Source organism: Tasmannia lanceolata, unplaced genomic scaffold, assembly GCF_043159265.1.
Source record: "Tasmannia lanceolata isolate RefF3 unplaced genomic scaffold, GAP_Taslan_0.1 ptg000006l, whole genome shotgun sequence".
NCBI classification, from domain to species: Eukaryota; Viridiplantae; Streptophyta; class Magnoliopsida; order Canellales; family Winteraceae; genus Tasmannia; species Tasmannia lanceolata.
The window spans coordinates 48,980,999-49,124,719 of NW_027518683.1; the positions used below are offsets into that span (position 1 = coordinate 48,980,999).

The following is a 143,721-nucleotide window of genomic DNA, read 5'->3' on the forward strand; positions in this document are numbered from 1 at the left end:
TAATGACAGAGAATTATATTAATGAAACTAAAAAAAAAGGAAAAGCCCACCGATCGAGATAAAATCAAACACTTCCAACTCCGACTCCAACCTGGAGCACCTTTCCCTAGCTAACTTGTCGGTTTTAGAGTTAGCCGACCTCCTAACTTGGTGAAATGATATAGCGAGATGTCGAGACCTGCCACTCGGTCGGATATTTCATCCATCCACCAAGCAAACCTCTGTAGAGGAGATGATGAACGCTCCAACCACTTATTCACATTTAAAGAATTACCCTCGACTATAACATTGTTTAACCGACGTTGCTCCAACATTAATATCTCATTGTGCACCGCCCACATCTTTGCCTCATTTGAATCGACTACTCCAATAGGGCCCGAAAAAGCCCATAGATTATTCCCATCTTTATCTCTAAGGATTTCACCAATACTCTGCCCCCGGGTGCCTAGGCTGTTGCGTAACAATTAAAACAGTGAAAATGTTAGGTTAAGTCCAGGATTGTCCAATCATGATCCGTCAAAATTCACTTTAAGAACCCACTCCTAGGAGGCTCCCAAACTTGGGAAATCGCCAGTCTTATCTCCCGACTATTAGAAACTACTTCCCAGCCTTGCAATAATTCATGAGCTGAAATAAAGCAGAAACTTGGCGAAGCTCTCGCCCATGCAATGGTTAGAGCAATGACCTTAAAAGACTATTAGAAACTACTTCCCAGCCTTGCAATAATTCATGAGCTGAAATAAAGCGGAAACTTGGCGAAGCTCTCGCCCATGCAATGGTTAGACCAATGACCTTAAAAGGGCGGCCCAGTGCTCGAGGCTCCCGCCATTGCGGGCAGGGGCGGAGGTACATATAGCATGAGGGGGGCCATGCCCCCCCCCCCCCCCCCATGACTTGCAAAACTCCTTTTATATTGCATGTACGTACATGCATTCTTTACGTAGTTAGTAGTTTAGTGGCCATGGCCCCCCAATGACCAATGCAGCAGTGCAAATTAGTCTGGCCCTCCCCAAGTGTCAATTCCTGGCTCCGCCCCTCTGATTGCGGGGTCTGGGAAGGGCTAGATTAATGTAGCCTTATCCCTGCTTTGCAGAGGCTGTTTTTGAACCCATGCAATGGTTAGGGCAATGACCTTAATGTAGAGAAAATGTTACTTTTGGATGCTAATTATGCGTTTACTGAAAGTATTAAATTTATTGAAAGTTTATAACAATAACAAAATTTCCATAAGATAGTTTATATAATATATAAGGATGATATGATATATTTTAGGGATTTGCTAGGGACCATCGCAGAAGGCATATCGTAGAACGGCTGTTGCATGAGAGAGCAGCCACATAGGCTAACTTTTCAACAGTTGTTCCAAAAAAGGTTATTTATTTTATTTGGTTGAGAAATATAGGTCTTGTCTACATGGCAATTGAGGTTTCTTTATAATTAAATAAAAAACCTGGTTGTGAGAAAGCCTTTGCATTGAAGCGTCTGGTTTTAAATATCTTTCAATAATGTATACTAAACATGTTTCTTTCCATTGTTAATTAGTCTTCATTCCATGGAAAATTTTATTAAAAACTTTTTCATGAAAATTTCTACTAAATATTTTTTATGGTATATTCCTGTACACCAAATGTGTAGAGGATGGGTCCGGAGCCCATCCTTTTACAACGCATGCATGCTTTAATAAGGTGAGGGCCCATGGTTTAGCAGAGCGGATGAGGTCCAAAATGGCCGATACGGGCCTCCAAGACTAATTGAGACTGACCATGAAACTGCACTTTTTGGGCGGTGAAAGGCGGTGGATCACATTCTTTCTTTCTTTCTTTCTTTCTTTCCAATAAAGAAAAAAGAAGAATTTGACGCCCATCACTATCCCCAAATAAAAATAAATAAGATTTTCTAATCTAGATGATGATATCATTTTTGTAAAATTATATGACATACCCACAATTACATAGTGGGTCCCAATCTTTGGTCGGTCAAGATTTACCTGGTGGGCCTGATTTTCGATCTTCGATGGGCCGAAAAGCACTTTGCTCACCGGATGACCCGAAAATTGAAAAGCATAAGAATGGATGATCAAAGGAAATGTATATAAAAGGAGTAATCCACATCTAATGCTTCTTAAAACACATTTAATTGAATAATTAAAAATCTACAAACTACATGAATTTGGTAATTGGAGGTCCAACAAAGGGCCTATGAAATGAATAATGTGTAGCAAACTAGGGATTAGCCCACCATGCACTAGTGGCATGCCTTTAGAGAAATCATATTTTCATCTCCTTCTTAGCATTTCAACCCCTTTGATTCTCTTTTTTTCTGAAAAATGAATAAAAAACAACATCAGGAGGCAGAAATGCTGGCATTTTTAACGAAAAGCAAAGAAGAGGGAGCAAAAGGGTTGGAAATTAATATGGTGGACGGTAGAAGTGTTATGAATTTAAAGCAAAGAAAATTATTTTGAAATAACCTTGGTTTAATTTAGTTTTCTAAAAGGTAATTAAGAGTATTTTTGTATTTTACTTTACTTAAGTTTTTCTTCTTAAGTTTAGTCCCACATTAGAAAGTTGGAAAAAGTGAAACCATCTTCAACCCTATATAAGGTTAAGGCACAGGTGTTTTATACTCTAAAAAACTAAGTGAAGGCTAACCACTAAAGTTGTAGGCACATGTACAAGGCCAAACCACTAAAGTGCTACACACAATTTGACTAAAGTACAGGTCAAACTATATATATATATATATATATATATATATATATATATATATATATAGAGGAAAGTGAAGCTACACCACCGGTGTAGCTAACTTAGCTACACCGCCGGCTTAAAGTACAATAGCCCCACATTATTTTGGTGATCCAAAGAATTCATTTGATTGGCCCTCACATAGATAGGGTGTCCACCAAAAATCAGCTCCATAGGATCATCCCAACCCTACGATTTGTGGAGGCAAAAATGAACGTGTAAAAACCTTCACAAATTTGTCCATTTTTGCCTCCACAGTTTGAAGGGTTGGGATGATCCTATGGAGCTGATTTTTGGTGGACACCCTATCTATGTGAGGGTCAATCAAATGAATGTTTTGGATCACCAAAACAATGTGCGCCCATTGTATTTTAAGCCGGCGGTGTAGCTTCACTTTCCTCATATATATATATATATATATATATATATATATATATATATATATATATATATGAGGAAAGTGAAGCTACACCACCGGTGTAGCTAACTTAGCTACACCGCCGGCTTAAAATACAATGGGCCCACATTGTTTTGGTGATCCAAAGAATTCATTTGATTGGCCCTCACATAGATAGGGTGTCCACCAAAAATCAGCTCCATAGGATCATCCCAACCCTTCAAACTATGGAGGCAAAAATGGACAAATTTGTGAAGGTTTTTACACGTTCATTTTTGCCTCCACAAATCGTAGGGTTGGGATGATCCTATGGAGCTGATTTTTGGTGGACACCCTATCTATGTGAGGGCCAATCAAATGAATTCTTTGGATCACCAAAACAATGTGGGCCCATTGTATTTTAAGCCGGCGGTGTAGCTAAGTTAGCTACACCGGCGGTGTAGCTTCACTTTCCTCTATATATATATATATATATATAGAAAACGGTTCCTACACATATGTGTAGATAATTTATCTACACACTAGCTTAAAATACAGTGGGGGCCACATTATTTGGGTGATCCAAACCATTCATTTTTAAGGCCCTCACATAGATAGGGTGTCCATAAAAAATCAGATCCATAGGATCATCCTAACCATTCGAATTGTGGAGGCAAAAAATGGACTAATTTGTGAAGGTTTAAATACATCCATTTTACCTCCACAAATCGTAGGGTTGGGATGATCCTATGGATCTGATTTTTTGTAGACACCCTATCTATGTGAGGGCCTTGAAAATGGATGGCTTGGATCATCCAAACAATATGGGCCCCCACTGTATTTTAAGCTAGTGTGTAGAGAACTCTCTACACATATGTGTAGGAACCGTTTTCTCATATATATATATAGATATATATATGAGGAAACGGTTGGTGAGCTAGCTTGCCCAATCACATGGGGGCCCACTTTGTTAGGATGGTCCAAACCATTCATTTGAAAGTCCCTTACATAGATGGGGGGTGTACCAAAAATCAGCTCCATAGGATCATCCTAACCCCTCCATTTGTGGAGGACAAAAATGGACAGACACAAATTTGCCCCATTTTTGTCCTCCACAAATGGAGGGGTTAGGATGATCCTATGGAGCTGATTTTTGGTACACCCCCTATCTATAATAAGGCCTTGCAAATGAATGGTTTGGATCACTCCCCAAAATGTGGGACCCATGTGATTGGGCAAGCTAGCTCACCAACAGTTTCCTCTCTCTCCTCTCTCTCTCTATATATATATATATATATATAGAGAGAGAGAGAGAGATTTGAAAAATTCTCAAAAGTATAGCACATTTGAGTTTAGATTTTTTCTTGTTTCCTATTTAGTGTCCTACTACATAGAAATACTCTTAACCCAGTGAAAGTTATACCAGGAGTCCACTCGTCATATTTCTCCTCACCCGGACAGACCCCCTTTGGAACTCCAGGTCCTCTATAGGCGATACTAATCTCCTAAATCAATAGGGTGTTGGGATCATTGCATAGAACGGTTCCTCACAGATTAGGGATCCAAAATTGCCCGATAAATTAAAGTATCGACCACTACCCTGATGTAATAAAAGTTTGACATCATTTTAACTTTCGGGGATTGTGGAATAAGGGAATAGAAATGCTAGGCTACACGGGGCCAGGACCTTCAAACTAGGAGATGGTCCAAAATGGCTGTTATACCGGGCCTTCCTAGGTGCCTCCAAGAGAAATCGAACCTGACCATGACAATGCAAACTTTTTGGGCGGTGAAAGGCGGTGGGTTACATTCTTTCTTTCCTTTCAATAAAGAAAAAAAGAACAACACGCTCATTACTATCCTCAAATAAAAACAATTCAAATTCCCTATTCTAGATGAGATTGGAGGTGACATCATTTATGTCAAATTATGACATATCCACAGTTACATAGTGGGACCCAATCTTTTGTCGGTCAAGATTTACCTGGTGGGCCTCATCTTTGATCCTCGATGGGCCGATAAGAACGCTCTCGCCGGATGATCCTAAAAGTGAAGAACATAAGAATGGACGATTGAATATGATTTTGAAATACCCTTGGTTTATTTTAGTTTTCCAAAAGGTAATTAGGGAAATGATATTTACGCCCCTTTTGATCACCAGGGACACCCAATGACAGTCAACGTTGCAGTCAAAGCCCTTGAATTTTTCTGACATCAACTACATCAGGCCTCCTTTTGTCATTGATACACTGACACCGGGTGACACCGGGTGTGCCTGGTGATCAAAAGGGACGTAAATATCACTTCCCGGTAATTAAGAGTATTTTAGTATTTTACTTTGTTTAAGAAAAGATTTCCTAAGTCAGTCCCACATTAGAAAGCTTGAAAAAACGAAACCCTCTTTAACCCTATATAATAAGGCAAAGGTATTTTATACTCTAAAAAAACTAACTGAAGGCTAACCACTAAAGTTGTAGACTTGTAGGCCCACGTATGAGAAGGCTAACCACTAAAGTACTACACCCAATTTGACTAAAGAAGAGGTCAAACCATTAGTGAGAGATTGGGGATTAGAGTTGCCAGATGGGCTCCTCGAGTTGATCACTGTCGGATCTAATTTAATAGTGCATGTCTAGATCTTTTGGATGGATATTTGACTCTTACTAAGGCCCTGTTTGTTTTCGATTTTGAGAACCGACTGAGAGTCCAAAACTGGTTTTGGGACTCACAGTTATGGCACTGTTAGTTTTATATTTTGACAACCAGATTGTGAATCCAAAACCGATTATTGGGCTCAATATAACGTTTAATTTTGAGTCCAATAAATGGTTAACAAGGCCTTAAATTAGAGTCCAATAATCAATTTTGGACTAAAAATTAAACATAAAACGATCAAGATCAGGAAAAGAATGGAAGATCAAGATCCAGACGATCAAGATCCAGAAAAGATTAACATCAAGATCAAGAAAAGAGGAATGAAGATCAAGGAAAAGAAACGATAAGGTGAAAAAAGGCAATGGTTTATAGACCCAACCGAGGATGGTGAAAAAGGGAGAAAAGAAGAAATGATTTATAAACCCAACCACGAAGGGTAAAAAGAAGAACACTTTATAAAACGAACCGGGAAGGGTGGTGAGGGAAATGCGGGAAAATGAATGTAGAATGTAAGAAGGGGGAAAAAAGAATGAATATTAGATATATGAAGGGTGACATTGGAGATGGAATAGTAGAAGAGGGGGGGTGAGAATGGGAAAGAGGAAGGGCGTAGAAGAAAGAGAGGAGACGAGATACCTTACGGCAGAGGGGCCAGTTTTTCACGATTTGAGTCCAATAATCAATTTTGGACTCAAAATTAAACATGAGTTTGAACCCAATAATCGGTTTTTTACTCACCATCTGTTTCCAAAATCTAAAACAAATGGGCCTAAATTTAAATTTGAGTCTTATAATCAATTTTGGACTCACAAACAGTTCTTACAATTCCATTTATTGGTGGTGTTCTTGATTATAAAGAGATTGTCTTGATCTTTAGCAATGACTGATTGACATCCCAAGAATTTGCTGTGAATCTCTTACAAAGAGTTTGAGAATATCTGATTACGGAAAAACTTTAAGTGCTCTTCTACATCATATTTATAGAGTTATATTATTAAGGAGAAACTCAAAAATTTCTTCCCAATAGAGCTCAACTAGTGTTTACTGAGTTAAATTGTTAAAGAAGATAAACACGTGTTTACTAATTTATAATGTTAACTCAAACATCTCCTAGCAGCGGATACCTATAGTTCAACTTTGATAGTTCAAGTTTGGGGAATCCTTGGGCTTTCTCGGGCTCCATTGGGATCGGGCCCCATTGGGATCACTAACTCCAATGAGGCGGAGATAAGAGCGGTACATAAAGGAATTAGGATGATAGAGCAGAATATTCTTAATAAGGTCATAGTGGAGGGGTGACTCCTTCGATATCCCCTGAGAGAGGCTATGAAAATGAGGCTATTGTATTGTGTTTGGTGTCTTTTCCGTTGTTTGCTGTTTGTATTTGATCATCTCGATCACCAGGGTTGTCCTCATGTTATCTCTTCTCCATTAATTTAAGGGAAATGATATCACCACTACAGTATTTTGATGATCACATTTCTCACATTATTAAAAGGGATAAATACATTTACACCCTCTCTAGTTTCTGACACATCCACTTCGACCCCTGTAGTTTAAAAAGTGACAAATACACCCCAGTTTCAATTTGTTTAAGGTTTGCCCCCTCAGCTGAAGGTTCATCCATAGATTGAAGGGTTAGGATGATCCGATGGAGCTGATTTTTTGGGCACACCCTATCTATGTCAAGATCCATCAAATGAATGCTTTGGATCATTCAAATAATGTGGGCCCATACCCGAATCCAAAGTTTAAACTACAGGAGTCGAAGTGGATGTGTCAGAAACTAGAGGGGGTGTAAATGTATTTATCCCTTATTAAAAGTACGGTATGGCCCACACCATAGGATGATCCAAACCGTCCATTAGATGGGCCACAACCTAAATAGGTTATGCCCTAAATATCATTCCCATAGGAAGATCCTAACCCTCCGATCTATAGAGGGACTGAATATTAGAGGGCTGATCCTAACCCTGTATAGATCGGAGGGTTAGGATCAACCTATGGAAATGATTTTTGGGGCACAACCTATTTAGGCTGTGGCCCATCTAATGGACGGTTTGGATCATCCTATGGTGCGGGCCATACCATACCTTTTAATAATGTGAGGAGTGTGATCATCAAAATACAGTAGTGGTGATATCATTTCCCTAATTTAAATCTGTGCCATTAAAAAAAATGTTTTTTATTTATTGGTGAGTTGGGATCAAACCTGAGACCTCAAGGTTGAGAAACAAAGCCTCAACCGTTGAGCTACGTACAGACCCAACACCCATTCCAAAAAAACAAAAAAAACACCTCAAAAATCTCTTCGTAAGTCGTAACTGAGATAATCTATTTTTTGAGTTAGTGTTAACAAAATAACTCATTTGTGAACAATGCATGAGGACTTAAACTTGTGATTTTGAGTATTTTAAAGAAACTTAAGTAAACCCATCTTGAGATCATATCGAGTCTAGCTTAATTGAACTCCGGAAATAGAGTTGCCAAAATAAGAGGCTCCAACTACTTTCAAAAAGCGACATTTCAACACACCTCTAAACCGTCGTACTTCAAAACCGTCGAACTTCAAAGGGATGTAAATATCATTTCCCATAGTACATAATGAAATTAATGGAAAGAGATCAGTATTGAAGTGGTAGGGATGGGCTATGAATTCAGGTGCCGCCCCACGTTTCTAGATAAATTCCAAGTTAAAAAAAAAGAAGGATTTGCTAGGCAATTTTACTGAAAGCCATTTTGCGGCTCACTTTGCAGGAGACAACTGCCACACGGGCTCACTTTTTAGTATATTTTGTCTTATTCATTTAATTAATCTGAGGTGGCTGTTGGCTCCTGCAAAAGGGTATCCGCAAAATTGATTAGAAAATCTCAACAAAAAGTGGCAGGATGGGCTTCCATCCTCTAAAACATTAAATGAGAAGGTAGGTAGAGACAAATTTGCATGGAACTCACATGCATGTACTGCACCAAACGGTCTACTTAAATTCTTAAGAAAATGAGGACATGTCTCTATAGACCGTGTGACGCACACTCGCCAAACTTGTAGTCCTCTCTCTTTCAAAAGAAATAAGGGCACCCTTTATCCTCTACCAATGATAAATAGGAACTTATGTATAGAAAGAGACAAGCAAAAGAAGATACACATGTTATTATATTTAAGAACTGACAAACAAAAGGGACCTGAAATATCATTTTCCGAGGGAAGTTGTATTTTCCGAGGGCTTCCATCCTCTTGGTTGTTTCTTTGCCTTACGGGGGCTTGGTTGTTCTCCGTGGGGGTAGAGTTCTTTAGAAAAGCTGTTCTTCGGATTGGCTTCCATGCTTGGATAATTTCATCTTAAATAACTCCTGGATTGGCTATCCTTGGATAAATTTATCTCTAGTAAGGCTACCTTTGCTTGGATAATTTTATATTGAATAAACCTATGGGCTATGGGATTGTCCATCTTGCTTGTATAGTATATCCTGCCCACTGAAGCTGTTCTCAATATGAAGGTAGGATAACAATCTTGTCTGACTATAAAACAAAACCCATGTCGCTGTCTGCAGAGACAACAGTCCTATGCATAGAAAAATATGTGACATAAGACAAACTTACCTAAGTTGATGGTGGCAATACCCATTTCGATATTTAATAGACCGGCATGACCGTTACTGAATTTGAATTAATGTTCTTCCATGATAAGATACCACCATCTCTCTGTGTCCTTATTAATTTCTAATAATCATAGGACCCATTGAACTGATGGATCCGAACTTTAATAGGCATGATTTGGGCCGAGACGGGTCAATGTTTCTAGAAGTGCCAATGGACCCCGAGTGGTGGAAGTGTCTAGGGGTGTCATTGGACCCAGACAGTCTGCCGGATCCTTTGGATCCAAAGGATCCGAACTTTAATAGGCAGGATTTGGGCACAGCTAGCCGCTGTATCCAAACATGTCCATTGGATGCATATACTAAAGTCCAAAATTATTCAGTATCATAACCCAGACAAAGCTCCAAAATTCGATAGAGCATCATAGATCCAAATGGAGGGTGTCAATGTAGGAAAATTCCCTTCATAATTGGATTCATTTGTGTCTATTCATGAGGGGTAATTTTGTAACATTAAAAAACTCTACTCAAAATATATAAAAAAACATTTTATTTTTCCTTTTATTCTTCAATAACAATTCTTCTCTCATTCGAGTTTCTTCCCTCTTCCCTCTTCCCTCTCCCCACCTTAAGCCCTAACTGAGTACAACGGAAGTAGGACCTAGGACACTTCAATGGACAGTCTGGTTCAAAATGGATCGTGACCCATAAGAGATCTAACTGGATCGTGATCGAAACAAAGGTCGATACTTTCATTTTTTATAGTTTTTTATTTTTAAAAAACAAGTATTTATATAGTAGATGTATAAAGTATTGTAAATAATTTTCTCTAACTCTTTCCAAACATTTCCCAAAATTTTCTCCGATTTCCGTAATTCTTTGCAAATATTTATCAGAATTTTGTAACATTTGCCTCGTTTTTTTTTAACTGGTAAGATTTTATTATAATATGAAGGCCATGACCAAGGTAGTCATGGGAGCAAAACAGAACATTGGAAGAGAGAGAAGCATAGACACATTAGAGAGCTGCTAACCGGGGAAGGAATTTGAAAAATACAAGATCCGCTCTAGCCACTACGGCATGAGCAAGATGATCCGCATCTGCATTCATTGACCTCTGTTGCGTGCCCAATTGGCCGTAACACAAATAAACGAAAAGAAAATAGAAATGAGGGGGAAAGAGGTTGATTCGAGGCAACCGGACCTCCTAATGGTTCAAAGTGAGAGGAGCCATGACTCTCCAAAACAAAGTCTCCTTTGCTGTTATAAAAATCTTCTCTCCCTTTTCATTTCATTAGATTACCAGTAGATAAATAGAAGCAAGAGAGAGTGCCACATCACAAGCACACTTACCCACTAACAAGACACATCACAAATAACTAACCCCACCACCCTAAACTACATACCACTATCTACATAACTACTACATTAAAACTACCCACAACATAAGCACATAACAACCTCCTTACATGATGATAGAGAATCCTGTACCTTCCGATCCAATATCTCATCAAAAATCTCTAAAAATCTCCACAGGGGAGGGGATCGGCCTTCCAACCACGTTCATGGGATCTCCTTCCATTGTGAGATTGTCCATGTCTCTATATATCTGATACTTGTCTAAGGCCTTGATAGACAACCCTCACTTCCGATTCATTGCAATCTTTAAATCCAATCGGCTATGAGAATGTCCATTTAGTGATACTATTCTCATCTATTAAAAGACCACCAATCTCCGAGGGCCCTGGGTTTCCCTAACTAGATCAGTCAATATTTAGCTTCAACCACCCAAGGTCCGGGGGGCTCCATCTAGGGGCAACTACCTTCATGCTCTCTCTCCATCTAGGGGCAACTACCTACACGCTCTCTCTGCTATTGCAAATGTCTTTCCAACACCTTTTTAAGTCAAGAATTAGCGGAATAAAATGGAAAATCAGGGAGGGATTTAGCCCAAAATAGCACTAGAGATATGATCCTAAAGAAAAATTAGTGAGCACTATCGGCCACATTCTTGAAAGTGCGAGCATTTCTCTCTTTCCAAATAACATAAATGAAAGCTAACAATGTCAGATTCCATAAAATCCTCCCCTTTTTAGGACAAGGGACAACAGACCGGCTAACCAACAGATCGGACATGATGTTAGGGAAGACCCCGGAAATCCCAAAGAGAGATTATAATGATTATTACAAAGCATCAAGTCAATGGGCATTTTCTAACTAAGTGGGAAGGTGTCATAAACCCGTATCTAAGATGGAAGGTACTTTATTATGCAACACAAATCATAGGTCCAATCTGACATTTTTCTATTTAACAACAAAACAAAACGAGAAAAGAGAACAGAAAAGAAAAATAGTAAGAAGACAGGCTTGGCTTCAGAGTTATCCAAAATAGGTCTCTCAATAATACCAGTTGTACCTAAATAGGGCTAAATAGGGACTGGTTTGTTATTCAATTGAAGAGAAGGATTTATTTGTTATAAAAAGTTAGTATTAATGCATGTAAGGTCTTGCTAACGAGTTTGTGGCATACAATCTTTAAGCATCATTTAATGGCTATAGGGAACATGATTTTACACATACTTCGATACTTTTAGACATGTTTTGAGATCTATTTTCCTCAAAGTATGTGTAAATTCATGATCCCAAGGGAAATTAAATGATGCTTAATGGATGCCGTTGGGCACTGGTTAGCAAAACTCATATATTATTTCAGTAAATGGCCATAATAAGAAGGGATTTGCTCGCGTCCATCGCAAAAGGCATTTCGCGGATCGTCTGTTGCATCTGACAGGAGCCACACAGGCTCACTTTTCAGCAGAGTTTGTCTTCATTCACGAGGTGGCTGCTGTCAGATGCTACAGACCATCTGCGAAATGCCTATTACGAGGGTCGCTGGCAAATCCCTAATAAGAATTGTTGTTTAGAAGCTCCGTGACATGGGCATGTTCATTGCATTTCTAAACAAAATTTGGAAAAATAATTTAAAGTGCCGTTTAACGGGTTATCGTTGGATCAAGGTTGGATCCCACATAAGTTTTAGAGCATTCACCACTACTCTAGAAAACACTGGCAACCAAACTGAGAGACCAACAAATAGGGATAATATAGAGTCAATGTTAGGATCATCGGTATGGATGTGGAATCACAATCATTGATCTTGTAGAACATTATGGGGTGACCCACATGGGCATGGTCCCATCTCGAACAAGTGGTTGGTATCTTTTGAGAAGAACTAAGCAGACAGTATTATCAAAATTAATCAATGGTGATGATCAATTCTATTGTCTTACATAGGACAAGTACCTGCAATCAAGATCGTTGATCTTGTAGACCAGCATGAGCCGACCTGCATAGTATTGGTCCCTTGGATGGTGATGTCCAGCCAATCGGGGAACCCTTTCATTAATTTTTGCGAGGGCTCCCTTCAGTCTAGCATTCCTTTTCATGGGCATTATGTAACCATAGCAACTTTGAAAGGAGGGAGGGCCCACAGGAATGCAATCTGGGCTCTACACTTGATATGCTAGAAATTGAGATGAGTTTGTTGCGAAGGACCAGCAATTCCTCATATATCGATGGTGGTACGTGTCAAACTAAAACGCCAACCTCCACAACGTGTCTTCCTCAAAAGCTTCTTAATCCCTACCATTTCTCTATTATCTGCACAGTCAAGTAACCATCTCTCTCTGTATTGAATCAGAGATGGGTTCAGAAACATTCTTGGAAGTGCTCTTGGCCATACTCTTACCACCTGTTGGAGTTTTCCTCCGTTATGGATGTGGAGTAAGCTATTTCTTTCTTTCTTTCTTTCCATCTTTTTTATGTATTTGTTTCATTTTCAGTTCAGATTCCTTTGTGGGTTTGTAAAAAAAAAAAAAAAAAACTTTCAACAAAGGAGTGGAATATGAAGTTTGATATGTTTATTTCATTCTCAGTTCTGATTCCTTTGTGGGTTTGTAGAAAATATGTGAAAAATGGAGAGGAAAAATGAAGTTTGATATGTTTATTTCATTTTGGGTTAAGATTCCTTTGTGGGTTTGTTTAAAACTTGCAAGAATGGAGACAAAAACTGAAGTTTGATTTGTTTTTGTTGAGTTTTTTGGGTATTGTTTTATAATTGCAGGTGGAGTTCTGGATCGACTTGTTACTGACACTACTGGGCTATATACCTGGAATCATTTACGCCATTTTCGTGATTGTAGGATGATTATGATGATGCTGGAAAAACAGTGTACAAAGCGGGGCGTCCTCTGTTTTTTTTTTTCTCGTCATTAGCAAATGCAAGAAGTAATAGTATGGTAGTGGTTGGATGATGATCTTTTCTCTTCTGATAATAAGACATTTTCATCTTCTTGGGTGTTATTTTTTTAAACTTCTTCCATGATTTTTTGAGCAAGGCAATGGGTGTTTCCATCAATTGCAACGGATTTGATCTTCTTGGAGGGAAGATCACGCAACGGATTTGATCTTCTTGAGGGAAGATCAGCCTCTTCACCCACTTTGAGGGGAAAGGGTCGGTCCTATTTTGTGTGCAAAAGCACCATTTATGTGATAGATTTCTTCAATTCTTTCAAAAAGATGGTTTACATGTTCTTTATAAAGAGAAACCACACTTGCCACTTCACCTAAAACCCCTAACAAACCAATCTAGATAACCCTTGTCTCTAATACTCCTTGTTAGTCAAAGTGCCCTAAAATGGAATTTCATCAATAACTTAGGGATAGATTTGGAAAATATTATAGTTATTAATATCTTATTATTTATATAAAATAATATCTTGGTCATATTTTTTTTTTAGAATAAAAAGAAAGAAATTTCCTAGAAATAGAGAAAGAGAATAAAAGAGAATAAAGTGGAGATCTTTTAGGAGATCCTTTTGCAACCAACAAAAATCAACCCACAATTTCCAAAGCTTGGGCAAGCTATAACATTCAAGTTTTCTTTAAAAAATGGAATCCCCACTTCATAGGCTTCCTTTTTCAAAAAGGAAGAAAACTAGTTTTAGATAATATCTAAGTGAGATATTATAGGTTTTCAAAAGTCAAAAAAAAAAAAACACTAAATATATAAAAAGCGGTGGACATTTAGTTTTTAGTAGAAGTATTACTTTTGGAAAACTTCACTCAACTTATAAACGTCTCTCCCTCTCTCTCTCTCTCCATTACTTCTAGTTCTTCACTATTAAAGCTCCATCTACAATTGAAATAATCGCATCCATTAGATTTGATTTAGATTAGATCCGTAAATAGAATAAGAGTTGTTCTATCTAGGGCTGCAACTCGAGCCGGGTTTTACCCGACCCGCATCGACCCGACCCGAAAATAGCCTGGGTTGGGTTCAGGTTTCATGGGTTTCGGGTCGAGCCGGGTTGAGCATTCAAAAGCCCGCATGAATCTCGGGTCGAGTCGGGTTTGAAGGGGCCTGACCCGACCTGACCCGAGTTACATAAGTTATAGTATGTACATTTTTTTTCTATTGTTAGTTAAGAGTTAAAAGTGAAAACCTAAGCACCCACTGTTATTGTATGTAAGTGTAATTTCTGCTTCTATGAGTTGAGTTGATTCAAGTGTTTGATTCAGCATTGTTTGATTGTAATTACAACATTGTTTGATTCAAGTGTAATGTGAGTGTAATTACATCATTGTTTGATTCAAGTGTAATGTGAGTGTAATTTCTACTTCTATGAGTTGAGTTGCCTTGCCAAACAAGAATTTTCCTTAAAAAATTGCGTCAACGTGAAAAAACCCGACCCGAGATATTTCTCGGGTAGGGTTGGGTTCTCCAAAACCCGACCCGCCCGACCCGAGTTGCAGCCCTAGTTCTATCCATTTGTGTAAAGATCAAAGGATCCCATCTGATCAACTTGCGGCGTCCGCGGTGAAAAGTTCATTCGTGGCGATTCGGGGATTAGATCAAGCAGACGATCTTCTTCGTGCTAATTTCTAGAAAGATATGTTTATTTTATCACCAAAATATAATCTAGTTCCTAGAAATCCTATGCTAAGGGCAAAATTGAAAGATAATTATTATACTATGTGATTTGATTCCATTGCGCATAGCATTTTGCCCGGGGGTTATATGACCCTTCTAACACTCCTGTCCATGCCAAATAACTAGAAAGAAAGTACCACAAAATATGTTGTTTAGGAATATAGGGGGACATTTTGGATTATACCTTTCTTCAAGACGAATCTGATTATATATAGCAAAATCGAATGTGAAACAGTGAAGCAAATATGATCTGTTGTAGAATAAACAGTAATCGAAAGATGGTTAGAGAAACTTATCAGTGAGTTAAGGCATGAATCTCAATTCGCTATCCTTGAGACAAGTATCGCCCCCCACATACGACGAATCGCGGTGCAGATTGGGTCTGTTGGCGGATACGACAACTCCGCTCCAAGGGGTGTGCACTCACGCTACCAAGATGCTTAGCGAACATGCTTATGCAGCCTTGATCAGAGATGGAAAAACAACCCCAAAACTTATAAACAGTAAGAAACATAAAGTTGAAGAAGAGGAAAAACCAGAGAAACTTTCTGTTTTCTTCTTTGCAATACTTTCTCAACCCAAAACGACGCCTTAAAAAGACTTTCAAAAGTCGCGTCAATAATCCCCATAGTTAAGGGACAGGATTACGAAACGTTTAGAATGGTTCCCAACACTTATTAGGCGGTTACAAAACCATAGCGTCAAAACATCACGCTAAATAGTTTCGAAGTTGTTAGGAAAGGCGAAGGTATTTGACCGAGAACAGTGAAGTTATTCATCAAATACCGGCGAAGTTATTTTCAAGAACGGCGCCAATAACTTCGAAGTTCCATAAAAATAAATATGGCTAGTAACAAAAAAAAATTGAGGGAAAGAGAAAAAGCTTTGAGCCACATGCGCGGCTGGGTGGGCGACACACGTGTGTGGCATAGCGAAAAGCCCACCGGGTCCACTTGACCACTCATCCATATAGGTCCCCCTTTTCCTCTTCTCATTCACAAACCAAGAGAAGTGAAAACCAATATATTTTCATGAACCTTTCCTTCACTTTCCAATACGGGACTAAATATCTCCACAAAGGACAAGGGAAAGGATGGAAACTCAAGTTTGGTTTGAAAATTCCACAAAAGCTTAAATTGCAAAAGCTAAAAGACAAAAGATAACTGGGTAAATAGACTTTCTCCTTTCCACACAAAGGAAAGGGAAATGATACCCCCTCCCCCCGCTCCACTTAAACGGATAACATCCCCCCTTTATCGGTTTCTGTGAGAATTGTTCACTCCTTGAGGATAAATTCACCCCCTGTAGGGGGATACCACAATAAACTAACGTATTCTATCTAGGTGGGACGCATTTATGCAGTAACAATGGGACAATGAGAAAGCATTGGCCGTCCCAAGGAGGGTGGTTTGGGTGTATATGAGTTGCTTTTTTGGCAATCATGAAAGGTTCTTCTTGAAAGATGAATTTTCCGAGCATTGTTAAGATTGTTAGGTAAAAATCATGTCCGCTAAAACTACTTAAGTTATATAATTCACCACTACTCTATGAGGTAACTACCTGAAACCTGCAAATTGACAAGATGTAACTACCTAGAACAAAAACTAACCCTATAAAAGAATGTGACCACCTCCAAAAGAACTTAGAACTTCCCATGGCATAACACCAAGAGTGGAATAGTTTGCTGTCATGATTCACTTTAAGGGTCAACTTTGTGTCTCATGAACACTTTAAAAAAAATGCTTAGGCCTACATCTCACTTGGAAAGTGATTTGTAATGCACCAACGAGGTTGTGGGTTGAAGCCCGCTTATATATCAAAAAATTATTAAACAATGTGTGTTTACTAGACTCTGGGTAATGAAAAATTACAATGTTTTTCTCATTTTAAAATACCCTAAAGTACCCTTCTTTCCTAAAATTCGAGTATTCGACCATATGGATGTCATAGGTAAGCATGAGATAAGGATTTTAAACATTGGAGAAAAAAATTGCATTCTCAATTTTTATAGAAAAAAAGAGGTTTCTTGAAAAGGGAAACCATTGCTGTTAGCATTTGATCATCAACCACAGACATTGATCCATTCCTGATCAAGTTTTGTGGTTGATTCTATTGAAAAAACCATAATGCCCCTGGTTTTAATCGTTTAAGAGTCAATATATAGGCAATTTCAAAGTTATCCTCCATTTATCATGGTTTTAAAAGTCACTAAAATTCACTAGATAGTTTGTGTCACTTGAGGCTACCTTAGTCAGATGGTTTTCAGTCTGAATCTTTTGGATGACCCTTGGGTTATGTGGTTTGCTCCATGGTTTTAAATCCCCACCGAAATCCGAAATTTCGGACCGTCTGAATCTTTTGCATGACCCTTGGGTTATGTGGTTTGCTCTATGGTTTTAAATTTCAACTGAAACCAAAATTTTCTGAAATTCAATTTTTCGCCATTTACCAAATTTCGGATTTCGGATTTCGGTCCGAAATTTCGATTTAATGACATTATTTAATAATATAAAAAAAGTGTTACAAAATTTCGGAATTTCGGTCCAAAATTTTGAAATTTGGGTCCGGAATTTGGAACCAAATTACCAAATTTCGACCGAAATTTCGGATTTCCGGAAGTCTGAAACCAGTACCGAAATCGAAATTTTAAACCTTGGTTTGCTCAACACTCTCCTTACTGTGAACTAGAACACCATCTGGTTTTCAACTTTGGACATCCTTATCTCAAACTCTTGTGATTCAAGGATTTTTAATGGTTGGAATGATTCTGTCTCCAGTGGGTTTCTCCTTTGGCTAGTTACCTAGTACAACGAGTATTGTTATGGCGCCCATAGTACTTAATTAGACTAGTTACCTAGTACAACAAGGATTGTTATTGTACTTAATTTGACTAGGAGAGAAAGAGGATAATTAGTCTAGGGGTCTCCTAGTTAGTACTAGGTCTTGAGCTCAGATTAATTGAATATATACTGAAGAGAAAGGAAAGAATGGGAGAGAGAAACTGATGGTGGACCTTTTCTTTTTGTTTTGTAAGACCTATAAAAGAAAAGGGTTACGCCTTGTGAGTTTCAAGTTAATCTGTTGTAGCCTTTGCTTATTTCTTTCTAACAGTAGCCGAACCACAAAATCTCAATGTGTGTATCTTATGATTTGTTCCCTTTTTTTGGTTGCTAGGCTGGGATCGAACCTGAAACCTCGAGGTTGAGAAACCAAGCCTCAACCATTAAGCTAGAGGCCCAACCCCTCTAATGATTTGTTCCTTTTTACTTGCGCGCAGTCTGATCAGACTTTGTCCGTCCGATTCCTTAAAAACAATGAACCAAGATCACGAAATAAACGTAATCAAAGAAGCTGACAGAAGAAACATAATGCTATTACATAGTCAAATGTAACGTAGTCAAATCTCCAGAGCACATATATAGGATGTAACATTAAAAGGAAACAAGAAAGGATCTACAGATTCAAATACTATCAGCAATTCCTTCCTAATGTCCAAAACTAAGGAGGGTGCAATCATAACAAACAACAACACGAAAATAAATAGAACCCATCACCAAAATATAAACCTCAGTCTACTTCTGACCCTTCTTCCACAACACCCCAATTCTCTTTAGCATATTGTTCTTCTTCTTCGGCGAGTCATCGTCCATATCTTCAGAATAAGGCGAACCCATGATCTTCCCACCAATGGGATGGTACTCGCCGTCCAAAGATGCCGACCTATCCATAAACTTCCCATTATGACTTGTCGAAAGAACAGCTGCCGCTGCCTCTGCTGCCTTCCTCCACTGATCAGACTGCACCCTCAGCGTCCTCAACTCGGATTCCATTTCCGAATTCGCCACTTGGGCAGCCTCCAACTGCTCCGCCACCCTCGTCGCTCTCCTACTACTCTTCTCCGCCTCCTCGGTTACATACCCGAGCCTCGTTAATGCCTCCCTCTCGGCTTCCCTTGCTGCCTCGGCCTCAGCAATGCCTTTAACACTCTGTCGTTCTCTCTTGTCTATCTCTGATTTCAGCATTTCATTCTCCTCTGATATGCTCTGCAACTCTGTCTCCTTATCCATCAAGTTTGCTTTCAAATCGGATACGTATGCTTTCACCTTATTTAGCTCCACTTCCAATTCAGACTCACCCGGGCTTGATCGGTTTTTTGCCATCTCCAAATTCAGCCCCTCATTTTCAGCCAATATACCCTGCAGTGCAGTCTCTTTGTCCATCAATTTCGCCTTCATCTCTATAATCTCCGCCTTGGTTTGCTTTAGCTCTGCCTCAAGTTTAGCTTCTCGCTGGTTCGATCCGGATTTTGTAAGCTCAACCAACTCGTATGCGGATTGGATTTGCATAGTATTCCTAATCTCTTCTTCATGGTACTTGATCTCAGCTTCTTCCAAAGCAGCTCTAAGCTGTTTCACTTCTGACTTAGCTGAACTGAGCTCAGTTGTTAGCTGCTCCGATTCACCCATTGTCTGTGAACTTTTATTAGCACTCTCTCTGGTAACCACAGCAAGATCTGACTCCAATTTGCTTATGACTTCTTTGAGTGAATTTTCGCAGGCTCTTGACACTTCTAACTCAGCAATTACGGAATTGAGTGCCTCAAAGGCTTTAAACCCATCTGACCGAAGCATTTCTATGGTTGTCTTAGCCGTCTCCAACTCCAATGAAGTTTCATTAACGATTAATTGAGCCCGAGCTTCAGATTCCTTACACTCACTGACTTGGGCTTTCATATGTTCAGCAAAAGAGAGTGTTTCAACCATCTTTAGCTTAAGAGACTGAAGCTCAGTGTGCTCCATTTCCGCTTGCTTGGCGTGGGCAGCCTCGGACTCAGACACTAGTTCAAGCTGGAGCTTAAGTCTTTGGATCTCATTCATGGCTGAGGACAAAGTGGCAGAGTCAACAGAATGCTGTTTCTGGAGGGCTTCGATCTCGGACTCCCATGCCCGATCTCGGTCCTGAGAGATTTTGCGGAGTTCCTGAAGCCGATCCTCTTCGGCTGCAGACAACTCCACGAGCTGGTGTTGGGAGTTTTCGAGCTTGGCAGCCATGGCTAAGAGTTGTTTCTTGGCCTCTTCGGCTTCTTGTTGGGCTCGTGCCTTGCATGATTCGGATGAAACCAGCTGGTCCTTCGCCTTCTTCAGATCCTCCTGGAGTTGCGCAAGCTGGGTTTCCAGCTCTGTCACCTTGCTTAAGCGTTTCATCTGGAGTTTGAATGGAAAAAGATGGAAAAGTTAAAACAATAACAGCAAAATGGCAGTCCAATTACACCATTGTAGGGGACCGATATGTTAAACTGAAGAGCAATGTAAAAAAATTGCAAAACAGAAAGCCACAAACGCAGGGCGATGCAAGAGATGATAAAAGACAAAATGAAATAACAAATGAGTGTGAAAAACAGAAGCGGATTACCGATATCCCCATTGTGATTCCAAAAGGAAATGAAGAAACAATATCATTTATTTCAGCATTTGATGTTAGGTATCTTAGTAACTCTAACCAGATAAAACTGAGATTTCAACTCTCGTACTTTTTGAGAAATGTGGATGTTTTTTTCCATTTTAAGAACCAAGATGGGCCCTCTTTACCGTCTGTGGCACATTCAACCATCAGCAGTACACTGAAATTCAATATGAGAAGTTACACATCATTTAAATTGCGCATGAATTTAACCAGTTACATTGGCAAATTTTACATTTTACTAGAAAATGCTACAGTTGGTTTACAAGTATGGTGAAGTACCTCCAATACCGGGCTTCTGGGTGACCGACGATCGGGGACTTTGGGGCTTCTGTCTGTCGGAGTCCTAATCGTTGGATGTGTGGAAGATGCTGAGTCAGATTCCGAACCAGTCGTCTTGAGTTGACGAGCTGATCGAGGGGTGCGAGGAGATGTCTTCTGAGACACTTCCGAAGTTCCACTCCTGCTTTCAGAATCAGTAAAATGGCAATCATAAACCCATAAAAGAGAAAAATTGAGATTGATATGAATCCCAGCTACAAACCGGCCAGAAAAGAAAGTAACAATTAATCCATTATACATACATAAGAAAGTAACAATTTAATCCATTATACATACATCAACATTTCCATGTCTTTTGAATTATATTTGAAGGATTAAGATGGAAACTTAGAACACACTTATCAATAAAGCTCCCATGAAGCAGGGAATAAAGGGACTCCCTCAATATATGAATCCATTAATATTAGAACTGCTTGTTACCAAAGAACAATGGCTATGGTAAAATTAGTGATGCAATTCCCCTTGCCTTGCACTGGCAAATTTCCAATTGTAGAATGTGTTCAGCATGATGCACGCTATCCCCTACCTAACCAGTTCTAGTTTACACTTTACACTAGTGAAATTACCTACATACTTACAGACATTGTCAATGACTGTAAAATTCATTTCACAAAACCAATAATTTTCCAATAAAATAATAACATTATGAGCTCATGGGTTGCCAGAAACAGATCTATCGACCCATGAGCACTAGTACGTCAAAGCTTCCTTTTCAAAGGGGGCCCTCATGTTCCAAATTCAATAGAATGGCACAAATACTACCAAATCTCAGTCGACTGAAGAAATCAAAAGTAACCAAAGAAATCAAAACACCAATGTCTATCAACTCCAAAAAGGCCCTGCAGCTGCAGCTTGAATTGGAAAGCAGTCCAAATTCATTGTACTAATAAAGGGATAATGCCAAGGGAACAGGAAGTTCTAAGGCACCACAGATTTAACAACAAAAACAAAAATAATCTAAAGAGAAGAAGAACATCCTAATCTAAAACATTAAGGCCCTGTTTGTTTTAGATTGTGACAACTGATTCATAGTCTCACACTGATTATTGAACTCAAAATTAAACGTAATTTGAGTCCAGTAATTGGTTTTTAACTCACAATCAGGTGTCACAATTAAAACAAAAAGGACCTAAATTGTCACATCAATCTATTTTCCAGCTATTACATTAAAATTGGCTTAATCATATTCAGACATAGTCAGAGAAATGTTTCAAAGAAATTATAAATAAATAAAGTCTTTCTTATATGGGTCAGTAAAATCCACATGGGGAGGACTGAGGAGTTATAATTCAACTGTAAAGATGCAAATGAAACCAATAGAATCATGTGATCTTTTTTCTTTTTTTTCTTGGAATGGTACTCTTTTTCTTTGACAAAAGAAGCATTGCTTAGCTTCTACACCCAATATAAAACAAAAAAGAAAACCACCCACCCAACAACCCATATATCCTAACAGAGAAGAAATACTCCAAACAAGAATCTAAAGTAGAAAATCACCTTGCTTTCGGTGTCTGCATATTTACTACCCGTTCTAGTAAGAGGGTGAAAATGGGTCCCAACCTCAAAACTTTCTGAACCACAAGAAACCTGTAATGGTAGAGAGGAATCAGTGTCAGAGATAAAAACAATGCAGGAATCCAGTGTATCTAGCACATGATAGACTTAATGAGTGAGTGATGAGAAACAGAGGCTACTGATATTGGCACTACCAAGTTTTAATAATTGCACAAACTCAGCTTGTCTTTTTTGTTTCAATTGGCTTCTGATAGAGTTTTAGGAATTGTAATAACCTTTGACGGCAGTTAATATAATAAAAGACAAGATGTGTTAGTGCAATTATCAAAATATGGTAGTGCCAATATTAGTTGTAGAAAACAGTAACAAACAAGATCTGTTCAAAGAAATCTCCAGAAAATACTGTGATTCCAAGTTCCAACCCAACTAGGTAACAGCATTAACAATAAAAATGAAAGAAAAAAAACCCAAAAAATAAGAAATCTTTGATGGGTAGTTGAAAAGTACAAAAAAAAAAAAAAAAAATCAATTTTTACTCCTCCGTTACTTCTTCTGTAATCCACCACACCATCATTGCAAGTGCAGCCACAAGGCGTTTGCAGTAAAACAAGATAGAAAACAAAAAAAAATTAAAAAAAGAAAGAATAAAAGCACATTTACTGATTTTAATGAAAATTAGAACGAAAGAAAAGATTTTTACCTTTGAAACCTTCAAGTTTTTCTTCTTCCAGCAGCTGAAAATCTGTTCTTAATGGCAACGATCTGCAGCAGAGAAGAAATTGTATGAAGAAAATGGAGCAGAAACAAATTTTACAGAAAAAAAATATAGAAGAAACAAAAAGCTTTTTTTTTTTTTTTCTCTAAGAGATTTCACTTTTTCCCAGTAAGAAATCCTTGAAAAGCCTGACATGGGTTTGAACAAGAAGACAGAGACCAACATTATCATTCACTCAGCACCAGAAAAAAAAACAACTTTTTAATGTAGAAAGAAAAACACCCAAAAAAGAAGGGAAAAAGTTACGATATTTTGTTCTCTTCTTATCTTGGTTGAATGAGCTTAAGATTGGAAGAAATGAAGGTTTTTCATTTGGGTTTTTGGGAAAAAAGATGAATGTAAACAGAAAAAGAGGGGGAATGAGTAAGGTTTTGAGGGTTTTGGTGATGGTTTTTTCTTCTTCTTCTTCTTCTCTCCTCGCTATTCCCGAGTGTTGTTTTTTCTTCACGCTTGGGTTTTGGTCTAGAGAGAGAAAGGGAAAAGGAGGGAGATTTTGTCGCTTGTTAGGTTCTGAGGATTAAATTAAGAGCAGTGCTATTTTCCCCCCTCTAATGGATATTTTCCCCCTTTAACAGAAACCGTTAACTTTTAAGCCTTTTGCAGTTCACGACATCTGTTAATGGGGGGCGGAAATATCCATCAGAGGGGGGGAAATATTACTGCGCTTAAATTAATTTGAAATGCTTACTTTCCGTCCGAATTTGGATTTCTGACCAACTTCTGCACGGAGAGACACAGAGAGAGAGAGGGGGTAGGCTAGACTGTACGGACCACACTATAGGATGATCCAAACCGTCCATATAATGAGCCACAAAATAGGGACTTTAAGGGCTATAGTTTGGATCATCCTGTAGTGTAGTTTTTGAAAAATACGGGACTATAAGGGCATACACCATATAAAATCTCCATTCTGTTAAACGACGTCATTTGAAATTCAAAACTATATAGTGTCCGCGCGTCTACTTTTTGTATAGACAGAAAATAAAAAATAAAAAAATACTATGGTTGGTTGGGGTCTGGGTAATTGGATAAATTATATGATGAAGGGCCTTATAAACACGTACGCATCATCCCATCCTTTCATCGTATAAATTCTCGTGTAATTGAACGATCTGATCCCCACCGTTAGATTGGTAGAATAGATAGGCTGTTCTTTAAAAATCTTCTCTATATGATGATGATCCTAACCCTCCGATATGATTAGTGCAAAAATGGACGGCTTAGAAAGATTAAAACACCAATAATGACATAAAAACCTACACAGTGGGAGCATTTATGTGCAATCCAGACCGTTGATCTTGTGGTGTGATGGCCCATTTGGGTCTTGGTCACATCTAATGCGTAAGATAAAGGACTACAAAAATCCTCAGTTTAGCTTTTTCTTGGAAGAATCCTAATCAAGGCTTGATGGAGGGTCGAGATCATGCAGTTGAGTTGCTCTCAGGAGCATTTATCCAAATCAAGGGATATCCAAATGTGTGTAAGAGAGGCAAGTGGGGCCCCGTAAGAGAGGCAAGTGGGGCCCCGTATGAGTGTCTTTCAGCTCAGAAAGGAATTGAGTCATTTTCATTGTGTCAACTCTAAGGTTGGGGAGGGCCCACTGTGAAGAGTCCAGATCATCGTAACATCGTGTTGGTGGGGCCACATCAAGGGTATTTCCCACTGAAGTGATCCCACTAATCAATTTTGCTTTCTAAGCCATCATTTTGTTGCTTCAGTAAAAGAAAGCAACAGTGGGTCCCATTACATTATGGGTCCCACTAATCAATTTTGCAAACTGGATTACTGGATTGCTTTTGCCCCTTTTTAAAAGAAAAGATAAACCATCTACTCAGTTTATTTCTCATTCAGTCATTCTTAAGCGCAATCTTAGGCAAAAATCACGAAACAGAATGAGTCCCACTTAGCCCATTTCAGAAAATCTGCACCTCGGCAGGTTGCCAAAGGGGCCCTAATTGATATACAATGGGTCCCATTACATTATGAAGGGTTATTAGAAAACCCATGATTTTAGGGGAGTGATAAATCGACCCCCATGTGTCTATCTCATGAACACACAGGGATAGACAGATGGGGGTCGATTTAAGATATTTGGGAGCCTATTTATCACTGCCTGATTTTATTGTTTTCAAATTCAAACTTAGAGTACGAACTTACTATTTTGAAAGGTAACATCACATGCGTACGGAATGCTAGCAGAGGAATGGTAGTTGCATATGCAAAGTCTTCACTTTATATTGTTTTTATTGCTTGTTGAGGAATGCTATTTACATGTGTCAATGTCTATAGATGCATCTCAAACCCCTATTCTCTATTTGGTTGCTTGTAGTTGTCCGGGGGATTAGGAGAAGAAGACGTCAAAGGGGAGATCAAAAGAAGATCAGTCAACCGGGGGATGTAGGGAATGGTGTTTGGTTGCTAGAAGATATGTGGGAGATCTCTGGAAGAATTATTGTTTTGGGCATTTGGTTGCAAGTAGATTAGCAGATTAGAATAAGAATACAAAACTCATCTCATTCTCACAATACAAAACCAGAAACCCATATCAAATAATCAGCAGATTTAACAAGGAGATTTAATATCAGATTTAACAAGGAGAAATTGAATGGTTTTTTACCCACGTCAAAACCCGAAACCCACATCAAAACTACATGAAAACCTAGAAATCCACATCAAATAAATCAGCAGATTTAGCAAGGAGAAATGGAACGGTTTTGAATTTTGGAAGAGAAAAAGCAGGAAAATCGATCTCCCCGAGATTTCTCTCTTGAAATTTCATCGATTTTGCAAAATTCGGCGAGAAATCCTCGAGGGTGCCACATCACCCGACCGTCGCCCGACAACGTTGGTGGTCAAAGACCTAAAAAGCAAACCAAACAACTTCCAGTAGATCTCGAGAAGATGTTCTCCCCCTATTTTTCTTTAAAATAGGCAACCAAACAGAGCACTAAGGTTGTATTTGGCAATCATTCTTCCTTGAGCTTCTCTCATTTTTTGGGTCGTTTCTCTAGATCCGTGTAAAAATGGGTTGAGAGTGAGTTTTCGCTCAATTTTTAGAAGCGGCATGAGGGTTCGAATCGGGTGATTCTCATTCTCCTGTTCCTGCCCATTTCATCTACTCTTTTAGTGGGTGAGAATGGTTTCTGAACACGCCCTAATTTTTTAATTGAATTCATCCATAATAACTAATTGTTTCGACCTGTTTGAATATGAGGTGCATCAGCAGACCACCTTACGTTTGTAGCTAGCATTCATCTTACAAACATCATGTTACTATTCCAAACATCCTATTACAGCCCAAGCAAAGAAATTGAAGAAAAAAAGGTCAATACCAAACCTAGAAAAAAAGGTCAATATCAAAGAAATTGAAGAAAAAAGGTCAATACCAAACCTAAAGAACAAAATATTACATTTGATTGCAATGGTAAGTAAAAGAAAACCCAAAAGATAAAAATAAAGGAAAAACAAAGTTGTTGATGGGCGTAAAAATCACAGGCTGACATGTCTCTGAGGGTAATTGAGTAATCCTACTCTATTTAGAAAGTTCCAGAGTAAATCCTTGCCCATTTGCAGGTTGACACCTATCCACGGGCATTGGAGTAATCACATACCTAATACCCCCTTGGCCTCCAACTATAAATAGCCTCTTAAGTTTCAATTCCCAAGGTTACTATTCATAGTGAGAATTTCTTAATATGTTAATGGTCACTGACTTAAGCATCGGAGGGCCTTCCTAGAATACCAACTCTGAATAGGTCGTCTGACCGTTTGTTATTGTGCGCAGGCAAATCTTAGCTCTTCCGTAGCCACCTCAGCATATCCTGATGTTATTGTTTAAAAGTTGTAGCAAACAGGCAAGAACGGTCCCAATCATTTGCAAACAAGGGTGGAGCCAGGAATTTACAATTTGTGGGGGGGGGGGGGGACTAATTTACACTTGCCTGCATTGGTCATTGGGGGCCATGGCCACTAAACTATATAAGCATGCATGTATATCCCTAGACCCTAAAAGAGATTTTGCAAGTCTTTGGGGCTATATGTGCCTCCGCCCCTGCATGCAAAGTAATAGGAAGGAACAAGCAATAAGATGTGCCAAGAAGGTTGCGTTCATGGGTGAGAACACAATCTTCTACTAAGAGAGAGAGTTGTGATATTTTTATGGTTTTCTTTGACCCACTGGAATGGAATAGAAGATGCAGCTTTCTTTATTGCTGTTAAATACTTCATAGATGTAACTTTCTTTATAGCTATTAACTTGGGCTTACAGTCGGCAGTTAGAGGAGGGCCCAGATAGTGTCTGCCAGGAATGAACATGACAATCAGTATTTTACAATTGGTTTTTTTATCTTTTTTCTTTGAATGATGATTTTATTAAGGAAGAAGAAGTATTACGTTACGAACTTACACTAACTTATGCAGTGAGAGATTCCCAATTGGCCAAAACTTCATTAGTTTTTTTGGTTTTGGAAGCTCTTTGGGAGAAAGAATATGTTTATGCCATGCCATGTGTGGTTGTTTAATTGGAGGGCAGCAATGAGAGTGGAGAGTGATGGGAGCCACAGACATGAGAGTGGTATTGGTTGCTTGGAATGGATGATTGCAATGCACAACATGGATTTCTTTCATTCATATTTGCTTAGTTTAGAATCAAAGCAAAACCACTTTGGTAGTGGTAGTATATCAATCATTTTTATTAACGAATGGAAAAGTGTATGCACTATATAAAGTTTTGGAAATGATACCCCACCCCTCCTCCTTTCTATCATTTTCACCCCTTTACTTTGTCTTTTCCTGGAAAAGACTTTATTTTCAGGAGAGAAAAACTGGTGGAAAATCTGTTATTTTTTTAGGAAAAGACTAAAAAAGGGGTGGAAATGCTGGAATGGAGTAAAAATCTTTCCCATGTACATTATAGTTTTTGTGTGTAGGGAAATGATACTCCCACCCCACACCTTATCTCAGCATTTACACCACCATTTCATTTCTACTTTCCTTTTCCTCAAAATGACATTGTTTGCCTGGTTAGCACCATTCCTAAGGAGCTACGGTCTTAGCCTCAAAGTCCTCATCGACATTTTATTTCATGATTCTAATACAGTAGTATACTTGGGAATATAATTCTCTTTCTTTATGATAAATACAAAAGGGGTGCACCAAACCCAAGCTTACTCCCAAATAATTCTTGAGAACGAATAAAGCATCATGATCAATGGTGACGGTCAGTTCTAATGTCCCAAATGGACCTTAGAACATCATAAGGTGACCCACGTTGAGGGTGCAGTTTGGGACGGGTCGGGTTGAACTTTTGCTAAAACTGAATTGGAATCAAACTGAAGTTGAACCTGATTTTAGGGTAAAAGTTTAATCAAAATTCCCAAAAGGGAAATGATATCACGCTCTACTAGCTTGTCTTTTAGTATTTAAAAGGTTGTCAACAGGTTATTACAGTTCCCAAAAAGCTCTCACAAGCCCATTAAATACTAAAAGCCAAGCAAGGAGAGCATGGATATCAAAATATTGAAGTGCCGATATCATTTCCCTTCCCAAAAATGAGCCTAGTTGCCTCTCTAACCCACACGATCTTGGTCCCATATGGAATGAACATCCCATACAAAAGACAGACTTTATATGATGTCTGTGCGTGAAGCCCAGTATTTTTCAGAAAGTGTAGTGAGGTCCACTTCATGGGATGATCCAAACTGTTCATTAGCCGGGCCATGACATAGATAGGTTGCAGTCCGTAGATTATTTCCATTGGAAGATCCTAACCCTCTGACCTGTAGAGGGTTTGCACAATATAGAAACCTCTATAGATCGGATGGTTAGGATCATCCTATGGAGCTAATCTATCCAGAGCAGCCTATTTGCATTGTGGCCCAACTGTACCTTCGGAAAAATGCTGGATCTCACGCCCATAGCATATAAAAACTCCAAGATAAAGATAAAATCAATCAAAATGTTTTATCTTTTAGTGGCGGAATCCTAAAAGAGGTTTATTTGATGGACAAAAGACAGTGCCATCCAACCAAGACATCTGTGGGCCCAGAGACCACTATGAAATATGAACACGACCCAAATGTCGAAAATTAGAAATTTTCGATTCCTAGCTACTGCCATGTACTTCTGCCATACCATAACAACCCCTCTATATAGAGAAATTATATGGTGGCCGCCCTTTACATATACAGAGTGGAGAGAGAAAAAATCAACCACATTGATTTTTTCTATAACGTAAAAGTCAGAAAAGGAAGTTTGACCTGGATAAAAATAAAGGATGAGGGTTTTTTCTCTCTCTGCCCTTGTTGTTTGACGGTCAGCCACCATATAAAAACTCAAACAGAGAAATTACAGTTAAACATACAGAAGATATCGATCTTAATAGTCTTGAGGCTTTGGTCACTTTCTATTATGGTGATTTTTATGGGGATGATAATTTCGCACCCCCTGTAGGATATTCCGCACCCCTTATAACGTGAATTGTGGGTGCGGATTATCCTACAGGGGGTGCAAATTTATCATCTCCCTTTCTTATTTCTACCAAATTCTGCTCTACGTTCTGGATGTTTTCATTAACTTTTTGGCTCTCTTAAGAGAGAAAATAAAAGGGATACTGCTACCACCTCCCTGCTCCACTGATGCTACGAGAGGGAGAGACTAGGGAGAAACACAGTTGGATAAAGTTGAATTTTGATGGGAGATCTGTTGGGAAGCCAAGTCGAGCGTGCATTGGGGTTGTTTTTAGTGATTCCAATGGGTGAGTGCCTAAGACATTTTTGGGGCAAGCCTATGTTTGTCACTCAAATGACGCCGAAGCGCTAGCAGTTGTTTGTGGAATCAAAATTTTCTCAGGTAAGTGGTTGATAGAAGGCAATTGATCAAACGTGATCTTGTGGGCAAGGCCAAGGAGGGATGTGGGGGTGTTTTTTGAGATTCCAAAGGGGGAGTGCTAGAGATGTTTTTGGGGCCAGCCTATGTGACTCAAATGAGGTGGAAGCACAAGCAATTGTTTGTGGAATCAAAATCTTCTCATAATCTTCCAAGGGACAATTGGTGATAGAAGGCAATTCATCAAACTCAATCTTGGGGCCAAGGAGGATGTTGTTGGGGGCAATGGAAACTAGCAAGTCAATAATGAAATAAGGTGTCTATGCAACCAAATCCGTTCAATGATTCGGCATCGACCCGATCTACAAATGATTCCGTGGATCAGTTGGCAAAGGGGTGAAGTGGGAAAATCAAATTGCCGGTATAATTGTACCACTGAAGAATAATTAGCATAAGGGGTCCAATAAATAGCCGCATATAGGGAACTGGGGTTTCAAATGTAAGGTCAGTCACCAGCGTTAAAGAAAGTTGTTTGAGCATGGGACGATAAAAGGGTAGTTTTTTGTAAGATAAGTTGGGTGGGATTGAGCTCACTGTTTTAAATTTCCACCGAAACTGACATGAAACAACCAAATTATTTCTGTTTCGATGCCCACTGAAATGCATACTGAAACTAAAACGCATATCAAAATCAAAATCTTAAGTATATTAGTGGTATATTATATAGGTATTGCATAAGAGTAAAGGGTTCCTGCGCTCGAGTGCAAAAAAAAGGGGTAGGCCCACATTGTTGTGGGATCCAGAGCATTCATTTGGAAGGCCCTTTCATGGATAGGGTGTCCACCAAAAATCAGCTTCATTGGATCATCTTAGGGTGCCATTTGTGGGGGAAAAAAATGGGCAAATGGATACCCTATGATGATCCAATGAAGCTGATTTTTGGTACACCCCATCCATGATGGAGCCTTTCAAATGAATGCTTAGAATAACCCACAACAATGTAGCCCCACCCTCGTTTCCTGCACTCGAGCGCAAATAAGCCATCTGTGCTCCAGCGCAAGAACCCTTTTCTCATTCCATAATTATATTTAAATGAACTGCATTTGAAACATGGTGTATGTATTATGCATAAATATTTATATGAATTACAAGTGAAATATGAATTATCAGACGAGACGTGTAATGACGTGTGTGACAGCGCATGTCACTAAGTGTTCGACGTTGTTAAACCATTAAGGATAGTTGTTTTGTTTATGTGATGGTTTCTATGTGTATTTCCGATTAGTCTAGAATTTCTGAAAGTTTAATCTTAAAATTCTATCGTCTGCATATCTTTTCTGACATTTCCGCGATTTATAGGATTTTCTCTGAATATTCAAACGAAGCGTTTCCATTTCTGTGACCATTTTTTGCGAGCCCGAAACTGAAATCAAAACCAAAATTTAAAACCTCGATCGAGACCTCAAGGTTGAGAAACAAAGCCTTGATCAATTGCGCTATGGGCCTAACCCCGTAAAAGGTTATTGTTACTGTTCAAAAAAAAAAGAAAAAAGAAGGAATTCCAAACCCTGCTTTACCATGTGACGTAACAAAGCACAAAAATAAACAAGAAAATTTTTTTCTAATCCTTCAAATAAATCATAGAAGGAAATTTACAAAAACGCCTAAATTTTCAAATAACAACATAACTTCAATTTAAAAAAGGGAAATGTTATCAGCACTACTGTATTTTGATGAGGGCACTCCTCACTTTATTAAAAGTAAGGTATGGCCCGCACCATAGGATTTTCCAAACCGTCCATTAGATGGGCCACAACCTAAAATGGTTGTGCCCCAAAAATTATTTCCATAGGTTGAGCCTAACCCTCCGATCTATAGAGAGTTAGGATCAACACTCTAGCATTCAGATTGAAGGGTTAGGATCAACCTATGGAAATGATTTTTGCGGACAACCTATTTAGGCTGTGGCCCATCTAATGGAAGGTTTGGATCATCCTATGGTGAGGGCCATACCTTACTTTTAATAAAGTGAAGAGCGCCCTCATCAAAATACAGTAGTGCTGATAACATTTCCCTTTTAAAAATTGATGTACCTATGAAACTATTCACAACTAATCACAACTCACAAGGACAGCCTTCCTAGAAGAACACCAATTTAGTCAATACCCAGCCATATATGCTCACAGATCCACGATTGATGATGTCCAGCCAACATAAGCATAGGTGACCAAAAAATAAAAATAAAAACAAAGAAACAAGGAAAGAAATACTGAGTAATGCTCAACAGCCAAGGCCTTTTCAGAAAGTTTGAGATTCATCTACAGTCTAATGCATAGCGATCCTAATTTCTGTACTAATCAGAGTAAAGGCCCATAGCTACTTAAAACAATAGCACCTAAATAACTTTCCCATGCTTAAAACTTATGCCTCACCCTCTTGTAAGTGTCTTAACTAGACAGAACCAAATTAAAGTGTCATGGTCCTTCCTTCCTGCAAGCCACTGCTACTGTTGAAAATATCATAAACTAGGTGATTTCCAGAAGTGCTTATGTACGGTAAAGGAAAAAAATTTGACATTCTCTCTCGACTGACAGAAATGTTTGGTGATATTGACCAGTCATGTTAGCAGCCAAATGGTAACATTATCGAAATTCTAAGGAAGATTTGGAAGCTAAGCATTTAAATCACAGATACTCATAATTTGTAAATGGAGTATACACATTCATTTCATATACTCAACTCAACTCAACTAAGCCTTTGTCCCATAAACTAGATGGGGACATTCATTTCATATAATGGCAGAAAATTGTTACCGCGCAAACATATCTAGTTTTTTACCCCTCGGATGAAATTGACAAGTCCAAATGATGAAACCTTCCACTGCTAAAAGCAATACAGCTTGATCCTTCAAGCTGCCATCAAACAGACAGTAAATTTCTGTTATATAGATTGCTTGAACTGGGCATGGGATATTTTTAGTTCATCATAACAAGGAAAATACTTAATCCAAGTCTTTCCATTTCTGACAATCTCTGCCACACCCAAGTCATTGCCACTTGGAACCTCATTCCAACCATCCCATTGGCCTTTTGAAAAGCATAAATTTCTGGACTGTTGGAAACCAATGGGCAGCATTATCAAAATTCAGAGTAAGATTTCGAAGCTAAGTAATTACATCACAGAAGCTTATAATTTGTAAATGGAGGATACACACACTTCATATAATGGCAAAAAATTGTTATCCAGCAAGCCCGTCAAGTTTTTAACCACTAAGATGAGGCTTATATCCTACCTGTGAGCATGACAGTATAACAAGTCCAAATGACGAAACCTTCCACTACCAAAGCAGTACAGCTTGATCCTTCAAGCTTCCCATCAAACAAACAACTGCCCAACGAGCACCGTTTAGCCATATTCCACATCTTCTATATAGATCATGAGTTAGAGTAATGCGCTTTTCAGAGGCAGGGGCCAAAGAAAACAACCTAGTTTTCAAATCACATCCCGAATGCTCTGTTATATAGATCTCCTGAACTGGGCATGCGGTATTTTAGTTCATCATAACCAGGAAAATACTTGTTTAGTCCAACTCTTTCATTTCTGACAATCTCTGCCACACCTAAGTCATTGCCAGTTGGAACCTCACTCCAACTGCCCCACTGGCCATTTGAAAAGCGTGAATTTCTGGACTGTTGGAGGGACATCTGTGCAAAGTGAGAGAGACTGTTGCCCTGGGTTTGATCTACAGCCCTAGAAGAGATGTACGCATCATTTAACGGTGAAATCCTACCCGCCCCATGATCGGGAAATCTGAAGTTTTGATGTGTAGAGATGGTTTGTTGCATCAACATCTGACGTCTTGGGTCAGTTTCAGAGGTATTAAGATGTGGAGAAATAGTAGACATCAAATCTAAGCCTGAATTGCTCGGTCCAAGAGGTATACTCCCTTTACCAACAGCCAATATTGCAGGGTCAATAAATTCCACATCACCAATGCTACCAGCATTACTGGTTAGCGGAACCTGATACTGTTCTCTAGGCAAGTAGGGACTTTCAAGTTGTTGATTAGCTGCAAATGAACAGGAAAACATCAAGTTAAAAAAGAAAGAATGCCTATAACTACAAATACAATATAGTAAGAAGTGAACAAGCCAGAAGATGCACCGTCGGAAGTTCGATCTGTTCTTGCTTGAGAGGAAAAGCCAGGTGGTGGTGTTCTACTTGGAATCGAAAATCCGGGTGGGGCCGAAATTTGAGTCCTTGAAACTGTTTTGGAAAAGGAAGAATTAATTTAGAGAGGACTATATTTCATCACAAAATTGAAAAGGAATATAAATGCCACAAGCTGTAAAAAATAGAGAACAATTCATTCAGGGTCTACATATTTTATTTTATTTTTTATTTTTAGTGATAACAACAAGAGTTTTATTCAGAGAAACACGCAAACAGGATGAGATGTCCCTGCACAGCTACAACAGCACAGAAACAGTAACAGAACTGGGCCATCAACCTTCACCCTGCTGAAGCACACTGCCAATTAAATCTTCAAAGACACCCCTTTTCTTGAGAAGCCAATTCATCTAGAGTAGGACCAGTTTTAACTCTTCTCGGTCTACTCCTTCCTTTGCCAACAAGTCTGTCATCACATTTAGTGTTACATGCTTTGACTTTTGCACAATTGACTCAGATTGTCATCAATTTACAGTACACAAAGCATGAGTCTCATTTCCTCGGAACCAATACACAAGCATGAGGTATCCCAATGTTACCTCTCAGAAAATCAGTCCAATCCAATCACCTTCTCATTAACAGAGCTTGCATATATTCTTTAAAGTTGGAGAAATCTCCCTAAACATATCAATTACTTCCAAACTAAAGCACTCTAACCCCAACAGCCCTGAGGAATCTCCCTCACCACCAATGCACCACAACAAGACACCATTCTCCGGTTCCTCATCACAACGTTTATTGACAGTCCCCAAAATCATTTCTTCATAGGTAGCCATCTAACTATGGAATTTTAATCTCAAATTGCTATCCTCCTCACGTTCTCTTTTATTTCTTTCAAGGCATAAGAACCAAATCACCACATAGCTTAATTATGAATTTCATTCCGTTCGCCATTTCTTTTTGGCTACTTGAACAGAATGTTCCAGTATTTCGGTTATTTCATAAGAAACTTTTTGTTTCGCTACAAGCCCACAACAACCGAAATTTTTTCTGGTAGTTAAAAATATGAAAAAATCCAGAAAAAGAAATTGCTAAAAAATATCTAAGAAACAAGTACATTAACCAAATATGTAAAAGAACCAACATTTACTTAAAGGAAAACCACTATCAGCTGAAATGCCTGTATTGACCCGTGTGTTGACAAATGCATGACAAGAAGAAAAAATTTTAGAGACCAAATTATGAGATTTTTTTGTACCGGAATTTTGGGATTTAATAATGTTTGGACATTATAGAATTTATGAATATTTAAAATTGGAGAAACACTCCATTGTTTGGAAGTTAAGAGTTTGACTCGGCCTGATTTTTCGAATATTGTACTAGAACTGAAAAGTTGACCTTTTATCCTTCTAGAACTGGGTCTTGAAGCTACTTTTAATAAATCCAAATGTGGGGTATTTCCTTATTTACATGTAAATCTTAAGAAAATGGAGACTTTACATGTAAATCTTAAGTAAAAGGAGACTTTACATGTAAATACTAAGAAGAGCAAAGAGAAAGATCAGAGAAGTAAGAAGAGGTAAGAAGAGGTAAGAAAAAGAGAACCAAAAGAAGAAAAAAAGGTGTACTTCGGGCAAAACAGGGCATTTCATCGGAAATAAACGAAATGGACCGAAATCCGGAACGAAATGGCAAATTTAGCCATTCCATTCCGGATTTTTGGTCCAGAACGAAAATTTTCATCCATTTTGATTGAAACGAAACAATTTTCATAACTAAGCTGCTATGGGTCTCCATCCCTTTGCCATTTACTAACAATCCCAGAAATTCTTCTTCATAGATACCCACTGAACTACAAATATTCTAATCTAATCCTCATAATGATCTTCCAAATAAAATTGCTTTCCTCCTGAAATAATCCCTCATTTCTTTATAAGCATAAGACCAAATCACCGCACAGGGTGTTACCTTTCGAAGTAATACTCCTTTCATCTCCAAATGTTCCTCTTCTCCATCCCAATAATATGTCTAATGTCTACCAATGATTTTGATAATACGTGTAACATGCCAAAGCGAGACAACATCGCCCCCAAAATCTTATGTAACACCCTACAATGAATAAAAACATGATTCATAAATTCATCTTTCTTTGACAAAGTATGAACATGCCTGCTAATCTAGAACTATTTTTTCTTTAGCATTTGAAGCTACCTCCTTATCAGGTTGAAATTCGGGCAGAAACGACAACATTGGATTAAAGGATGTATCTCATCTGCTAGATTTTCTATCCTCCGCCAATGGGAAGCAGATTGGATTCTTTGCAAGCCAGAGGGGTATTTGACAAGATGACCTCACGTCCCTCTTGTTTGTCATAGTGGGGGGAGGGCTTTAAGTTGTTATCTAAAAAAGATGAAAAATGTGTTCTCAAAGGTGATCAAGTGGCCCCCAAACTAGGGTTGCAACTCAGGTCGGGCTGGTCAAGTTTTTAAGAACCCTACCCTTTCCCGACAAACTGTCTTGGGTTGGGTGTTTTTTGGAAATGAGTGATTCAAAAACCCAACCCTAGCCAAGATAGTTTCTCAGGTCGGGTCGGGTATTTCCACATTATTGTATCGACCTGACTGTTTATGTTTCCTCGACAATTCTTCGTTGCCAGTTTCCGTCCATTTGCCAAATGTGCCCTTAATCTAAATCCATCAACATTTCATCCAATGGCTGCTCCAAAATTTCTGCTTTTAAACTAACTTCCAACGAGCCACTAAACATTTTTTTTTCTTGGCTCATGAAAACAATGCAATAGCTCCAATTCCTCTTTCGGTCATTTCCTCCTTCCAATAGCAGTGTGAATATCAACAACATATTCATTAGGATTATTACAAGTACTTTTAATGACTTCATTGGATGGAACATTAGTGACTGCAGTTCTTTATCAATGTCATTAACAAGTTGATCCCTCAACTCAACTCAACTCAACTCAACTCAACAAAGCCTTTGTCCCAAACTAGTTGGGGTCGGCTAAGATGAATCCTTTAGAAAAATTTCTTTATCAATGTCATTAACAAGTTGATCCCTCCTTGAAAAAAATAGAAGAGGGGAAATAATTTACATATAAAGATCATATTTAACTAACGACAAAAGTAAATGATTAATACCATTCAAAAAAAAGTAAATGATTAATACAAAAAATTCCTTGGAGATTTGCTAGATTCTTTGAAGAAATTCAAGATTGGGTGGGAGCCTCATCTGTTGTATTCCAGCATGTGCGTCGTCCTGCTAACGGGGTGGCTAACAGGCTTGCTAGAGAAGGGGTTGAGAAGGAAGATTTGGATCATTTCGAACTTTTGCCCCCTAGAATCTTTATTTTGTTGCTTTCATTTTCATTTTGTATATTCCTTCTCTCTCCCTTTGTATTCGACCATCTCGGTCTTTTTAATGAATTCAGTTGCCGTTGAAAAAATAAGTCAATGATCTACTATTGAGGCTGCATAGAGGGCCTAATGATTGGAAAAACGATGGACCCCACATGTATGCTAAACAGTATTCTACTAGCATGGCTAAGATGGTGGGCTGAGATGGAGGCACAACAACCAATAACTAATGGGGCCCACATGTTTAACAATGAATTATATACTAGTGGTGCCAACATAGAGGGCCTAATGTAATGCAAAAAAGTAAGGGGCACATTATGCATACTAATCACCAATCTATTAATAGGAGTGTTTCAAAATGCGGATGCAGCACGAAATGCAGTCGAAGAAAATCCTAGTCGACTCGGCACAACGCGGTTCAGTACTCGATTGATGCAGCCGAGAACTTGGTTGACGCAGTCATAATTCGGGAGAGTGAAAGGAGTTTTTATTGACTATGTAGGGCAAAACGCGGAACACAGCGAAGGTAAAAGGGAGTCGACTCGGGGGGAGTCCACGATGACGCGGGGGAGTATTAAAACTATAATTAATAGGGCGAAGATGGTTGGCCAATGGACAAATACCAATGACAGAAAATTGACCCCACATGTATACCAACTGGCAATCTACTAGTGGGGTAAGATGACGGGTCGAACACCCAGAAATAATGGGGCCCATACATAGTAATGAGTTATATAATAGAAGGGGCTACATAGAGGGCCTAATGGCGAAAAAAAAATAAAGAATCCCACATTTAAATTAATCAATGATCAAATAGTCGGGTGGGGGGAAATGGCGGGCCCAACGGCCAAAAAAAAGAAATTGGTACAAACTTGGAAAAGGTTTTTCTTTTCGCGCAAAATAACACGCCCTAAAGCCAAAAAAAATCCAGACCTGGTTTTCCTACACCTTAAACCTTATGGACCCTTTTAAATGTGGACAACATAGGTTTGTTAACACATTGCAGAAGATGAGGCAGAAAATATACTGAAATCCAAGTTTGAATTACTTGATGATACAAGTCAAGATAAAAGAACCACAGCTATAAAAAGAAACAAAAAAATGAGAGTTCAACAGTATGTCTCTAGAAAGAAATATGAGAACCGAATAGACATCACAAAGGAAACAGCATTGACTGCAAAACAACACCTAGCATGTAACTGAAATCATGAAACAAAAGGTATGAAGGAAAAACTGGATACACACTACCATAAAATAAGCATGCTGAATAAATATCAACCAAAATAAAATAAACACAACCTAATTTACTTTGTACTCACCAGAAAGCTTATTAGATGGAAGACCAAAATAGCTGTTAACAGAATGTCTAGAGTCTTCAAAACTTCTGGCTGCAAAACCATTCTGAAGTTTATCTTCATAAGAACCTCTGTTCTCCATGGACTCCTGCAGAGCAAAAAATTTCTTCTCCACATGCCCAGTTTGACGAGATGAAGGTTCCAAATGGGTTGCTTGATTCACAAAATCCTCCTGTCTTGCGAATGAGAACCTGGACTGATTACTATTTTGTAGCTTTCTCGAATTTGACAATCCAAGCGAACCATTTTGTTTATCACTTTGACCAAGAAATTTAGCTAAACTGTGATGTGAGGTCAATGAGTCATCCCATGCATCTGAGTCCATTGACAAGATATTTGAGATGATGATGTTCTCTCCCATATCGACATTGGCCGTTTTATCAACTTCAGTTGAATTACCATTTGATCTTCCTAAATATCTAACCTTTTCTAGATTGGAGAACATGTCAGAACATTCAAAAATATTCTCCATTTCAGAATTGGAAGTACTAAATTTCTTTTCTTTGTACCCGTTAGATAATACTGAACCACCAGTTGTACAAAGCGGCAAGGCTTCACCAATTTTTGAAGCCACGGTTGTAGTATCTGCATTACCTTCACGACTTGTACTACGAGTATCACTATGCTGTGAAAGATTGCCACTGGAAAGATTAGAAGTCTTAACTGAACTGTGTGAATAGGGTAAATATGATGGATGCGTAAAATTTTCTGGCATCTTAAGCCGTTGGTCATGGCCAGGTGACAAAAGCTCAACCAATTCACTGCCTGTAGCTGGAAATACTGGTGTTTGCAATTGTGAACTCCAGTTTGATAGTTCTTTTAAAACAAATGCATCTTCAGACACCACAGCAGCTCCCCTCAGAGGTTGTGAGGTCAAGGCTTCAATTTTATCAAGACCATGTTCGGGATAATATTGTCGCAAGCCTACAACTGACTTTCCAGATGATCTATCTGGAAAATGATTGGAAACCGAACTCCGGAGTCTCCCCGTATCAGGATGTTCACTTCCGAGATGGCTATCAATGTTAAATGAGGACAAACCAGAGCATAAACTCTGTATGGCTGGATCAACAGCAACAGAGCCATGCGCTTTATCAGGACTGCAGCTACGAGATTGTCGTCTATCAAGATCATTGGGGTTCGTGATTTTTTGTTGCATTGTAATGTCTCTGTCCTTTGCTTCAAGTGAAGGGGGACTATATGAATCATGGGTAGCACAAGATGAATCTACAAAAGCCTCGGAAGGTGGATCAGTAGTTGCTTCACGCACTCTTTCTATACGTAGTTTGGAAGATTCCAACGTCCCAGATCTATCCTTCAAATGCATTGGGTGATTTTCATTTACAGTAGATGTTTTTGATACATCAATATGTGGTTCACATGTCAGGGTCGGGCTTGGAGCCACTGATGAAAAGGCAGATGATGAAATAAATGTGTCGGGATTTTGTTTTGCAGGTTCTTGGAAACATTGTGTACTTGCAGCTGGTGATCGACAATTGGAATTACGTAATCCCCTGTAGAGTGAAATCGGGATTTTATAAACAATAGTATGTCATTAAATAAATGAAGAATCTACACAACGATATGTAGCATACCATGAAGCCGCTGCTGGAAGAACGCTAGATCTTAGAGAGCTACCATTAGGAGGAGAACCTTTAATCTGATTTGCAGGATTCTGATAAGAAAACCATGTTATGATTAAAACGGAAGCCATTGCACCTTATTAGAATATCCAGTAGTAAAAAATCAACCATCTACACGTATCTAAAAATTTCGAAATCAATTGACTCCAAAGTCCCAGTTAGAGAAAGCATTTAGTCATTTGAAGGAAGTGAAAACTAGCAATGGTGTCTTACACTTGAGGCACCCTTGGCAATAAGTTTGCCTGAAGAAGCTGTACCACTATTGCTGAATTCATCCACTGGGGGAGGCAACACAGTCCCCGAACGCCGTTGCAAATTGATTGCAGCACCACTAATTTGTAGAGCCCTGCTCCTGTAAGTATGGTTGGCACGTGCGTGAATAGAAATAGACAATCAAACCAACCCCAAAACATTATCAAGTAACATGGAAAGGACGGAGTAAATAAATAGAAATGCACGGACACACACAAGCACTTAAAACTTAACGGGTGCACAATTTCCAATCAGAAATAAACTGCAAAACATCATTTACACAATGACAAATATAATCAGTTAGCATCAAGATTTCCTCACTAGAAAGTCCTGAACCAACTTTTGGACCACAACAGTATAGAAAGCTTCTAAGAGGTTGAAGATTGGTAGCATTATGAATTAGATTTTGGAAGAACGCGGTTGGGTAACCCCATTATTTTCTTGAATGGCTGTGGTTGGGTAACACATTGTTGTGCCATGCTCGATCCTTACCTAACCCTCTATAAGTTCACCATGGTTGAAGGATTTCATATAAAAGATTGTTTTGAGAAGGTGAGAGGAGGATAGTGTGGGGTTGGATCCTTAGAAGGAACTTAACGGATGAGAAATTTGAGAATGTCTTAGGGTTATTGGCTTTATGAGGAAGTTAGTCTAGAGGTAGGACCAGTGTTGAAACAAATTGGACTCAGAAGAGATGTTGACCAGTGTAAAAAAGAGTCGACAACTGAATATAAATAAATTTATTATCCTTGAGAGAGAGAGAGAGAGAGAGAGAGAGAGAGAGAGAGAGAGAGAGAGAGATGATTGAAGCAAGTCATTTTTTTACTAACTCGAAAAGAAGTTTTTGATAACGTTGTAGAGCAAAACTTGGACTCAAAACAAGAACTCAACCAAGGTAAAACTGAGTCGACTTGGGGAGTCGATGGGGAGTCGATGATCAAGTTGGTGAGTTTTTAAACAATGGTTGGAGGACTCTGGCAGTATTTTCACGGTTTAAGTACTCTTTAATACGAAGGATGATTCCATATCTCAATTTGCCAGAGTTTGAAATATCCTTATTCCACCTAGAATTCAAGGTTTTCGTTGTACGCCTCTCTTGGAGAAGATCACAACGCTTGACATGAAGAAAATAAATTTTGTTTGGGCAAAAAAATATGAATAATCTAGAAATCTGATTTACATGCATTGTATAGGGCGTTGTCAGTAATGAATGCGGTTCTTCGTTTGTTCAATCTAAATCAGGTCTCACTAAGTAACAACAGCAATCTTCTCACAAGTTGGAGACCCACTCATCTTGAAGAGAAAGAATCCTTTAGCGACAGATTACTGCAACGAATTTAAGTGATTGCTTTCCCAATAAGGTCGGTGGTGAAAGTGCAAATAGAGGTGATTGACTCCCATTGAAACTTGCAGATACGAAACGAAAGCAGCAACTGAATCCCTTAAAATGAACATGCCACCGTGTTCATTCGGTTGGTTGGTCTCTCGAGATGGATGGTACTTTAACAGCGGCTTTGTCAATCAGAAGTTCAAGACTGAGGTTTGCATTTTGCACTTTTTTGTTCATTTTATTATAGACTGCAATTTTTCCCCAATCATTTACCCATTTAAGGAAAAGAAAAATACCAAAATGATAAAAGGTGAAAATGCTTATATATCTAATAGCATGATGTAAGAAAGTTTGCCATTTAAAAAAAATGATGTTAGAAGTGTAAACGAACTCGTTGGCCGGTGTATGAGCAGGTAATATATTACCTAGAATTAGGTATTTTCAGACGAAACAATTGGAATCCCTTAGGGCACGTTTGGCTACCATGAATTTTTTTCATGATAAATCGGTGTCTCCAAGTGAAATGAGGGTGAAGTGGCTAAAAATCTGGAAACTAGCGTCTCCAAGCGATGATAAGTGGCTAAAAATTAGAAAACAAAAACTATACTCAAAATAGGATCAACTTTTTCCAGATTTTTAGCCACTTCTCAGGCTCATCTCAAACGTGCCCTCTCAAATCTCTCTCCTCCCACTGCCCTATCCCTCTCTCACCACTGGGAGACACCAATTTATCATAAAAAAAATCCTGGCTGCCAGTCTGCCAGACATGGCCTTAACCACTTCAATTATAACTGGGAAGTAACACAACACAAAAGAGGCCATAGCAAGTTTATGGCTCAATGCATGTCAACTGCGTGTAGAAATAGAGCATGTCCATAAATTGTATAAACGGATATACCTCGTATAAGCTGAAATTATCTCATCTTTAGTGAAGCTATCTTCTGGGGTACCAATGTCGTGCAAATATAAACAATCTGCATTGTTGCAAGGCTGGACCAACAAACACACTGTTCTCAATGGAATTACGGTAAACAAGTTTCAAGCATACTAAATGTTTCAAAAATTCAGTAAATAAATGCACCCATTTCCTATCATTTAATCACATTGCCATACCATATTTCTCAACCATGTGTGGCAATACTTTGTAGTACCAAAGCATGCTCTGCAAGTGCAAACAGAAAAATCCATGTAGTCATCAAGGTGATGATTGAGACGTGGCTTGTTTAGACTGCCCACTAAAAGGAAATTGCATGCCTACCTCAAGGATTGACCATCCAAAACAAAACCATGTACTGATTGAATACATCGAACCGCTTCTTCCTCTTTTGAGTATTTAATATATCTGACCCAAAAGCAAGAAAATGGAACCAAAAGTTTAAAAAATGATATTGGGAAGAGCAACTCAAATCAACTCAACTAAGCCTTTGTCCCAAACTAATTGGGGTGGGAATAGCAACTCATAGCGGAAAAAAATAAAAATAAAAATTAAAAAAAAGGCCATCCAATAAAGCAGGAATTTGTAAGACGAAGCATTGTTTCATACACTGACACGATTTTGCCCAAGGTAAATCGATTCAACAATGGCAAGTCAAAGATTAACACGAAAAGTATTTTATCGACTCGGGCAAGCCAAAGGAGCTTTTGATGGACTTGGTAGGACCAAAACCAAGTCAGCCCAGGCAAATCAATGATTGAGTCGAGGAGTTTTAAACAGTGAGTCAGATCATGGACTACTCAGGAAGTCAGGATGATTGACAAAAAACTGGTTCGCTTCCATATGTTTCTACAAGCTGAAACCGGTCAAAAATATGATTCAACCCTATAAAATCACAGGGAGATGCCAATGAGCAAAGTCTAGAATATTATACCCATTTCAAAAAGAAGCTATAATTAAAAATGACAAAACTTACACACTACAAGAGCTGTTGTTAGGAGAATGCAGGGCACCGCTAGCCGAACGACTAAGAGACACCTTTAGAACTTTTCCATACTGACCAAAATATTCTTTTCGTGCAAGAGCCTGCTCAAAATATGGGAAAAACTCAGATAGAGAAATCTTAAAACTGCCACATCCAGAAAGACATTAGGCATGTGAACACGAGGAAAAATCATAGAGAATTAACCCACTTCTTCATCTGCTAGACTAATAGGTATTCCAATTATGTACACCAGGTTCCGCTGTATCACACGAAAATCGCTGAGATGCTTCCTTCCTTCTGATGTTTTCGGCTTTGCCTTCTGCGACTTTTGTCTTCTCTCAGAGTTGATTTCAGCCAACATCCTGTTGCAAGGTGAACATACTATGGACCTTCCATATCCCAGTAAAATAAAATGAAATATACAAAAACATAAGTCATACACTACAAGTATATACTGAACCAACCTTTCACAGTTGGCAGCCATTCCTACAATTTTTTCCTTGTCATACATAGCACGGCACGCTGGACAACGCCCCTCTGTGCCATCCTTCTCGGCCATGTCAATTATATGATGCCAACACCAAACGCATATCTGTAGATGGGAATAAGTAGCAAAAAAAGGCCTCACTGAGAAAAATAAGTAGCACAAAACATTAATGCATGATACATATACATTATAAAAATGTAAAACGCATGTGAAAGGGATGAGAGAGCGCATGTGTGCGTGTGTGTGTGTTGGAAAAGTGAGTATGAGTGGCCCCTCATATAAGCTTACATGAGGTGACGGCTAGAAACACGGTGGGCCTACATTTTTGGGATGATCCAAATCAATCATTTGATAGGCCCTGGCATAGATAGGGTGTGCCCAAAAAATTGGACATAGATATGGTGTGCCAAAAAAATTGGCTCCATAGGATTATCCCAACCCTTCGAACTGTGGAAGTGAAAATGGGCAAAGTTAGACCCTTTGAAGGATTGGGATGATCCTATGGAGCCAATTTTTTGGACACACCCTATCTATGTCGGGGCCTATCAAATGAATGGTTTCGATCACCCAAAAAATGAGGGTCCACCATGGCCGCTCATACTCACTTTTCCCAAATATATATATATATATATATATATATATATATATATATAAGGAAAGTGTTTCTAGTCCGGCCGACTAGAGATCATTCTCTAGTCCGCCACCCAAAAACACATGGGTCCCACATATTTTGTGGTGATCTAAAGCATTCATTTGATAGGCCTCATCATAGATAGGATGTCCACAAAAATTCAGCTTCATAGGATCTTCTTAACCCTTCGATTTGTGGAGTTAAAAAATGGACAGATTTGTGGCGGTTTATAGCCGTCCATTTTAAGCTCCACAAATCATAGGGTTGGGATGATCCTATGAAGCTAATTTCTTGTGGACACCGTCTCTATGTCAGGGGTCATCAAATGAATGCTTTGCATCACCAAAATATGTGGGACCCATGTGTTTTTGGGTGGCGGACTAGAGAATGATCTCTAGTCGGCCGGACTAGAAACACACACACACACACACACACACACATATATATATATATATATATATATATATATATATATATATATATATATATATATAAGAAAACGGTTTCTACACACAAGTGTAGATAAGTTATCTACACACTAGCTTAAAATACAGTGGGGGCCCACATTGTTTGGGTCATCCAAACAATGTGGCTCTCACATAGATAGGGTGTCCACAAAAAATCAGCTCCATAGGATCATCCTAACCCTTCGAACCGTGGAGGCAAAAAATGGACAGATTTGTGAAGGTTTATACACGTCCATTTTACCTCTACAAATCGTAGGGTTGGGATGATCCTATGGAGCTGATTTTTTGTGGACACACTATATATGTTAGGGCCAATCAAATGAATGGTTTGGATCACCCAAACAATATGCCCTCCAGTGCATTTTAAGCTAGTGTGTAGATAACTTATCTACACTTGTGTGTAGAAACCGTTCTCTCTCTCTCTCTCTCTCTCTCTCTCTCTCTCTCTCTCTCTCTCTATATATATATATATATATATATATATATATATATATATATATATATATTCGAAAAAAGAGTTCCTACTCCCTAGAGTAGATAAGTTATCTACTCCCTAGGCTTAAAACACAGTGGGGGCACATTGTTTGGGTGATCCAAAGCATTCATTTGATGGGCCCTCACATAGATAGGGTGTGCCCAAAAAATCAGATCCATAGGATCATCCTAACCCTTCCAACTGTGGAGGCAAAAAATGGACAGATTTGTGAAGGTTTATACCTGTCCATTTTTACCTCCACAAATCGAAGGGTTGGGATGATCAGATGGAGCTGATTTTTTTGGCACACCCTATCTATGTGAGGGGCCCATCAAATGAATGGTTTGCATCACCCAAAAAATGTGGCCCCTACTGTATTTTAAGCCTAGGGAGTAGATAAGTTATCTACTCTAGGAAGTAGGAACTCCTCTCTCTCTCTCTCTCTCTCTCTCTCTCTCTCTCTCTCTATATATATATATATATATATATATATATATATATATATATATATATAAGTTCTAAAATTGATAGCCAGAACTTCCAATCCCCATCACCAACTCCCAAAACAGAAAACAGAGAAATAATCCCAAAGACATCAAAGTAAACTACTGCAATTTGCATTTCTTCCCATTCAATGAAAAAACCGAGAATCAAAATCATTTGCGCAGGCGCTTCCCACTATGGAAAAAACAAATAGCTTCAAAGCACATGTCTGGTTAAAGAAACAGCAAGTAAAATTCAATCCCCTTATGTGCAAAGAAAGAGGAACTAATATCCAAACCTCATAACCACATTTGCATGGCTTCAATTGCTGGTCAGTTAAGTCCATCTCTTCAGTGCATATAGGGCATATAGGGCAAGTTCTTTCCCCGTCCTCATTCATGGTCGTCCTACAAAACACAAGAAAAGAAAAGAAAAGAAACCAAATTATAAAAAAAACATTTTTACTGATAATAAGAATATGACTCTAGGTAGAGAAATGAGTTTTGCAAGAATCATTTTAAGAACACAATAAAAAGAAAAGAGACGCTCCAAAATCTAAACCCTAAAAATGCACTAACTTACTCTAAAGTTGGAAGCTAAACCCTAACCCTAACCCTAAATTCGCAAAATCCAAACCAAACCCTAGAAACCCCGACTCAATTAGCAAACTAAAATATAATATCTCCTCCATTACAGAGAAAAGCTACAAAACCAAAGTCGAGACCCTAAAAACCACTAACTCATTCAAGAGTTGTAAGTTAAAACCCAACCCTATCTTCACAAAATCCAAGCCAAACCCTAAAAAACTCTAATCCAATCGGCAAACTAAAATCTCACATCAACGACATTACAGAGAAAGAAAATAAACACTCCAAAGTCCAAACCCTAAAAATGCACTACTCAAGACTTAAAAGCTAAATCCAAACCCTATCTTCACAAAATCCAATCCAAACCCTAAAAACCCTAATTCAATCAACAAACCAAAATCTCACATCAACGACATTACAGAGAAAACCTACAAAATCACGAACCACCATCGAACACAAGAAACAGAAAATGGCCACAGAGAATCAGAGATCAAGATCTCCAAGAATCAAGATCCGATTCTTAGAACCAAAATCTCAAAACCAGATCAAGAAAATCCCCTGCATGTCGCAAACATTCAAAGAACAGTACAAACGAACCTTAAAAGAGAATAATCAAAAGATAGTAATGGTGAAAATTTTTAAAAAAGAGGGTTAGGGTTAGGGTTAAGAAAGAAAAGAAATAAAAAAGCTGAGAATAGAAGGAAAAGGAATGAAGAGTCTGAGCTTTAAGACTTACATTGTTGAAAGAAGAAGAAAAAATCGAAACAGAGAGAGAGAGAGAATGAAAAACCACAGGAAGGTCAAGTTCCCTTTTTATCTGGATGGATTTGTTGTGCTTTTTATTTTGGAAGTCTCTGTCAATTAAATATTCCCTGGCTTCTGAAATACCCTCAGAGTCTCTTCAAATTACGAAACTGTCGCCCTAATGAAGATCCAGATGATTTTCGCACTGCATCGTCATTGTTTGACACTTTTTTATACAGCTGTCAAAAGTAAGAGTCAATAATATGTGGTCGTGCGGATATCGGTCCCTGACAAAGAGTACGAAATGAAATCCGAAACTGTCTGCCTGTACAGTACGGGTTGATCCCGACCCTCCGATCTACAGAGGAAAAGCATATTATGGAAACCCTATAGATCAGAGGTCTAGGATCATCCTATGGAAATGATTTTTGGGAACAACCTATTTACATTGTACTTAATCACATGGACGGTTTGGATTATCCTATGATGTCTGCCAGCCATATTGTCAAAATATGGTCGTGCGGATATCAGTCCCAAAATAAAGAGTGCGAAACGGAATACCGAAAATAGCCTCGAGGCCCTAACGCTTTTTTTGGGGCTCCCCGGCTCGTGCAATCCGTGTAGAAGATGGTGTGCTTTTTCGCTACTCATATCCGCACGACCATGCTTTGATAACGGGACGAACTCATCGTGCTTTAGTTGAGAGCTTTCGGGGAATGTACTGGCAGTTTGCAGTTGGTTAAACAATGTAAACCTAGATGAGTTCGCCTCATAATCAAAACATGGTTGTGTGGAAATCAATAGCCTTTTTTTTTCTTTTTCTGTGACCCAAAGGACTCAAACGTACATGTGGCACATGTGTGATCCGAATGTCACAGATCAGATGATCATAACAGCCCATGTACAGTGAGTTGACTCACTTTTGCATGAGAGAACTACTACCTTGGTGAAATAAATGAATAGGACAAAAATCTGGTAAAAATGAGCTTGTGTGGATGTTCTTTCCTGCAAAAGTGAGCCCCAAAATGGCTTTCCGTGAAATTGCCTAGGAAATTCTGATTTTAAATGTGACCAAATAGAGGATGATGGATGATGGTGTATTAAGAATCCGCGTTGTATACTACTTGCAAACCAACCGCTTTGTAATGTGCCACACACTGAATTGTATGGTACCATTACTTTTGTTGTGCTACACTCTGAATAGTATGGTACCATTGCTTTTCTTGTATAAGGAAATCCTTTGAAAATAGCACTCTTTTTAAGCAAGACAATTTCCATAGAAAATGACAAAAAACTTTCGGTCGATGATTTGTCTCACCCCGGTAGGATAATGCGCCACTCTTTTAACGTGATTTGGCGTCAAAAAGCATTAAAGTTTGCCCACAATTCACACGTGTGTGTGACATGCAACAGACCAGCCGCGAAATGCCTTCTACGATGGACCCTAGCAAATCCCTTTTCAAAATATACCATCTTCTCCATAGCAATCTTTGGTGCACTAATAGGAAATAAAGAAAAGTTTGGCCAGTAGAAACTCTCCTCTATTGCATAAACCTAGACGGCGAGACTCCACATGACGATGGTGTTCTCTAGTGTGGAAAGTGGTTTTCCAATTCCTTTCAAAAATAACTCATGAGATTGTTTCCTAGTGCCCCTTCTTTTAATTTCTCCCAGCCAAGAGAGTGTTACGAACCTAGATCGGTTCGCAACGGATTGATCTTCTTTGAGGGAAGATCGGCCTCTTGACCCACTTCGAGGGAAGGGCCGTCCTCCTTTATACGCAAGACACAACTGTTTGGAATAAATTTCTATGTTACTTTATTTTCATGATAATGGCTGCTCTTATAGAATGAGAGCCCAACGATTACAATGCTTGAAAATAGGAGAATGGATAACACTAGTAACTAACCTAGAGACATGGACTAATGAAACTAAGTCACCTAAACACAAACCCAACTAGACTTTAACATGCCAAAGAAACACATCAGCATAATACGTTTTTATTAAGAGAAAATAAAGGAGGGAAATATGGTAAAGATAACTAGTCAACTACCCATATCTCGCTCCAAGTGGGACCCAACTCAAAGCATGTAACAGAGAGTTTGGTTTTTAATGTATTCGAGCAATAGAAATTAAATAATAATGTTGTTTATATCAATTGTATGTGCATGATTCTTTTTCTCATCTTTTGGGGCTACACCTACACCTACACCTTGTTTTTTGCGGTACCAGAACTATTGCAGTCGGATGTGTTAAACAAAAACTTTGACCTGGAGTACCAAATAAAATATCCGATCACTTGCTACTGAATAACCAAGAGGTATCAGTCACCGTGTTGATCACTTTTTCACTCGGGCTATTAATCTATTATGAAAGATGGGTTCTCCCTCTATAGTACATGCTTGGTGTTCAGTCGTACAATTTGCTTGCATCATCACAATCCATTCCTATCCTTATTCCCCTTCTAAAGGGAAGCTTCATTCAAATTCCAATACTTGGTTGAGCATTAGAATTAATCAATGAGTGATTCTGACTTTGGGATCTCTTGAATACTCCAAATTTGGAAGAATGGGGACTTTTGGGGGTTGAATAGAAATTCCGAAATTTCTGTCCGAAATTTCGGATTTCGCCGTTTACCAAATTTCGGTCCTAAATGTTGATTAAATGCCATTATTTATTAAAAAAAAAAGAGTTACAAAATTTCAGAATTTCGGTCCAGAATTTCGAACCGAAATTTCGGTTTTCGGTGGGGTCCGAAACGGTTACTGAAACCGAAATTTTAAACCATGACGGTAAAAAAATATTAAGAATTAATGGCAAATAAGGAATTAAGAGAGGGGAAATAACGAAAACAAATAAAGGCAGATAAAAAAGCTACGGGCCCATGCGCGCGGCCGGCTGGGCAGGGCACGCACGTCTGTATTATAGCTTAGCCCACCGGGTCTACGTGGTGGCTCGTACACGACGTAGGACCACCTTTTCCTCTTTTTCATACACAAGGCTAGAGAAGGGTGTGTGTGTGCGCATGCGCGCGCTAGTAAAAAACTCTGTGCGATGCACGGGCCAACAAAGAACTGTACGGACCACATCATAGGTTGATCCAAACCGTCCACGTGATGGAACACATTAATAGGCCGTGCCCCAAATATCATCTCCATAGGCTGATCCCAATCCTCCAATCTATAGAGGTTTCCATAATATGCTGTTCCTCTTAAATCCGATGGTTAAGATCACCCCTGCAGATTTATTCTATTAAAAAAGCATAGAGGGGGTAGGATCGAAATTATGTGGCTGTAATTGGTGCACTTGTTCAAAAAGCATATAGGAGGGGGTAGGATTGAAATTATGTGGCCCTAATGGGTGCCTTTGTGAAAAAGCATAAAGGAAGGGATAGTATTGCAAATATGTGACTTGAGTAGGTTTCTTTGTCTAAAAAAGTAAAAAAAAAATGTTAATGGAGGGAGTGGAGGGGTGCCACAGTAAAGCCCCTCCCTCCTTATTATTATATTATAATAATAGAAGATAGATAGATAGATGAAAAAGCATAAAGGAGGGGTAGTTTTGCAAATATGTGGGTTGAATGTGTGCCTTTGTGTAAAAAAAGTCAAAAAAATGGGACCAGAGGAAGGGGAGGGGTGCCACATGGGCAGTGAACAGTAAACCCCCTCCCTCCTTACTATAATAGATAGAGAGAATAGAAGATAATAGATAGAAGATTAGATTAGAAGATAATATAATATTATATATATATATATATATATATATATATATATATATATATAGAGAGAGAGAGAGAGAGAGAGGTGTTTCTGCTAACGTTTACAGGGAGCAAAGCCTTCTTCCCTTTGATCTACTCCGATTCCGGTAGGTGCTCCGTTTAAACCCTATTTTCTTGTTTTCCCCCTCATTCGCTGAGTTATTTTCTGCACTTTCTTGCCTCTAATTTTCTTCATCAGTCACCATGGGTTTTGTTTCTCTCCCGTTTTAAAAGTTGAAAAATGGCAACATCAGATTTTTCAAGGTTTTCCTTCCCCCTATTTTTGGTCTTTCAGATTTTTATAGGTTGCAGGAATGAGCAAAATGCTGATTGATTGTATGCTGATTGGTCTTTTCCAATGCAACATAGATGTGAACTCAAACTGTCTCATTCTACCTTGTGTTTCTTGTAAGGAAAGTGTATATTTAGATGCAGATGATCTGCTCGAGTTAATTTCAATTTTATATGGTCGGATTTTGCATAGGCCAACGTTAAGGATTGAATCCATTGTTGGAAATTTGTTGAGGGTACTGTTGATGATAGAAAACAGAAACTTGTTGCTTCAAGGCGTGATATCACTTTCCTTAAGACAAGATTCGCCCCCACTAGTAGTGTGCAAAGGGGATCCGCGAATTGCCTCCAAGATACAATGAAGCCTAGTAGGGAAGCCCTACTAATGTTTGATGACGCGTAGCACTAGCGGAATCAAACCCGAAATGCCCTTCCGAAATTTCAAGCCTTAGAGAAATCTCTAGATTCTGTTTCTGCAGAAAAACAGTATCTAGAACAGTAAACAAAAGAAAAACAGTATGTAGAAATACTTGGGGATTTTTGTAGGAGTGTAGAAGAGAGTGTAAAATCAGTCAGAATTGCCAATTCGATTTCTATATCAAATGACTGAAGTTTGCACATATTTTATAGACCATCTGGTGACTTTTCAGTGTGAAAAACACCTCTACAGGGCACCTTTCCAGAATGTTTGAAATCTGACCGTTAGATCGCACCCATTGATTTTGAATGGTCCTGATCGATTCTAGAGGTGACTGTTGGTTTGAGTAAAACCTCTCTCCAACCCAGTCATCGTTAGATCAACCATCTATGGTGTGGATCGCACCCCCTTGGCACATGACCGTTGGGGGAAGGGACACAACCCATTTGATCACACCCTTTGACCGTTGGAGTCATGGGCCCGTTGGGCCGACCGTTAGGCCCGAACCGAAGCCCAACCCAACTGAACCATTCGGCTTGATGGGCCTGCGAACCATTTGACCCACCCATCCGACCGGTCCACCTTCATCTTGATCCAACGGTGCAGATCAAATCTGGAAAAATTAAAGGCTCCAATCGCTCCTCGCGACGTTGCGTACGTGCGAAGTGCAAAGTGCGCCTAAAAAAGCGCCAATAAAGCGCCACTATGCGCCCTATAGCCCATTGCCCACGCCGCGCGCGCGCGTGTGCGAACGGTGCGTTGCACCGTCCCGCGGGTCCAGCCATGGGTTCAACCCAATGTGCAATCAACAAGAGTTAGAAAAGGTAGTGCTTTATAAGCCCTTATCTTTCTTTTCTCTCATCCGATGTGGAACTATCTTTTTCAACTACACTTCTACATCCTTTTGTAAAAGCAAATATTTCCAAGAAAACATTTTCTTTTTCCCAAACGCTTTTGATAAAACATTTTCCAAAACACTAAAACATGTAATATACATGATTTTGAAAATGCAAAATCACTAACAATCCCCCACCATTTTCAAAATCAAAGAAAATTTTCTCATCAGGCTTGGAAATCTTATGCATAGATGAAGGTATCTCTCGATTTGAACCTTCACTTAGTGAGGACATATCAAAGTTAACCAGAATTGCATAGTAGACGTATCTTTGAACTAGCTATTCTATATGATTAACCGGATACGTCTCACACACAAGATTTCACCTCTTTGGGCAATTTCTAAAATCGACACATGAACTGGCCTTGTGTCTATATCTTGGTTTCATGAGTGCTCTAGAGACTAGCCAGGTCTCATAGGAAGCGGCACCACTCCCACACTCACATAGGTAGGCTTATCAAGAGTGCCCCTGTAACTAAGACACTCCAACATTATGTTATAAGCCTATTAAGAGTTTAAATACTCAGCCTTCTCCTTTTAAACATTACAGGTACCAAGCACTTTACCTTGGGATGGCAAATAATACAGATTATAGTGCTTGCAATCACTCCATATGATGTACTTGGACTCATTGAACTCAAGACTTGATGTTTATTCAAGTGTTGAGTTGATGTTCCATCATTGGTGACTATTGGTTAATGGCTTTAACCCCATCCCTAATGATGTTTTACACACCAGATCTCTTGCAAGAGCTTTAGTGAATGGATCGGCAAAGTTTTGGCTCGATCTCACAAAATCAATAGTTACTACTCCATTAGTAAGTAACTCTCTTATAGCACTATGTCTAAGTCCTATATGTCTGGACTTACCATTATAAACATGATTATATGCCCTTGATAGTGTGGCCTGATTATCACAATGGACATAAATCGATGGCATTGGTTTAGACCATAACGGAATTTCCAATAACAAATTCCGAAGCCATTCCGCCTCTTTACAGCATGCTGCCAGAGCTATAAACTCTGCTTCCATAGTTGAAGTTGTTATGCATGTCTGTTTCTTAGAGGCCCAGGAGACTGCTCCCCCACCAAGGGTGAAAATCCACCCACTGGTTGATAAATGGTCTATACGCTCAGTTATCCAACTAGCATCAGAGTATCCTTCTATTACAGTTGGATACCCACTATAACATAAACCATAGTCTATAGTTTTCTTTAAATATTTTAAAACTCTATAGACTGCATTCTAATGAGAAAAACTAGGATTACTGGTAAACCTACTAAGTTTACCTACAGCATATGCAATGTCTGGCCTAGTACAAGTCATAGCATACATAAGACTACCAATTACACTAGCATACCCTAGTTGAGAGATAGTCCTGCCAGTATTAAGATACAACTTTATATTTGGGTCAAAAGGTGTTGAAATGGGTGAACATTCAAAATGGTTAAACTTTTTAAGAACTTTCTCAATATAATGTGATTGTGTTAGAATAAGACCATTGTCCTGTCTTATGATTCTAATACCCAAAATCACATCAGCTTCACCCATATCTTTCATATCAAAGTTTTGAGAAAGATATGATTTAGTACTTTGAATGCTTGCAATATCAGTACCAAAAATTAACATGTCATCAACATATAAACAAATAACAACACCTTTGCCGCCCTTAAATTTACTGTATATACATTTATCTGATTCATGTATCTTATAACCATTTGACACTAAGACTTTATCAAATCTTTCATGCCATTGTTTAGGGGCTTGCTTAAGCCCATACAAAGATTTGATAAGCTTACATACTTTATGCTCTTGGCCTGGCAGAATAAATCCCTCAGGTTGCTCCATATACACTTCTTCATCAAGTTCACCATTTAAGAATGCGGTTTTAACATCCATCTGGTGAATGTGAAGTTTGTATATGGAAGCAAGGGCAATCAACACTCTAATGGTAGAAATCCTAGCAACAGGTGCATATGTGTCAAAGTAATCAATACCGGGTTTTTGAGTAAACCCTTTGGCAACTAACCTTGCCTTAAACTTTTCTATGGTCCCATCTACATTGATCTTCTTCTTGAAGATCCATTTACATCCTATAGGTTTAGACCCAGGTGATAGATCAATCAAAATCCAAGTTTTATTACCCATGATAGAATCCATTTCGTCATTAATTGCTTCTTTCCAAAAAGCAACATCTTGTGACTTTATGGCTTCTCCATAGGTTTGAAGGTCACTTTCTATGCTTAAGTTTAACAAGACAGAACCTTGGAGTTTTTCCCTTGTCCCTTCTACCAGGTAGGTTACAAAGTCAGGGCCAAAACTTCTATCCCTTCTATTTCTTGAACTTCTTCTTATTTTACTAGGTTGTACACTAGGTTCACCAACTTCTGTTTGTGATTCTAAAGGATGATCTACAGAAGTTGTAGGTTCAATTTCTTTAGGAATTGCAGTGAACCTATTTTCATAGAAAAAGGCATCTCTAGATTCAATTATGGTATTGACATCTATGAAATCATTAGGTTCTATAACTAAGAACCTATAGGCCTTACTGTGACTAGCATATCCCAAAAAGATACACTCAATACCCCTTTCACCTAATTTTCTTAACTTAGGTTTAGGGACTTTAACTATAGATCTACAACCCCAAACTTTAAGGTAACTTAAGTTTGGTTTCCTTTTCTTCCACAATTCATAAGGGGTTATATCAGATTTCTTACTTGGTACCCTATTCAAAATGTGACAAGCTGTAAGTAAGGCTTCACCCCAAAAACTTTTATTTAAACCAGAATTAATAAGCATAGCATTAATCATTTCAGTAAGTGTCCTATTCTTCCTTTCTGCTACACCATTTTGTTGTGGTGTATAAGGGGCAGAAGATTCATGGACTATGCCTACTGATTCACAGAAATGAGGAAAGTGATATTCACCACCTCTATCTGATCTGAGACATTTAATGCTTGTTATACATTGGTTTTCTACTTCAGTTTTATAAATCTTAAATTTTTCTAAAACCTCATCTTTATGACTAAGTAGATAAACATAACAGTACCTAGAATAATCATCAATAAATGTAACAAAGTACTTTTTACCTCCCTTTGTGGGAACACTATGTATGTCACATACATCACTATGAATTAAATCTAACAAGTTAGAAGTTCTATCTACTTTAGGAAATGACTTAGTGATTATCTTGGTTTGCATGCATGTTTTACATCTATCTACTAAGTCATTTTCATATTTAGGAATTAAGGTTAACTTAACCATATCATTCATTTTCCTAGTATTTACATATCCTAAACGATTATGCCATAAAGATAAAGAAGAATCCAAAACATAAGCAAAGACATTCACTTTATTGATATTAAGTTTGAACATCCCTTCATACATATATCCCTTCCCAACAAAAGTACCCCCCTTAGAAAGAATGAACTTGTCAGATTCAAATACAAGTTTGAAGCCATTCTTGTTGAGAATGCTTCCAGACACTAAGTTCTTTCTAACTTCTGGTACATGGTAGACACCGGTTAGAGTGAGTCGCTTGCCGGATGTGAACTCAAGTTCCACCTTGCCCTTCCCTTTGACTTCTGCTGTCGACGAATTTCCCATGTATAACACGCTTCCATCTTCAACTGTTTCATAAGTTGAAAACAGGTTCCTGTCTTTACAGACATGCATCGTCGCACCAGAGTCAATCCACCAATCATTGCCATCTTCAAGCATATTTGCCTCTGAAATCATGGCGACAAACTTTTCTTTGTCTGTTGGTGCACCCGACTTCTTATCCTTAAGAAGTCGGCACTCACTCTTGTAATGGCCTGGTTTGCCACAGTTGAAACAAGCACCCTTTCTTTTCTTATTCTTATTAGTATTCTTTTCAGGGTGTTTGTTTCTCTTCCAATTGCCTTTTCTTTGTTGGTTCGAATTCTTGACATTTTCCACCAAATGGATCTTAGAGGATACATTTTCATTTTCTTTCTTGTCTCTGATTCTTGAGTCTTCCTCAATCCTGAGGCATTGAGCCAAGTCTTCAATAGACATTTCCTCTTTCTTGTGTTTTAGACTTTTTCTAAAGTCTTTCCAATTTGGTGGAAGTTTGTCAATAATTGACGGGACAATGAAGGAATCATCAAGAAGGATGCCTTGCAAATGAATTTGATTAATTACATGTTGTATTTCATGTAATTGATCAATAACAGACTTATCATCTACCATTTTAAAATTTAAAAATTGACTCACAGTGAATTTCTTGCTACTGGCATCTTCCGCCAAGTATTTGGCTTCAAGTGCATTCCAGATTTCACTTGCTGATCCCATGCCTTGATATATGTCAAATAGTGTATCTGACATAGCATTTAGGATGTGCTCTTTGCAAATGTAGTCATCCTGTTCCCACTTCATCCTTGCACGAGCCTCCGCCAAAGTTTCATTCTCATTTGCTGACGGCTTTAGAGTAGTGAGAACATGGACCACTTTGAGTGATGTCAAAATGAAGTGCAACTTCTTCTGCCAGCGCTTGAAATTTCCTTTGTCGAAACGTTCGAGTTTGACAAAGTCTTGGGTCATTTGACGAACTGAATAAAGTGCCATTGAAACAACAGTAGAAAAATCTTATCTTAAGATTGTTGGAAATTTTTTGAGGGTACTGTTGATGATAGAAAACAGAAACTTGTTGCTTCAAGGCGTGATATCACTTTCCTTAAGACAAGATTCGCCCCCACTAGTAGTGTGCAAAGGGGATCCGCGAATTGCCTCCAAGATACAATGAAGCCTAGTAGGGAAGCCCTACTAATGTTTGATGACGCGTAGCACTAGCGGAATCAAACCCGAAATGCCCTTCCGAAATTTCAAGCCTTAGAGAAATCTCTAGATTCTGTTTCTGCAGAAAAACAGTATCTAGAACAGTAAACAAAAGAAAAACAGTATGTAGAAATACTTGGGGATTTTTGTAGGAGTGTAGAAGAGAGTGTAAAATCAGTCAGAATTGCCAATTCGATTTCTATATCAAATGACTGAAGTTTGCACATATTTTATAGACCATCTGGTGACTTTTCAGTGTGAAAAACACCTCTACAGGGCACCTTTCCAGAATGTTTGAAATCTGACCGTTAGATCGCACCCATTGATTTTGAATGGTCCTGATCGATTCTAGAGGTGACTGTTGGTTTGAGTAAAACCTCTCTCCAACCCAGTCACCGTTAGATCAACCATCTATGGTGTGGATCGCACCCCCTTGGCACATGACCGTTGGGGGAAGGGACACAACCCATTTGATCACACCCTTTGACCGTTGGAGTCATGGGCCCGTTGGGCCGACCGTTAGGCCCGAACCGAAGCCCAACCCAACTGAACCATTTGGCTTGATGGGCCTGCGAACCATTTGACCCACCCATCCGACCGGTCCAAAGTGCAAAGTGCGCCTAAAAAAGCGCCACTATGCGCCCTATAGCCCATTGCCCACGCCGCGCGCGCGCGTGTGCGAACGGTGCGTTGCACCGTCCCGCGGGTCCAACCATGGGTTCAACCCAATGTGCAATCAACAAGAGTTAGAAAAGGTAGTGCTTTATAAGCCATTCTCTTTCTTTTCTCTCATCCGATGTGGAACTATCTTTTTCAACTACACTTCTACATCCTTTTGTAAAAGCAAATATTTCCAAGAAAACATTTTCTTTTTCCCAAACGCTTTTGATAAAACATTTTCCAAAACACTAAAACATGTAATATACATGATTTTGAAAATGCAAAATCACTAACATCCATTACTTCCATATGAGCCCAGAACAGTCACAGAAGGTTTTCCATGAGTATTTTAGATTAGCTAACTGGCTCTACTATAAGCCCTTGCATTAAACCCATTAACCTAGACCTCAACCCTCACCTTGGGTAGTTTTCATTTCTTTCTCCTCCCTGGGTATCCCTCGTTCTCAGTTTTGGATTGCAAGTAGAGGGGTTTAAGTTTAACATCCCCTCTCCCTTATTCCGTTCAATTATTTGAACCAAATGCTGGAATTGAGTGGAATCAAAGATTCAAAATAGGATGTGGATTCCAGCAATCCATGGACAGACCTGGATTGACCCAGTGCCATTTGTGACAGCAATCACATGGACAGACCTGCTTGTTTGATAGTCACACTCACACTAATGTTGTTGATTTTCAAAATAAAGTGTTCTTGAAAGTAATTTTTGAATATAAAATGGTTTGGAAACTGAGAAAAGTGGGAAGAGTGGAGAGTGATTAATATCGCTCCACTCTTCTAAAAGCACTTATTAGCCTCCACTTCTAGCTCCTTTAGATGATTGCATCTGTTGATCTGAATGATAACCATAAGTTCGAAAATGCCTAGAACACCTTGATTGTTGATCTTAGGCCCTTGATCCATAAGCTTCGTTTAGGTTTCCCCTAAGCAAAGCTAAACCATTTGCTTTTGTAGTACTTTACTTTATAATGGAGGTGAATTATTCAATCAAGAGGCATAGTGATATTCAAACAGTGTGTAAGCTTCTTTTTTTTTGTTTTTTGCAGATGATGATTGCGAGGCAGTGGAAGGAGTTTTTGGATTGCAATGACAGCATTGGTTTCATATTTCGTGAGTTTTTGGTTAATGCATTACATTGATTGGATTCTGTTGTAAGTTAGGGTGCATGATTTTCATGATTTTCTTCTCTGTTTGATTTTAGGAAGATGCTATGGAGCTTGATAAAGGTGCCAAGATTAGCAATCCGAAACCGTGTATTTGGACAAAACTGTAGGCATGAGATTAGCAATTCTGCTACAGAAATATAGATATCTGAACCTGATCTTTATTCTCTTCTAATATTTGTTTGGAGCATGGAGGACAATGTAGGTTATCATATGGACAGAGGCCATGAGTGATGCTTTGCTTATCATTCGTCACTCGAGGCGGCTGTTTAATTTCATCATCCATTATCAGCAACTTGACTGATAGTTTTTGTTTTTTTTACTGATAGGGTGCTATGCACTTTCTTATGGGCAAACTGACATTGAATCTGTAGTGTGTTTTACATGTTAATGACATCAAGTTTAAGACATCCTGTAGTGTGAAGATCCTCTATTTGTGTTTTGGTCATGTGTTTTGCTCTCCCTCATAATTTCTCAGGGCACCTTATTATTTCAGTGCAGTCAAACTTCTAGCTGCCTCATAATTTCAGGGCACCTTATTATTTATTGGAATAATTTTTCGCGGTTGCAAAACATGGCCCTAGTGAATGAAATCTGCTCTGATTTTCCTTTCATCTTGAAAGGTTCTCAAAATGTCAGTACATTCACTTCGAACCCTTTTCCTACTTTTCACCATGGTTTTAAATTTCGACCGAAACGAAATCAACCCGAAACCGAAATTTCCGAAATGTACCAAATTTCGGTAATTTCGGGAAATTTCGGCGAAATAATTAAAAAATTAATATTATTTTAATGCTTTACCAAATTTCGGCCGAAATTTCAGAATTTTTGGCCACAATTTCGGTTTGAAAAAACGGTATTTCAAGAGCTTTTCCCCAAATTTCAGTCTCGACTGAAATTTCGTGATTTCGGTCGAAATTTCGGTTTCGGGAAGGACCGAAATTTCGCCCGAAATCGAAATTTAAAACCTTGCTTTTCACTCATGACATTGTTGTTTTTTTATCTTAGATTGGATTGGTCTATCAATTTCAATACACAAATATGGGGGGAAAGGGGCTAATTTTCTCACTATCTCCTGACCAAGGTTTAAAATTTCGGTTTCGGTACCGGTTTTGGACCCTGAAATTTCAAATTTTCAACATAAATCTGGTACAAAAATCGAAATTAATATTTTATTCAATAAATTTCGGTAATTTCGGTCAAAATTTCGGTGAAATATTAAATTAATTTAAAAAAATAGATTCAAATTTCGGAAAAACCGAAATAAATGACTGTTTCAGTTTTTAGTGGTTTCGGTGTCGGTCTCCACCGAAATCCGAAATTTTGAATTTCAGTCGAAATTTCAAACCATGCTCGTGACTAAGGATTACACCACGTCTCTAGATTAGACCTGACATAATCCCATATCCGTCACAACAGTTAGCCAGCAAAATGAACAAGGCCTGAACGTAATTCTGTGTCCAATAACAAGTATTTGGCTCAATTTTCAAAAAATCCAAAACAAACTGGGCAAAAACAAGGCTGTATGCATTACAGAGAAATGACCATTCGTAGGAAATTCAAGTTTTTGCACTACAAAGTAGGGGTGCAACTCGGGTCGGGTTGGGTCGGGTTGGGGCAAACCCAACCCAACCCAAAAACTTCAACCTCCAACCTTAACCCAACCCAACCCGACTTTCAACCGGGCTTGGCTAACCCAACCCAACCCAAATTGATTTTTCCCTAACCCAAACCCAACCCAACCCAACCCGATTTCCCAAGTTGGGTTGGGTTTCTGCTGAAATCTTAATGAAAAAAATGCCTCTTTAAATCAGTTACCCCATCAAATGCCTCTTTAGATCTTGATGAAAAAAATGCCTCTTTAAATCTTAATGAAAAAAATCGGAGAGAGAGAGAGAGAGAGAGAGAGAGAGAGAGAGAGAGAGAGAGAGAGAGAGAGAGAGAGAACCTTGTAGGTCCTGTGGCAGAAGAACCGAATAAGAATGAGAGATGGTCCAATGGAGAGAATTGGAGGCTCCTGGCTTCTCTCAAAGAGAAATAGAGAATAAGGATTTCTACTTTCTAGGTTAGGGTTTGCCTTTACATTTTGTTTTTGACTTTTTGATAAGTATATAAAGTATACAATATTATATTTTCAAGGATAGAAAATTAGAAGCTAGAAGAAACAACACGTGAAAAACTAAAAATGTCAAAAAGTAACATGTTAATCTTATTCTTTGCCGGGTTACGGGTTGGGTCGGGTTGCCTGATGCCCAGCCCAACCCAACCCAACCCGAATTTTGGTCTGGTTGCCAAACCCCAACCCGGACCCGAACCCAACCCGAATTTTGTCAACCCAACCCGCCCAAAATTCGGGTTCAACCCAGCCCAAGTTGCACCCCTACTACAGAGTCAAATTGTGTATGTCACCGTTTGATTTAGATTGTGACAACCGATAATAGATTGAGTCTAATAATAAGTTTTGGACTCGCAATCAGGCTGTCACAATCTCAAACGAATAGGGCCTAAATGAGTCCAATAATAAATTTGGGGCCACAATCGGTTGTCACATAAAACAGACATGCCTGATAAAACAGACATGCCATGATCAGGAGGTGTGTTGCACTCATTCGATATACTAATCAAAAGAGAGGTCTCTACTTGATTCCACAAAGATGGCGGTTTATCAAAAATAAATAAAACCAATGGGAAGCCACGAGACTTTAGGCGAGGAAACCCTCGAGACTTTAGGCGAGGAAACCGTCAAAAACAAAAAAACCAATGGTGGTTTTATAAAAAAAAATTAGGGAAAATTACACTTACACCCCCTGTAGTTTTTGACAGATACACTTCTAACCTTGCATTTCAAAACGTGACAAGTACACCCCCTGAAGTTTCGTTGGGCTTTTTTAACTGGACGGAGCTGACGACAACGGTGAAATGACCATTATACTCTTCGTTTTTAACTGAAGTAAATGACGAAGAGTAAAACAGAAGTAAAAAAAGTAAGAAATTTTTTTTGCCTTTCCTCCTTCGCCTCTTCGTTCCCAACTCCCCATCATGAAGAATTGGTTTAATATCTTAAATCTTCAGGTACCTTTATTCTGCCCTAATTTATGTTTTTGTGCCATAGTTTATGGTTTTGTGCATGGAGTTGACGTTTTTTGAAATGAAACCCTAAAATTTTATATAGTTTTTTTGGTGTTTTGTAATGTTTCTGTTGGGGATGTGGGTTTTCTTCCTTCGAAACCCTTTTTTAGTGGAAGAAGTTGATTATTTGTTGTTGTTTGGATAAATTAGGTTTTTTCTTGTCATTGTGTGAAAAAATTAGGGATTTCAATTCGAATGACTTAGGGGTTTCTGTTTTTTTAGTGTGAGTGTGGTCCCCCCCCCCTTTAGTTTCTATTTGATTTGCTACTGGTAGTGGAATTTGTAGGGAATGTCGCTTCTTTTGTAGCGAAACCCTAATTTTCCCCCAATTTCGACCCTTTAGGCATAGGAAGCCCTTATAAATTAGGGGTTTCTGTCTGTTGTGTTTCTTTAAGGGCATATTTAACAACCATAGTGGGTTACTGTACCCATTGGGGTGTGGTCTTCCTTTATAAATTCATATTTTGTGGCCCCCCTCCATAAAATCTGTGTTTTTCAGTTACAATTACCGGGTTACTGTAGCCATGGGGTGTGTTTTATTGTGTTTTGTACCACTATGTATTTTAATGACATTGGTGACCCACATCTACCTCATTTAACTTCTGTTGAGAGACAATATAAGCTTAGTAGGTCAACATTTAAGTACATTTAACTTCTGTTGGCCCTTTATTACTTTGTACAATCTAACTCCTTTATTTATGTTGGCCCTTTATGACAGTGATGAACTATGTTACTTTCAAGGTCCACTATGGTGGCAAATTTGATAAATCTAAGAGGGCATATAAGGGGGGATCTGTTACCCACATTGATGATGTCGACCCAGACAAGGTCTCCCTTTTTGAAATGCAAGACATGATGTCGGAAATAGTAGGCACCCCTCTCCACCTTTTCATGTATCATAGAATTGAAGGGAGGGGTAAGAAAGGTAGGTTTATTCTGATCAATTCCGATAGAGATGTGTTGCAAATGATGGAGGTTCATAGAGGGAAAAAAACTATCCATATATTTCTTGACACTCCCCCATTGCCACCAAATGTAGTTGATGTATTGGGAGTGACCTCACAAACTGGTGTCTTGTGTGGGAGCTCACATAGTGTCTTGGGAGCTGATGTTGGTGTGCATGGCCAATTGGAAGTCCCCACTGAACAGGTTGAAGTTGATGTAAGGTTGGGTAGGTCAGTGGAGACCCCCACTGAACAGGTTGAAGTTGATGTAAGCTTGGGTAGGGCAGTGGAGACCCCCACTGAACAGGTTGAAGTTGATGTAAGCTTGGGTAGGGTAGTGGAGACCCCCAGTGAACAGGTTCATGAAAATTTGCCTAGGAGAGTGGAGAACCAAGGTGATGACAATTTGGCTGCGCCACGGGAATCCTCAATTCAACAGACTGAACTTGATGATTGTTTTCCTAGCAATCTTGGTGGAGATTATGAAGATTATGAAGGTTCCGATGATTTTCTTGATGATGACTATGATGTCTCTAGTTTTAATGGTAATAGTGATAGTAGCTGTAGAGTAGGAAGTGACTCTGATTATGATGATGATTTATTGGGGGGAGATGAAGATGTTGTTGAAGAACAACCTGTAAATGAGAAGGATGATGTAGCTGATGAATGTCCAGAGGAGGTTATATGTCCTGATCCTCTAAGGTCAAATGTGCATGAAGAAGATGATGATGACTATTGCATAAGAAGTCCAAGGTCTTCCTCAGATGAGCGAGAACCTAGAGTAGAGTTTAATGAGAATGTGGATATGCAGAAGCCAGTGTTGGTTGTGGGGATGATATTTAGCTTCCCTCAAGTTTTAAGAGCTGCTTTGAAGGAATATGCTATCAAGCATGGGTTCGACTATACTTTTCTGAAGAATGAGAGTTCAAGAGTGACTGCAGTGTGCAAGAGTAAGTGTGGTTGGATGATACACGCTTCTCCCATGCAGATGGGCAAAGGTTTTCAAATCAAAAGCTATGTGCCCAGTCATAAGTGCCTTAGATCATATCAGAATCACTAGGTGACTTCTTCTTGGTTGTCTTCTAAGTATCTTGAGAAGATCATGGATGACCCCAATTGGAATATACATGCAATCAGAAAGAGTGTGAAAATGGATTTTAAAGTTGATGTTTCCAACTCAAAGATATATAGGGCGAAGAGGAAGGCTATGGTATGCATTGAGGGTGGTTATGTTGAGCAGTATGCTAGAGTCTGGGACTATTGTGACCTTGTTAGGTCTAGAAACCCAGGTAGTTGTGTTAAGCTGAAGGTCGAAAGGCCAACTTTAGATGTGATGCCAATCTTTCAGAGGCTTTATATTAGTCTTCATGCTATGAGGCAGGGGTTCTTGGCCGGTTGCAGGCCCTTCATTGGTTTGGATGGGTGTCATTTGAAAGGACCCTGGGGGGACAAGTTTTAAGTGCAGTTGGGAAGGACGCAAATGAACAAATGTTCCCTATAACCTATGCAGTGGTTGAGGCTGAATTGAAAGAGTCTTGGACTTGGTTTCTAAGAACACTCCTCGATGATATTGGGTCAGTTGAGACTTATGGATGGACGTTTATTTCCGATAGATAAAAGGTATAACTCATTAATTTACAGTTTACAATACTTATGTGACACTCTAGCTATTATGTTATTATCTAATTGTTCCTTATCATCTTCTTTTGTAGGGATTGGTTGAAACCTTTGAGGAAATATTACCAAATGCCGATCATAGATTTTGTGTGAGGCATATGTACAACAACTTCAAGGCCGAGTTCAAAGGCAAACTTCTAAAAGACACAATGTGGTCAGCAGCCTATGCTAGCACTCCCATTGAGTTTCAGAAGAAAATGGAAGAGATGGAGAAGCTAGATAAGAAGGCACATGCATATTTGCAGAAAATTAATCCTACTTTGTGGTCACGATCGGCATTCAACCCTAAGCCAAAGTGTAACCTTCTTGTCAACAACTTGTCTGAGACATTCAATGGCTTCATCCTACTTGCTAGGGACAAGCCTATTCTGACATTGTTGGAAATCATCAGAAGGCTTCTAATGGGGAGGTTTCAAAAGCAGAGGTCTGCGATGGATAAGTATGAAGGCCCAACTTGCCCCAAAATTCAGGAGAAGTTGGAGAAATTGATGGGAGCTTGTGATTGCCACGTTGAGTGGTCGGGTGGGGAAGAATATGAGGTTCAGAGGCATGGAAAGCAATATGAGGTTCAGAGGCATGGAAAGCAATATGTTGTTAATTTAGCAAAAAATTGTTGTGGGTGTATGAGTTGGGATTTGACAGGCCTTCCATGCATACATGCCATTGCTGCCATCTTTCACCAAAAGGAGCCAGTTGAAAAATTTGTCCACCCATACTACCATACTGATGCCTTCAGAAGGAGTTACAGAGAAATAATTCACGCTATGCCGAGTATAGAGCAGTGGCCTCGAGTAGACATGGAAGCTGTTCAGCCACCTCCAGTGAGAAGGCCTCCAGGAAGGCCGAAGAAGTTAAGGAGAAGGGATGCAGATGAGCCCCAAAGAGCAGCTAATCCTTTCAAGTTGGTAAGAAGGCATAGCTCTCTAAAATGTGGTAAGTGTGGTCAATTTGGCCACAACACCCGCACTTGTAAGGGTCCAATCAAAGAGAAAAGAAAGGCTCCTTCTAGAGGGACAAGGGCACCTACTTCCGTTGATGTTGGACATCGTAGAGGCAAAGAACCTAGTATCAGGGGTAGAGGAGGAAGATGTGGCATAGGGGTTGGGGGTAGGACAGACCAGGTACTCTTAGTTCTAGCAATACATGTTTGGTGCTTCTTTAGAACAATTACTATTGTGTCATTGTTACATGTCCTAGCAATACAATTACTATTATGTCACAGAGCAGGTACTATTACTTTAGTCAAATACATGGTTGGTGATTCTTTAAAATAATTACTATTATTTGTTTAGCTAATGGTTTTTGTTTCAATATTACACAGGCTAATGTTGATATTGGAGGAAGAGGTGAGAGAGGTGGAGTAGACCCTACTAGAGATGGGGGAAGAGGACGGAGAGCTGGCAGAGGTGGACCCTTTGGAGTTGGCATATATCAAGGGCACTATTTCTCATATCCAACTAGACAAGTAATTCATAAACTTTTTAGTTGTTATCTGACCTTACTCTATGAATTATACTATATCACCTAACTTGTTTTTGTTGGAACATGTGTAGTCACACAGGAAATCTAGTGGAACACAAGGTGCTAGTACTTCGTGCGTGGGAAGTACTTCTGGTGTTCAAGTAGGGGGACCATATGTTGGGACTTAGCAATCCGCAGCTCCTGGTGCCAACTGATTGTGTTATTTGGAGACCCTTTTGTGTTGGAGCTGCTTGGTTGTGGGATCAGGAGGTGATTGGAGTTAGAGTTGTTTGCTTTGGTGCTTATTTGGTCCTTCTGGTTCATAGTTGCTTTTTTGGAACAATGAAATTTCTATTTTGAATGATGTATAGAGTGGTCTTCATGCTTTTGATCAGTGGGTTGTAATGAAACAATTTCATGGTTTTTTTTCTTTCGAAGTTTACACGGCTTGGAACAAATGATGGTCAGCAAACCTTTAATCAGTGGGTTGAAATATTACAACTGTTATGTAATGAATGTGGGATGCAATGAATGTGGTTGTAATCGATGTGGTTGAATGTGGATGTAAAGATTGTGGTTGTAATGAATCTTGGATGTAATGAATGGTGGATGTAATGAATGTGGTTGAGTCTTGAAGTTTCAGTTGCAGGTTCATTTCGCAGATTCAATTTCAAATGCTTATCATTTTGCAGGTTCATTAGTGGGTTGAAACAAGTTGTATTCAAAACAGGTTGTATGTTCATTTGGATGTTTATTCACTCAGGTTTTGTAATGGGTGTGTAATCCCAGATGGTTGTATTCAAACAGGTTGAAAATGGACCCCAGATGGTTGTATTCAAACAGGTTTTGTAATGGGTGTGTAATCCCAGATGGCTATATTCAAACATGTTGTATTTCACACTATGTTTGTAAAATATGGTCCCCAACTGAATTGTAATTCAAACAGTTTGTAATTCACAGTTTATAAAAATTCTCCCCAATTGCCATTTACCCATCTACCAATCCCTTTCTAAAAATTCTCCCCTATTGCAACCTGATATGCTTAAACTATCATCACATAGCAAATCAAATGGCATAAACATAAGAATTGTAGACTGATAATAACATAACTCCCATAACTCAAAATGGACTACAATTGCCCCCTCAAACAGAACAATTGTAGCACATTACAAAAGTACATCAATTTCATCACTTATAGTTCCGATTTCTTACATCAGGTCAGATTACAAAATGTTCCTAACATCACTACCATCTTCCTACAGCCCATAAATTGCAACCACTAGGAAAACAACAAAGAGGACAGCTCCACCCCATGAAACTACAAGGTCCGCAAAAACTTCTCTCGTCGACGATACATCGCAACATCGGCGTCAACCTTCTCCAACCTTTCAATCTCCTCCATTAGTTTCGAAAATCTCTCCATAATCTTTGCTACAACAGTTCGTCCATGAATACAAATTGCGGATCGACCCATTCAAAGAACCCGCACGAAGCATCCATCTGAAAACAGAGAAGAACATTTAGGGATGACAAAGAAAAAGATGAAAAAAAAAACTAATAACAACTTCTGAGGGGTGAATCGACCAAGAGGAGCTCATCACCTCAAACCCAGAGCACCCCAAAAACCTTCTCCCAAAATTATTGCTCGTCCATGACGTTCTGAGGGGTGCTCTTTGGCCGCAATGACAGTTTGTAATCGGCTAAATTGACCAAGAGGAGCCTCTGGATGCCATTGTTGGAAGGAAGAAACGAAGTTGGGGAAAATGGACTCCCTAATCCTAAACAAATGCCCAAATGCCTCTTCAAATGAAGAAACAAAGTTAGGAAAAATGGAAACCATAACCTAATCCTACCCTAATCCGGCGAACAAAGGTACTGATTTTTCAAAAAAAAAAAGAAGCTTTGATCTCTTTAACGCATAGAGGACATTTCAGCGAGTTTTCATGCTATAGTAAAAACCCTCGTATGTTTCAACTCTTCAACGCAGAGACGAGGGTATTTCCGGCATCAAAATACCAACCATGGTTAGTTTTTGTAATTCCGTCGAGCTAAACAGACGCCTCGTTGACCGAAGGGGTGTCGTTAAATCAAATTAAAACTTCAGGGGGTGTACTTGTCACGTTTTGAAATGCAAGGTTAGACGTGTATGTGTCAGAAACTACAAGGGGTGTAAGTGTAATTTTCCCAAAAAAATTAAAAAAGAAGTTTTAGGGTTTTTGTTCGTCGGAAAACCTCGAGACTTTTTAGGTGAGGAAACCTCCCAATTTCTTAGGCGTAAAGTAAAGTCGTGCCTCTTAGACAAGTAACGCGCAACGTGAGTGGGCCCCCTTTGAACTTGCGCCGCTTTCAACAACCAATAGGGGAGTAAATAAGAAATCGTCCGCAGATTCTCTGGTAACGTTAGCAGAAACACTTTCCTCATATATATATATATATATATATATATATATATATATATATATATAGAGAGAGAGAGAGAGAGAGAGAGAGAGAGAGAGAGAGAGAGAGAGAGAGAGAAGGTACTCCCTAGAGTAGATAATTTATCTACTCCCTACCTTAAAATAACAGTTGGGGCCACATTGTTTGGGTGATCCAAAGCATTCATTTGATGGGCCCTCACTTAGATAGGGTGTGCCCAAAAAATCAGCTCGATAAGATCATCCTAACCCTATGAACTGTAGAGGCAAAAATGGACGTGTATAAACTTGCACAAATTTGTCCTTTTTTTGCCCCCACAGTTCATAGGGTTAGGATGATCCTATCGAGCTGATTTTTTGGGCACACCCTATCTATGTGAGGGCGCATCAAATGAATGCTTTGGATCACCCAAACAATGTGGCCCCAACTGTTATTTTAAGGTAGGGAGTAGATAAGCTATCTACTCGGGAGTACCTTCTCTCCTCTCTCTCTCTCTCTCTCTCTCTCTCTATATATATATATATATATATATATATATATATATATGAGAAAAGGGTTCTTGCAAACGTGTGCAGGTAAGTTACCTGCACACGAGTGTAGAAACAAGGTGGGGGCTACATTTTTGTGGGGATCAAAACCATTCATTTGAAAGGCCCTTCCATGGATGAGGTGTGGCCCAAAAATCAGCCCCATTGGATCGTCCAAACCCAATCACAGGTGGGGGGAGGGGGGAAATGGACAGACACCGTGTGTCCATGTTTTTGCCCATTTTCCCTTTACAAATGGCAGGGTTGGGATGATCCAATGGGGCTGATTTTTGGGCCACACCCTATCCATGGAGGGGCCTTCCAAGTGAATGCTTTGGATCCCCAAAAAATGTGGGCCCCAACCCTGTTTTTGCACTCATGTGCAGGTAAGCTTACATGTACACGTGTGCAGATAAGTTATATATATATATATATATATATATATATATATATATATATATATATATATATATATAGAGAGAGAGAGAGAGAGAGAGAGAGAGAGAGAGAGAGCGGTTTCTACACACAAGTGTAGATAAGTTATCTACACACTAGCTTCAAATACAGTGGGGGCCCACATTGTTTGGGTGATCCAAAGCATTCATTTGAAGGGCCCTCACATAGATAGGGTGTGCCCAAAAAATCAGCTTCATAGGATCATCCTAACCCTTCGAACCGTGGAGGCAAAAAATGGACAGATTTGTGAAGGTTTATACATGTCCATTTTACCTCCACAAATCATAGGGTTGGGATGGTCCTATGGAGTTGATTTTTTGTGGACACCCTATCTATACGAGGGCCTATCAAATGAATGGTTTGGATCACCCAAACAATATGCCCTCCACTGTCTTTTAAGCTAGTGTGTAGATAACTTATCTACACTTGTGTGTAGAAACCTCTCTCTCTCTCTCTGTATATATATATATATATATATATATATGAGGAAACTGTTGGTGAGCTTAAGCTCACCAAACTTATGGTGAGCTAGCTTGCCCAATCACATGGGGGCCCACTTTGTTAGGATGATCCAAACCATTCATTTGAAAGTCCCTTACATAGATGGGGGGTGTACCAAAAATCAGCTCCATAGGATCATCCTAACCCCTCCATTTGTGGAGGACAAAAATGGACAGACACAAATCTGCCCCATTTTTGTCCTCCACAAATGGAGGGGTTAGGATGATCCTATGGAGCTGATTTTTGCTACACCCCCTATCTATGATAAGGCCTTGCAAATGAATGGTTTGGATCACTCCCCAAAATGTGGGACCCATGTGATTGGGCAAGCTAGCTCACCATAAGTTTGGTGAGCTTAAGCTCACCAACAGTTTCCTCTATATATATATATATATATATATGAGGAAAGTGTTTCTAGTCCGGCCGACTAGAGATCATTCTCTAGTCCGCCACCCAAAAACACATGGGTCCCACATATTTGGGTGATGCAAAGCATTCATTTGATGGGCCCTGACATAGAGACGGTGTCCACAAGAAATTAGCTTCATAGGATCATCCCAACCCTATGATTTGTGGAGCTTAAAATGGACGGCTATAAACCGCCACAAATCTGTCCATTTTTTTAACTCCACAAATCGAAGGGTTAAGAAGATCCTATGAAGTTGAATTTTTGTGGACATCCTATCTATGATGAGGCCTATCAAATGAATGCTTTAGATCACCCAAATATGTGGGACCCATGTGTTTTTGGGTGGCGGACTAGAGAATGATCTCTAGTCGGCAGGTCTAGAAACACTTCTCTCTCTCTCTCTCTCTCTCTCTCTTTATATATATATATATATATATATATATATATATATATATATATATATATATATATATATATATATATATATAGAGGAAACTGTTGGTGAGCTTAAGCTCACCAAACTTATGGTGAGCTAGCTTGCCCAATCACATGGGGGCCCACTTTGTTAGGATGATCCAAAGCATTCATTTGAAAGTCCCTTACATAGATGGGGGGTGTACCAAAAATCAGCTCCATAGGATCATCCTAACCCCTCCATTTGTGGAGGACAAAAATGGACAGACACAAATCTACCCCATTTTTGTCCTCCACAAATGGAGGGGTTAGGATGATCCTATGGAGCTGATTTTTGGTACACCCCCTATCTATGATAAGGCCTTCCAAATGAATGGTTTGGATCACTCCCCAAAATGTGGGACCCATGTGATTGGGCAAGCTAGCTCACCATAAGTTTGGTGAGCTTAAGCTCACCAACAGATTCCTCTCTCTCTATATATATATATATTATAATAAGGAGGAACACCTATTTTACTGTTTTTTCAACTTTGCTTAAGTGTTAGCCTCCCATTTCGTCTAACCATATGTTTTAAATCAACTTTGCTTACGTGTCAGCCCCCCCTTTCGTCTTACCCAGAGAGAAAAAATTGGTCGCGATCTTTCAGATATTTTCTCTCGATATAGTCCCTGAGATTTTCTCCCTCTCTTTCTCTCTCGAGTTGTCGCTTGGTTACGCCTAAAATCTCGCCTCGACTCACACGTAAAGAAACTTGCGAGATTTTCTCTCTCTCTCTCTCTCTCTCTCTCTCTCTCTCTCTCTCTCGATTGATCGATATGTCGGTTGGCTTCCCCATCTCAACGTCTCTACCTTGGCCCGCCTCGACTCGCACGTAAAGAAATTTGCGCTTCACGTCTTTCTTCGGAGACCGATTGGGCGAAAGCCCAAAATTCGACTCACAACAGTCTCTTCTTTTTTCCTATCTCAATCAATCAACCTACAAATCTAGGGTTTGAGTTTGAGTTTTAGGGTAGGGAGGAAGTTATAGATGCAGGAAATTGAAGGTTTCGAATGGCGATAATGGAGATGCTTCTTTTAGATGGAGCAGAACGTGCCACTACCCAGTTTTCAGTGATCATCTGTTACGTGCCTAATCGAACGTAACAGAAATAAACAAAATAAAAGAGAAATAGAGGGGGGGGGATGGTTGATTCGAGGCAACCGGACCTCCTAGCGGCTCGATTCGAGATGAGCCATGACTCTCCAAAACAAAGTCTCCTTTGCTGTAAATTATCTTCTCTTCCTTTTTTCTTTCATTAGATTACTACTACATATATACAAGCAAGAGAGAGTGCCACATCACAAGCACACTTACCCACTAACAAGACACATCACAAATAACTAACACCCACCTAGGGGTGGACATGGTTCGGTTCGGTTCGGTTTTGGGCTAAACCCATAACCGAACCATATATAATCGGTTCCCTGAAATTGGAACCAGAACCGAACCATATATGTATGGAACCGAACCGAACCGAACCAGAACCATATATAATCGGTTCGGTTCGGTTCGGTTCTGGGTTTACCCAACCTTCACCAATGGCCCTGTAACCCCTGGGTTTACCCAACATGTGTCATGCGACAAGGCGCAAACCATAGTAACAGTAATAGTAGTGGGCTAGTAACAGCCTGGGTGATATTTATTGTTTTTGGTCGTCATTTTACATTTGATTAAGGCATGAAAAAGCAGAAAATGAACGGTTTGGATATTCCTATGAAGTGGGCCAACAAATGAACGGTTTGGATATTCCTATGAAGTGGGCCGTACATTACTTTTTTGAAAATACTATATTTTAGGGCCACACCCCACACCCTATAAAATCTTGTGGAAATGATATTTCCATATCCCCTGCATGAATTAAAACTTATAAGGGGGTGAATTAAAATGGGCGTGGGGTGATTTTATCAAATGAGGAGGTATGGAACTTAAGGACTAAAGGTGAGGGTCGGTTCTCGGTTCGGTTTTCGGTTCCCGAATCCCAAACCCAGAACCGAATCGAATTTGCACCGGTTCCCGGATTTCGGAACCGGAACCGAACCATATAGAAATGGAACCGAACCGAACTGAACCATATGTGCCGGTTCGGTTCGGTTCCTCGGTTCGAACCGGAACCATATCCACCCCTACACCCACCCCACTACTTAACACATACACCATAATTAACACCCATAACTCTAAAAACACATTCCCACAACTAACACCCACACCATAATCATTATGCACATAACATTCCTTCCCCCTCATAATCAACCTTGTCCTCAGGGTCGAATTTAGAAAATATTGTATTCCGCCGGGGTCCCAAATCTTGTTGGGCACACTTCAATTGAGAAACACAATCAACTTTAGACCTCCGTATTCTTCAAAAGTAACGAGCGTGATCTTTCGAAACCCGCTTTTAAAATTTACTGCCCTCAAAGTTGGAATGGAATAAAAATTTTCATCCTCATCACCATTGATTTTCACGATTTTCTCTACGTGAGCATCAACTTTCTCAAGATATAACTTTGCTCCTTTACGCATTTCTTTGATCTCTTCACTGATTTTTCCCAAGCCTTCCGTGATTCGCCAGTACTCCTCCATCATTTAAAAAAAATTCACTTTGATTTGCCGGAAATCATCGCGTAGGGATTCCAAAACCTCTAACGGCATAGGCATGGCGTAGGATCTACCGCTTTGATGCCAATTGTTACATGCCTAATCGGCCGTAACGGAAATAAACAAAATAAAAGAGAAATAGAGGAGGGGGGGGATGGTTGATTCGAGGCAACCGGACCTCCTAGCGGCTCGAATCGAGAGGAGCCATGACTCTCCGAAACAAAGTCTCATTTGCTGTAAATTATCTTCTCTTCCTTTTTTCTTTCATTAGATTACTACTACATAAATACAAGCAAGAGAGAGTGTCACATCACAAGCACATTTACCCACTAACAAGACACATCACAAATAACTAACACCCACTACTTAACACATACACCATAACTAACACCCATAACTCTAAAAACACATTCCCACAACTAACACCCACACCATAATCATTATGCACATAACATCATCTCTTTTTTTTTTTCTTTTTTTTTATCGAAACTCCATCTGCTACCCAGATGGAGATGGTGCTGAACGTGCCGTGCCGCTACCTCTCAAAATTAATCTAGCCTGGATCTGTGTTTCTTCAATTTTGAGATGTTTGGTGTTATTTCCTCTTCTTCTAGGTTCATCTATTTTCATTTCCTGATTTTTTGGTAATTATGAAAAAATATGAAGAAATTTCCCAGAATTTTATGCGTGAGCCATCATTCTGAGAAAGTGATGGCTTTTAGTTGTTTCATGATATAAATACCAAAGTCTGTTTCATCTTCATTATAGTTATACGTGTGTATTCTATATGCGATTCCATCAACTTAAATCATTGTGATTAAGAAATTTGTAATCTTTTTTCACTTCAAAATGCTTAGACGGATTAAGAAATTTGTAGTCTTTTTGCACTTCAAAATGCTAACACCCAGAATTTGTACAGATCAACGCCACCAGGCATATCGGCCTCGATCGTTCCCTGTCTGCTTACAATGAAGCCTCACACATTGAGCTCATCTCTCTTCCGTATTGGGTATGTTTCACCTCCTCTTTCAATTATAGCTATATTTTCTGTGGTTTGAAAGAAAAATCACAATACTTCTGACATTTTTTCTGCAATAGAGGCCTATGGCTATTCCCTATCCATCATGTGAATCCCCTGCTTTCGTTGAGCAGGACTGGCTCGGGGTGCTTGCAGGTGATCCCTGCATAGATCTTAAATTGCAGATATTTTGCAATTTCATATGAGGTGGTAATCAATTTCATGCCAATTGATGTCAGTACTTATATATTGTTGATCAATTATTCGAAGAAATGCTTCAGTAAAAAATCACAAATTCACCCCAAATCATACAGTCCATGAAAAGTAACCAATGTAACTTTACTACCTCCAATGCCCAAGATTTTTTGCAGCAGCCTTCAAAATATTTCAGCATCAATACCTTCACTTCTGCATTTTTCCATATCCACTCCATTATCAACTCCCTTAGTTCAAGAGATGAACAGGTTAGGGTTTTTAGGGTTTTAAGAGGGAGATGATGAACAGCGAGGAGCCGCCTCCTCGCAAAGTCCCTAATGTTGGTTCTCCTTCTGATCCACTAAACTCTGATGAGTTTCCGTCACTTCCCAGACTCGCCGGAGCCACCTACAGGGTTCCACCGCCTCCGGTGGCCAAAGTGGCTACCCTTGCGGGAAGGAACTATGCTTCTGCGGCTTCCAAAAATCTGTTTCTCCCCAAAATTTCTCTGGGTGTCAAAGCTCCATCCAAGACTGCTTCAGGTGAGCCTGCTCTCTTCCTCACAGAAAATGAGATTCAACAAGGAGCAGAACCATTCAGACTGGCCTTGGTTGCTAAATGTTCCTATGGAAGGCCTTCTTTATATGTGGTGAAAGAAGCTCTGAAGTTGAAGCTTCACCTTGCCGAAGATCCCATGATTACTGTTTTGGATAAAAGACACCTTCTCATTCGATTTGGTAATGAGAGGGATTTCTTAGCTGTTTGGTTGGAGGATAATTTTAAAGTTCAGGGTTTCCTCTTCCGGTTCCTAAGATGGTCCCCTGATTTTGTCCCTGGTCTAGAACCTCCTATTGCGGCGGTGTGGATCACTCTTCCCGGCCTCCCTCTTTTCTACTTCAATGAAGACTATCTCTTCTCTGTTGGAAGTCTGGTGGGGCGGGTGCTGAAGATCGACGCTCCGACCATTCAAGGTACTAGAACCGAGGTTGCAAGGCTCTGTATCGAGGTGGATATTAGAGAAAAATTTCATGAGAGGGTGTGGTTAAGTATGCCAGGGGGCAAAGGAAAATGGCAAAAGGTGATTTTCGAAAAATTACCAAAATATTGTTTTTCATGTGGTAAGTTTGGTCACCTTGGGGCTGACTGCAAAGCCAAAACTCTTTTGGTTCATGGAAAACAGCATGGAGGGTCCATTGGTGAGGGCCTGGCTGACGGGAAGCCAGAATCATCCATTGAAACCGGGATCGACAGATCATTGGGGGAAGGGCTTTCAGTGAAGGCTCCCTCCCAAGCGACCAAAGTTTGGGTCGATGCTGCTTTTCCTAAAGGCAAAAGAAGGAGTTCGGGCCCGGTTCCAGAAAGACTTCCAGGTTTGGTTCCTCTGCAGCCTCCAGCTTCAGATGATGATTGCTCTCAATTGTCCGTCGTCTCCCTAACTGAAAGAGAGGAAGAGGAAATGCAGCTTGAATTGATGGCTGACCATCTGTCCTTCATTATCTCCAACAAGGAAAGGGGTATGATGGAGCGATCTAAGGATGCTTCTTCGGTTTCCAATTCCGATCTTGCACAGGTCCCTCCATTATCTCCCATCGTCGCACAGCCGGCTGCAAGCCTTGTTGAATTAATACCTGTTGATGCAATCGAAGACTCACCCCAGCTTTTAGCCATTTCGGGTGTTGATCCAAATATTGAATCTGAGACATTAACGGACTTAGTCTTGGATCCGATTTCATCTCTGCTAGATGTCCAAGTAGATTCTGTGGATCTAGCTGATCTTTCGGGCTCCTTGTTGCTGCACAGAGTTTCGATTGAGGGTGGCATTAGTCCACCTAGCCGAGCATTGGAGAAGGTCACCTCGGTTCCTCCTCTAGTGTTTGAAGGTCTACTGGCCTCTCCTCCCCATAATGTTGCCTCTCTGGTGGAAGTCCATATCTCAGATAAGAGTTCACTATCTGCAAGGAAATTGAAATCTAAAAGTCCCCGACAAAAAGTGGTATCTTTTGGCCAAGTAGAAATCAACTACCCCAGGCCAGTTCATGATCAAAGGACCAATTCAGTGCAGTCGCTAGAAGGAAAAAATAGTGGAAATGTCTTACCTCGGAGGGTTGCCCTGTTGGAGGCCAACTCCCAAATGTTCTCAGATAAGGGCAGAGAAGAGAATCTCAGCAACTCCTTGTTGTTGGACAAAGGTGCTGCTGGCAATTTAATTGGTGACCTTGAAATTGTCCCTAAGAAAACTACTGCTAAAGCTAAAGGCAAGGGGAAAAAATCAACTGGTATTAATACCCGGTCAGAGAAAGTTTTGGGTTTCCAATCTTCTTGATGAATGGGATAATATGGAATATTAGAGGGGTGAGATGCAGGACCACTCGAATGAGGCTGAACAGTATTAGAAAAATGTACAATCCTAACTTTATAGTTCTATTGGAACCTATGATAAGTGAGTCTGAAATCAGTGAAGTGGCTTTGATGTTGAATCTAAGCAATCATATGACTAACCTAGATGGAAAATCTAGGATCTGGCTTCTATGGAATAACTCCCTTCAACTAGAGTTTATCTCTTCTTCCTCTCAAGCTCTAACTGTTGAGGCTCGTCATTCGATGTCTGGAAAGGAAGCTTTCTTGACCTTCGTATATGCAAGCTGTTCGTTGATAGAAAGAAGGAATCTATGGAAGTATCTCTGCGACTGTAGTAAGGATTTTCATAAAGCTTGGCTAGTAGGGGGAGACTTCAACGCTGTTCTGAGTGTGACCGAAAAGCTTGGAAGGATTCCCCCCAGTAGCTCTTCCACATCTGACTTCCAGGATGCCGTGGATGGGGCAGGTTTGATTGACGTGGGGTTTTTTGGCAGCAGATTTACGTGGTGCAATAGTCAAAGTGGTATCTCAAGTGTTCGGGCGAGATTGGATCGAGTCTTAGTAAACTCGATCTGGATGGGTGATTTTCTCTCTACCAAAGTCACTCATCTCTCCCGCTCTTGCTCGGACCATTGTCCTCTCCTTCTGAGTTTTGAATCTTCTCAGGCTCCATCAATAAAACCTTTCAAGTTTCAAAGTATGTGGAGTAGACACAACCAGTTTCAGCAGGTTGTCTTGGATGCCTGGAAGCTCCCTGTGTTTGGCAACCCTCTTGAAGCTTTTGCAAATAAACTCAAGACCACAAAACATTGTCTGAAAGCGTGGAACCTTGTAACTTTTGGAAATGTTTTTCAGAATGTGAAGATAGAGGAGGATGAAGTCATTCAAGCGGAAGCCGTTCACCTATCTGATCCTAGCCAACCCAATGCTGATCTTCTTGAAGCTGCCAATAATAAGTTGAATGAAGCTATTCTACGGGAGGAGATTTTCTTAAGACAAAAATCCAGAGAAAAGTGGCTAAAGGAGGGGGACAAAAACTCAAAGTTTTTTCACGCCTCTCTTCAAATCCAAAGGAAGTATGGGTTGATCAAGAAGATTAAGCAAGGACCCACTTGGGTAGAAGACCCAAAAGTTATAAGGAATCTGGCCGCTGAATTTTTCCAAAAATCTCTTACAGAAGAAGGGGTGGAAGAAGATGTTGAACTGTTGGAGGTAATTCCCAACTTGGTTTCGGTTGAGGATAATATTGCCCTTGTCTCCATCCCATCCGAAGATGAGGTCAAAGATGCTATCTGGGATAGCCCTTCGGAAAGTGCCCCGGGTCCAGATGGCTTCGATAGGGCGTTCTATATTTCATGTTGGGGCATTATTAAGGAGGATCTGGTTGCAGCGACCGTTACATTCTTCAAAGGAGGTAAACTCTCAAGAAAATATTCTTCTACCTTCATTTCTCTTATTCCCAAAGTTGAACAGCCCAAGGACTTCTCTGATTTTACGCCTATTAGCTTGTGTAACTTTTGCTATAAAGTCTTTGCTAAAATTATTGTAACAAGACTTGCAAAAGCCTTGCCTAATCTTATTTCTCCTGAGCAAGGAGCTTTTGTGAAAGGCAGATGTATAACTGACAACATAGTCATTGCCCAAGAGATGATGGCTGGCCTGGGAAGAAAAGTCAGAGGTGGAAATGTCATGCTCAAAATCGATATGGCCAAAGCATATGATCGATTAAACTGGGGCTTCCTCCAAGTCGTTTTATCCAGATTTGGCTTTTCAGAAAGATGGAGGAACCTCATAAAGGAAGCTACCGAAGGGGTGTGGTTTTCAGTGGTTTGCAACGGTGAACCTTATGGGTACTTCAAATCGACAAGAGGTCTGAGACAAGGGGACCCTCTTTCTCCATGCCTCTTTATTTTAGCCGAGGAAGTTCTAAGCAGAGGGATCACTAGGCTATTCCAAGAAGGAAAAGCTTCCTATTTCATGAGAGGACGATCCTGTATTCCGATTACTCACTGTCTTTATGCCGACGACACAATCATTTTCTCTAATGGGTGCAAGAGAAGTATAAGTCAGATTATGAGGTTTCTTGGGAGATACAAGAAGGCTTCTGGGCAACAAATTAACAAAGGTAAGAGTTGTTTGTCAGTTGACGAGAAAATGTCGTCAAGCAGAAAGAATATAATCAAAGTCAATACAGGTTTTCTACTCAAATCCTTCCCAATTCAGTATCTTGGGGTACCATTGTTCTCGGGTAGGATGAAAATTTCCTATTTCGACTTGATGGTTGAGAAAGTGAGGCGTAAGATAGAAGGGTGGAAGGGAAAATTCTTAACTTCAGGAGGGAAACTTGTTCTAATAAATCATGTTCTGGGAAGTATTCCAATTTATACCCTTTCGGCCCTAAGTCCCCCAAAGAGGGTAATTCAGAGAATAGAGAGTCTAATAGCTAATTTTTGGTGGGGAAGCTCCGAATTTGGACTTAAAACTCATTGGGTGGGGTGGAAGCGGATTTGCAAACCTAAGGACGAAGGAGGGCTGGGGTCTAAATCTATGGTGGATCTCAACAAGGCCTTTCGTATGAAGACCCTACACAAGCTTCATCTTAGGAATTCTCTTTGCAGTGAGTTTCTAATATCCTGTTATGGTCGTGGTCAACATCTCAATATGGTGGAAAGTAATGCCAGTAGCTCTAGACTATGGAAAGAAATCTTGGAAGTGAGGGAAATCTGGAAGGAGCATGCTAGATGGGTCGTTGGGAAGGGTTCAATTGGATTTTGGACTGACCTTTGGCTAGGAAGAAGACCATTGGTTGATTTCGTCGATGATCATGCTGATATAAATATCAAAGCTAGCATAGCATCTCTTCAATGCCCAGAAAGAGGATGGAACCTAGAAATTATTCTGAGACATCTCCCAAATCAGTGGGAAGTTGTTTTTGCGAATTTAAAGCTTCCCATTTCAGGCAGTGCTGACCTATTGATATGGAGTAGAACTGACTCCGGCCTTTTTACCATTAAAACGGCTTGGGAAGAATGCCGTATAAAATCGGAGAAGGTGGCCTGGTCTGCAGGGTTGTGGGATTCAATTCCGGCAAGGATCACATGCTTTGGATGGAAGGTTTTTCAAAACGCAGTGCCAGTTGATGTACGTATCAAGGATCGAGGAATTCAGTTGGCTTCCAAGTGTGTTTGCTGCCTCCGAAGTAAAGAAGAATCGTCGGATCACCTATTCGTTTATGGTGAGCTTGCTAAAGCGATTTGGTCTGTTTTTGCCAGAATATGGGGGATAGAGCTCATTCCTTTACAACCTCTTAAAAGCAGGATGAAGGTTTGGTATGAATGGGGAAAGAAAAAGAAATCCTTAGCTGGAATTCTCATGGGCAGCACCCCTCTCTTTATTGCATGGGAAATTTGGAAAGAAAGGTGTGCTAGGAGGATGGAAGGGCGTTTTAACTCAATCCGCTGGGTTCAGTCTAAGATAGTAGAGAATTTAAGAATATTGAGCGCTTCTATAGAGATTCCTCGAGCTCCGACTATGGAGGAAATTCTAGCGCTAGATCTGTTGAAAATCCAGAATCTGGCCCCAAAGCCCCAAAAAGACTCTTGGGTTTGGTGGAAAAGGCCAGAAAAAGGCTTCTTGAAGTTAAACATTGACGGGGCTGCCAAAGGAAATCCGGGTGAGGCTGGAGGGGGTGGGGTTCTTAGGGATGAGAAGGCTTCAGTGATTTTCGCATTCTCCTCCTACTATGGTTCAACTTCGAACATGGTTGCCGAAGCAAGAGCTCTACTAGATGGGCTCCGTTTATGTTTGGCTTTCAAGGTACGTAACCTCATCATCGAATTTGATAGCAAGGTTCTTGTGGATTTTACCCGCAAGAAAGACTCGTGCCCGTGGTCGATCACCTACTTTTGGAAGGAAATCCTTGCTCATATTGATTATATGCGTCCGGATGTCCTTCATCAGTTCAGAGAAGGCAATTCAGTTGCCGATGCGTTGGCGAACGCTGCTTGTGCTTCCAAAGATTTTTCCTTATTTGGCTCTTGGTCAGAAATGCCTTGCAAAGCTCGAGGAGCCGCTCGCTGCGATGCTTTGGGTCTTCCCAATATTCGGTCCGCAAAGCTATAAGGTGGAGTGTGGGTAGGATCTGCTCTTGTTAGATCTAAGTAATTAGGGTCTGTCCCCTTCTCTCTGTTGAGGCATGGTTTATGTCCCCCTTTTTCTTATTCAATATATTAAGAAGGTGCTTTCTGAAAAAAAAATAAAAATAAAAAAAATCACAAATTTAATTCTTTGCTCGCTGGCTTCTCTATTTATTTAACCGGTGGAATGTCAAGAGGTTTTCAAGAAGATGTCGAGGCAAATTTCCACTTCACATCAAAATTCTCCCTTTAGAGGAAATCCAAAGACGCCCTTAAGATTTGATTCCTACCATCTCTTACCTCATAAAGCTTTCGTCTCTGGATTTCAATTTATTGGTTTCACTCACAAATTCTGTCCATTGGATGGTGGATTAAATTCTTAGGAGTGTGTTTCAAGGATCTACATAGAGGGCCTATACAGGGCTCTAGGTAGTAGTGAATGTCTTCAAAAATTGTCATTTCAAATAAGTGACCATGCCATTCTGGTGGTTTTCATCCCATGAAATTCCTGCACATGTGCATCATATTGGATCATTTCCTTCCTCTTCTAATGTGTTATATACATTCTCACTACAAACAATTTATTACTTCACTGTTTGCTTTGGTTTTTCTCCTGTTCAATTCTATATTGTTTTCTAATGTCTTAAGATATATAACTAAATATTTAGGCCTGCCCATTTTCACTTTTTGCTTTGATATTTAGTCATTTTGATCAATTTCAGTAGTACGTAATGATATGTATTGGAAAATGTTGTTTTTTGTGTAGGAGCTTTGTACTAAGATACAAGTAAGCCACAAGGTTAATACCTTCAAGTGTCCCACTTAATATTTTATGAACATCAAAGAACATAAATGGAAGTGAAGAAACAATCTAAAAATCCTTTGGGATCACTATTGGTCAATGTTTAAGGTAATTTTGTGACTCTTTTAGAATTCACGCACGAACGAACGAACGTAGAAGCTGGTGTCATTTATGATCTTATTTATTTGGGGCTATTTATTAACTTACATTAGAATATATATTCCTAATTCTTTTTTCTGTTGTATATTTATACCTTATTTACGAATTCTTCGGCCAATTCTTATTTATGTTTGTTATTTTATAATGTCTCTATTTTTAATTCAGATTTTTGTTATCTTTATCTCAGCCTTGTTAAAAGGAGATTTATCACTTTCTAAGCTCCAACAATATAGACATCTTTGAAATTTAGCAAAACAAACTTATTTTTACTTTTTTTTGTTGCCTTTTAATTGTTTTGGTTGGCCCGTGCACTCATTATCCCGAGAATTTATATGATGCCCGACCGTCAAAATCTCAAGGGCTAGGTGGCAAACCACCTGTCCTTGGATTTTGATCTGGTCAAAACACCATATAAAAACTCCACTATCCCACTTCTCTCTCTCTCTCTCACAGAATGATAACTAAATTTAGATATCTCTCTCTCCACTGAACACGAGAATCCATTCGTCTATTCCAATTTGATAACTTATAGTTGGCGATTCTCCACTTCGTCTATTCCAATTTGATTGACTAAAAGAAGGGACGAGAAGGGGGAAAAAAGAGATCCACTGTTGATGGCTTTACCCTCTGTTCTCCGAAAGAAAAGCCTCAAGAGGCTCCCTTTTCATAAGTATATTCTTCTAGAGGGATTGATTGAGGAGGGGGTAAGAAATACCTGAATTCAAAATATAAATGTTTTTTCTTTGTTTTTAAGCCACTTTTCACTCCTTAATGATTGAAAATAGTATGTCATATAATAGGCATATGGAGATAAAATAAAATGCAAACAATATTTTAACCGAGGTTTAAATTTCTGCTGGGTGAAAATTTCGGTTTCGGGAAATCGAAACCTTGATATTAACCATGTGATTGAAGGCTATCAATCAGACAGTTGAGATCATCAAATGTGATCTTAACCATGTGATTGAAGGCTATCACTACGAATCCACAATATGAAATTCTGTGATGACATACAGACTACAAATTGGGTACTAAAAGTAGGGAATGTATATGAAATTCTGTGATGACATACAGACTAGAAGTGCATAATCAATCTCATTGCCATCTCCAAATCCAGCACCGGCTCAGTTGCAATCTCATTGCCATCTCCAAATCCAGCACCGGCTCAGGGAACTGAGGCAATGGTGCTCCAATATTTCGCTCTATAACATTTGATCAGATCCTGTGGAGCACAGAAATCATAAATTCCAATTAATTTCTTCTGAAACTAAAAAGGAAACAACATATTCCACATCTTTAAACTGCCTTCTTTACAATACAGAGAGCATTTTAACAGATAAAATCCCCCCTTTTACGGTTTCTGTGAGAGTGGTTCACTGCTTGAGACTAAATTCACCCCGTTTAACGTTTTTCTTTGCCTTTAAAATCTAACGAATAACATTAAAGGGGGATAACAAGCCCATGTGGTTCCTTATTTTTCAAAAAGTACTATACCGACCCCATCATACGATGATCCAAACCGTCCATAAGATGGAACACGAAGTAAATAGGTTGTTCCGCAAAAATCAGTTCCATAGGATGATCCCAACCCTCCGATACATAGAGAAGTGCATATTATGTAAACCTCTATAGATCGGAGGACTAAGATCATCCTATGGAAATGATTTTGGGGGAACAACCTATTTATGTTGTGCTCCATCTTATGGACGGTTTGGATCATCCTATGAAGTGGTCCTATAAGGGCTTACACCATATAAAAACTCAAGATCTATGAGCGTAGGAATGTAGTGTGATAGGTTTTTTTTTGTTAAAAACCAATCTGTAACCAAGAAGAAATTATAGCATGAGGGCCAAAATAATCATGATCGAGAAGCATCTAGTGGCCCTAGTTGGTTTTGAAGCACTCTTTGGAAGTTAAATTCTTCTCCCTATTTAGGCGATTATTATTTTTATTAAAACAATATTTTCTTCTTTTCGTAATGCCAAATGTGTATATTTAAAATTAGAATGGATCTAAAAGCGAAGGCCATCTAGAGGAACTACATCAACTCTACTATCACTAATGATTCCTCCACCTCCTGAATCACCTCGATTCTCCTTAGAGCTATGTTGCATCGGTACGGATACGAGTGTCAAAATTTGACACGGGTATCGAGTCGGATTCGGCAAACCTCAAAGAGAACGATTTATCATATTACGGAGAAGGTATGATAGCTCCCAAGACCAAACAGTATGCAAATGATGTTTTGAGTCTTTTGACAGTGTCAATACAGGCACCAAGTGACTCGACTCATATGACTAGAGCGATTTCTGGGCCATGCTTAGTCCAAGGTGATACCTTAACCTTATTAGGAAGCCAAATGTTATGAATATTTTTGCTATGAAAACTGTCAAAAAGGCAGTAGCTGTTAGCTCTCTTCTAACAGACAGTTTGGCCCCCAAATGGGCCATGTGAATGTGATCGTGCCTATTGATCCGATCCGATCTGGCTTGGCTATTTGAAGCAAACAGACTTTCCCTCTTTCTCTAAACCTTCTTCTTTCTCTGCATTTGCTTTTGAAGAAATCAAGACAAATTTCTCAATCCTCCATCTCAGAATCATGTTTATCATTAGTTTTTGCCTATTTTGGTGGTCATTTTATATTTTATGCAGAGGAAGAGAAGAAGAAGCAGAAGGTAGCGAACCTTGATTTACCAGGCCCAGTCCATCTACATTTTGTTAGTTTCCTCCAATATCTCAAGCATTTATACAGATGTCTTGACATGAAAATTACCTAGACACAAATAAATTAGAAGATTAGAATGATATATGGGTAAAGAATACAATTATTTGAGAAACAAATGTCTTGGTATGAAAAGCACCTAGACACAAATAAATTAGAAGATTAGAATGCTATATGGGTAAGGAATACAATTATTTAAGAAAAATAACTTTTCTATATAAAGACATCGATGTTGTACCTTTACTTTTACTTACCATTGAGAAGAGATAAAAATGTAGAGTTTAAAAATGTTGACACAGAAAATAGGAAGTTGTAATGGCTTACTTATTTATAATTTACTCAACTCTATTTTTGGATTAGATGGTGTGACTTGAACAGAAAAAAAAGAAATATTCTTGTGTTTGATCAGTCACACCAATAGTGTTTGATTCCATCAAGGTAAACCAGGGTATACTGTTGCCACACGATCAGACTGGTTAGGATCACACTAGTAGAATTGATTATAACATGCTAAATGGGATCGTAGTTGTTTTCACATGCTTTACTTGGATTAGTTATATTATATTATGGGACCATTATGTATACAACGAATGGGAACTTAAGCCGTTTCAATTTTCCTTGGAAGGTGCATTGTGTGAGCTAAGGGTTGATGGTGAAGCATGCGCAAGCCCACTAATTAATATGTTTACACTAAGCGACAAAGTTTAGTTTGTCCGAAATCCACCTCGTCTAAAAATTCAACCAAGCTGGATATCACGCGCGCAATACACTAAATGACAAAAAATTAGTTTGTCCAAAATCCCCCTCATCTAAAAAGTCAGCTGAGCTGGATATGAAGCAATACACTAAACGACAAAGTTAGTTCGGTTAAAACCCATATTGTCTAAAAAGTCAGCTGAGCTCGATATGACGCAATACACTAAACGACAAAAGTTAGTTCGTCCCAAATCCACCTCGTCTAAAAAGTCGGCTGAGCTGGATATGACGCAATACACTAAACAACAAAATTTAGTTCGCCCAAAATCCACATCGTCTAAAATGTCAGCCGAGCTGGATATGACGCAATATACTAAACGACAAAGTTTAATTCGTCCAAAATCCACCTCGTCTAAAACGTCAGCCGAGCTGGATAAAACGCAATGCACTAAACGATAAAATTGAGTTTACAAAATTCCATCTCGGCCAAAATATTAGCTGATCTGTACATAACACAGTAGGCCAAACTACAAGAGGCAGTTCGGCCGGGGTTGACCTCGGCCGAAGCTTGTCTCAAAAAATTAAAAAAAGGAGAGAGGAAGGGGGGGGGGGCACCCTCCTAACCAACCTCGATGCAATGAACCTCCTGTCCAAAGTCCCTCTTATTCATTCCCCAGCTCGAAATTCAACCTGAGGAATCGGTGGGCAATTGATGGGGACAAAATGACCACCTAATCACAAGCAGATCCATGACAAAGGGTAATTACGTAATCCTACTCTATAGAGAATGTTCCAAAGCAAACCCAGACCCACTCACACCTGTCCAAAGGCAGTAGGGAAATCTCATGCATAATGCCCTCTTAGACCCCAACTATAAATAACCTTCTAGGGCTCAAAGGTAAGGGATCAATTCCCAAAGTTTACTATTCATAGTGCATTCCTTCTATCTATTGCTAGTCACTGACTTAACCATTGGAGGGCCTTCTTGGAGCACCAACTCCGGGCCGGTCTTCTGACCGTCTGTTCACGTGCGCTGATCTCAGCTCTTCTGAGGCCAACTCAGCAGATCACCGATTTTGGCCGTAACACTTCCCTTAAAGTCAATTTTGCCTCTAACATATGATTCTAGACATCACAGGATGAAACATCTCTTAAAACGAATTATTGTCTCTGATGATAGATTCAGAACGCCATAGTTAGAATGTAAAACATTCCTTAAAGTCAATTATTGACTCTGATGCTAAATCTCATATGTTACATTTAGAGGGTGAAATATCCCTTAAATCCAATTGTTGCTTCTAAGGCCATATTCTTAATGTTACAATTGGAAGGTGAAACATCCCTTAAAGCCAATTTTTCGTTTCACTTTCTATATACTCAGTTTCCAAATAATAGTCTTCTAGTGTAGAATGATGATTCCGGTGCAAGAGATTAAAAGTTCAATCAACTAGAAACTACAAAGCACAACTAGAGGTAAGTACTTGCTGTTGAGAGTCATCGCCAACTCTCGGAGGGGCTGTGCAGACGCTTGCCGACATAGTTAAGTCCTAGTCAAACTAGGAGTTCAATAGTTAATTAGGAGTCTTGTTTGAATAAGTTTTAAATTTGGAGAAAGAGAAAACCGTGTAGTCAGGACCTTTATTTGGTTGCTTTGAATGTTAGGGTTTTATCTGAGTTTTAGTTAAATGTAAAGAGTTAGTTGAGTTTTGTTAAAAAGATGAGAGAAATTGTACTTCTGGAAGAGGAAAAGAAAATCCTTGGAGTGTTTTTTGTCTTTCATAAAGAGAAGGAAGAGGAGAGTTTGACGTTTTTTTAAGGAGAGAAAAATTGAAAAGTATTGTAGGTTGATTTTTTTATATTATAATATCAGAGACTTGACTTATCATTTTTAACGATATAAATTACATTAGGCAAGAGGTCTGTCCAACTTTCTTTATCCACGATTTTAATCTAGAATGACTATTTATGATGATTTTACAACCCAATAGCTCATTAACTACTCGAGTCCATGTAATGTATTATTACATACCTGTTCCTGATATATTATTAAGCTGAAATCTTTGTTTCTGCTTGTTCTTTTGACAAATTTATGATTCTTTAGTCTAAGTGATCATTTCCCTAATTGCAGATGAGAAAGTGAGGATGTATGCATAAAGAATGTGGGAAAACCAGGCCCGGCCTGGTCCGACCCAACCCGAGAAACTATCCCTGATAGGGTCGGATTTAAGAATGGCGGGTTTTTGAAAAAAGAAACCTAGGGGTGGCCAACCGGTTCGGTTCTCGGTCCTTAGTTACTTTTTTGTTCGGTTCTCGGTTCCATGAACCGTAAGACCGAACCGAACCGTAGTACATAGTAGGACCGAACTGAACCGGACCGAACATAATCGGTTCGGTCCATTCCGGTTCTAATGGCTAATTACTAATTATAATTTATAAAAACTTATAATTAAAGTTATAATATAAGTTACTTTTTTATTATAAGAATAGTATTAACTATTATTAATATTATAAGTAATTTATATTAATAAGTATATGTATAATAGAAATATAAAAAATATTATATATATATGAGGAAACTGTTGGTGAGCTTAAGCGCACCAATCACATAGGTCCCACATTTTCTGTGGTGATCCAAACCATTCATTTGCAAGGCCTTATGATAGATAGGGGGTGTACAAAAAATCAACTCCATAGGATCATCCTAACCCCTCCATTTGTGGAGGATAAAAAATGGGCAGATTTGTGTCTGTCCATTTTTGTCCTTCACAAATGGAGGGGTTAGGATGATCCTATGGAGCTGATTTTTGGTACACCCCCCATCTATGTAAGGGACTTCAAATGAATGCTTTGGATCAACCTAACAAAGTGGGCCCCATGTGATTGGGCGCTTAAGCTCACCATAAGTTTGGTGAGCTTAAGCGCACCAACAGTTTCCTCTCTCTCTCTCTCTCTCTCTCTCTCTATATATATATATATATATATATATATATATATATATATATATATTCAAAAAGTTCGGTTCTTCGGTTCCAGAACTGAACCAAGAACATTAGACCCAGAATTCTTCATCAGTGAAACCGATCCATGCCCAAAGTATTTTCTAAACAGTTTGGTTCGGGTTCGGTTCTTCGGGTTTGGTTCGGTTTTGGCCACTCCTAAAGAAACCGACCCGACCTGGGATAGTTTCTCGCGTAGGGTAGGGTTCTGAAAAACCCGACCCGAGTTGCAACCCTACTTTTCATGGTTAAGACTTTGCTTCCATGTTTTTTTTGTAGATACGACATCTAAGGATTTTCATGGATGTGATGGGTGAGAATCTTTGTGAGGCAGAAGAAGAGAAGGACAGGATCTTTGCCTCCTGCCTTTTACTAATCTTTGTAAGGCAGAAGAAGCAAAAGAAGAGGAGGACATGCATCTTTGCCTCCCCCTTTTTAACTTTATTGTTTTTAAAATGTTGTAGATGACCTCTTTGTTGGATGGTACGAAATTCATGGAAGTGGAGGTTAAGATTGTTGAGAAACTCTAAATTTTTACATGAGAATTTTGGTTATGAAGTGAAACTTTTGACTTGCACTATTTAGAAAACAATGAGACCTGGCGTCCCAGTTATTGAGCTGAGTCCACCTTACTCATGTTGCTAGTCGGAGTCACACAACTCGGTGAGTTGACCAATGTTTTGAAAGAACAACCACAAAGGAAGTCACTTTTGCGATCAATAGTAAAAGCTACGTAGTTTTGGGACCTACATGAATGTGAGATCAAGACCGTTGGTCTGACTCACATAACACGGTGAGATCACATTGATATGATAATCCTAGGCCCTTATTTAAGATTATGCTAAGAAAAGCTAAGCCAATAACTTTTGTAGTCCTTTTTTATATTACACACAGGATGTCCATCCTATTGGACCAAACCACACGGGTCGCCTCATGGTGATCTATGGAGATGAGTTACGAGCCGGCTCACACACGAGTTGACCCGGTTCTTGGTTTGAATTAGCACTACACTGCAAAGTCAATTATCATGCTTTGCTTGGGTTGTTTATACTTTATGTTAGAAAAATGCAGAAAAATATGTATGTGTTTTCACTATTTAGGCCATGAATTTTGAAGTAGCGACCATTTGTTTGGATTCAAGCTGCACCAATTTGGGTTCAAGTAACCAACTTGGGTTCGAGTAACCAGTTTTGGGTTCGAGTAACCAATTTCGGTTCGATTTATTTATTTTTGGGTTACACTAAGCCATAGACCAGTCCCTCTTTAATCTATTATTTTCACACAAGCTTAAAAATTGTAGTAATATTAAGAAGAGGAAAAGGATTGTGAGCTTGAGCGTTGGAACATATTCGTGAGCTTGAGCTCAAAAACCATTGAGGCCCACATTGTTAGGATGATCCAAAGCATTCACTAGAAAGGGCCTTACATATAGGATCATCCTAACCCATCCATTTGTGGAGGTCAAAATGGACAGACCACAAATCTGCCCATTTTTGCCCTCCACTTTTGGAGGGGTTAGGATGATTCAATGGAGCTGATTTTTGGTACACACCCTATCTATGATAGGCCCTTGCAAATGAATGGTTTGGATCCTCAGAGAAATTGTGGGACCCATGTGATTGGTGCACTCAAGCGCACCATTCCTTATTAGAGCTTGAGCGCACGAACATATTCCTCTATTAAGAATCGTAGTAATCTGATCCATGTTTTCCAAAAAAATTTAACCCAGTTCTCCTAAATGCAATATCTTGATGGAGACTAAGTACAAACTCCGACATTGACTTTTTTTGCTTAGAGACTTCTAAGACTTTATATTTTTTACTCATAGTTTTTTCCCAATCAGTTTGTAGTTATAAAAGCAAAAGTTTTTAATTTAGCATATCCAATTTGAATTATTGAATTTACACTATAATTAATTAAAGTCATTTTTCTCCCTAAAAAATTCGATCTTGATTCTTTTCATATTAAAAAAGAGTGAAGGTTTTGCAACAATATAGAAACAAAGTTCTTGGACTGAAATTATCAGTTTTTTAGACTGCTCTAAGGGTATTTTGAGGCTAGTTTTCCGTCCAAAGTGAGGAATGGTTCAAATCAATTTTCAGGATCCTACATGATATATATAGTTCAAATAGTGTCCGACCATATGAAATATAGATCAAACCATGTCAGTCAAAATCTATGTAATGAGCTTTCAAGCGTATATAAACTTCATTGTCTTTATAACATATGTAGTTTCAACAATAGTTTTGATTAGAATACATATTTATACATGCTTTTGATATATGCTTTTGATACATGTTTTTTTGGGGGTTGCAACTGCACTTATGTGGCTCATGCTCTCTTCATCCTAGGCCTTTTCTGTATCATGAATTTCAAAAATTGTGTGAGCTTCATAAACTTGCGTTTCTTGCTTGAAGATTATAATTAAATTAATATTCAGTCAAAACATTTCATTAAGACGTCGCACGTGCCTTTTTACTAGTTACTCCAAAATCTTAAGCTATTGGAGAAGGCGTTATTTAATCTTTTATACTTTTAACAAATACCATCCACGCCAATGAGTTGGCCAATCGTAATGAACAATGGGTCCTTTGCCGTTGTTCTACAAACAAAATAGGCAGAGGCAAGTCTCTAAAACTTATTGAATCATTCTTTCACAAGTTTTCTAGTTTTTCTGACAAGGGAACCACTGATAGGAAAAAGAATCTGAGTTAAGGGAAACCTTAGATTCAATCCAACTTGCAATCCAAGAACCAGGCCCACCAAAAGAATATTTGAGGAGAAGGTAATGGAATTGAAGAGATCGAAAGAAGGAGAGAAGAGTGTTCGAGTAAAGGCTCGAATGCTAAAATACCTATCACGCCAACTGTCATGACGAATTGATGGGTTTATGAGGAGAAAGTGAATTCCATGACTAAGAACCCTAGAGAAGGGTCAATCAATAAAATAAATGATCTTGTTGTGGATCTTTGTCATACAAACGCATTGTATCTAGGCCAAAGAGAAGTATTTGTAGACACCATATTTTGTTCTTGACACCTAACAGTTTCCTCCTTGGAGCAAAGATAGATGATGAATGTGTTTGAAATGTGCTAAGACGTGGAAACCCGAAAAGTTATAAGTCCGAAAGAGAAAATAGAATTTCAGAACCCACCTACATTTTGAAATACCCAACTTCTTCAAAACTTGCACCCTTGGGGTTGGAATAAATATCAAATTTAATATGAAAAATTATACTTACAATTAGACCTTTCTTTGCATGAGGTTTTTTTTTGACTAGGTAGTGAAATAATCTTATTACAGAAGAGAGGTTTATTAGTTTAACACCTCATTTTTAGTCCTAAACCTTGGTTTTAGCCTGAAATTAGTTTTTTAGCAAGAATCAATCCAGACCTCCCATTTTATTTCCTAATCAAATTTTAAATCTAAATTTATATTAGTCATGTTTTCCTCCTCAAGACCTAAATCCTATATAAGGAGACCACTCCAAGAATAGAAAGGACAACATAAACGAGTCTGGCATAAAACTGGACTCAATACAAACGGGAACTCAATCAAAAGAGCTGAACACCCTTGTAACGATCTCGGGCTAGAAGTTCTATGTTGAATTCGAGGTGTGTGTGTGTGTTCGAGAAACACCACTCCTTTTTCTCATTAGACCTTCTGACTCCATTGACACCCCTAGTGTCTACACACCCATTCATAATAAGGCCTACAAGTGAACAAACTATAACTTTTATGGCGTGTTTGGTTGCACAAAAGCAGGATAGTTTAGGAGTTTTTCTTTGCATTCGGGTACCACGTCAGCACAATCTCTGTTTGGTTACTAATGTAGCATCGAAATCCCTAGAAACTACTGGACAAGTTTCATAGGTAATTATTACATGCGTGGTGATATGGCATCCATGTCCCCTCCTTATACCTTCCAAGCCAAATTTCTCAAAAAGGTGGAATTCGGCTTAGAAAATGATGCTCTCTCTCTCTCTCTCTCTCTCTCTCTCTCTCTTCTCTTCTCTTCTCTTTCTATACTGGTAATGACACCCCCTCTCACTACTCTGTAAGCTTGGCAACCAAACACTACTTATCACTATTCTACGAGGTAAATTCTAAGTGAATCAAATGTTTGTCTCCTCCTTATTGACTCCTTATACCAAGAAACTACCTGCAACCAAACATAGCCAGTTTTTCCTGGTTTGTTTGGATGCCTGGAAGAAGGCATTCTTATTTCTTTACTTTCCCTTTTCTCTTGATTTGAGTGGAAAGTCAGCCCACAATGCTTGACATCCATCTATCTATCTATCTATATCTATAAAGCTGAATGTGGTAAGCTGCGGTGTCACCACGTGGGACCCCCACTGCATCCCGAAATTTAAGTAGCGATTTAAAAGCTTTTTGGAAACCTCTCCGAGATTTTGTAATGCAGACTTAACTTTCTATATCCCCCATTCTATATCCCGTTTTCTCTCTCTCTCTCTCTCTCTCTCTCTCTCTGCTCTGTTTGGTTGCCAGTAAAATTTTTGTCCTAGGAATAATCTAGTAAAATTTTTGTCCCATCCCATGTTTGGTTGCCTTTTAGCACTAGAACTTTTTTAATCCTCACACTTGTAATGATTGCTTATGTGGTGACATGGACTCCTTGTCCCATCTTTTTCTTTCCTGAGAATGATGTCCTCTTTCTCTATCTCTGTCTTTCTCTCTCTTCCCTCTCTCTCCTCCCTTCCCATATTTGGTAATGACACCCCTAAATTTTGGCGGGAATTTTGAAATTGTAGGAAAAAAAAACTAGCAAATCCCGTTGACTTCACTGTTTGGATTAAAAACTCCCTGGAGAAAAATTTAACTGGCAACCAAACACAGCAACGTCACACTATTAACTCTCTCTCTCTCTCTCTAATCACGAATAACTCTCTCTCTAAATTCCTCTTTATCTCTCTCCGATTGACATTCTAATGTTTTTTTGTAAACCTTTGAATTTCAGCTTAGGGTTTCCCTTTCAATTGAGATTCTAATGGGGGTTTCTTGGTAAACCTTTAAATTCAGGGTTAGGGCTTCCCTTTAATTTGAGATTCTAATGGATTTCCGGTAAACCTTTGAATTGAAGGGAATTTGAGAATCCATAATCTATCCCTTTTCTACTACATACTTTCAAGTTTCAACAGCTCTAGATCTAAGGTAAATTGGTTGCAACCATAGATATTTCTATGACTTTGTTTGGGAGAGTTTTTTTTTTTGCTTTTATTCTTTAATTTCATTTTATTTTTTTATATGTTGGGGTTATTTACAGGGATTTCCGCATTATGATGAGCTAGTTTTAGTTGATCAAAACCCAGCATTTTTCTTCTTGTTTTCATTTTGAGGTATATGTTCGCTTTTGTTTTATTTCTTATTCTAATGGTGGAATTACAGGTTGTTTCTTCAGGAATTTCGAAATTGGGACTCTACTAGGTCAATGAAACTGGTGTATACAATTGCATGAGGTTAGGATTTTTTCTGAGAAATCCCTGAAAAAGGGACACAATGAACATCTCCTGTGGTGTGAGGATTGTGTGTGTGTGTGTGTGTGTTTTTTTTTTTTTTTTAAGAATTTGGGTTTTCCGGCAATTCCCATTTCTTTAACAAATAGGGTTCTTAAGAATTAGTGTTCTTCTTTGGATTTTCAGGTTGCTATTAAGCTTAACATTTGGGTTCTTTTTTGGATTTTCAGGTTGCTTTTAAGCTTAAGACCTGGGTTCTTCTTCTTTGGATATTCATGTTGCTATAAAGCTTAAAATCTGGGTTCTTATTTTTGGATTTTCAGGTTGCTTTTAAGCTTAACATCTGGGTTTCCTCTTCCTAACCCTGCCATTTGTGGAGGGAAAAAATGGGCAGAAACAGTGTCTGTCCATTTTCCCCTCTAACTTTGATTGGGTTAGGATGATCCTATAGGGCTGATTTTTGGTACACACCCTATCCATGAAAGGGCCTTCCAAATGAATGCCTTGAATCCCCCAAAAAATGTGGCCCCCACCATGGTTTGTGCAGCCATGCACAGATAGCTTATTTGTGCAGCTGCACACAAACCATTTCCTCATATATATATATATATATATATATATATATATATAGAGAGAGAGAGAGAGAACGGTTTCTACACACATGTGTAGATAAGTTATCTACACACTAGCTTAAAATACAGTGGAGGCCCACATTGTTTGGGTGATCCAAACCATTCATTTGATTGGTCCTCACATAGATAGGCTGTTCACAAAAAATCAGCTCCATAGGATCATCCTAACCCTTCGAACCGTGGAGGCAAAAAATGGACAAATTTGTGAAGGTTTATACACGTCCATTTTACCTCCACAAATCGTAGGCTTGGGATGATCATATGGAGCTGATTTTTTATGGACACCCTATCTATGTGTGGGCCAATCAAATGAATGGTTTTGATCACCCAAACAGTATGCTCTCTACTGTATTTTAAGCTAGTGTGTAGATAACTGGTCTACACATGTGTGTAGAAACCGTTTTCTCATATATATATATATATATATATATATATATATATATATATATATATAGAGAGAGAGAGAGAGAGAGGAAAAGGATTGTACGCTCGACAGTACCTAAAGTTAGGTACGGTAGAGTGCCAAATCACATGGGTCCCCCATTTTTGGTGGGCATCTAAATCATTCATTTGCAAGGCCCCATCATAGATAGGGTGCATACCAAAAATCAGCACCATTGAATTATCCTAACCCCTCCAAAACTGGAGGCCAAAATGGGTAGATTTGTGGACAAACACTGTCTGTCCATTTTGGCCTCCACAAATGGATGGGTTAGGATGATCCTATGGAGCTGATTTTTGGTATGCATCCTATCTATGATGGGGCCTTGCAAATGAATGGTTTAGATGCCCACCAAAAATGGGGGACCCATGTGATTTGGCACTCTACCGTACCTAACTTTAGCTACGGTCGAGCGTACAATCTTATTATATATATATATATATATATATATATATATATATATATATATATATTGGGCCGACAAAGAACTGTACGGACCACATCATAGGTTGATCCAAACCGTCAATGTGATTGAACCTTAGTTATAAATTCCGTTCCATTTTGGCTACAGGAACGAAACGTTTCGGTGTTCCGGTCGTTTCGTTCGGCATTCCGGTTGAAACTTTCCGTTCCGGTCGAAACAAATAGTTAAAAATATGAAAAAAAATCCTAAAAAAATAGAAATTGTTAGAAAAATATAAGAAACACTTAAATGAACTAAAAGACATATTTATTACTTAAAAACCAAAGTTTAATACAACTAAGACATTAAAAAGTAGAACATAGAAGAACAAAAGGCAAATACATAGTGCCAGCCACATCTCATATCATCTCTAAATCAAAATGGTGGTGAATCTGGTTGAGGATCATCATACTCAACCGACTGCTAGCCCTCATCATCGCCGTCACCACCACCTCTTGGAGGAGTGTCCTCAAGGTTTGCGTCCTCGTCCTCGTCGTCGGTAGCATCAACTTTAGAAGGCGCTTCAATATTTTCTCATCCAATGTCGTCTGGTGTCAGAATGACATCTTCATCTTCCGCAACCCAATCCATCATAACATCTAGGTGATCTATACTCAGTGGGTCGCTAGTAGTAGAAGATCTTCTGTTTAAGTCCCTGAAAAGAATGTCCAACATAAATTAATAAGTAATACTTAAAATTTAAAGGCACGTGGTGAAATATGAGAAAATTAATTCTAATTCAATTAAGTAGCATACCTTTCTCGAAATTTGAGGTTGTAATGGACAAATACCAAGTCATTCAACCTCTGGTGCTCCAACCTGTTTCTTTTTGCCGAGTGGATGTGCTCGAAAGTGCTCCAGTTCCTTTCACATCCAGTAGCACTACAGGTTTGGCTGAGAATTTTGACGGCGAAACTCTGTAAGTCCGGGACGTCATTTCCAAACTGGTTCCACCATGCAACTGTAAAGGAAACAATAATAGTTAAGCATTTACTTGTGGAAATTTTAAATAAAATATACTTAATTAAATGAACAAACCAATATACCTGGTCCCAATCTGCCTCGGCTGCAGATTGCCATCTTCATTTCAAACATGCCAGTGGACTCCCGATAGTTCTCAATTTGACTGGTGATGGTGTCATGTGTAACTTCATCAGGTACTAGTCGATTAATACATTCAATCAAACCTCGGGTGACTTCATGATGCTTGGAGAATGTAGGACTGAAAAAGAGAGCAGGGTTAAGAAAGTATCCCGCTGCATGAAGGGGACTGTGAAGTTGTTTGTCCCATCTTTGATCAATAATCCTCCAGATGGGAGCATAATCTGACTTCTTGTTCTTTAGTCTAACCTTGATGTTTTCTTTGGCCCTATCCATGGCCTCATATATGTAACCTATTGCTGGTTTGTCTTGCCGGTCTACCAAATGCAGCACCCTCACCAATGGCTCGCTGATGTTTAGAATATGCTTGCAGTTGTCCCAAAATTATTTATCCAACACTGTACTCACGATCTCTTCACTCAATCCATGTCGAATGTACCTACTAGCAGCATACTCATCAGACACAAACATCTGTTGTAGGGCTTTCCTATGAAGCACCAGACTCTGTGTACTAATGAAATTGGTAGCAAATCTAGTCCACTCAGGACGACACAAGTCCCTCCCACCCGTGAATTTCTGTCTCATCAAGTTCAATAGAGCTGCGTGGTTGAAGATGAACCTCGTAATCTTCCGAGCCCTGTCAATTGTGCTTCCTATGAGAGGAAACACATCTGGTTTGCCCAAGTACTCTAAAATCAAGTCTAAACAATGGGCTGCACACGGAGTCCAGAAGAATGTGGCATATTTGATTTCTAACTTCTTCCCAACAGCTTTATAACTTGGCTCACTGTCAGTTATAAACTGCACCACATTTTCCGGACCTACCTCCAAAACAATCTCATCAAAAATTGCAAACAATGCCTCAGCATTCTTCACTACGCCAGATGCATTAACAGATTTAAGGAAAACTACTCATTTAGGACAGTACACCAAAAAGTTAATTAAGGCACATTGTTTGGTGTCTGTCCATCCATCGGCCATAATGCTACAACCACTAGTTTTCCATGAATTCTTAACTTCCCCCAAGTAGTTGTGTACATCTTCTACAGTTTTCTTCAATATCCCCCCCGTAAATCGTGAAAAGAAAGCGCCTTATAACCTGAGCCTACTGCATTTATGGTATCAAACATTGGCTGCCAATATGGTGAATTAGCAACATTGAAAGGCAGGTTGACATCATAGCAAAGCATGCCAGCTGCCATATTTGCCCGATCAAGTGTTTCTTTTGTTGCCAAAGCACTCTTAATGCTTGGCTGGGATCCAGGGGTTGTTCGTGGTGCAAAGAAATCTCTTAACCCTCCTACAAGACCCTTCTTTTTCCTCTTTGCCCCACTCGGTTCTACAACAACTGCTTTCCCCTTATTCCTAGGCTGAGGTGGTCCCATCGGTTCGTCGTCCTCATCCCCCTCTCCCTCCTCCACATCTTCTTCTTCTGGTGTGGCATAAAAACTACCTACCTCTGCCCTTGATACACTTTTCCTAGCCATTTCTTTTCTCATTTCGCCTAACATTTGTGTCATTCTCCATTTTACATCGGCATTGACTTTTTTACATGCCGCTACATCGCCAGGAACACCCGCTAGATGTTCTTTAAACCGGGTTATACCTCCACCCTTTATGAGTTTTTCACAAAATGTGCATTTAACACAGTTTTTTTGACCCGGAATTACTAGGCCATAAGCCCATGTCGGGTCATCCGATCTAGCGGGTGCAGAACCAATAGATGAGGCTCCTCCAGAAGAACTTATTTTTTAAGTTGAAATGGAGAGAAAGAGAATAAGGAATGAAAGGAAATTAAATCAAATAAAGCTTTAACTTTCCTTACGCCTTTTGGATGAGAGAATAAGTTGAAGAAGCCTTAGGTTGTAGAAGAGAAGCCCTTGTCTTTAGTATAATAGAGCTAGTTGTTGTAGGAAGATAAAAAAAGCCTTTGATCTTCTTGAGCTTGTAGTGGAATTGGAATAATAAAAGCCTTTGAGATGATGTTTGTTGTTGTAGGAGAAGTAGATATAGTTGTATGTAGTGTAGTGTAGGAGATAAAAGAGTTGTAGTTGTAGGAGAAGTTTTGAAGAGGAAATGAGTTGTGAAAAAAGAATTGTGAAAAAATAATGGTTAGAGGGCTATTTATAGCTTTTGGGGTGAAAAATGATGCAAAATGCCCTCCCAACAGCTATAAAACGGTCATAAAATGAGGGTAGAAGTGTAAAAAACAGTCCCCAACAGCTATAATGGCATTTCTGTAATTTTTGTGATTTTTATTTTATTTTTTTCAATTTTTTTGCAAAAAGACGAAAAATGCCCTACTAACAACTATAAAACGGTCACAAAATGAGGGCAAATGTGTAAAATACACTCCCCAACAGCCATAAATGAATTTATGCAATTTTTTGGATTTTTTTATTTTTTTTCAAATTTTTTTGGAAAAAGACGAAAAATGCCCTCCCAACAACTATAAAACGGTCATAAAACGAGAGCAAATCTGTAAAATACACTCCCCAACGGCCTTAATGGCATTTTAGTAATTTTTTTGAATTTTTTCCGCCTTTCCAGACAGTTCCGGCGGAACAAGGAATTCCGCAGAAAACCGGAATTCCGACCGGAACGAACCAGGAAGTAGAATCTGGGAGAAGAAGAAACATGAAGAGATGAAAATAAACAAGAATTGTGGAATTCCGGATGAAACAACACATTCCGCATGTTGATAGAACCAGGAAACAGAATAAGGGAGAAGAAGAAACAGGAAGAGATGGAAAAAAAAAAGAATTGTGGAATTCCGGACGAAACAACACATTTCGCCTGTTTCGTCCGGAATTTCGGATTCCGGTGGAATTCCGGCCGGAGCGACCGGAACGGCATATATGGTCGTTCTGTTCCGGATTCCTGTCCGGAACCAGAATTCTGGTCCATTTCGGCCGGAACGGAACGGAATTTATAACTATATATATATATATATATATATATATATAGAGAGAGAGAGAGAGAGAGAGAGAGAGGAGAGAGAGAGAGAACGGTTCCTACACATATGTGTAGATAAGTTATCTACACACTAGCTTAAAATACAGTGGGGGCCACATTATTTGGGTGATCCAAACCATTCATTTTTAAGGCCCTCACATAGATAGGGTGTCCACAAAAAATCAGATCCATAGGATCATCCTAACCATTCGAACTGTGGAGGCAAAAAATGGACTAATTTGTGAAGGCTTAAAGACATCCATTTTACCTCCACAAATCGTAGGGTTGGGATGATCCTATGGATCTGATTTTTTGTAGACACCTTATCTATGTGAGGGCCTTTAAAATGGATGGCTTGGATCACCCAAACAATGTGGGCCCCCACTGTATTTTAAGCTAGTGTGTAGAGAACTCTCTACACATATGTGTAGGAACCGTTTTCTCATATATATATATATATATATATATATATGAGGGATACCTCAGATAGCTTACATGAGTTGTTCAAGTAGATATAGCGTAGGTGGCTATGTTGTTTTGGTGATGTTAGATATTGATTCTATAGGACCTAAGATGGATAGGGAGTTCCTAAAAAATTATCTCCATAGTATCGTGCTAACCGTTGATTTGTGGAGGTCCTACGGAATGAATGGGTTGTATGAGTCGTTCAACATCCAATGGGCTGGGTGGGGAGGTGATAAATCAATATTTTCTAGTTCAACATCCAAATGGGCCTAGTGGGGAGGTGATAAATCAAGATATTTTGGTTCAACATCCAAATGGGGTGGGAGGACCTAAATCTAGATGGGAGTCAGAAGGACGAGGGGGTTCCGACCAAAAATTTCTTCCTCAACTTGCTTTTCAGTTCACACTTAATTAATAGTATACTTTACAGAAGATGTGAATTCTATATTCCAAGTGGCACATTCTGAATTAATAGTTTGCTATGGAACTCTCCACAACTTCATCGTACATTCTCTGTGCTTCAATCCACATGAGGTTCAATATCTACTGTGGAACTTCTAGCTGGATCAATTTCTGAATCTGAGATACGGTTTGCTTGTTGGCCTACGATCTTGTTTCTGGGAGCTGTACTATGGAACTCGATCTGTAGACGTTGATGCAGATGACCCTTTCCCACTAACCCCCTGTTGATGTCATCTTTCAGTTCTCTCAAAGGGAGAGCTGCAAAAAATCCCTTGATAAATTCTCTGCATGAATCTTTTCCTTCACACAAGATTTCTTGGGAAGAAATGCCATCAATGTTCAATCCAGCACTGCTTGAATCAGTGTCTGTTCTTCCATTTGGTTCCACTTTTCCATTGCTTTCCTCTGGCTTTCGTCTATAAACAGTACTTTCTTTATTGAACCTCAGAATATAGGCTTGATTGCACCCCTCACACAGCCTCTCCCCAAGGGTGTCAATTATGTAAATTGCATCACTTTCTACCTTCAGAACAAAAAAGTGATCACTCCAACTGATGATGTAAACTTGTTCTTCAGATGCACTGACACTTAGTAGCTCCTCCCATATACCTTCAGGAACTCGAAACATTCAGACATATTATCTAGAACAAAAAAACCTACATATGACATCTCAGATACTACCGACAGTGGCCGTACTTGTGCTTCTAAGACCGTATCTAGATCAAAGTAACTCTCGCCTGCTTTTGATTTTCAAACGTGAGGGCATTTCCGTCTTTTTTCCGGGCGGAAATTAAATTTCGACACCACTTCGACATGTTGGAATTGGGTGACTTCAAACAGACATTTCCCTATTTTTCTTACGTCATTTGGAAATTTTTCCTTAAAATATTTGCAATCTCCATCCCTATCTGGACAGCCCCTTCTATACAGTACGAAAGGGGGCACTTCGGATAGGTTAAAGGAAAATAAAAAAGAAATGATGTATTAGCTTTCTTTTTCTTCAATAGTCAATCTCTTTTTTACGATTCATCCTCTTTCTACAAATTATATCAGTATAACCATGACTTGCTAATTGTACTAATCTTAGCTTGTCTTTTCCTTTGTTTAATTAGAGAGTGCCATTAGTACGACCACGATTTTAATAATCACACTCTTTTTTTACTTGCCTTTTCTTTCTTGAGTTAAATAAACATGGGAATTGATATGGAACACCCCCTTTTTTTTTACTTAACACCTGCAAATGACCCTATATACATGTTTTAGCAAACACACCTACTCGGTTTGTCTTATTGGACATTTTTATTGGATTTTTCTGAAATTTTATAAGGACCTACTCTAGGAAGAAATTTGGGACACTAAGTCACTAGTTAAAAAGGAATTTATTCAAACAAGGTTTTTTAGGGTTTGGTCAAAATGGGGTGTCTACAATTCGGAGTAAACTCCTGTGAAGATTTTGAATTCACTAGGTTTTTCTTGAAAAACTCATTGATCTTCATATTAGATGGTGGTTAGTCCAATGGAGGAAAAAAAGGTAAAATCTTATGGAGCGTATCTTTCTGGGCCACTATTTGGGTTCTATGGAAAGAAAGGAATTCCAGGGTTTAAGGGAAACTCTAAGACCTTAGGATTCCTCTATATCAAGGTAATAGCCTTGATGATTTTGGGGTAGTATGGAGATCAAGAAACAAACAGTGCAAGAATGGACTCCACCGGCATCTTGGTTATTAAAGCTAAACTTTGATGGCTCTAGCTATGTGAATCCCTATCCGGTAGGGATCGAAGGAGTGCTAAGAAATGAGCATGGGATGTCCTGTGGGCTTTTGCGGGTCCTATAGGAGTGGCGGACGCTTCAGAAGTGAAGGTGTGAGCCGTCTACCAAGGTCTCAAGTTGGTGGCTAGAGATCGCTTGCACAATATATTGGTAGAAGGAGACTCTAAGAATGTCATTCATTGGCTAACTGGCTCTCAAAAGAACTCTTGGCAGTTTGACAAGTTCTTCGATGAGATGCGAGACCAGATGGCTTCTTCTTCTATTTCGTTTCATGATGTTCGTCGCTCTGCCAACGAGGTGGCGGATAGTCTAGCTAGAGAAGGAGTATCTAAAGAGTCTCTGACGCTCATTGAGTCTCTTCTTCCTGTTTGATCTGTGCTATTTGGCATTCTATGTATTTTGACCATCTTGGCCCTCTTCTCCTTACAATGAGGTTTGGCTACCTTTCAAAAAAAAAAAAAAACTATTTGAGATTTTTGTGATTTTTTTAAGTGTTCAAAACACTCCCTTTTATCCATATAATCCTTTTGATCTCCCTCACTTACCACGATTCGACAACACCGTTTCAATTTGTGGATGATAGCAAATAGTGTTCAACCATTGTGATGTAGAGAGAAAGGAGGGACAGTCATGGTGAACAAGAAGAGAAACAAATTGAAAGATATACAAAGAATTTTTCTTATTAAAAAAGTTTGAAAATTTATTGAAATTACCTGTCAGGTTCACTTTTTAAATAACTTACTTGTCTTACAGGAAAAAGATGCAAATACCCCTCTGTCACTACCCAAAAGCTTTTTAAACTTTCACTTTTCTTCTCTTCTTCTCTGAGATAAAACATTGAATCTACATTCGTTGCAAAGGGAGAAAATATTAATATTCAATCTCTAGAAAATATCGTCTGAGTATAGAGCAGAAGGTCAACAAAGTGATGTGAAAAAAATAAGAAAATAAGAAGACTAAGGAAAAGGAGAAGATAGTACCCTTAAATACCTTTTTCTTTTCTTAAAACTTTAAATATGTACTGCCACAAAAAACAAATTTATTTTGGAGAAGACTAAGAAAAAGATGCAAATACCCCTCTGTCACTTCCCAAAAGCTTTTTTAACTTTCAATTTTCTTCTCTTCTTCTCTGAGATAATATGTTCCTAAACCTACAAATTGAGATTCAAACTATTCTCAGCCCTGAAGATCTTGTTTTGAATTGAATGGGTGATTTGTGTGACATTTAAGCTATGGCACTGCCATTCTGATTGACTGCTGAGATCATCCTGGAAAAAATTAATAGTTTGTTGAACATCTAGCAACGTTCCCCTTCCCTTAGGAGACTTGATCTCTTTCCTTATGCACCTTTTAGTAATGCAGGGATTGAAAATATCATCTCCCTTCTTATTTAGTAGGTAGTAATTATAGGATACTTGCCATCTTTCTCAAGATGAAGGGAGGAAAGTAAATTTGTATTTCCATAATTGATTTGATGGAATATAGACATCTCCAATTTTCTGAAAGTCGGGTTTACCAAGAGGACACCCTTTCCCCCTCTCTCTCTCGGGGTAATTGCCATCTGATAGGTCAAGAGCCAATCATAGTTTTTACAAGCCGATTACTAAAAGCACAGAGAAAAAATGGCGTGCCATTGCTGAAATGAGGGAATGTGGATATTAATTCCATGGTTTATTATTTTCTACCCCATTTAAATGAGCTATCCTAAATAAAATGACAAAATAATAAATAGTGGCTTTTGTCTCTCCTATCTATCACCAGCCTAATTTATGAAATTGTTGCACAGGAGCAACAGTTAAGTCTATAATTTTTCTTCCACTAAAAAAATTGAAACACCACGATTAGTTTGAATAATTGCAAACTAGTGAATAACGGATATATTCTGCTTTTATTGGAAAAGTGCCTCCCAAGCAGCATTGCTCATTTTAAGAGATTTTCTGAAGACTAGCTCCCGTAGCAAAGATAGAATGAAAAGATTAGCTATTGGCTCTTAGGCTTCTGATTGCTTATCAACCAAGCTGTTATCCACCTCTCCTTCTGAGGGACCAGTTCCAACTCCTTTCGTAGCCTCCAATCAAAGTCCGCAATGTTCACAAACCCATAAAATATTGCAATCTTCTTGTGCCCACGAGAAATTGCCTCAAACAGCGCCCACATTGCCGCCCTATTCCTTTCGCCAATGAGAACTGTGTTATCCATCTTGGCCGTCTTCCTCCTTCGCAAACAAGCATCAAATTAGAAAAAAGTATTTAGTACAATGAGGATTGGCATTAAAGTTTTAATTATTTGGGGGATTTGCAAGTGTGAAGGCATTTCGGGGATGGGTCGTTGCATGTGAGAGCAAACACAGTGCCACATAGGCTCACTTTTCAGCAGATTTTGTCTTCATTCATGAGGTGGCTGTTCTCACATGCAGCCCCATCTTCGAAATGCCTTCTGTGATAGACACTAGCAAATCCCTTTATTTAGACAACCTAATTAACCAGAAAGGAGGTATAATTATCTATACAAGAGTTGTTAGGGCTTACAAAGAGGTAATTTTCTTCGCAAACTTAACCTTCATTGCGGAACGGAATTTATTTTTGGAGAATCCACGGATATTTAACATTGCACGGAGAATTAGCCCAGGTAATATTGAAATTAGACCACGTATTTGCCACACCTCCCGTGTAAGTTTTCTTTTCAGGGTGCATTCTCCTTGGCGGTGCTGAAACAATTGAATAGAAAAGTATTTAGCAATGTGAGGAGAGAAATTAACAAAGCAAAGGAATGAGGATAACAATTCCCATCCCTTATTTACCTTAGCGCACTACATTAACAATCTAGATCTATATTACATGATTCACTCAATCCCATGTCATGTTGCAAACTGGTTCATAAGACAACTGGTGATATTACACTAAAACTAAAAAATTTAGTAATCACATGATATACGTGACTCCCAAATTTGAATTCCCACTTTCATATTTCGAACACTTGCAAATATATATATACACACACACATACAGAGAGAGAGAGTTAGAGAGAGAAGAGAGAGAGGAAATGGTTTGTGAGCAGCTGCTCAAATAAGCTTATCTGAGCAGACCTCACAAACCATAGGGGGGACCCCATTTTGGGGGTGATCCTAAGCATTCATTTGGAAGGCCCCATCATGGATCAGGTGTGTACCAAAAATCAGCTCCATCGGATCATCATAGGGTAGGGAAAAATAGACAGATATTGTTTGTCCAATAACATCGATTTAGATCACAGATGCGTGTGCCTCGTATTATTAATCAATTTTTTTACAGTTATGCTTCTAAATTCAAAACTCTTTCGTCCCACGATTGAGAACTTACTGGATATCACTAATGTCAAACATTTTCAATCTAGCTGAAGATCTAGAGAGGAGTCACAAAAGAAAATACCAAAATGAAATGAAGAAACAAGAAAACTTACCTCGAGTGACAAGATGGTCTTCAAGTCAAGATCAGGTTGGTACCAATTAGAATGTTCATAATCGATGAGAAATTTTTGTTGATACAGCCCAAGAATTCGAGCTAGCAACATGATAAGGCATGCATTGATAAAATACCCGCACAATATTAAAGGATTCACTCCATTCATTTCCAGTCGCCCAAAAAGCACACAGTCGTAGTTCTTGAGTTCCGTCTGAAGCGCTTCATAGTACCTATGTGGAAAACCGAAGGGTCAAATAAGATCTAATAGAAACGGCAATAAACAAAGAGCACACACTTTTTGGTGGGCAGGGGCACATCCCACACGACTGGTTCATGGTCAGGGCGCTACTGTCCCTGATAGCAAAAAGATGTTCCCCAGTCTCGTAGTTACACACTCTTTATCTCCCATGTTCATTACCGAGACCAAATCAACATGTAGAAGCAAAATTCCCAACTAATAATTAAAACTGAATAAAGAAAAGTTACATACTCTTTATCTCCGATGTTTAAAACCGAGACCAAATCAACCTGTAGAAACAAAATTCCCAACTAATAATTAAAACTGACTAAAGAAAAAATAAATGGGACCAAATCAACATGTAGAAACAAAATTCCCAACTAATAAGTAAAACTAACTAAAGAAAAATAACTGGTAAACATAAAAAGAGGATTGAAAGATACCTGAAGAGAAGGGAGAGAGAATGAGGATGATTCCTGTTTATAGTAGCTGATGATAGAGGTTTGCACCTCCCCTCTTTCTTCCTCCTCACTCCATAATAATTTGACATAATTGGAAAACTGATTGTTCTCCATCATAGGTTTGCAGTTTTCTGTACTCTGTCTCTCTGTCTCTCTCTCTCTCTCGCCCAAGTCTTCTTTCTTGTTACGCAAAGAGGAATTCTACCAAGTGTCGGCACTCTAGTAGTAAAAGATCTATTTATTTGGGATTTTTGCCGCTTAGTTTACAAAATTATTGCTATAAATTTAATATTTGCTAAAAAAAGAAACCTTACTTTTAGAATATATAATTGCTAAAACGAAACAAACGTATGTCACGTTTACCTGTTAAATTTTTTAAAATGACTAAAATACCCCCCAACCTTCTTTTTCAATATTAAACATGCTGTTATTGCGTCTGGGTGGGACCCACCATAAGAATGATCTTAATACTAAGGCCTAGGTAGGCCAACAACGGCAATGAGTTTGGACATGTGTTTCCAGAGATTTTTTATGATGTGTGGTTGTATAAACCCGTATTTTTTTCAAAAAGTACGGTACAGCCCACACCGTAGGATCATCCAAGTCGTCCGTTTGTCTGGCCACAACGTAAATAGGTTGTGCCCCAAAAATCATTTCCATAGAATCATCCTAACACTCCGATCAATAGAAGTTTCCATATTATGATCCTAACCTCTAATCCATAGAAGTTTTCATAATGTGCAGTCCCTCTATAGATCGGAGGGTTAGGATCATCTCATGGAATGATTTGTGGGGCACAACCTATTTACATTGTGGCCCGACAAATGGACGGTTTCAACCATCATCTGGTGAGGGTTGAACCCTACTTTTGAAAAATAAGGGTTTATATGCCACACATCATATAAATTCCTGTGTTTCCTACCTAGATCAGCAGAAGGGCCAAAGGGTGTGTCCTTAGATATATAGAAGGGATACTTTAGTAGCGCCTTAACTGGGTTATTTAACAGTTCAATACATTTTTTTTTTGGTAGGTAAGCTGGGGTTAGGCAGGACCCCTACCAGATATATTGAAAAAAAAAAAAAGATTACAAATTCAAGGGGGCTTAAAGGCCAAGCAAAGAGGAACAGCCATCCCAAGGCATCGAAGGAAAAGAGAGAGGGCCCTTATAGAGGCATTAAACATGGAAAATTAAATTACAATCTATAATGAGGAGCTCCAGTGGAGTCGCGAGCAATTAGGTCCAGCAGTTGAGGCGGGATGTCTTGAACTTGAATATCATCTCCTTTGCAGATGCAATTTGTCTTTGAGAGAAAATCAGCGGGCTGATTTCCTTCCCTCCAAAGATGGGTGATCTTCCAATCATTGAAGGTGCTAAGAAGGGATTCAATTCGGCCAAGAAGCATGATAGCTTTCCAGGGGCATTTAGACTCCTTTGAGATGGTTTCGACAGCAGATAGGGAGTAAGATTCCACCTAGATTTTACAAATGTTTTTGGATTTGGCTAACTCGAGCCCATGACTAATAGCTTGAAGCTCCAGGATGTTGATTTCTGATTTAGCTTTCTGAGAGGAGAATAGAGTTGTTGCCGTGCCGGTGTGATCTCTAATGATGCCTCCGATAGAACCTTCTGAGTCGGTGAGCGACGCATCAGAATTCAATTTTGACCATCCAGGATCTAGTTTTTGCCAGATGCAGGACTGCATTTTATCCTTTTTCTGAAAGAGTGGGAGGTCGAAGTTTTCAGAGAAGAATTTGGATCGTGTTAGATCTTCATCATTCAATTTCAGAAAACAGATGCGGGATCTCACTGAGTGGAGGATGTGCTTGAGGACAGATTGCTTGTGAGTTTCTTTCTTTTCATGTACTCTTTTGTTTCTCTCGAACCAGAGAAAGAAGATAGCAGTTTGAAAAGCTAATCTTAGAGCAGTAGCTGACTGACCTTTACCACGGGAGCAGCTCCGGAGCCATTCCTCTTCAAGGAGTAATGATCTTTTTGGATTTTTCCTGAAATTGAATCTCCAAAGGATTGACTTCCAGACCCATCTTGAGTACGAACATCGAAAGAAAATGTGATCAATTGATTCGTGTTCGGTATGGCAGAGAGGGCATTTGAGATAACTGTTTGGGCCAAGGAATCCGAGCCTATCTCTCGTAGTTAATCTCCCTTGAAGAGCCAGCCAAGCAGTAGTAGCAAATTTGGGCACAAGACCAGGGAACCAAATGGAGGGTGCCCAGTTGATCCGAGGAGATTTCTTCCGGATTGAGTTCCACACAGACTTAGGGTTGAATTCTCCTGAGGATGATGGTTTCCAAATAGCCATGTTTGAGCGACCAGGGGTAATGATGGCCGTAGAAATGATCTCTTTCAGGTCTTGGAGATGAGGGTGCCACGAATTGCTTGAGTATAACTGACTTACCTAGACATTCTTTGGATGGATGTTGAAGGAGCCAGCAAAAACAAGATCAGAAACAGCACCATTAGGGTGCCAAGGTTGCTTCCAAAAATCGATGCCTTTACCATCACCAATAGCATAGCAGACAAGCTTCTTTATTATCTCCCTAGTCTGGAGGATCCCTCTGAATCCCCACGAGGGGGAGGAAGGCATTGGGATACTCCAGAGATTCTGTGATCTGATATATTTGCGGGAGATCCAATCTTTCCAGAGGGAAGGCTTGCCGGAGGCTAAAGCCCAGAACTGTTTCATCTGCCCCACCTGGTTGATATCTCTGAGGTGTCTAATACTTACTCCTCCCTCGGCTTTTGGTTTGCAGAGATTATCCTAGGCAATGAGGTGGATATTTTTGGTTTGATTAGACCCAGACCAGATAAATTTTTTGAAGATTTTCTCAATTTCCTCCAAGATTTGGATAGGCACATTGAATGCAGCCGACCAATAGACTTGGAAGTAAGTTAGAACCGCTTTGATCAACTCAATCATCCCAGCTCTAGACAAGGTGAGATTATTCCAAGCAGCTAATCTTTTCCTTATTTTGGAAACCAAGGGAGAACAGTCTTTGGCTGAGAGCCTGGAGGTGATTAGGGAGAGCCCGATGTAACGGATGGGTAAGGAACTTGGGTGAATACCAAGGATATATCATATGAGGTCTTTTTGAAAGTTGTTGGAATTGTTGAAGAAAACCTCACTTTTTTGTCTATTCAAGGAATGGCCAGAGCAGTAAGAGAATCTGTCCAGGCAATTGACCAGAGATTGGGCAACACTCTGGGAGGCATTGGCGAAAATGACCACGTCATCAGCGAAAAGAAGATGGGAAATGTGGATATCTTTCTTGGAAAAGGGAGTGGAAATGGTCTTAGAGAGGATTGCTTCATTGAGGATGCAGGTAAGCATCTCCATATGGATGCAAAACAGAAGGGGGGAGAGGGGATCACCTTGTCTAAGCCCATTAGACGAAGGGAAGAATCCTTTAGGAGAGCCGTTGATGAGCACAGAGAAGACAGGGGTGGATATACATTCAGTGACCCACCTGCACCACGAGTCCTTAAAACCTATTTTTTTCATGAAACAGAGAAGGGATTTATGACAAACACTGTCAAAGGGCTTTTGGAGATCAAGCTTGAGACACATAGAGGAAGATTGGGATGCTCTATCGAAGTTGTGCAGTAAGTCATGGGTGAGGAGGATGTTTTCCTGGATTGATCTACCCTTGATGAAAGCAGTTTGATTTTGGCTAATAATATCCCCTAGGACACTACGGAGCAGATTAGCCAAAATTTTGGAGATAATCTTATAAAGAAAGTTGCAAAGAGAAATGGGACGATATTTATCTGGGGAACAAGAGTCAGGGCTCTTGGGGATAAGGGTAATGAAGGTGGCATTGACTTCCTTGAGGAGGTTACCAGTCACAAAGGAATTTTGCACAGCTTTAACTACATCATTCTTGATTAGATACCAGAAGGCTTTGAAAAACTCTCCATTAAAGCCATCAGGCTTACGGCTTTTGTTCCCATCAGCTTCTTTGACAACCTTTTCAATTTCTTCACAGGTAATTGGGGAGCAGAGGTTTTCAACTTGGGTTTGAGTAAGACATTTTGAGGGATCTGGTATGGATTCAAGGGAGGGGTTAGGGTGGTTGGAGTTCAGGATGGACTGGAAATGAGAGACAAAAATTTGATTTACCTCGGTTTGATTTGAGGTGATTTCCCCATTAGGCAAAGCAGTAGCCTGAATACAGTTGATGTTTCTCCTGGAGCTGATTGCAGCATGGAAGAAGTTGGAATTAGTATCCCCAGAATTCAGCCAAGAAATTCTCGATTTCTGTCTTGCAATCTCTTCCTCTCTCCTGGCAGTTAACATGAATTGATCTCTTAAAACACTTTCTTCCCTTCTTAAAGCCAGATTCTGAAGATCAGTGGAAATTTTCTTTTGAATGTCCTCAAGTTTCTGCCTTACAATGGGAAGCTGAAGATGAACCAGACCAAAACTTTCTTTGTTCCATTTTTTCAGATCATCCTTTGTTTTCTTTAATTTAGAGACAAGCCGGAACATGGGGTTACCAAAGGTTTCAGATTGCCAAGATCTCTCGACAATCTCGAAAAGAGAGGAATCCTCAAGCCAAGTGTTGATGAATATGAAAGGCATAGCATCAAGGGGAGGGGATTCTTGGGTTTGAACTATAATTGGGGAATGGTCAGAGATGTTAGGATATTTATAAATTCCCAAGAAATTGGGGAATTTCTGAATCCAAATTCCGTTGACCAGGGCTCGATCCAGGTGCCTCAATTTGATGTCTCCAGATTTGGAGCAATTTGACCAAGACAATGCTTGTCCAACAGTTTTCAAGTCAAGAAGAGAGCAATCATCAATGCAGTCATTAAAAGCCTTCATATCATCAATGTTTGGGGGAGCTCCACCTAACCTTTCAGAGTGGAATCTGGTAACATTGAAGTCTCCCACCAAAAGCCATGGTTGAGAAGAGGATCGAAGTGATTATTGGCTATAAGACATATGTCAGGAGGGAGAATTCTTTGGGAGCTAGGGGTTCCTCCCTAAGGGGAGTAGAAAGAGGTGGGTCAGAAATGCTAGCTACAAGAGGAATTTGCTCAGTATCACGGGGATCTATAGAGCCAAGGACAAAGAATTTATTAGTAGTAGGGAGGGTGGAATGAGGAGTTTCAGAATCCAAAGTTATGGGATCATGAGTATCGGCAGAGGAATTAGAAGTCAATTGAGCCTCAGGAGCCAGATTCTCCAAAGGAGCTTCCTTGAGGGAATGATTACTTGTCTCTTCGGTGGGGGTGTCTATTTGATTTCCAGGGTTGGGGGGAGTGAAGGTTTTTAGGACCCATTTTTTAGTTTGAGTCTTCTGAGCAGCCTGATAGGTTGAAGTTGATCTAGCTTCAGGAGGGGACTTTGGGCATCTATCAGAAGAATGGGAGAAATCCTAACTGGAATGGCAAGCAGCAGGTTTCCAATCATATTCAACTCTTTGGGGTTATGAATCTTGGGGAGTGTGGATTTGGATGGAGTCAGGAAGGATCTTATCACCTTCAATTTCTATACAGACTCTGGCAAAACCCAGTCTCATTCCACTAGCAGTTTGGGAGTCCATATAGAGAGGTTTTCCGATGGAGCTTGCTATTTTACTGAGACCAGTTTTGGACCAAAACTGTAAGTGAAGACTTGGGAGCTTAATCCATAGAGGAATTGAGGACAATTTAAGCTTTTCGAGAGAGCAACCGGGAGCCCATTTTTGTAAGATGAGAGGCCTCCCCCTACATTGAGAACCTGGCTTTCGAGAGCGGCGGTGCAATCTTCTCCATTGGAGAATCTTATGAGGAAGAAATTCTTGGCCATTGGGTGGATTTGGACCCTTTGGTTTTCCATTTCCGAAGAAGAAAATCACGGAGGGCTAGAAAGTAAGGTTTTTTACCCAACAAGTAACCAAGAAGACAGTTAGTCCATTTGTTTTTGGCTTCAAGGATATCATTGTCTTGGAGGAAGACTTTTGTGAGTTCAGGGGTTTTGTTTAGACAATCAGGGTAATGGTCGAGGTCTATGGGTTCAGATGACGCAGTCTGGTCATTGAAAAGACCATTACAGCTTTTGGGGCGTGGTTGAATCACACGGGGGGCAGGGGGGCTGGATGGGTAGCCTGGGGAGAAGGCGATTTTTCTTGGTTTTCAGTTCTCAGTTGGGAGGAAGGGGACGCAGGGAAGTGAGTTTCTCCTGGACTAGGGGATGAGATGGCTCCCTTGGGACTTTCGATGGGCGGGAAGGAAAGGAGAGGGGGGAGTAAATTTGAATTTTGGCATTTGGGGGGTGGTCCAAAAAAAATTTCAAACTTGCCAGCTGCGGCAAGCCTGGGATTCAACAAAGGGCTCAGACTCTGAGGGAAGGAGTTGACTGGTTCGTACGAAGGGGACAACGACTTCCTATGAAGGTTAGGTTTGATGGGAGTAGGTCCTGCAGATTTCAAAGTGTCCAAGGATTTTCCAACAATAGTAAGCTGGGCAGAGCTCAAATCAGAGATGCCGGAGGAGAGATTTTTCTTCCCTCTTTCATCATCTTCACCGGTGGATTCTAGGTAGAGATTAACAGTAGCAGGTGGGGGAGGCTTGAATAGTTCCTTCTGGTACTCACGAACTGTCCCTTGTTGCTGGAATTTACTAAGGGCAGAATCAAAATCTTCAAATTCAGTTGGGCCAAACCGAACACAGGGCACCATTTTCAGATCCTTCCATTCCATATTCTTGTGTGTTTTTTCATACCATTGAAACCATTGTAAGTATTCTCCTTCCATGTGAAATGAGGAGAGAGGTACCTTCAAATCTTCAGCTGTTTGATGAAAACAAAAAAACTGCTCGGCACAATATGCCCACCCCGTCAGATCATCAAAACCGTCGAAACGAGGGAACTCAAGCCTAGTGAACCTCGTTTGAATGGTTCCTTCTATAGTTCCAGACCTTGATGTTTCGTTTCCTCCACTCTCAACATTGAAAGAGATCCACTTGCTACCAGAAACATCATCCTCCGTTGATTTCTGATTTTGATTTTCCATGAACTTGGAAAACATCTCTGCCAAGTTGTTAACGGTTTCTTCCAACTTCTCCACTCTCTCTTCCATGGCTGATTTTCTCTTGAGATGAGATCTATTTGGCATGCCAAGATCAAACTTTGCTTTGATACTAAAATGATAGGTACCCAGAAGTAGATATTGAAGAAGACGAAATAATGGTTTGTTTGGGAAACCAGTCCCTCATACAAACGCACGAAATTAAGTTAAACTCTTCTCTCCCTTTTCCATTCAGAGATAAGAAAATATAAACGTCTACAAAGATCTGAAGTTCAATACACTAGGACTCTACAACCAATCAGAATAAAGGATAAATAAAAGATAAATATGAAAGATAGCCTAAACCTAACAAGCCAACGTAAATAGTTGGTTATTGAAATCCCTAAAATTTAGGGATTTAACACAACATGGAGAGGAAATTAGTGAAAAATATTTAAAGAAATCGAAGGATGGTCAGATAGTAGTAGCAACTGAAAATTTTACATTTTGTAAAACCTCACAAAATCCAAATCCTAGGCACGATCAAATCCCAACATCAAAGAAGAAAATACAAAAACCTCATAAAAAATATTCAGTTCAAAATTCATACTCCAAAAAATATACACTTGAATGCGAAAACAATTAGAAAGTCCAACCTCTATCTAACTCAACCCAAGCCATCCCAACCTGAGCTGAAATCGAGAATGGTCAGTCCAAATATAAGTTGAAGGGTCATGAAGGCCATTTGGTGGCTCACGTTTACTATTGGAGATTTTACTAATTAGGGATTTTTGTTGGGGTTCCATGTAAAAGCAAATAGTCCCACATCAGATAAATGAAATTGATGGGGATGGGTTATAACGGAATGGGCACCCTCCCCTTAACAGCTAGCTTTTAGGGGTGAGCTCTACCCGGTTGAATTCCCCATTCATGATAAGCATTCTTGCGCGAAATAAGTCATCTGGTAGCTCAACAGGGTTAGGGTCACCATGTGAATTACAAGGAAAGTCTTAGTAATTGATTAGAAAAAGAAAATATCGCAGTCATACTATAAGTAAGTCCATGCTTTCCCTGTCTAGAGACTTCTTTGTGACTACCATTTCTCCTTTTTGTATGCCATGAGAATGCTATTTGGCAGCAATTTTAGATTTTTAACAATTCAAAGATTATTAGTTAAGAAAATATTTGCTCACTAATTTAATAATTTGCTTCTTTATAAGGTTTTTCATCTGCTGACTGCAAAAAAATTACTAAAAGGTAATTCAATCTGAGTATGTGCTCCTTGGATGAAAGAGCCTCTTATAAGAACTGCATGTGTTGTTTTATTTTTTAAGAACTGCCTCTTATAAGAACTTATATTTTTTTTATTTTTGTATTATTTTAATTCATCTTTGTCGTTCATTTAAATTTTCTATAATTCCTTAATTGACTCTTGATGAGAACTACTGTTTTTCTAAACAGATTTCTGAGCCTGTCTTCTTTAATTTTTTTTCTCTGTTCTCCCACCCCATTCATCGTGCATCGCATGATTGGTCCCACTAGTGTGTGTATGTGTGTGTGTGTATATATATATATATATATATATATATAGAGGAAAGTGAAGCTACACCGCCGGCTTAAAATACAATGGGCCCACATTGTTTTGGTGATCCAAACCATTCATTTGATTGGCCCTCACATAGATAGGGTGTCCACCAAAAATCAACTCCATAGGATCATCCCAACCCTTCAAACTGTGGAGGCAAAAATGGACAAATTTGTGAAGGTTTTTACACGTTCATTTTTGCCTCCACAAATCTTAGGGTTGGGATGATCCTATGGAGCTGATTTTTGGTGGACACCCTATCTATGTGAGGGCCAATCAAATGAATTCTTTGGATCACCAAAACAATGTGGGCCCATTGTATTTTAAGCCGGCGGTGTAGCTAAGTTAGCTACACCGGCGGTGTAGCTTCACTTTCCTCATATATATATATATATATATATATGTTTTGGCTACCGGAACGGAACATTGCGGTGTTTCGTCCGTTTCATTTGGCGTTTTGTTCCGCTACGACGAGGGATTTTTTTTATTAGTTAAAAATATGAAAAAAAATTCAAAAAAAAAAAATCAAAAAAAGTGAGAAAAATAGAAGAAACAATTAACTCAACTCAACTCAACTCAACAAAGCCTTTATCCCAAACTAGTTGGGGTCGGCTAAATGAATCCTTTAGAAAAAATTCATTAAGTAGGTAAAAGGAATCTACCCGGCTGAATGAATCCTTTAGAAAAAATTCAAGAAGAAGGTAAAAGGAATCTACTGGGCTCTAAAAGGATAAAATAGAAGAAACAATTAATTGAACAAAATATGAAGAAGATCCAACATTTACTTAAAGGAAAATCATTATCAGCTGAAAATACCCCATCGTTTGGAAGGAAAATCATTATCAGCTGGAAAACCTGTGTGTTGACCAGTGCCTGACAAGATGAAAACTTTTTAGAGACCAAATTATGAGACTTTTTTAACCTGACTTTTGGGATTTAATAATACTTGGACATGATAGATTTTAAGAATTTTTAAAATTAGAAAAATACCCCATCGTTTGGAAGTTAGGATTTTGACCTGACCCATTTTTTCACATTTTGGACTAGAACTAGAAAGTTGACTTTTTATCCTTTTAGATTTGGGTTTTGAAACTATTTTTAATAGATCCAAATGGGGGGTATTCCATTATTTACATGTAAATCTTAAGTAAATGGACAGTAAAATAGTAACGGGCTTTACATGTAGATAGAACTAGGAAGCAAAATCAGGGAGAAGAAGAGCTTTACATGTAGATAGAACCAGGAAGTAGAATCAGGGAGAAGAAGAAACATGAAGAGATGAAAATAAACAAGAATTGTGGAATTCCGGATGAAGAAACACATTCCGCTTGTTGATAGAACCAGGAAGCAGAATCAGGGAGAAGAAGAAACAGGAAGAGATGAAAAAAAAAAGAATTGTGGAATTCCGGACGAAACAACACATTCTGCATGTTTCTTCCGGAATTCCGGTCGGGGGACCGGAACGGCATATATGGCCGTTCCATTCCGGATTCCCGTCCGGAACTGGAATTCTGGTCCATTTCGGCCGGAACGGAACGGAATTTATAACTATAACTATAACTATAACTATAACTATATATATATATATTATATAACTGTATCTGAGGGATACCTCAGATAGCTTATTTGAGTTGTTCAAGTAGAAATAGCGTAGGTGGCTTTGTTGTTTGGGTGATGTTAGATATTGATTCTATAGGACCTAAGATGGATAGGGTGTTCCTAAAAAATTATCTCCATAGTATCATGCTAACCGCTGATTTGTGGAGGTCCTACGGAATGAATGGGTTGTATGAGTCAGACAACATGAGTGATGGTATGGTGGGGAGGTGATAAATCAAGATTTTCTGGTTCAACATCCAATGGGCTGGGAGGTGATAAATCAATATTTTCTAGTTCAACATCCAAATGGGCCTAGTGGGGAGACGATAAATCAAGATATTTTGGTTCAACATCCAAATGGGGTGGGAGGACTTAAATCTAGATGGGAGTCAGAAGGACGAGGGCACTCCGACCAAAAATTTCTTCCTCCACTTGCTTTTCAGTTCACACTTAATTAATAGTATACTTTACAGAAGATGTGAATTCTATATTCCAAGTGGCACATTCTGAATTAATAGTTTGCTATGGAACTCTCCACAACTTCATGGTACATTCTCTGTGCTTCAAACCACATGAGGTTCAATATCTACTGTGGAACTTCTAGCTGGATCAATTTCTGAATCTGAGATATGGTTTGCTTGTTGGCCTACGATCTTGTTTCTGGGAGCTGTACTATGGAACTCGATCTGTAGACGTTGATGCAGATGACCCTTTCCCACTAACCCCCTGTTGATGTCTTCTTTCAGTTCTCTCAAAGGGAGAGCTGCAAAAAATCCCTTGATAAATTCTCTGCATGAATCTTTTCCTTCACATAAAATTTCTTGGGAAGAAATGCCATCAATGTTCAATCCAGCACTGCTTGAATCAGTGTCTGTTCTTCCATTTGGTTCCACTTTCCCATTGCTTTCCTCTGGCTTTCGTCTATAAACAGTAGTTTCTTTATTGAACCTCAGAATATAGGCTTGATTGCACCCCTCACACAGCCTCTCCCCAAGGGTGTCAATTATGTAAATTGCATCACTTTCTACCTTCAGAACAAAAAAGTGATCATTCCAACTGATGATGTAAACTTGTTCTTCAGATGCACTGACACTTAGTAGCTCCTCCCATATACTTTCAAAAGACATGGCTCCTTGCAGGAACTCGAAACATTCAGACATATTATCTAGAACAAAAAAACCTACATATGACATCTCAGATACTACCGACAGTGGCCGTACTTGGGCTTCTAAGACCGTATCTAGATCAAAGTGCTGATCTGAGAATTTCTTCCTGTAGTTCTCATTTGTGCAGAGGTTTCTCCATACCGAAGACCCTTCACGGATCAAGTTATCAAATTCACATCTCAGTGGTAGAGTTCTTGGATTCCTATGCAGCCAGTCAGCGATAACAGTGACAAGAACTGTACAGGCACTTCCTCCTGCTGCTTTCTCATGGCGTTGATCGATGGTAGCTAGAAAAATTTCAGTTACTAGCTCCATTTGTCCATCTCTACTTGTCACTTTTTTCCTTTCCCATGCTCCAATCTCAAAACGATCATCATTTTCAAACCCAGAACCTTCAAAGTTGTCCTCATACTGAACTTGTCTTGGTTGTGAAGGCAGTGTAAATTGCATGCTTGCGTGGTCGCGGCGGTCCTTATCAATATCATCACCGCCATCATCACCATATGCTTTGTTAAGTAGTGGTGTATCTCTGGGATGATAAACTCCTCTGAAAGCCGGATTTCTTTTGTTCCATGAAAGGAGCCTCACTAGTGAAGGTTTTTGGGTGTCTGGCTCATGGAATGAATGCCCAATTACCCATTTTTCATCCTTGTTGTATTCAAATGTGCCCTCAACATGGCTAGCCAGGAGATTCATTGTTGCCAGCTTCCCATAGTTAATCTTGGACTCGTCATCGGAGGATGAGTCTGAAGAAGATGGGTCAGTGCTCCGCTTAGGCGAAAGTTTACCACTGCTAACGTTTTGATTTTCCATATCTAATGTCAGATTTTTGAATCTTTTGCTATGGGGCTGAGGATGTCTTATACATGGCAGTGAAGGTAAATTTAGAGCTTGAGCAAGTGGATGTACGGTGCCCCCTTTAGTTTGGAGCTCAAAAAATTCCAGTGTCACCTTTGAAAAATCACAAAACAGATAAATAAGCATGAGGCAAATCTAAATTGTGCGCTTAGATTTTATCTTTCAAAAAAAAAAAAAAAACAATTGTGTGCATAGATATGATGATGCACAACTTACTTTCAGCTCTGCATCAGTAGTAGAGCCTACGACGTCGCAGCTGACTGGGATTCTGATGGTTTTCTTGGAGCTTTTAGTAGGAGTGAATTCGGCAATATCTAGTTGGACTTTGTCAAGAATTGGAGTTCTCTCATTCGACTTCATTCCAAATGCCTAATTCAATATTGACAATTTCAAACTAGGAAACCTCATATGATCACTTCTGATGAAAATTGAAAAGACAACAAAAAGAAACTATAATATGATATCCCAATTTTCTGAGCGTAGTGATAAAACTAGGAAACTTCATATGATCACTTCTAATGAAAATGGAAAGACAACAACAACAAAAAAAACTATATGATCTCTGGTTTTATTGTTACAATTTACTGAACTTACTGATAATTACTTACATGAACCTTGAGATTGATTGCCCAACATCTGAAACTTCCAGATTTCATCATTTTCAGCTTGCAGACATGATCGAATCCTTCATCCCAGGTGACGGTGCCATCGGGTTGAATACACTGCTTTGAGGTGCAATTACTCGCCACGCCTTTCCATGGATTACCCTTATCTTTTCTAGAGCCCCTCCATTCTATTTGCACAATCAAATTATTATTTTCTTGATTCTCTAAGTCACCCACTGATAAACCACGGAGATCATGGATAACAAGATGGAGCTTAAAGCTCCTTGCTGCAGGAAAATGCCAGATTTTCCATCTACCCATCCTGGAACGAAATTCGCTGCTCACAATACCAATGGAGAAGGAAATATCGGAACGATTTTCAGATATGAAAGTGGAAATTGTTGATAAACAAAGGTGGGCTTTTCATGTTTATCAATCTGGCTTTTAGAGCAGCACATTTTGAATCTGTTTCAGGTCAGTTTCTACCCTTGTAAGCAAAATTTGAAAAGTGTGTTGACTCGTTCATCACCAACATCATCCTTCACATCAATATCTGTGGGTATCTCTACCCTTGCAACCTCATGCTTCTTTCATTATTCTGTTCTAGGATAAAACTAATCATAAATTGAAGTTGAAAAAATAAAATAAAAAATACAATGAATGTTTTGCATTTCTTGCAGAATTTAAATATCATATGCTAAGTTGTTGCACATGCGCCCTTTGCCGCATGAACTGCCCGAGTAAAAGGGTGGCCAAGAAAATATTACTGCGTGCTATTGATCTGTTTTGCCCATTAATGTTGACCTTTTTTAAAAAAAACTCTATTTCTTAACCTTATTATTCATCAATTTGTCAATGGTTAAGATTGTTGGATCACATGTTTTTGTGGGTATGTCCCATCCAAATGATGGCGTATTGGATCGATGGCCCCGTTTACCATTGAGGTGAGTGGGGATGATTTGGAAGCCATCCTGGCCCTTGATGGAGGCTCATGGATCAATGCCCTAGGATCATCCGATCAAGGTGTTCTCAACGACATCTGGTCGGCCTTATGGTTGCTGTTCGTATCAATGGGTTCGATTGCATGTTTTTGTGGGTATGTCCCATCCAAATGATGGCGCATTGGATCGATGGCCCCGTTTACCATTGAGGTGAGTGGGGATGATTTGGAAGCCATCCTGGCCCTTGATGGAGGCTCATGGATCAATGCCCTAGGATCATCCGATCAAGGTGTTCTCAACGACATCTGGTCGGCCTTATGGTTGCTGTTCGTATCAACGGATTCGATTGCATAAACGAGGTATAAGTGGGACCCAATAACTGTCTTTTTGGAAGGAGCATTAAAGTGAATTTCTTTTTAGGATAATTCTAATAATATACCCTTTTTTTTTTCTTTTCTATTTACACCTTTTTGAGCAGTTGTTAAACTTACATTGAACACTCCAAAAAACTATGAAAAGTGTTTGGGTTGCAAATGGTAGAGACTAGAGATCGGATAGGGATCTCTTATAACCCTTTATTCCTCCCATTGAAAAAAACTCAGACAAGCAAAATTTCTATTTTTACTATATGTATTTAGCTAAAAATAAATGGGAGGTTAGTTCAAAGCAATGGAACTCCCATGCTTTACCGATATTGACACTGAAAGAAGACTTCACATCCATGGGCTCAAATGCATTTATTCTTTATTATTAAAATTCTGGTCATCGAAATCGTATTTTATTTCAATTGTATATAACATATTTATTTTGAGGAAAAGGAGTGTGCGGTCGACCGCATATAAGGTTATATGCAGTCGAGGGCCAAACACATGGGTCCCACGTTTTTTGTGGTGATCAAAATCATTCATTTGTAAGGCCCCATCATAGATATGGTGTGTACAAAAAATCAGCTCCATTGGATCATCCACACCCTATCTATGTAAGGGCCTTGCAAATAAATGCTTTGGATCATCCTAGCAATGTGAGCCTTCATGAGTTTTGGGGCCTCGACTGCACCTAAACTTGTTGCGGGCGAGCGCACAATCTTATTCCTCATTTATTTTATGTATATATATTTATTTAATTGAAATGGGTATTGCGTTATGGAAACTAGAAATTTGTTTCTTAATATATGTCTAAGGCCATAGTACTTTGTCTTGTACGTTTTTTCCATGTGGAAATGGTCAAATTTTTATTTCTTTATTCATATATATATGCTATGTGATTAACTCATTTATCTAGAACAAGCATATAGTATATTCTTATTTATCTAATTTGTGGTGAGGTGGGATGCAGATTGTTTAAGGAAATAATATTCCCACCCTCTCTTTCCAGCATTTCCAGCATTTCCAGCCCCTTTTGCTTATCTTTTTCTACAGATGACTGGATTTCCACCCCCTTTTGTTAGACTCGGGAAAAGACCATATTCCTTTATCTTATATTGGGGTGACTGAACGGGATCAAGACCACAAGGATGCCTGATGTTCTATAAGATCAACGGTCTTGATTTCACTTGTGGGACCCAAAACTTGCCTGTTACAATTACTCACAGCAATGACTTTCTAACCAGACCCTTCTCTATTTTTATACAAAGGATAGTCTTGCATGATCCTCGCTATTCCAATGGTAAACAAACGATTGAAAAAAAGAGTTAAAAAATGGCATTGAATTAAATAAAGGAGATGGTGGAAATGTGGAAAGCGAGGGGCGTGGCGATACCAACTCCCAATATATAATTTCTATGATTCTATCCCTTGTATTTTGTATTCCTTGAAGAAGAATACAAAAAAGAAGATTGAAGCACAGGTGAATAGAATAAACCTTACTTTCATCCGATGTTATCATTATTTCTTATCTTATACAAGGAGAAAGTGGTTGCCTAATTCACTTGCTTCATACTTTATATATGGACCTTAGTTTTTCCAAACTTTGAATCCTAATACCTCGTGACTCATGCGTGCAAATAGAGGAGCCTTTCCGTTTGATGCACCAGAAAAGTGGGGAAACAAAATTATAATTACAAGTAACATTTTCCATTTCCACACGTTATTTGGTTGCCCTTTACTATTCTCGTTGTGGGCTGAAAACTTCCCCGTCAAATGCCTTCTGATGCTCCCTACCAAATCCCTTTTCCAAATACAAAGTTGGACTTTCTTCTCAAATCAAGAGACAAGGGAAACTAAAGAAATGTGAATCTATATTCTATTCTTCTACTTCTACACCACGGGCATCCAATGAGAAAAAACTTTTAAGAGAATTGCTAGCGTCCATCGCGAAAAGCCTTTTGCGATGGACGCTAGCAAATCCCAAACTTTAAAAGTACAAGTTATAGTAGTTATAGTTTGTTCTCTTGGAGGCCCATTTATGAATGTCTGCATAGACTCTTGTATGCTAATAAACCTCTCAGGTGTGAAACAACCAGTCACTCCTAAAAGCTTAAGCTTTCATGTCTTTTAGTTTTGAAAGAGCTGTAAAACCCAAAAATCACTTACATGACAATTAAATATATACTAAAAGACAAGAAACATGAGCGTCTTGTATCAAAACTTAGTTGTGCTAAAATCATTTCCCCGTTATTTAATCTTTTATACTTTAACACTCCCCCTCACGTGTGGCCTACACAAGGCGCATGTGGCTCTCTTCTGGGTTGGCAATTACATGTGAATTTGAATATCAATGAGTTATGAACCCATGACCTTTGCCAGGATACCCGGTGAAACAACTAATCACACCAACAGCTTAAGCTTTTGGAGATGGCATTATTTAATATTTTGTATTTTAACATCAAGCAAAGAAATTTCTAATTGAAAGCGCAATTTGCGGTATTGAATTTTATATTTATTTAGACCGTAATTTTCAGAGGCCGATCAAAGCATTTTTGAGTTGATCAACTACGTATGAGGGAGATCAACCAGGTATAGAGGAGATCAACCAGGATCGAGAGATCGGCAAGGCATGGGAGAGATTGTCCTTGTAGAAATGAGATCAGCCAGTAGGCCCTACCTTTAGGTATGTATTTTAAGGGTTTCTAGGGTTTTTTTTTTTTAAAAAAAAAAATTAGGGTTATGTGGTTATGCATAAGGCTTGGATGTTTTGAAAAATACTTTTGGTGTGCGAGTTTTAAAGAAATAGGGAATTTCAAAATGTAGGTGGGTTTTGAAATTCTATTCTCTCTTTCAGACTTGTACCTTTTTGGTAGGGCTGCAACTCGGGTCGGGCGGGTCGGGTTTTGGAGAACCCAACCCTACCCGAGAAATATCTCGGGTTGGGTCGGGTTGGGTTTTTTTCGGAAAACCCACGATTCCCAAACCCGGCCCTACCCATGATAAATCTCGGGTCGGGTCGGGTTTTTTCACGTTGACGCAATTTTTTAAGGAAAATTCTTGTTTGGCAAGGCAACTCAACTCATAGAAGTAGAAATTACACTCACGTTACACTTGAATCAAACAATGATGTAATTACACTCACACTACACTTGAATCAAACAATGCCGTAATCAAACAATGTTGTAATTACAATCAAACCATGCTGAATCAAACGCTTGAATCAACTCAACTCATAGAAGCAGAAATTACACTCACATACAATAACAGTGGGTGCGTGGGTTTTCACTTTTAACTTTTAACTAACAATAGAAAAAAATGAACATACTATAACTTATGTAACTCGGGTCGGGTCGGGCCCCTTCAAACCCGGCTCGACCCGAGATTCATGCGGGCTTTTGAATGCTCAACCCGGCTCGACCCGACACCCATGAAACCTGAACCCGACCCAGGTTATTTTCGGGTCGGGTCGATGCGGGTCGGGTAAAACCCGGCTCGAGTTTCAGCCCTATTTTTTAGGTTTCCACCTCTTAGCACATTTCAAACACTTTGCTCTAAGGAAAAAAAGTGGTAGGTGTCGAGAACAAAATATGGTGTCTACAGATACGTCTCTTTGACCTAGATGCAATGCGTTAGTAAGATTGTAGGATGAAGATCCAAATCAATGCCATTTTTTATTATTGATTGACCCATATCTAGGGTGCTTAGTAATTGAAGTCAGCTTGTCCTCACAAACCCCTCAATTCGTCAAGACTCTCCCAATAAGGAAAACTAAAAGGCTTGTGTGAAAAAAAAATAAAAAATGAATGAGTTTTGGAGACTTGCCTCAGCAATCGCTAACTCACTAGGGTGCATGGTATCCACTGGTTAGGTGTCATTTGACTGTGGAGACATTTTAGAAATAAAAGATTCATTTCAAGGGACAAGTACTACTTACTTCTAGTTGTGCTTTGTAATTGTCTAGTTAATTGACCTATTAACCTCTTTCATGGGAATCATCATTCTATACTAGAAGACTATTATTAAGAAATTAACTGAGTATATAGAAATTGGAATGAACAACCAACTTTAAGGCATGTTTCACCCACTAAATGTAACTAATGAGATCTAGCATCAAAGTCAACAATTCACTTTAATGGGTGTTTTCCTCTCCAATTATGATGTCTAGAACAGGCATTAAAGGCAACAACTGACTTTAAGGGAAGTTTTACTAAAATCTTACAGAGATGACCTCAACATTGGACACATGACCTTTTTTTTTTTTTAGAAACAATAATCTTGCACATAGATAAAAAAATTTTAGAAGATATTGAAAATCAGATTTGATCCCTTTTAGTTGAATCAGAGTTGTTTTTCCTTCAATTTGAATATCGACGGTAGTTACATAATTTCCTTTGTTTATTGAATGGAAGCTGTCCTCTCCATCAAGATCAAATACTCGCTCTGGAAGGAGTTTTGGCAAAGAACTAAATCCTAGAGGCATTTTTTTTTGAAATGATGAAAATTTATTAATAGAAATAGCGAACCACTAAGAGAGTCGAGGCATCTACAAGATAGCACATAGACATAACAAAAATAAAGAGGCCCTGATATTAAGGGGAAAGAAAATAAAAAATCTCTAAGCTGCATGGGTCACCATCTCACAGGCTAAACGATCCGCATCTCCATTCGCCAATATTCTGACATGGTGAAACAGGGCCGAATGTCCTTCTACTCGAGCGAGGATCTTTTCAGTGAATTCTGAAAATCTCCAAGATGGGGTCGAGCTCTTATATATCGAGCCACCAAATGACATTGAGAGAAATCTTTCTAGTACGAGAATATCCAACTCTCTTTCCGACATCAGTCTAATACACTGAAGAGTTGCTTTTGACTTCTGCCTCATTGAGGCAAATTATTTCAAGAAACATTATTAAGAGTTGTTCTTCTCTGATGAAAATAGACTGAAGGCACTATCATCTGTATGGTATAAAAAAAGGAAGGATGGAAATAGACAGAAGGCACTATCATATGAATGGTATAAGAAAAGGATCCCTAGCGGAGAGAGGTAAGAGAAGGTGACTTAGTTTTAGAGGAGGAAACACACATATTTAACATTATGAAGGAAATCTTATTATGAAAGGCTACAAAACTTTACTACCATGATGGTGTCAACCCATTAATTTGGAACAGTCAAGAGGTCTCATGCCTAAGATGATAGCCCATCTAAGATAAGAGAAAACCTTATATTGAGACACCCATCTACTTCAATTGTTTTTTCAAAAGATTTTTTCTGCAAAAATAAAAATAAATTTTATGCATTTTTTTAAAAAATTTCATAATTCTTTTGAAAAAAGTACCATTAATACACTTAGAAAAAACCAAACGTCGATATTGGAAAAAAAACTCAAAATTCTTACCTACATAGGTTGTGTTTAATTTTTGGTACGATATCTTTTACTATATTTTTAGATTTCTCACCAGAATTGCAAAATATATGAGAAAATGATGAATTACTCAACAAATTTGTGTTTAATTTGTGAATCTTGGACTTAATTCTAAAATTTGTATTTAATTAAAAACGCATGCGTTTAAAAATTATAATATATTCTAAAGTTCTAAACGATGGGGACTTTTTCCTGAGTTTTTAAAAATATTAGGAGGAATTTGTAACTTTGGCCAGTCATTCATCAAAATCAAGGTGAGCTTAATGACGATAAGTCGCTCACCATTAAGTATTGACGCACGATGCTCTTAGGGAAAAACCTAGGTTACCTTATATATGGACCTTAGTTTTTCCAAACTTATACAAGGAGAAAGTGGTTGCCGAATTCACTTGCTTCATACTTTATATATGGACCTTAGTTTTTCCAAACTTTGAATCCTAATACCTCGTGACTCATGCGTGCAAATAGAGGAGCCTTTCCCTTTGATGCACCAGAAAAGTGGGGAAACAAAATTATAATTACAAGTAACATTTTCCATTTCCACACGTTATTTGGTTGCCCTTTACTATTCTCGTTGTGGGCTGAAAACTTCCCCGTGAAATGCCTTCTGATGCTCCCTACCAAATCCCTTTTCCAAATACAAAGTTGGACTTTCTTCTCAAATCAAGAGACAAGGGAAACTAAAGAAATGTGAATCTATATTCTATTCTTCTACTTCTACACCACGGGCATCCAATGAGAAAAAACTTTAAGGGAATTGCTAGTGTCCATCGCAAAAGGCTTTTCGCGGCTGGTCTTGCGATGGACGCTAGCAAATCCCAAACTTTAAAAGTACCAAGTTATAGTAGTTATAGTTTGTTCTCTTGGAGGCCCATTTATGAATGTCTGCATAGACTCTTGTATGCTAATAAACCTCTCAGGTGTGAAACAACCAGTCACTCCTATGTCCTAAAAGCTTAAGCTTTCTTGTCTTTTAGTTTTGAAAGAGCTGTAAAACCAAAAAAGCACTTACATGACAATTAAATATATACTAAAAGACAAGAAACATGAGCGTCTTGTATCAAAACTTAGTTGTGCTAAAATCATTTCCCCGTTATTTAATCTTTTATACTTTAACACTCCCCCTCACGTGTGGCCTACACAAGGCGCATGTGGCTCTCGTCTGGGTTGGCAATTACATGTGAATTTTAATATCAATGAGTTTTGAACCCATGACCTTTCAAAGGATACCCGGTGAAACAACTAATCACACCAACAGCTTAAGCTTTTGGAGATGGCATTATTTAATATTTTATATTTTAACAGCAAGCAAAGAAATTTCTAATTGAAAGCGCAATTTGCGGTATTGAATTTTATATTTATTTAGACCGTAATTTTCAGAGGCCGATCAAAGCATTTTTGAGTTGATCAACTACGTATGAGGGAGATCGACCAGGTATAGAGGAGATCAACCAGGATTGAGAGATCGGCAAGGCATGGGAGAGATTGTCCATGTGGAAATGAGATCAGCCAGTAGGCCCTACCTTTAGGTATGTATTTTAAGGGTTTCTAGGGTTTTTTTTTTTTTTTTTTAAAAAAAAAAATTAGGGTTATGTGGTTATGCATAAGGCTTGGATGTTTTGAAAAATACTTTTGGGGTGCGAGTTTTAAAGAAATAGGGAATTTCAAAATGTAGGTGGGTTTTGAAATTCTATTCTCTCTTTCAGACTTGTGCCTTTTTGAGTTTCCACCTCTTAGCACATTTCAAACACTTTGCTCTAAGGAAAAAAAGTGGTAGGCCGGTGTCGAGAACAAAATATGGTGTCTACAGATACGTCTCTTTGACCTAGATGCAATGCGTTAGTAAGATTGTAGGATGAAGATCCAAATCAATGCCATTTTTTTATTATTGATTGACCCATATCTAGGGTGCTTAGTAATTGAAGTCAGCTTTTCCTCATAAACCCCTCAATTCGTCAAGACTCTCCCTGTAAGGAAAACTAAAAGGCTTGTGTGAAAAAAAATAAAAAATGAAAAGAGTTTTGGAGACTTGCCTCAGCAATCGCTAACTCACTAGGGTGCATGGTATCCACTGGTTAGGTGTCATTTGACTGTGGAGAGATTTTAGAAATAAAAGATTCATTTCAAGGGACAAGTACTACTCACTTCTAGTTGTGCTTTGTAATTGTCTAGTTAATTGACCTATTAACCTCTTTCATGAGAATCATCATTCTATACTAGAAGACTATTATTAAGAAACTGAGTATATAGAAATTGGAATTAACAACCGACTTTAAGACATGTTTCACCCACTAAATGTAACTAATGAATTCTAGCATCAAAGTCAACAATTCACTTTAATGGGTGTTTTCCTCTCCAATTATGATGTCTAGAACAGGCATTGAAGGCAACAACTGACTTTAAGGGAAGTTTTACTAAAATCTTACAGAGATGACCTCAACATTGGACTCGTGACCTTTTTTTTTAGAAATAGCGAACCACTGAGAGAGTCGAGGCATCTACAAGATAGCACATAGACATAACAAAAATAAAGAGGGCCTGATATTAAGGGGAAAGAAAATAAAAAATCTCTAAGCTGCATGGGACACCCTCTCACAGGCTAAACGATCCGCATCTCCATTCGCCAATATTCTGACATGGTGAAACAGGGCCGAATGTCCTTCTACTCGAGCGAGGATCTTTTCAATGAATTCTGAAAATCTCCAAGGTGGGGTCGAGCTCTTATATATCGAGCCACCTAATGACATTGAGAGAATTCTTTCTAGTACGAGATTATCCAACTCTCTTTCCGACATCAGTCTAATACACTGAAGAGTTGCTTTTGACTTCTGCCTCATTGAGGCAAATTATTTCAAGAAACATTATTAAGAGTTGTTCTTCTCTGATGAAAATAGACTGAAGGCACTATCATCTGTATGGTATAAAAAAAGGAAGGATGAAAATAGACTGAAGGCACTATCATATGTATGGTATAAGAAAAGGGTATAAGAAATGGATCCCTAGCGGAGAGAGGTAAGGGAAGGTGACTTAGTTTTAAAGGAGGAAACACACATATTTGACATTATAAAGGAAATCTTATTATGAAAGGCTACAAAACTTTACTACCATGATGGTGTCAACTCATTAATTTGGAAGAGTCATGAGGTTTCATGCCTAAGATGATAGCCCATCTAAGATAAGAGAAAACATTATATTGAGACACCCATCTACTTCAATTGTTTTTTCAAAAGATTTTTTCTGCAAAAATAAAAATAAATTTTATGCGTATTTTTTTAAAATTTCAAAATTCTTTTGAAAAAAGCACCATTAATACACTTAGAAAAAACCAAATGTCGATATTGGAAAAAAACTCAAAATTCTTACCTACATAGGTTGTGTTTAATTTTTGGTACGATATCTTTTACAATAGTTTTAGATTTCTCACCAGAATTACAAAATTTATGAGAAAATGATGAATTACTCAACAAATTTGTGTTTAATTTGTAAATCTTGGATTTATTTATAAAATTTGTATTTAATTAAAAAAGCATGCGTTTAAAAATTATAATATATTTTAAAGTTCTAAACGATGGGGACTTTTTCCTGAGTTTTTAAAAATATTAGGAGGAATTTGTAACTCTGGCCAGTCATTCATCAAAATCAAGGTGAGCTTAATGACGATAAGTCGCTCACCATTAAGTATTGACGCACGATGCTCTTAGGGAAAAACCTAGGTTACCTTCTTTGACCGTTCTAGATAAGGCTTTTGAGCATTTTTCATTTTGGAGAAATGAAAAAAAAAAAAATTTGAATAATGGTAGTTGCTAAATCCAGCCTAGCATGCCAAAAACTCCAGAGCTGATGGAATGCGTTAGGCTAGGCCCTTTAAACCAATCCATACTAGGCTAGGTCCCACCTAGTCCCATACCTAGGCGTCCCAGTGCGCCACTCCTAGGCAAATGGTTTCGATCTCTCCATCAATGATGAAAAAACAGAGAATTTTTTAATCCCAAATAATCTGTTTTTGTAATTAATGGGATGGAGCGGATTAATTAAAAAAATCAACATCCTGATTGTGGACCCACATGGGAAGTTGCATTTGTAACTAACATTGTTCATATTGTGTAGCTCCATGAATGGTCCTACTCCATCTCAAAGGGACCAACTCATTGGTAGCGATCATGTCCATGTGGCAGTTTGCTAGGAACGTGCCTAACGGTCACCGTGACTATAGCACTTTTGTTGTTATCAGTGAGTGGAACTTTTCACAAATAAATCCTCGGACACAGTCAATCATATCGCCGGGCCAGGGAGATTTCGCCACGTGGCGGTCTATCATTCGTTTTCACGTTTATTTATCAAAGGGAATCATTTCGAATGAGCCGCGTTCACACCTGAGGACGATATTATCGAGATATTTTGTAAACAAAATGTCGAACAAAGATTGACGAGAAATGACACGCTGTTTCTTCTGAATGACCCATATGTCCTTTGGCTGTTTATCTAAGACCTTTTTTCAGTTTCTCGCGATATTTTCTTTTGAGTGAAAAAATTTAAATATTTTTCTTTAGAATTTCTTGTTTTTTTGGAGAGAAATTATATGGTGGCTGACGTGAAGTCCAATGTGGGTGGTACGATAAAAGTACCCCGTTGATATTTGATCTAACGGCAAACTATTAACAAGGAATAAGATTTGGCTCTATACCATGTTGGAAGAACTTCCTCTGTGGTGTAATCTTATCTGATGATGTAATCAGTAACTTTTATGAATATAAATACAACTAACCAAAGTAGTACTCGGTGGTGAAGTCTTTATACAAAAATTGTCTCACGTTTATATGGTATCAAAGCCTTATTGACCAACACCACTCCACAAGGTGTCAACTCCTCTGTTGCTTAAGCTGTTGGAGAAAGGCGTCTTCTAATCTTTTATACGTTAACACTCTCCCTCACATGTGGCCCCTCTTTCTTTGGCTTGGCCTACACGTGGAGAGAGAGAGATAGAGAGAGTCGCCATGTGGCGGTGTTTTACTCGGCCACGCCATTGTTATGGAGGAAGTTCCTCCAACACGGTATGCAGCTAAGTTTTGTTCATTAAAATGTGGTCTGCTGTTGGATCAAATAACAAGAGTGATTCCATCCAAACTGGACTTCACAACTGGGCACCATATAAAATCTCCTTTTTGGATTGCAAGAATTTTTCGGAAACAAAAAACTTTTCCAAAATTCCATGTTTTTTCAATTCTTTTATTACATATGAAAATAAACTTCAATCGGGGAAGCTCTAATGGGACCTTAAATTTGTGATAATGAATTTATATATGGTGTGTGGCCGTATAATCCATTATATTTTTAGAAGGTACTGCAAGGCCCACTCCATTGGATGATCCAAACCGTCAATTTATTGGAGCACAACATAAAAAGGTTGTGCCCTGTAATCATTTCCATAGGATGATCCGATAGTGCTAATGAAAAAGAAGAAATTAGCAATTTAAACACAAGCTTACAATAATACTAGAAGAAGCTCAAGATTCTTTTGCTCTAAATGTAAGAAATTTTATTCCATCAAAAGGTCCCCCACTTCGTTCATGATAACATAATTGGAACGGACTAAGGGACTCTTTGGATGTATGAAATTTTTTAGGGAACTGATTTTAGCGCTCCAATGTTTTGATAAACATGCGCTCCACTTGTTTGTCGTGTAGTATTTAAGGGCTTTAAGGGCTGTTTTAGAACAGTAATATTCCTCTGACAGTCCTTTAAATACTACACAGAAAAAGTTGGAGTGCATATTTATCAAAACATTGGAGCACAGAAATCATTTCCCAAATTTTTATTAGAAAATAATTTTCATAGAAAATAAAATTTCCATCGTTAGGAAAACTCATTTTTCGTAGAAATACTTTTCAAAAAAATAAAATAAAAAAATTCCCTTATTTTCAAGAAAAAGCTCAAACATACTTAAACTTTAGAATTTTTTCCATAATTTTTCCTCGAGATCCAACAACCTCTTAGAATTGGAGTCTAAGATTGAGCCGGGCCCATCTAAATCCAATGATAACTATAGATACCAAGAAATATCATTGAAGAAATCCCCTAATATATATATAGGGGAAAGTGTTGGTGAGCTTAAGCTCACCAAACTTATGGTGAGCTAGCTTGCCCAATCACATGGGTCCCACATTTTGGGGAGTGATCCAAACCATTCATTTGCAAGGCCTTATCATAGATAGGGAGTGTACCAAAAATCAGCTTCATAGGATCATCCTAACCCCTTCATTTGTGGAGGACAAAAATGGGGCAGACAGAGCTGATTTTTGGTACATTCCCTATCTATGTAAGGGACTTTCAAATGAATGGTTTGGATCATCCTAACAAAGTGGCCCCCATGTGATTGGGCAAGCTAGCTCACCAACACTTTCCTCATATATATATATATATATACTTCTATTTATATCCCACGATTTGATTCTTTGTAATCTTGAAGAGATATCCCACGATAATTTAACTCCCACATTTAGAAGGCATTTCCATAGTAACCTAAGGGTAGTTTTGTCATTTTAATAAAGCATGTATAAAAATATTTTATTCAATTCACCCTTCAATAAATCTAGTCCGTCAAATACCAATATAAACATTTTCGATCGAACGGTTGATAAAGAGTTACTAGAATCTTCTGCCTCTCCCCAAAACCCATTAAATTCTGCTTCTGAGAGAGTGTGTTCACCGCACGTCATTTTCTTTCTCTTTGCTTAGGGTTTGTTCCAGGTAAGCCTTTTTATTGATCAATAGATCCAAATATTTGTAGATTTTTTTATTTTTTCATGTAAATGTGTTTTGATCGGATGCCCTAAAACCCTTTGTAGGAATTTATCTGCCATGGGAAAATCATATCCTACTGTTAGCGAGGAATACAAGAAGGCTGTTGATAAATGCAAGAGGAAGCTTAGAGGATTCATCGCTGAGAAGAACTGTGCTCCTTTGATGCTCCGGATTGCGTAAGACCCTCTATTTCGATTAGGGTTTTTTTTTTTAAGAACCGTACTTTGATTAGGGTTTTGTTCTAATTTGATTAGGGTTTTTTTTTTTTTTTTTTAAGTTCCTCTAATTCAAGTCTCTCTGATTCGATTGGGGTTTTCTTCTTACCTTTTCACGCCGTCTATATACATGGATTTTGATCCAGGATTCTAAAATCCTGGAATTTACAAGCTAAATCTGGATTTTATATCATAAGACCTGGATTTTATAAGTTAAAACCTGGATTTTACAATCCGAAAAGTGTACAACCAATGTTATAGTTTATAGATCCAGGTTTTAGCTTATGGAATCCAGCTTTAGCTTTTAAAATCATTGAGTTTGCAATCCTGGATTATAAAAGCCTTGTATCCAAACGATCCCTTTATGTTCTCGTATGAGAAAAGGGAGAAGAACAAGATGATGATGAGGATGATGAGTGTTGATGGATTATGTTGCAGATGGCATTCGGCCGGAACTTTTGATGTTAGTACGAAGTCAGGTGGTCCGTTCGGGACGATGAAACATGCGGCCGAGCTTGCTCATGGAGCAAACAATGGTCTTGACATTGCCGTCAGGCTCTTGGAACCCATCAAGGAGCAGTTCCCTATTTTGTCCTATGCAGATTTCTATCAGGTAAATTATAAAAGATCTGATATGAAATAATTTAAGTTATTTAATTGGTTCGCTTCAATTTCATTGGAATTAGGTCCTATTGTTTCTTGATTTTAATGAGTGGATGATTTTATGTCGCAGTTGGCCGGAGTTGTTGCCGTCGAAGTTACTGGTGGTCCTGATGTTCCATTCCATCCTGGGAGGGAGGTAATTCAAGCTCTCTTGATCATCTTATTGAAAGATGCGGATAATAATTTTCTGTTTGTGTTTTCATTTGTTTAATTCCTCATCTGATTATTCATGAAATTGAACTTGCATCAATCCAATTGAATCTATTTATCAATCTATATTTGTTTACATTTATGTTTTTTCTGCAAACTAGAAATACCCATTTGATTTAGTTACTGGAAGCTTCCTAGTTGGATGGGAAGCTCGCTTCGGAAGCTATTTTCTTCTCGCTTCCCAAATTCAGGGGAAGCGTGCTTCTCATACACTTCCTACACGTTCCCTCTTAACTAGGAGTACACTTCCTATTTATATGATTATTTCTTCCTAAAATAATTGTTTTCCTTTTGATAATGCTAAAAGGGCATATTTAAGAAAATGATTGCATTTAAAAGTTGAAAACTAATTTTAAGTTTCAACTGAAAACTATGTGCATCTTTTTCATAAACTTGTAATTCTAATTAGTCGCAAAGTCTTCCTGTCAACTTGTAATCCTTACCTATATTAACCATTCAATAATGCTAAAGGGGCATATTTAAAAAATGAGTGCATTTAAAACTTGAAAACTATCTAAGTTTCAAATGAAAACTATGTGCATCTTTTTGGTAAACTTGTCATTCTAATTAGTCGCAAAGTCTTCCTGTGAACTTGTAATCCTTACCTATATTAACCATTTGATAATGCTAAAGGGGCGTATTTAAAAAGTGAGTGCATTTAAAACTTGAAAACTAGATTAAGTTTCAAATGAAAACTATGTGCATCTTTTTTGTAAACTTGTAATTCTCTTAAGTCGCAAAGTCTTCTTCTCAACTTGTAATCCTTACCTATATTAACCATTCCTCCCTAACCTACTACAATCCTACTCTATGTATTTCTTGTTCACATCCAATGAGAAATACATAGTTTTCTTCTCTATGTATTTCTTCTTCTCAACTTGTACATGCTTTATGTTAACTTTCAATGACGCTTCTCAAACATTTTCTCTTTACTTTCTTTAGATCTTTTCGCTTCCAGCATTTTCTCTTTTCTACCCTCTTTCGCTTCTTGCACTCGCTTCCGACTCTGACAACTATGGTGAAATCTACTTGTTTTCTGTTTCCCTGAAACCACTCATTGTCTGTAGACCTGGACAAACATCTCTGCCTAGTAGCTTGTTCTGGCCTAGGGGATTAATTATAAAATGAAATATTCGTTTTGATTATTTAAATTCAACTTGAAAAGTATTACAATTCTAAGTTCCTCAACAGTTTTACATTTATTGCAAAAAGACCCACTATTAAATTGCATGGATTTTTAGGCATTGAATTACGGCAAACGTGATAAAGCCAATGGAAATAGAAAATTGCTTAGAAACTTAAGGCAGATATGTACTATAAGATGGAAATCATGATCATACATGGCTTTGGAATTTTCAGCAATACCATCCAGAAAGATGTTCTTTTTCTTTTAATAATGCATTTATCTTCTGCTTATTTCAGGACAAGCCTGAACCACCTCCTGAAGGCCGCCTGCCGGATGCCACCAAAGGTACTTGTTTTGTGTTACATGAATTATTGATCTCTTGGTCGTTTTGGTTTTCTTGGCGTGGTTATTGTCGTTGCAAAAGTCACAGTTGAACCCATATGACAGCCTTCTTGGTAAGACTTAGAACAGAAGTTGGTCTATCTACTCCAATAGGATTGAAAATGGTTATCCGAGGAATGATATTTTCAGTTTCTGAATGCCCAGATCCTGTGGAATGCAGGGCTTTGGCACGACAAAATCATGAAACATATTTGCCCAGCAGCTGGGTTAGCTATACAACGACTTCAAATGTCATTCCCATGTTGTTAATGTGTATACTATTGAAGATACATTTATGTTTAAAAAACTTCAAATTGGATGATTGGAGAATTTATCTTGGTCAGATTTTTTTTTAAAATGTATGTAAATGGTTGCTGAAAAACTTCAAATTGGATGACGGGAGAATTTATCTTGGTCAGATCTTTTTATAAAATTTATTGAGATACATTTAGGTCTAACCCATCTACGGGTGTCCCCGAAAAACTTCAAAATGGATGATAGGAGACCTTATATCGTTCGGATCTTTCTATAAAATGTATGTCTTTTCTTGAAAGGTTGCCGTATTTTTATTAATAGTTTTTCTTGAAAGGTTGTTTTACTTTTATTCTTGCCCCAAAGTGTATATTTTGTAATATGGGAGCCGGCATCCAAACTGGCCACTGTATACTAGAAGTGATCTTATGTGCAATGTGAAAGAGTAACAACAACAAAATAAAAATATGTCCAATGCAAAAGAGGAACAAGAACAAAAAAGATGAACATCAGTGGCATTTGGGACCTTTTTTAAACCCTTTCTATCCATTTCAGGTTGTGACCACTTGAGGGACGTGTTTAGCAAACAGATGGGTCTTAGTGACAAGGACATTGTTGCCCTCTCTGGTGGGCACACCCTGGTTAGTATAATTGTTTCTATTCCTTTCTCTTCATTATGTTGATTCGGATGGTATGGTTTACTTTTCTCTACCTTTTTTCTTTCTTTCTTGGTTTTGGTTGGGATGATTTTGTAGGGAAGATGCCACAAGGAGCGCTCTGGATTTGAGGGACCATGGACTCCCAATCCTCTCATCTTTGATAATTCCTACTTCGAGTAAGACTGCATGCCTTAAGGCTTAAACTAAAGCTGGGTGTTTGGCTTTCGTTTCTTGTATTTCCCTAGGTTTTTTTTCTCAAACCAATAAAACTTATAAATGAGAGGCGGAAGCAAGACTAGAGAAAGGCTGGACATTAGGTGTCAAAAGAAAAAGAAAAAAGGATAAAAGATGAAACAAAGCTACAACTCTGGCATCTGCTGTTATACCATAATAATATATCTAAATAGTTAACACCAAAAGCCAGCGAAACTGCCTTTAGGCGTCCAAGTAGATTTATATGGGGTGGGCAAATACGCTGAAGTTTGGACTGAAATTGATTCCTCCGGCAAAATTTGGAGGCCCAATGATTATCTTTATTTTCATTGAGCATTCCCTCAGTAAAATTAGGAGGCTCAAAGATCTCATCTTACATGAAGTCTTCAAACATTATCTGGTGGGTATGTTTCTATTATCTAGTTAATATGGTAAATGTCACTTACCTTTTTTTTGAACAGTAAATGTCTCTTACCTTTACTATCAAGAAAGAATTAAGATGAGTTCTTCTTGACAGGGTGCTTCTGGGTGGAGAGAAGGAAGGCCTTCTCCTGCTGCCATCCGACAAGGCACTTCTTGTTGATCCCGTCTTCCGCCCACTTGTCGAAAAATACGCAGCGGTTTGTATCTCTCCCTATATGTCCTTATTGTAATAGAAGGGTCTGGACTTCCCAATTGAGTATTCTTTTGTTGAGTTAATTGTCCTTATGTTTGTAGGATGAGGATGCCTTCTTTGCTGATTATGCTGAAGCTCACATGAAGCTCTCGGAGTTGGGGTAAGACTCATATAACTGATATGCATTCCCTTGTTTTATATTCAGCAACAGTTATCACATTTGCTATTCCTGAGGAGTTTAATATGAAAAAAAATCAAAATAAGGGAGTGTGGTTATCATGTCCCTTTTGTTGAAACATGATAAGGGGAGGCAACACCAGGACACCCTCCCTGGAATGGCCAAGGAGATAAGAGGTCAGCGGTCCTAGTTGCTCTCAACCGTGTGTGAACTGTCTCGCTTGCCCATTAAAGCAACTGGGACATGTGTCCTCTCTTCATTGGACGCTCAATTTCCTTTGGTTGTGCATCCCACTATACTCCTTGTTTAATTTATTAATGGTGATGACATTTATTCTCTCTTGTTTCGATATTGGCACTCTACTCTTTATGCTGTTGATATTCTTGGGGGAGGGGGATTGTGGGACTGGATAATGGGAGGAGAAAACTATAAAATAAAGAGGGCCAATATTTTATTGGAACAGTTTTGGTTGCTCCCTTTTACTCAAGTTTTTTAGTTGGCTTTGAATCATTGCCAGTAATTTCTCTTGATGTTGTAACCATCCATCCCTCTGTTTTATTTTGATCATCTTTGCAGATTTGCTGAGTGCTGAATGTGTAGTGGTGGTGGGGGCTGATAGAGGAGGGATGGAACCATCCTTCAGTGAATCTTCTTGGGTATGGATTCTCATGTGAGGAAAGTTCATTTCTCATCCTTGTTGTTAGCCTTTTCAATAAAAGATGCTAGGGGCCACTCTTAAGTCTCTGTTCTGTTTTTAGTCGTTTACTGAATTTTGGTGACTTTATGCGGGATTCAATTAGTTTCTTCATCATGTATATGATGTTGAATAGATATTATTGAAACAGTTTCATTGGAATGCATGGTGAAATGGTGTTTGTTTTGGGTTTTGAGGTTTTTGTATTCTAATTGTCATTCCAACTACATCGTTAAAGATTTCAGCCATTTTTGGCAGCCACAAAATCTTTAAGAGGAGACTTTAAGAGTGCATGAGTGAGATGGTGAGAACTGAGAAGTGGGGCGTTATCTCACCTTCTCCTCACTCCGGTCCCCTGTAGGTCCCGCCCTTCTCACAATTTGGTAAACCAACATCCCATCGGAAAAAATTCATGGTTTATGGCTATGTTTGGTAATTCTGAAAAGATATTTGATGTAATATTAATGGGGCCAAATGGCCGATAGTGAGAGATGGGCGGAGAGAGGATGAGAGAATGGAGGGAAGGGGGGGAGTATGAAAAGCGCCTCAAAAAATAGGAAAAACCCGATTTTGAAAGTAAGAATATTAAATATTCACTGTTTTGTATGGGTTTCTCATGCTCTCTTCATTTGTGCCTGGTCAAATCAAATTTTCACTGTTTTGTATGAATTTCTCATGTTCTCTTCATTTGTGCCTCGTCAATTCTTCCGGCGGGCAAATCTCTTCCCTCATTTCTCATCTCCAAGCAATCGCAGAATCCATTACCAAGTGTGGTAAATTGCTTCATCATTTGATTAGCCAAATCACCAGGGATGACCATCTTCCCCCTTTTGCATGTTAATACCCTGGCTCTGTTTGGATATAGGTAGTTACTTTGATGATAGTGGTAAAAGTAGTCAGTAGGGAGGAGACCGAGTTTTGATTTACCTAAAATATACCTTGTAGGATAGTGATATGCTAGTGTTTGGTTGCCAACCTAGTAGAGCAGAGGAAGGGGGTGTCACTACCAAACGGAGAGAGAGAGAGAGAGAGAGAGAGAGAGAGAGAGAGAGAGAGAGAGAGAGAGAGTCATCTTCCAAACCAGGTTCATCATTTTTTGAGAAAATTGGCTTGGAAGATATAAGGAGGGAACATTGATGCCTAAGTCACCACTCATGCAATTATTTCCGCTTAAACTTGTCTGATAGTCTCTAGGGATTTCGATGCCACATCGGCAACCAAGTACCATAAATTTGTAGAAAAGTGCATTCTTTTGCTTGGGAATTGGCTGAAGTTGCTAGGTGCGTGGCATCCAAACAGATAAGAGGGTGAATGGAGGCAAACTCTAAGATGTCTTGAAACCCCAAACCCTACAACCTAGAAATGGTCGGGGTTTTCAACTTGAAAACCCACATTTACATCCCTCCCCATTTTTCTTTGATAAATTATTAGCAAAACAAAATTGGTGAACAATGGACAAAAATATTTTCAAGATAAACTATTCTAGCAAGATTGCCAATCCCATGAACAACTTATCCACGAATTTCTATCCCCCCCATGATGAGCAGTCCCTTGAACAGTCTTAAAAGTAAAAAGACTACTTGTTCTCCTACTGAATTTAGCTTTTTAACCATAGTTTTGCCTCCTAAAATTCTAAGATAGATGCTAGGAAGACACTCATATTTTAGAACAACACTATACGTGACAATATCAGAGGAGGTTGCGTGGCCTTGAAATCAGCCCTTCACTTTTTAGTTAAGGGGTTAGATTAGAAGACATAATTTCAGGAGAGATCCATCTCAGCCCTTCACAAAGAGTTGAAAACCTGACTTAGACATGAGAGGTGAAATCCACTCATTTTAGATGGGTTGTGTGGGGCAATCCTAAAACAAAAAATGAGTGATTATTATTTTTAACATTTTAAAAGTCTATTAAATGAACGGTTTGGATTATCATATGAAGTGTGCCTACTGTAGCTGTAAAATTTTTGCCTTGCGTATCGGTTAGAATTTTTGAGACCAAATCCTTCTTCTGATACAAAGAGAAACTGCCCTATAAAAGGTTGGAATTTGCCCGGTTCGGGATCCACTTATGAGCTTATCAACATTATTAATGAAGATGGTAAAGGATCTCAGTACCATCGTCTGTAGCTTTATTGTTGAAAAAATTGAGGGTACTGTTGTTGATAGAAAACAAAAACTTGTTGCTTCAAGGCGTGATATCACTTTCCTTAAGACAAGATTCGCCCCCACTAGTAGTGTGCAAAGGGGATCCGCGAATTGCCTCCAAGATACAATGAAGCCTAGTAGGGAAGCCCTACTAATGTTTGATGACGCGTAGCACTAGCAGAATCAAACCCGAAATGCCCTTCTGAAATTTCAAGCCTTAGAGAAATTTCTAGATAATGTTTCTGCAGAAAAACAGTATATAGAACAGTAAACAAAAGAAAAACAGTATGTAGAAATACTTGGGGATTTTGTAGGAGTGTAGAAGAGAGTGTAAAGTCTATCAGAATTTCCAATTCGTTTTTTTATTATGAAATGACTGAATTCTGCACATTTTGTAAACCACCTGGTGTCTTTTCAGTGTGAAAAACACCTCTACAAGGCACCTTTTCAGAATGTTTGAAATCTGACCATTAGATCGCACCCATTGACATTGAACGGTCCTGATCGATCCTAGATGTGACTGTTGGTTCGGGATCCACTTATGAGCTTACCAACATTATTAATGAAGATGGTAGAGGATCTCAGTACCATCGTCTGTAACAATCGCCTCAGGCTAGCTCTTTGTTTTCCTCAGTTGTTACACTTTCGCCTCAGGCTAGCTCTTTGTTTTCCTCAGTTGTTACTTCTTATATGTTTGTGCTGCCCTTGCGGCCCCCTGTATCTCTTATCTCATTTTTAGTATATCTGGTGGGGGTCATGCCTAAACCCAGCTTGCCAATATGAAAAAAAATAAAATTTTGAGACCAGCTTGATTGGACGATCCTATGCCCTTCCATCAAAGCCACGTTTAGGGTTCTATCAAGAAAAGCTAAACCCTTGATTTTTATGGTCTTGATTTCCCCTGTAAGAACCAAACCCAAAATGGATGAGTAATAAACCAAGAATTTTCCTTCTTAATAGTCAATTGAGAGTGGGTGAATTGAACAGGAATTCTCCACTCTCCCACCGTACACGCCAGGAGTAAGATGCACATGTTAACCATTATTCATTTGCAATTTAAGTTAGTTGTATACTTGTATATGTAAGAGCTATTTTTCTTTCTACCTAAGATGGGAGTAAAACAAAATGTTTCTTTCCATTTATTCCTTATTCTCAAGGAAAACTACAAGCCTACTAGTGCTTGGAATTTAAATTATTTAATTTTCCTTAAAAAAAATTCCTCACGGGTGGGAAATATTATTTTCTATAAGTTCCTTTGGCTACTAATATTTGTATTGCCATGTTTTGATAATAAGACAAACTCACCTTGTCTTTTCTTGTATAGCTGGTTAAATCATAAAATACAAGGTGAGTTCATCTTATTATCAAAATATGATAGTGCGACTATCAGGTCCTTTTCTTTCCCCTAGATACAAACACTCCTACTATTAGGAGTGCCACTCGTGTCAGGTTGAGGCCAACCCTAACCTAACTCGAGATAGCATTCCCTCAACCCTAACCAAAACCGGCCTCCAAATTTCTCAACACTAACCCAACCTATCTAACCTGAAATCGGATTGCGTTCCGGTTCACCTTGGGCCAAATAGAAAAATACAATAATCCAAAGAAAATCAAGATAAGTTTAGAGGACGGAGGTCGGGTTCATGTCGGCTCAGGTTGCCAAAGCCTCAACACTAACCCAACTCGAAATTAAATCGGGTTGGGAAATCCAACCCAAGTTGCACCCCTAACTACTATATAATGATCGTGTCCGTCATTATATTATAAAAAATTATTTAGGGACTTTCTAAGATAGTGTTATATATAAATATATGCACTTGAATTAAGGCATGTGAACGTTGACCGAGCAATCAATATGAGCCGTCGATCAATTGGCGGCTTGACTACTGTTTAATCGCGTCCATTAACGCGTTTACGCGTGTTTTCCTCTCTCCTTCCTTGAAGGTCAGACTCTTCTTCTCCTAGTAGACTTTTATAAATACACTCTTTTGCCTTCTCATTTCTACAATCGATTATTCAGATCCCTCTTCTTCTTTACATTTCTTCAATTACAGAGATACATAGAGAGGCTATGGCTCATCTTAACGAACACCCATCTGTACCCACTCACGGAGGTCGTTTTGTTCAGTACGATATTTTTGGGAATCTATTTGAGATCACGGCTAAATATAGCCCTCCGATTATGCCCATCGGGAGAGGCGCTTATGGAATCGTCTGGTAATCGATTATTCTTTTCTTCTTTTGCTATAATTTGTAA

General features: G+C 38.9%; 10 protein-coding genes and 1 long non-coding RNA gene across 17 annotated transcripts in view; 5 read left to right on the forward strand and 6 right to left on the reverse strand.

Moving 5' to 3' along the window:
• The first annotated feature begins 12,965 nt into the window (after positions 1-12,965).
• Positions 12,966-13,737, forward strand: LOC143878668 (Low temperature and salt responsive protein family). Its single transcript, XM_077380921.1, has 2 exons — positions 12,966-13,158; positions 13,499-13,737. Exons 1-2 carry the CDS (start codon positions 13,078-13,080, stop codon positions 13,580-13,582), a joined length of 165 nt encoding a protein of 54 aa, XP_077237036.1. The 5' UTR covers positions 12,966-13,077; the 3' UTR covers positions 13,583-13,737.
• A 4,982-nt stretch (positions 13,738-18,719) lies between these two features.
• Positions 18,720-115,011, reverse strand: LOC143880436 (interactor of constitutive active ROPs 2, chloroplastic-like). 3 transcript variants are annotated; one of them, XM_077383450.1, is made up of 6 exons: positions 115,001-115,011; positions 23,706-23,872; positions 23,385-23,446; positions 22,667-22,756; positions 21,110-21,290; positions 18,720-20,571 (listed from the first exon to the last, which is right to left on the reverse strand). In XM_077383450.1, exons 4-6 carry the CDS (start codon positions 22,684-22,686, stop codon positions 18,940-18,942), a joined length of 1,833 nt encoding a protein of 610 aa, XP_077239565.1. In that variant the 5' UTR covers positions 22,687-22,756; positions 23,385-23,446; positions 23,706-23,872; positions 115,001-115,011; the 3' UTR covers positions 18,720-18,939. The 3 variants fall into 3 exon arrangements, with proteins under 3 accessions (XP_077239565.1, XP_077239564.1, XP_077239566.1); XM_077383449.1 differs by lacking the exon at positions 115,001-115,011 and having other exon boundaries at positions 23,706-23,943; XM_077383451.1 differs by lacking the exons at positions 22,667-22,756; positions 23,385-23,446; positions 23,706-23,872; positions 115,001-115,011 and adding an exon at positions 21,446-21,604.
• LOC143880435 (uncharacterized) lies at positions 32,957-48,337 on the reverse strand. Of its 5 annotated transcripts, XR_013251699.1 has the most exons (15): positions 48,188-48,337; positions 47,163-47,271; positions 44,786-44,913; positions 44,530-44,683; positions 44,313-44,422; positions 43,661-43,744; positions 43,516-43,564; positions 43,301-43,392; positions 41,034-41,172; positions 40,773-40,852; positions 39,142-40,691; positions 34,449-34,550; positions 33,577-34,353; positions 33,286-33,395; positions 32,957-33,196 (listed from the first exon to the last, which is right to left on the reverse strand). XR_013251699.1 is itself a non-coding variant. In XM_077383446.1 (13 exons), coding segments are annotated over exons 1-13 (3,171 nt in total). In that variant the 5' UTR covers positions 48,190-48,337; the 3' UTR covers positions 32,957-33,781. The 5 variants fall into 5 exon arrangements, 2 of the variants coding, with proteins under 2 accessions (XP_077239561.1, XP_077239563.1); XR_013251698.1 differs by having other exon boundaries at positions 32,957-33,395; XR_013251697.1 differs by having other exon boundaries at positions 33,286-34,353.
• On the forward strand, positions 51,939-60,641 carry LOC143878669 (uncharacterized). The gene is made up of 3 exons (XR_013251075.1): positions 51,939-52,059; positions 60,077-60,140; positions 60,232-60,641. It is a non-coding gene; the product is annotated as an uncharacterized LOC143878669 (long non-coding RNA).
• LOC143879118 (uncharacterized) lies at positions 65,369-67,592 on the forward strand. The gene is made up of 6 exons (XM_077381303.1): positions 65,369-65,555; positions 65,648-65,844; positions 65,979-67,064; positions 67,141-67,170; positions 67,265-67,408; positions 67,497-67,592. The coding sequence occupies exons 1-6, from the start codon at positions 65,369-65,371 to the stop codon at positions 67,590-67,592; spliced, it is 1,740 nt and encodes a 579-aa protein (XP_077237418.1).
• Positions 97,394-98,236, reverse strand: LOC143879120 (uncharacterized). The gene is made up of 3 exons (XM_077381304.1): positions 97,906-98,236; positions 97,616-97,820; positions 97,394-97,514 (listed from the first exon to the last, which is right to left on the reverse strand). The coding sequence occupies exons 1-3, from the start codon at positions 98,234-98,236 to the stop codon at positions 97,394-97,396; spliced, it is 657 nt and encodes a 218-aa protein (XP_077237419.1).
• On the reverse strand, positions 101,901-102,470 carry LOC143879121 (uncharacterized). Its single transcript, XM_077381305.1, has one exon. It carries the CDS (start codon positions 102,468-102,470, stop codon positions 101,901-101,903), a length of 570 nt encoding a protein of 189 aa, XP_077237420.1.
• On the reverse strand, positions 105,265-107,945 carry LOC143878670 (uncharacterized). The gene is made up of 5 exons (XM_077380922.1): positions 107,735-107,945; positions 107,544-107,581; positions 107,052-107,283; positions 106,142-106,320; positions 105,265-105,828 (listed from the first exon to the last, which is right to left on the reverse strand). Exons 1-5 carry the CDS (start codon positions 107,867-107,869, stop codon positions 105,594-105,596), a joined length of 819 nt encoding a protein of 272 aa, XP_077237037.1. The 5' UTR covers positions 107,870-107,945; the 3' UTR covers positions 105,265-105,593.
• Positions 115,012-118,370: 3,359 nt separating the features above from the next.
• LOC143878671 (uncharacterized) lies at positions 118,371-121,192 on the reverse strand. Its single transcript, XM_077380924.1, has 3 exons — positions 120,584-121,192; positions 120,192-120,344; positions 118,371-120,068 (listed from the first exon to the last, which is right to left on the reverse strand). The coding sequence occupies exons 1-3, from the start codon at positions 120,899-120,901 to the stop codon at positions 118,515-118,517; spliced, it is 2,025 nt and encodes a 674-aa protein (XP_077237039.1). The 5' UTR covers positions 120,902-121,192; the 3' UTR covers positions 118,371-118,514.
• A 12,708-nt stretch (positions 121,193-133,900) lies between these two features.
• LOC143880437 (L-ascorbate peroxidase, cytosolic-like) lies at positions 133,901-139,510 on the forward strand. Its single transcript, XM_077383452.1, has 10 exons — positions 133,901-134,056; positions 134,155-134,286; positions 134,764-134,938; positions 135,059-135,124; positions 136,621-136,669; positions 137,513-137,598; positions 137,713-137,792; positions 138,347-138,449; positions 138,547-138,605; positions 139,200-139,510. Exons 2-10 carry the CDS (start codon positions 134,168-134,170, stop codon positions 139,213-139,215), a joined length of 753 nt encoding a protein of 250 aa, XP_077239567.1. The 5' UTR covers positions 133,901-134,056; positions 134,155-134,167; the 3' UTR covers positions 139,216-139,510.
• A 3,884-nt stretch (positions 139,511-143,394) lies between these two features.
• LOC143880439 (mitogen-activated protein kinase 5-like) overlaps positions 143,395-143,721 on the forward strand; it is a 4,356-nt gene continuing 4,029 nt past the window's right edge. Inside the window, exon 1 of the mRNA XM_077383454.1 lies at positions 143,395-143,681. Within this exon, the coding sequence (XP_077239569.1) occupies positions 143,536-143,681 (146 nt within the window). The 5' untranslated portion in view covers positions 143,395-143,535. The remainder of the gene's footprint in view (positions 143,682-143,721) is intronic.

Excerpts from the sequence above, each read along its gene's own strand:
- LOC143878668 (XM_077380921.1), top strand. The coding sequence starts at position 13,078 with ATGGGTTCAGAAACATTCTTGGAAGTGCTCTTGGCCATACTCTTACCA. Across the intron at positions 13,159-13,498 it reads TCCTCCGTTATGGATGTGGA|GTGGAGTTCTGGATCGACTT; the intron begins GTAAGCTATTTC and ends TTATAATTGCAG.
- LOC143880436 (XM_077383450.1), bottom strand. The coding sequence starts at position 22,686 with ATGCAGACACCGAAAGCAAG. Across the intron at positions 21,291-22,666 it reads ATGCAGACACCGAAAGCAAG|GAGTGGAACTTCGGAAGTGT; the intron begins GTGATTTTCTAC and ends TTCTGAAAGCAG. Across the intron at positions 20,572-21,109 it reads CCAGAAGCCCGGTATTGGAG|ATGAAACGCTTAAGCAAGGT; the intron begins GTACTTCACCAT and ends TTCAAACTCCAG.
- LOC143880435 (XM_077383446.1), bottom strand. Across the intron at positions 44,684-44,785 it reads ATGGCTGCCAACTGTGAAAG|GATGTTGGCTGAAATCAACT; the intron begins GTTGGTTCAGTA and ends ACCTTGCAACAG. Across the intron at positions 41,173-43,300 it reads ATAATTTCAGCTTATACGAG|GAGCAGGGCTCTACAAATTA; the intron begins GTATATCCGTTT and ends CCATACTTACAG.
- LOC143879118 (XM_077381303.1), top strand. The coding sequence starts at position 65,369 with ATGGATGACCCCAATTGGAATATACATGCAATCAGAAAGAGTGTGAAA. Across the intron at positions 67,171-67,264 it reads ACTATTATGTCACAGAGCAG|GCTAATGTTGATATTGGAGG; the intron begins GTACTATTACTT and ends AATATTACACAG. Across the intron at positions 67,409-67,496 it reads TCTCATATCCAACTAGACAA|TCACACAGGAAATCTAGTGG; the intron begins GTAATTCATAAA and ends GAACATGTGTAG.
- LOC143879120 (XM_077381304.1), bottom strand. The coding sequence starts at position 98,236 with ATGGATAGGGCCAAAGAAAACATCAAGGTTAGACTAAAGAACAAGAAG. Across the intron at positions 97,821-97,905 it reads CCGAGGCAGATTGGGACCAG|TTGCATGGTGGAACCAGTTT; the intron begins GTATATTGGTTT and ends TTTCCTTTACAG. Across the intron at positions 97,515-97,615 it reads AACCTCAAATTTCGAGAAAG|GGACTTAAACAGAAGATCTT; the intron begins GTATGCTACTTA and ends CATTCTTTTCAG.
- LOC143879121 (XM_077381305.1), bottom strand. The coding sequence starts at position 102,470 with ATGTTTCGAGTTCCTGAAGGTATATGGGAGGAGCTACTAAGTGTCAGT.
- LOC143878670 (XM_077380922.1), bottom strand. The coding sequence starts at position 107,869 with ATGATGGAGAACAATCAGTTTTCCAATTATGTCAAATTATTATGGAGT. Across the intron at positions 106,321-107,051 it reads AGACCATCTTGTCACTCGAG|CACCGCCAAGGAGAATGCAC; the intron begins GTAAGTTTTCTT and ends CAATTGTTTCAG. Across the intron at positions 105,829-106,141 it reads GCGAAGAAAATTACCTCTTT|GAGGAAGACGGCCAAGATGG; the intron begins GTAAGCCCTAAC and ends TTGTTTGCGAAG.
- LOC143878671 (XM_077380924.1), bottom strand. The coding sequence starts at position 120,901 with ATGGGTAGATGGAAAATCTGGCATTTTCCTGCAGCAAGGAGCTTTAAG. Across the intron at positions 120,345-120,583 it reads CAATCAATCTCAAGGTTCAT|GCATTTGGAATGAAGTCGAA; the intron begins GTAAGTAATTAT and ends ATATTGAATTAG. Across the intron at positions 120,069-120,191 it reads CTACTGATGCAGAGCTGAAA|GTGACACTGGAATTTTTTGA; the intron begins GTAAGTTGTGCA and ends GATTTTTCAAAG.
- LOC143880437 (XM_077383452.1), top strand. The coding sequence starts at position 134,168 with ATGGGAAAATCATATCCTACTGTTAGCGAGGAATACAAGAAGGCTGTT. Across the intron at positions 137,599-137,712 it reads TCTCTGGTGGGCACACCCTG|GGAAGATGCCACAAGGAGCG; the intron begins GTTAGTATAATT and ends ATGATTTTGTAG. Across the intron at positions 138,450-138,546 it reads TTGTCGAAAAATACGCAGCG|GATGAGGATGCCTTCTTTGC; the intron begins GTTTGTATCTCT and ends TTATGTTTGTAG.